We start from the raw sequence: 144,179 nt of genomic DNA, 5'->3' as shown, positions 1-144,179 counted from the left end.
GACCATTATGGACAATATTTATTAAATATGCATAAGAAAATGAAATTAACACACCTAATGAGAAAAAAAAGTAGGAAGGACTCAGTCTCAAATCTTTCATTTGGTAGTAGCCAGATTTTTGTCCATAATGACCCTTTCAGAACTATTTTTCTCAGATGAACATTTCACAGTGAACCATTGGGAGTGTAGGTGCACAAACAGGCGTGAAACTAGATTTCATTGCTTTTCCTTCTTATTGAAAAATTTGATAAATAATCTCTTCATGACTCTAATGTTTTCCAAAATATTTTTTGTGCCTGATGAGGATGTCTGCACAATGATCCATGTTCAAGAATGCAGTCACTATTATGAAAATGGGAAGTGTGCATTGTTTTCTTAGTCTGAAGACTGTGTTAAAGCAAAGCCTGATTTTATACTAGAAATCAGCTTCCAAAAGACTTCTAAATTTCCTTCCTCTTTCAGAGCCTTTATTAAGAATCATCCTATCTTCACTGTTGATAACTCAGACCTCAGTACAAGGGAGATTCATTCATGGCAGTTGGGTAGTAGATGCAGAAAAGTCGTGGTGTACAATTAATTTTCAGGGAAGACTTGAATAATTGAAAGTCTACCCACACCTCCATATATCCTCACAAATTTTTCCACCATAATTAGAATGACATTCAAAATAACAGCTACCATTTTCCTTGAAAACATAAACAAACAAACCTTTCCCAATTAGTTTCACAAGATGACGGAGCGAGCAGAGCTAAAGATTCCATTAGGAGCTTGCTATGCTAATCTAATTAGCCTGGGAAACACTCACATATTATGGAACAGGAATCAATAAAAATTCTGAAAAGCTAGATTTACACTTCAGTCACAAAAAGGATTATGCAGACATTTTGCCATTCTTTTGCTTATAATTTTCATGAGCAATAAGCAGAACAAACACAGTTCTTATCTGAAGGGTCGCATGTAAATATGCATGACATGGTCTGAATATTCTTTGACACGAAAAAATTAGCAGAATTAATTTATGAGCTTTAATGTAATCCATAAACAATTTGCACTCTCTTGTTTTTTCAGTGAGGAGAAAATGTATTCAGCCTCCTAAAATAATTTTGGAGTTTTAAACAATTAGAAATTCTTCAAAATCTAGATTCCACTCCTACCAGTTCTATAAGCCTATGTGGAACTTACTCATAAGAATGCTCTCAAGATTTGCCAGAGAAACAGGAGCTCATCTTTGTGGGTTTTGCATCATAGCTTTTAGTGAAAGAAGAAAATACTACTCTTAAATCAGCAACAGAAATTGCAGAGAGTGGCTTAGCTGTTTTCAAGGATAGAGACTCTGAAGCATGTTATAGAGCATGAGAAATTTCCTTGAACTTTTCCATCTAAAGTGAAACCTGCACTGAATTTACAGAACAGAATAAAGTAAATCTGTATGAAGTAATATGTAGTTATAAACATTCAAATGCTTTTAGACAACAGTGATATTGAAAAAATCAGCACTGAAGAAGCAGCATGGCAGCATGATCATTGAAAAAGTTTGGTCACAGTGAAATTATGTGTCAGTGTGCCCTTCATCGTCACTCCAGCCACTCCACACTGCTTGTCTGGACAGCAAATCTACCTCATTCTGAAGCTTCTGTCTCCCTCTTGCCTAATATTTTGCTATGAGTCAGGTAGCTTCCAGGCAGCTTAATTGTTTCTTCACACTATGTAAACCATTTAACTTCTCTGGCATCCTGCAGAAATTAAGCTCATTATGGACCCAGTGGCCCAAATGACATCACTTTCCCACAAGGTGCAGCAGGGAACTGTAAAAGTGGTAAAGCTCAAAGGAAAAAATATATCATCACCTGTGACACATGGCTGTAGAGGGACTGGAAGAAGAAAGTGATTTGTCAAATTATATTTGTAGTGGTCAAGTGAGGTTAAAAAGGGTCAAGGGTTACAAATACCGTTTCAGAATCTTGTCAGAAAAACTGGCAAGGGTTATTCTCTTTCATTATGATGCAACCCCCCCGCTCTCACCTCTTCTCCTCTGATTTCCCCTCTACACTCTGTCATCCTAAGACATCTGAAATCCTTATCCTTTGACCTAAATTGGAATGAAATTAGTTAAACAGTAGAATAAATGTAAAAGACTAAATGAGAAAGGGAGAGAAATGCAGATATTATTATTCAGTAGGATTTGTTGGTCAAATAAAGATTAAATTGAGTGAAAGTGATAGAATTTTGCCCAGCATTTGTTTGAAAGCTAGTCTTTTTGGGTTAGAAACTGATGTTGAATCTGAGTGTTCCAAAATGTGATTCAGAACACGATTTTCTCTAAATGTACTTGCCAGAGGTAAATGTAATAATTTATGGAGTGTGCAGAAAATGTTTTCTCCAGCTATTTGCTATTCAGAAAGGGTTTTCCTTTGCTCTTACTGTTAGGCTTTTATGCTGGCAGTCTTATTAAGGTCAAGGCCTATCAAAATATTACCTCTGGGGTCAAAAGGGTAGTGTAGTCCTTCCCAAGGCTATTACACATTTTGGTGATCAACTGCTAGAGGGCACTTAAGAGAGATCCAGAGCAGTACACCAGCCCCTGGAGAATGAAACAACATCTAGTTTTTGACAGCTTCCTGTAGTCATGAACTGGGAGATTTATGAGGTTAGATTTGATCTCTAGTCCTGTCTAAAGCCAGGTATGCTGTATGCTGCATTACTAAACAGGCTAGTAGGCAAAGCTAATATAGCTTCTTAAAGGTGAACTTGAAAGGCTACTTTTAAATCTCCAGCAAGCTAGCTAAATCCATTTTAATGCCAGCTGTGAGAATTAGGGAAATGCAATCTCACAGGTACATTTTATTAAAGCAAACAGCTAAAGCAACACTCTGTCTACTTTCTGGTAATGTTTCTTCAGCAGTAATAAAAACACAAGCCTGGAAAAAGTGAATTTTCATTAATGTTGTTTAAAATTTCTAATCTCCTATGTTGAAAGTAGAAGACCATATCTTCATGCTGTTCTTTAAGCCCTAGATCAGTATCATCTGACTCAGCACCTTAAGTATTCTAGGAACTTCTAAAACTTTCATAATATTTTATGTTGCATTCATTTAAAACAATGAAAAATTAAACTAGAAATCCAGTAACCTCCTCATAAAGAACAAGTTTTGAGAGACAAACTGTTAAATGGCACCTTACACTTCTGTATATTTTGTACTGTGAAAGAAAAAGTAATGAATAAAAAGCATTTGAGTACTTGAACAGCATCAAAATCAGCAGTTTTATCATATCTGTATTTTACAGATATGATAAAACTGCTGAAGTACCTATGACACACACAGTTTCATGTGCTTGACTGGAACACAACTTTAATTGGCTTGTTATTATTACCAGTGCCCCAGAATCTGGTACTCGAAATGCCAGGCCTCAGAGTCTGTCAATAAACCTTATGTCAGTCAAATAATAAGTGAAGTAAAACACTTCACAGGAAAAGGGGCTTCTTTATGGAAGACAGAATTATTCTCACATTTGCAAACAGAAGAGAAAGCAACTTCAGGAAGAAAAGTAAAAAGACTATTCCTGAAAAACCCCAGAAGAGAAATCCTGTAGGATTTATCCAAAAGGAGGATCTATGAAGCATGTGATCATACAGTAGAGAGGGTGAGGCACAAGTCATATTATTTTACAGCCCTTACTGGGTGTAAGGTTGCTATCAACCTTCATTCTTCCTGAGTAAAGCCTTACTTCATGTAGCAACCCCACTGAAACCAATAGTCAGGCTAATCTGACTCTCATCAGTGCTAAACAGATCTTTACATTTCACAAGGCTGTAATTCACCTTTCTCAGACAAAAGGTTCAGACTTTCCCTTAGTATTTACCTTTTCCCCCTCATTTCTTAATTGTGATGAAATTCTAGAAGGCTTTCTGACCATACTATTTTATTTCCTTGCCTTTAATTGATATTGTTTCACAGGAGATATTATCAATTATGAAGATGATAAATGACTGGGTGTCTTTCCAGAAGCTGCTTCAGCAAGCTGTCGGATGTGAGATTTATTCCTGGCCTTAAGGTCAGGATTAGTTTTACCATCAAAATGCAAAACAAAACAGGAGAGTGAGACTTAGTTTACTTAGAAATGGTGCAACTTGTCAGGTGTGGTAGTGTGTTGTTACTTGATAATTAGTTCAAGACAAGCTTGAAGCTGCTTCAAAGTACATTTTAAATCAGACCATACTAAAGAGTCTTTGGGGAGGCATCAGTAACAATTCAGTGGAAGAATAGGATGCTGTGAATGCTTGTTATTCAAGTATTTTCTTTCCTTATGCATGAATTATGTGGAAGCAGTAAGAACATATTTCTTCTTTTTCTCTCCCTTTGATGCAGATAAAAATACAAGTCAGCCAAAACACAGAGTGAACTAAGAAAGGTGAAGCAAAACTCTCAGCAGACTTTAATCCAATTTCTAGGTTACCAGAGATGATGACAATAAAAATAACTAATGAGAAAGTCCTGAGTATGTATATTTCTAAACTGGCATAATATGGAGCTTGAAACATGAACAAATGCAAGAAAAGGAAATCAAGTCTCTTGGATTTTTGATGCAAGTTTACAAAATGCATTGGATGCTGAGTTCCTAGTCCATAAATAAGACCACGTATGAAACAAAAAAGCATGACAGTTGCAAAAGTCTTGTTAACATTTAAAAAATCAAGAAAATATTGCATTCATGTCTTATAAAGGAACTCGGTTTTTTTTCATTAATTTAAATATTCAGTACCTCTAAATGCCAACTTTATATTATCATCAGTTTTCACTTCAGATCAAAGAACTCTAAAAGATATTTTTGAAGCTCTATTATTCATCAACATATGGGAATTCAAGGAATTAAGTATTTCACAGAGTTAACAGGGTGGTGAGTGTATATTGTTTACACATTTAATTTTTGTCATACTATCATCTTGAAGTATAGTAATTCTAAATTAATGGCAGGCTTATCAAATACTACAATCTGTTCAGGTTTTGTTTTTTTTTTTTTCTTGTGTCATTAATAAGATGGGTTTTATTTGGATTCTGGTTGCTCACAGACTAACAATTGACTGATAGATATTTTAATAGAGGGTTAGGTTCAGTGAAGGATTTATGCCTGTCTGCAATGATCATACAATCAGAAAACCATGGAATGGTCCAGAATGGAAAGGATATCTGGAAGTCATTTGATCCAACCTCTCTGCTAAAACAGATTCACACAGAGCTGGTTGCTGTGGACCATGTCCATCTGGATTTTAAATGCCTCCAAGGATGGATACTCCACAACTTTCCTAGGCAATCTGTGCCAGGCCTTGGTGACCCCTACATAATAGAAGCGTTTCCTGATGTTCAGAGGGAGCATCTTGTGCTTCAGTGTGCACCTCTTACCTCTGGTCCTGTCACTGAGCACATTGAAAAGAACCTGGCTCTGTCTTCTTTATATCTTTCCTTCAGATATTTATGTACATTGATGGGATCCCCCTGAGCTTTGTCATCTCCAGGATGAGCAGCCTCAGTTGTCTCAGTCTTTCCACTTAAGAGAGATGCTCCAGTCCCCTCATGCTCTTTGTGGCCTTTTGCCACACTGTCTCCAGTATGTCCAAGCCTCTTATGCACTGAGGAGCCCAAAACTGGAGAACACTCTGGGTGTGGCCCGATCAGTGCTAAGCAGAGGTGAAGAATCACCTTTGTCAACCTAGTGGCAACATCTCTTAAAACATCCCATGACACCCTCATTCTTCTTTACTGCAAAGGTATGGTACCAGCTCACATTCAGCTTGGTGTCCATCAAGTGGCCCAGGTCCTTTCTTGCAAAGCTGCTTTCCAGCTGGGTGATTCCCAGCATCTATACTGGTGCATGGAGTTGTTCCTTCCCACCTGCATAAATTTGCTTTTTCCCTTGAAAATTTCCCTGTCAGCTCATTTCTCTAACCTGATGAGGTCTCCCTTGAGGCCAGCACAACCCCCTGGTTTATCAACCACTCTTCCCAGTTCTGTAACAGAAGCAAACTTTCTGGCTCATCCACTTTTCCTTGCTGATCAGGTGGAGAGACACCCACCACTATGTCACTTGTACCTTTCTGCTGGTATGACACCTGTATCAGATGAAGGCCTGTGCTTCTTTTCTCTTCTGAACTGTACGGAGCCTAGTCATGGAGCATTTTCAGGATTTTTTAGTGGTCAAAATAAATACTTTCTTTTTTGTTCTCTGAAAATCATTGCTTTTGCTCTTTGGAGGTGTAACCACTAAGGAATGATAAAGGAACACATGCACATCATATACTTTTGCTTTTCTTAAGAGGTAACTGTACCATAACTATTGGGTACAAGACATGATGTGCTGGGGACCTGAGGGGTTTCCACTACAAGGCAGGTGATAAACAATATTTTCTATATGATTATGGCAAAAACCATTCTGATATTCATTGGGACTGCATTGAGAAGTGCTTTCCTTATGTCTGAATTTGTGCCAGAGTTAGATACACAAGGGTAAATTACATGCATTTATGCCAAGAATAACTCCTCTGTGATTTCAGTAAAGCCTTCATACAAACAATCATACTATCTATTTTTAAAAGTGCTTTAGATGTCTATACATTCATGTTTGGTTGTATAATATCTAACAGGTTCAGCAAGTGGTTGGTTATGATATTGTCACAAATTTTATATAAAAATAAAAGTACAAAATAAATCTTTGTACTTCTACTCCTTTATAAAACAGTGTGAATTTTTTATCTTTAGAAATAATCCCACTGGTTTTATACTGGAGGAGGGAGATTCTACAAAGGTACAAAGAAATGGGAAAGAACTTTATCAGATGTGGTATTACATTATCTGCTACTATTGACAACTTCTACCATTGACCTAATCTGTGATATGAGGGGAAAAGAGAAGTGGCACAAAACTCACTATATCAAGACTTAAGCTCATGAAAAGGGAAAATAGAATGAAAAAAAAGTTATTAACCACTGAAATAAATAAAGCAAAGACTCACAAAGATCATAAAAAATGTTTGACTGACTACTATGTGAAGTGGAGAAAAAAATCTAAATTAGGAACAAAACTAGGTCTGTGTCCTTCCTACACTGAGGATCTCAGAGCTGGACACAGCACTCCAGGTGGGGTCTAATGAGAGCAGAATAGAGAGGGAGAATCCCCTCCCTTGCCCTGATGGCCATGCTGCTTTTGACACAACTGCTTTTCTTGTCTGCAAGCTCACATTGCCTGCAGGGGGATTGCCCCTCCAGCAGCCCTCCCAAGTGCTTTTTGGCTGGGCTGCTTTTAATCTGTTCATCCCTCAGGCTGTGTTGCTGCTGGAGGTTGCCCGGACCCTTGCGCAGGACCTTGCACTTGTCTAAATCTTATGAGATTCCCATAGGTTCCCTTCCTGAGTTTGTCCCTCTGAAGAGCATTCCATCCCTCAGGTGTACCAACTGCACCATTCAGTGTGGTGTAGTTTGTAAAGTTGTTGGGAGGTGTCCTCAGTCCTTTTGTCCATGCCATTGATTAATTGAATGGTGCTGGTCCCAGTCCAGACTCCTGAGGGACATAATTTGTCACCAATATTCCTTGGGACACTGAGCCATTGACCACTACCTTCTGGATGCTGCTGTCCTACCAATTTCTTCTTCACTCATCAAATCTATTTCACTCCAATTTGGAAAGTCTGTTTTTATGGCAAAGGCCTTACAGACCTTGGGTAGATGAGACCTGTAGCCCTCTCCCTGTGCACCAACATAGTCATTCCATTGTAGAAATCCACTAGGTTGGTCAGCCAGGACTTGTCCATGGTGAAGCCAAGCTGGCTGTCTTGAATCTCCTCCCTGTCCCTCATGGGCCTTAGCACAGCTTCCATGATTTTCCAGTGACAGAGGTGAGGATGACAGGTTGGTGTTTCCCAGTGTCTTCCTTTCTACTCCAGACAACTAAAAACATTTTCACACATCAGAACATGTCCCAAACAACAAATTCAGATTAATGCTGAATAAAATTATAAGACTTGCATGACTTGTAACACAACAGAGAATGCAGCATTTTTGCATTTCCTGAAAGTAGGGCACAATATGTGAGTACTAGGAATTTTAGATCAGTGTATAAAAGTAGTACTTTATTGAGTAGAGAATACCCACTGAATTATTAGCTAGGAAGAAAATACTGGTCAGAAATCATCACTTTATTTTGTATTTTATTGACCTCTGTAATTTATTCAAAGGTGGAAATGAAGTGAAATGGAATGAAATATGTTGTACTTCTTCCTCTTTATAATTTATGAAATCCTACCTCTGGCTTCTGAGAACTCACATACAGTTTTAACACGAGCAAATCTTCCTCCCCCAGTATTCTCCCCATGCAAATAAAATTTGAATTTATCCTTTTCAAAAGAGAAAAAATACAGTCTTGACATGACATTTGCATTGCAATGAAAGAGTCAATGAATCTGTGATAATGAATAAGCATTGAATTAATGCAAAATGGTACACTTTCTCTTGTATTCTTAAATGTGAGCAAAGGAACTTATATGAACTTTCACATGATCTTTGAGATCTGATCTTTACAAAATTCTTGAGATGGAATGAATTGACATTCCCTGAACTCTTTGCAGATAAGGCATTTAAAAAAAAATTTGAATCTATGTGTGCCTGTAATACTATTGAGAGTTCTTGAGGTAAATTAAACGAAAACAATATCTGCCATCTCAATAAATTCATTGAATCGTCTAGAAAAACTATACTTATAATGGAAGAAAAAATTTATGAAAAAGATAGAATAGGATGCCTTTCTTTCTACATCTGATTTTGGCTGCAGGTGGATGCAAAGAAGCTTTTTGAGGTGAATTATCAGAAGAGAGAAATAATTTTTTTGACAGAAACAGGCGGTGATAAAATTATGATTCTACAGAATAGGCAATATGTCTGTCAGTATGCTAAAGAAATTTAGATATTAATGCACGTTTTCATTCCTAGCCATATGATGTGACTGATTCTGTAGCGGCTTATTCTATGTTGTGAATACACATCTGTTGGAGTCAGATGAACTTACTTGAGAGAGAACTGTAGAATAGGAAAAGCAAAGAGGAATTTTAGTCTGAGTCAACTATAAAAGAAGTAGAGATGTGTAACTGTCTGGTACGGTCATGGTATGAAAGGCACCACTCATATTGGGCCACAAAGGAAACAGAGACTTGCATTAGATACTTGCAGCTAATTTGCATATACTTTCTACTGCTATTTCCATAATGTAGTTTTTATAGAAATCTCTATACATGGTAAATGCCCTTAAGGTTGAGTTTGGGTGCAGAAACCAGTCTCTAACACTGACAGTGTTTAGTATTTGCAGCAAAACCTGAAATGACAAATATTTAATTGGGCCTTTTACTTTATTTCTAGGTCCTCAAAGGGAAAATATAATCTGTTGGAAAAAATAGTAGCTCTTTTTCTTGAAGAGATGTCTCTGCTGCTGCTACGTGTATATATATTGCATACCATTATTTTCTATTCTCTGGATAAATATATTAAAAATAATGCTTTTATGCCTTTTTATATTTAGTTATCTTTCCTCAAGACAGCTAAAGTTAACTGTATACTATATACAATAGTATATAGTCCTATAAATTACTTTGGTATTCTATGAATTGCTATTTTTATATTTTTTCTGCAAATTTGCTGTACAGCTCTAATGTTTCAGACCATAGATGTTTATTTTTAAAGAAGGTATAATGATTTTCTGTGCATATAATTTATGTCTGGATACTTTGAAAACACATACCAGCAATAAATCCTGCAGATGGTTTCAAACTGTATGTCTGAGAGTGCAGGAGATAATGAATAAAACATTTTTTCTAAGATCTGTGATTTATTGTTCTACCTAATAATTTCTCACCTAAATTATATATGTGATATATGTAAACATACATGCCATGCAAGAAATGCTGAATTCAAGCGACATTTGTAAAGAGAATCTTTCTTAAAACTACTTTGTCATTCGACTGGGAAAGGGAAAAGACAGATGAACTTATTCAGTATTTATGAATAAGTGAAATAAGACAGGAGGATCTTAGGGTTTCACAGTGTGTATCAACACCAAACAAGTTCTCCTTATTCCATATTGTAATTTTTATGTCTCTATGACAATATGGCAACCCTTATTTTAGAGGAGAGAGCTGAGAGAATGAAAGGAGGTAATAATGTTTCTTTTTCTGTGAAAGCTGCATTACTAACTTTCCCCTACATCTAAAGGGACACACTTCTAAATGTAGCAAAACTCAAGATCTCACAACTCCTTAAGTTCTCTGCTTCATCATGTATGTAAATAACACCATTATACCTCTTTGGGTATTATAGATCCAGATTTAGGAAAGGGAGGTGTCATACCCTACTGGCAAAGCATCACTTAATGGAATGAGAAGTTCTATGTCAATGTTTCTAAGCAGTTTAATTCTAAAGGCAAAAAATCACACACACACACACACACATACACACACACATACACACACACACACACACACACACACACAAATTACACACCTTATTAATTTATTAGAGGTGTATGCTCTTTTCTTGGAGAGAAAAAAAGTGCAAAATTCCATAAGCCAAGATTTGAATTTCACAATATGGTATCCAGATATTTCCTTTTAAAGAGATGAGTCTGTCACATGCATAATTTCAATTTATATCAACACAGTCATTAATGCAATATCAAACCCACCAAAACCTTACTAAAAATCTTTGTCTGCAATATTGGGTATAAATCAGCAATAAAGCCTAATTTTCATACACAGGCATGGTTTTGTATTAGCACCTGGGCTACAGTGGTTTTAAGGAGAGAAAATATTTATAGGCTTAGGGTATGAGTTGACCTCTAGATGATTTTAAAAGCTTAGGAGCCAAATTCTACTAAACTCCAGAAGTCATGCTCAAATACTTCCATGCAGTGAAGCAGATCTTTCAGCTGTCAGGTGTCTGCTGTCACGTCTTCATGCTGTAGGAACACACTGACATAGGAAGCACTGAACAGTGACAGATCTAAGTCACAAGGATTAAAAGGGGTTTAGGAATTCTGCAGGTGTCAATTTAGCTTCTCAACAGATATAAAAAAAATTAAATAAATAAACTGATTTTATATTACCAGAGTGGTTTCAAACACAAAATAAATCCAGTTCCTTTACTGGAATGATTTCAGGTCAGGAAATGCTTTTTTAAGTGACTTGGAGAGGTAAGGTATTTGTCATTTACCTTATAAGACTGGAATGGTAAAACTGAAGACCTTCTACCATCATGGTAATATCAAAAGTGGTTTTCTTAGGAACAAGCTTATCTCCCTGGTCACTTCATTTTCCAGAACATTCTGATTTGATAATGTGTCACTAGAGGGTGCTGCAAAGTTGTTTTCTAATATACAGATAACTAGTATTTATTTTAATGTTTGTAGAAAATACAGGTCCAAACTTTCTGGATAGAAAATCTCTATGAAGTACCAATAAACTATCACTGGCTGATAGGCTTGAATGTCATAATCTGCAAAAAATGTAGAAAAATTTTAAATTTTAAATGAGAGAGCCAAACCATAAGCTATTGAATAATAGTATCTTTTAGGTTTTCATTATATGCATTAGAAAGGGTCTTGATTAGGACACCTTTGCACAATTCTATAATAGTTCAAATTTATTTCAAGCTTGTCTTCTCACCATTAGCACTCTATTATGTTGAAGCAAGAAGATTAATTAAGAAGGTAAGAACTGAACTCTTGTAGAAAGACTGAAGTAAAATCTTGTTCTTTCATATAAGATGAGGATCAGGCCTTTTTAATTTTATTTTTATTTTTTTATTGTTGCTACAAAGACTTCAAAATGGAAACAAAAAACAATAGAAGAAATTGTGTGTGATATGGTGTTGGCTGAATTGTGTATAAATAATACAAATCACATCCTACACTTCTAAGCTATCACGTGTACTGCTTACCTCTTACTTTACCAAATCACTTAATTAAAATCAGGGACACCTAAAATATCTGGCAGACTTAAGACACTGAGGAATAACAGAGAAAACAGCTGCCAGTTAAAAGCCCCCTGTAAGATAATGAACATTGAAGAGTGATACAGGAGTATATGGGATTATTGTATTAGTATGGTTGTCATAATTTCAGCTAAATACAGTTCAGATGTGATAGCAGTACATGGAGGTGAAGGCTTAGAAAATAAGCCTATCTTATTCATGTACATCCTCTTTACTTTTTTTGGGTAACTTTGTTCTGCCATCTTTCCCTTACTTTTGATACTTTATTCAAATTAATTTCTAATGCATTTACAAACCACAAATTGCTGCCTGGTAGCAAACTGTGTTTACAGATACTGGTTTTGAGCTTAAAGGGACTTGTACAAGACACCATAAGGTATTTAGAGAACCATAAATCCCCAGGACCTGCTGCTGGCACAGCAGGGCAAGTCACTGCCTATGCTCACAGCCCAGGAGCTCTGACATGCCCCTCCCTGACACAGAGGTTTGGGAGCATTGTGTCTCAGCAAAGGGCTAATATGGTTGTAAAATGCACAGATTTAGCACATTGCTTGGAAAACATTTTCAGAAACTGGTTTTTTTTTTTTTTTTTGCCTGCACAGTGGTTTGCAGGGTGGTTTGGGTTCTCTCTGCTACATGGACATGTTTGTGTAGAAGTGTGCCCCAGATGGAGAGCAGCTCTGTACCAAGCTCTGGCCCAATGAGCTGGCTGCTGGCTCCCACTGAGAAGCTTCCCCTGCTGCTGTGGCTTGCAAGCTACCCTTCCTCTGGCACCTCAGATTGCCCACAGTATTCTGACCTTTCGCAGAGGTAATTCTCTTTACTTTCCCTGTCAAGCTCAGATGCTCTTTTCTATCAGGCAACAAAAGAATGCAATGTGAACCTTTGCACACTATTCCACATAACTGTTGGACTCTAGGAGCTCCTCACAATGCTTTCCAGTCCTCTAGGGCTTTGAAAACAGCATGAAAGGGCTAGAAATAGGGTGGAGGGGAATATTCTCAGCAAGGTCACAAAAATGATCTAGTTGTTATTGACATTTTTGCCTCTTACAGCCACCCATCTAAGAATAGAATGAAATCCTTGTCATTTATCTCCCTCAGTGGATCCTAACCCTGTCACAAAGTGAAAATTATTTCCTTTCCACAACAGATAGTGCAATGTCTGAGCAGTAGTTAGTAGTTACTGTGTCAGTGCAAAGCAGTAGGCAGCTATGATAAATAGCTTGTAGACACAGTCCATGGTAATTTCTTAGCTGGAACAATTGTGTCAATACACATTTGGGAAATTTGTAATTCATGGAAATGCTATTAGTAAATGATATGTCATTATGGAGAGACCTCTGTTTCATGGGTTGACACATGTACTGCCATGGTCTGCTTTAGCAGTGAACTGATGCACTCAAAAATAAATATTTTAAACAATTATTGTATTATACTTAATGATAAATATGCATGCCCAAAACAGCAGAAAGAAACATAACACTTTGGACTTTTAAAATTTGGATCTTACTACTAAATTAATAGAAAAAATAAAATGAGTCACTGATCCTAGTTACACATTAAACAACTGTAATGTTTGTGGATTTCCCTTTCAAAGCCTTTGAGCTACTGTGGTGATGAAAAAAACATCCACAGTGTTTTCAATTTTCACTGTAGTCTTCTATAACTTCATAATATCTAAACCAATTTAAACCTGTATTAATAAAAATGCTTTGAACTGAGACCTTGCATGTCAACTTGCAACACAGAAAGAATTTTTACTGTCAAGTTATGATCCTCTAAATTAGAAGTTTCTTTATAATTGAAATGCTGACACAGACTTCTAATTGTAGAGGTGTTGGCAGGTGCTGCTATGCTAGCATTCTATTAGCAACTTTTGCCTGTGAATCTTGTTCATTAAAGGTTATGCTTATATCATATGCATACAGATTATAGGCTGTGGAATGACAGCTGTGTAAAATCAGTCAAATTAAAACACATACTGTAGATGAAAACAGTCACATATTAAACAGATTAAATTAGTATCCTTCAAAGTTTCTTTCACTTAAAAAATATAGATGGAAAATATTTTTAGAGCTACCTGCTTAAAAGTAAAATTGTTTATGTGATGGTTTCTGATACAGCATTAATCATTAAGGGAAAATAAAAATGTGTCTTCTCCTTTAACTAAACATTAAATTAGCTCAACTATAGTAGTAGTCTGAATTGCAAGTGAATAGAGCATGGACCTAATTGCCGCAGTGTTCCAACCCTCCAAGCAGTGCAGATGTTATGCAAATAGTTTTGTGTTCATTTTCAGATTGTAAAATGTGATCCTTTTTGCAAATTCAGAATGGATACCAACATGCATGCATACAGAGTTACAAAAAAAAAAAAAAAAAAAAAAAAAAAAAAAATAAAACCCACTGAATTCCCCTATGTCTGGCTACTAGAAAAACCTTTCAAAGCACAGGCTTGTTTTAGTGTTAGTGACTGATCCACACCAAAACTGTTGATCAAAAGCTAGTAGACTTAGATAAAATTCAAATCTAAATCTTACTGAACTGCTGGTTTTGCTGAGGGTTTGTGTGTGTGCGTATTGGGAGTGTTTGGGCTGTGAAGTACCTGTGTGCTGTGTAGGTACAAACGTCTTCTTAAGCCTTTTCTATCCTGCAGAAAATCATGGTCCCAGAGTGGAAATTGCTGATACATTCTGCTGGTGAATGTTAGCTTATTTCCATCTCTGCCTCATGATAATTTACCATATAAGTGCCTTAGGGATGAGACCTGGGGTAGATGCTGAAATAATAGAAGTCATCCCAGTAATGGTGAGGCTTTTTTCAGATTCTTAATGTTTCCATGTGCCTTCAGTGGGGAATTTCTGTTATTCAGGGTTGCAATGCAGATGTTAGTAGACATAAATTATTTTAAATGCAAACAAAACCATAACCAAATTAAAAAGATTTTAATTTTTTTTCTTTTAAACTTCCTTCAGTTTTCCTTTGGCTTTTTTTTTCTTTTTTTTTTTTTTTTTCTATTTTAGGAAGCTAGTCAGTTTGATGTTAAAAACATATATTTGTTAAGCTGGTTCTGTGGTATTAATTTACCCTTTTTACATGGAAAACATACATTCATCAAGTCACCTCCCAACAGTATATTTAAAAGCATTGTTATTTTTAGTAGCTATTATTTTAAGTAGATATCACATTTCCATATATGTTTTATTTAAAAAGGAGGGGAAAAATTATGCAGGGATAAAAATACTATTTCATGGTAACCTTTCAGTGTTATTTATTGCAAGAAATTGTATTCTTTATTCATCTCATCTATTCCTATGCTATCTATGCCTTATCTATACCTCTCTTTACTGCTTGCTTACATAGTTTTGCTTTCCTCAGTTTGACCCCACATGCATGTGTGTGTAGTAGTTCATTCCTACCCTCATACAGCCACATATAATTATGAATTAGCATGTCTTCAGCTTATTTGCTTAGTTTCTAACCCAACTTGTCTGCAGCTATCACACTCCATAATTTTTATGTCAAGTCACTTTTTTCTCTTGTCTGGTACATCAGGGTATTTGACCATAGTGAAATTATTCCCCTAACTTTTTATTGGAAATTTTTTAGAAAAATCACAGATGTCTTTGTAGAAATTCTCAAAATAAAATGTATTGAATATCAGCTAAATCTTTTGTCAGTAACATTGGTTTTAAAAAGGCCCAAAATTTTAATAATAGAGTTCTTTTAGCTGCCAATTGCACCAGAATTCTTTGTCACTGTGACTATATTTTATACAGAACTACTTGTTTGGTAATTTTTTAGGTATAGTCAAAGCTTAGACATTTTTTTCTTTTGATAACAAGCACAAATTAGGAAAAAAAGAACAGAGAGAAGACAGCTGGATACATTTTCTATTCTTGTTCTATTTCTCTCACAATGTATTTAAGAGAAGTGATTAAGATCCTGCAGCATTCTTTCTTCTCTTGCTGTAGTAAAGAGGATCCTCAGACAGCAGACTGCAGATATACTTTCAAAATTTGTCTCCAAATGAATCAGTGGAGAGAACTGAAAAAAATATTGGACTTATTACTAGTTATTTTTATAGTTTAAGAATAAAGTGTGCTATGAGCAATTTTCTGATTAAGAAGAGTCTTGGAGGCTAACATAGTTACTGGAGGGATGTTTGCATTGTCAGGAAACAAAGAAGACAAGCCCATTTTTGAGGCTGAATTAGTATTTTAGTCTTTATCAAAAGAAATACAGGACAGAGGTGAGCCAGTTATAATGCCTTCATCAATTGCTCAAGTATCTGCTGCCAGCCTGCTATAAGTAACTGTAAATTGGATAAATAAATGAACACACAAAGCAGTTGCTTTCAAAAGCCTGCATGAACTGTAAATAAATAAGTTTTTTCAACCAAGGAATAATTGCATATTTTGTCTGCTCAGTGTCTCAGACTTTTTCCACTGCATTCAGACTTGCAGACCTGGGACTTTACCTGCAGAAGTGCATGGTTTTCCTCACTTGTAAGTGCAACAGGCTTTAAAATTTATTTTTTATATATTAAAAAAAAAAAAAAAAAAAAGAGGATAAGATATGAAAACAGAAACATCAGAACACTCACAAAAATCTCATTGTTCTGAGCATACAGAAATGCCAATTTGATTTCACCTCTGCCACCTGGAGAAAGCAGGTTTTGGAAGATTTTACATTAACTATCAATATGGTTATTATTACTTCTCCTTCCTTTACTACTGCTATTAAATTTTTTAAAATGGGATATCATACTGTATATAAATTTCTACAAAGCTAAAGCAAACAAAACTAAAAGGATAATTACTTATTTTGCAGACAGCACAAACCTTAGCCATGTGCTACTGAAACAGATCACATAATTTAAAGTCAAAAAAGGAAATTAACTGAAGTTAAAATGTCAGTGTTAATCCGTTAAAATACCACCATCATCTCCTGCTGTTTTGTGCCTCAAAAATATGTTAGAAAACCTTCAAATATTGAGTAAAATATCTATAGAGTGCACCTAGGGAATATTGCATTCATGGGTGATTAAAACTGTTGCCACCTAAAGAGTAACAGTAGTTTGGCATGAGCTAAATGACCTTACATGTGTATATTAAAGTAAATATGTGTGTAAGCATACCTGTATACATAAAAAGATATGAAAATATGCTTTTACTCACACAGATGAGTTTCCCTATTTTATAAACCCAATACCATATTTTTCTCTTATATATTTAGATCAGTCAAAGCTATTCTTCCATAACATTAAAGAAATAATGTTTTGCTGCATGATATAATGATGGTTCAGTTAGCAGGAAAATATTCTGCTGAAGGAAAAACTGTTTTCTGTAAGTAAAGCCCTTCAATTCAAATCAGGGATGGCTTTAGTTAAAACAATCTGTTTGTTGTCTTACACTGATTTAGAAGGTGTAGCTTAATCTTTTTCACAGAATTGTGGAATCTTAGAATGGTTTGGGTAGGAAGGGACCTTAAAAATCATCTAATTCAAGTTCCAATCCCCACCATGGGTAGGGATACCTTTCGCTACACCAGGTTGCTCAAAACCCCATCCAGCCTGACTTTGACCACTTCCAAGGATGGGGCCTCCATAGCTTCTCTGGGCAGCCTGTTGCAGTGCCACACTACATGTACAACACTGAATTTCTTCCTAATATCCAGGCTAAATCTGCCCTCTTTCAGCTTAAAGCCATACCCCCATGTCCTAACACTACATGTTCTTCTAAAACCCCTCTCAGCTTTCTTGCAGGCTCCTTTTAGGTATTGGAAGGACAAAGGATAAAAAGAAGGCTCTGTAGCAGTCTCTTTGCCAATCAGTAAGCCCAGCCTGCCTTCATGGAAGATGTCCTCCAGCCTTCTAATCAACTTTATGGTCCTTTCCTGGACTTGTCCCAACAGGTCCATGTCCTTCCTACACTGGGGACCCCAAAGCTGGATTCAGCATTCCAGGTGCAGCCTCATGAGGCCAGAGCAGAGGGGCAGAATGTCCTCCCTTCCCCTGCTGTCCTTGTTGCTTTGGATGCAGCTTTCTGGGCTGCAAGTGGACATTGCTGGGTCATGCTGAGCTTCTCTTCAACCAACACCCTCAAGTCCCTCTCCTTGGGGCTGCCATCAAGTCATTCTCCTTCCAGTCTCTATCTGTGCTTCAGATTGCCCTAACCCCTGTGTAGAACCTGGCACTCGGCCTCATTGAACCTCATGAGTTTCTCATGTACCACTTCAAATCTGCCAAAGTCTTTGGATGACATTCCTTACCTCCAGCATGTCAACTGCACCCCACAGTTTGGTGTCATTGGCAAACTTGCTGAGGGTGCACTCTATGGCACTGTTCATGTTGCTGACTAAGATGTTAAGCAGTGCTGGTCCCAATACTTAGAAACAATTGTTTGAATGACCTTTCCTGGTGATCAGATATTTTTTTTTAATATACTTTCTTTAGTTTTGGCAGAAAATTAAGTTCTCTGAGGACTGGTGGTGTGCTACAATCTGAATGAACTGACAAAATGCAATAATTTTTCCCTTCTGCTTAATTGTATTGTGGAAGCAATCACTCATGCAGCAAAAGCAATTACATTTTTTGTTTTTATTCTACTTTATTGCTATTTTTGTTAATATCAAAGTGCATACTGTGTTGGAAAAGATGCTCTCTCTCAAACATGCTGTCTCTCTCAGACCAAGGAAGCAAAACAGTAATGAAATAATTCTTGGTTTTGTGGTAGGGTACTGTGTAGAAGAAAGAGATGCATATACATAAATATCTCATGAAAATATTTTCTCATATTTAATAGATTTAAGGCATATTTAATAGATTTTGTCTAAAATAAAAATTAGAAAAATGTGTCTGCCCTCTGCAGAAAATTGCATCTGTTCAACAAACCCAAAAACACCTGAATGTCAGAAATACTCAGCTGAAACATTTTATTCACATCTGCTGATAATAATGCCCCATGGGCATTTAGAAGCCTCATGCCACTACTCTCGGTAGGATTGGTTCATTAGCAAAGATTTTTCCCCTTGATGCACTTTTGGCCAACATGCAACATGACTATTTTTTTAATGTACTGAGTTTTCATCTCCCAGGGGGAAAATATATCTATTTGCTAAAAGTTGAAACCATTATTGAAAAAAAAATACAGTGATTTTGTAACTCAAATATTTTACATGGGAGACAACCTACTTCTCAGGCAGCTTTATTGGTAACCTAGGCATCACAAAGATCCAGTGCTACAGAGTACAATACCAGCCAAATAACTAAACAGCAGGCTGAGATTCCTGTCTCAACTAATCCATGATATGGGTAGGTAGGGTGGAAAGCTACAGTTTTGGAAAACATTTTGCTTTCCCTTTCAAGAATAACAAAGAGGATTGGTTTTCCATTGATTTGTAACACAGAAAAAGGTGCTAGACCACTGGATTTAGTCCATCATAACTGGACTTGATCTAAGAGGTCTTTTATCAACCCAAACAATTCTATGATTTCCTAAATGCTTCATTTGAGTATATTAAAACAAAGCTGCCTTCCTCAGTCTAGTACTATTTGATTATGTACATCATTCAAAGAGTCAGAAATATTCCCCAGTTTTAATTGACATTCTGAAATCTCTAAGAGTCTGGGAAAGGTATTGATGAGATCAACACTACCACAGATTTCCTTGGATAACATTCAGTGGTTTCTGCCCCTGATCACACTGAATCCAAGACTGGTTACACTATAATTGATAAGTCTGATTTTCCCCTGATATAACCTAATGGAAAGTAGTGAGGATCCTTAGTGGATAATTTGGCTATTGAATTTCTCACACATTTTTATGGTGAATGCACTTGCTAGGTGTTAAGTTTATCAAAAACCCAGTACCCAACATGGAAAAGACCAGTCTTGACACATTATTGTCAAGTTCAAAGGATCCAGCCAATCCTGATCCTTCTTAATCATATATCTTCATAAGTATGTGAACTTTCATATGAGCAAGTTTTAATTTTTTAAAAAATTAAGCAGGAAGAATAAAATTTAATCATTTTGATGAGCCAAAGTTATCATCTCTAAATAGAGTTTACTAAAAGATTTTTTTTTTTTTTATGTCAGATTCCATTAAGTTCAAAGAAAATAAAATAACTATTCTCATTTTTAAATACCTTGAAGAACAAGCAGTTGTGAAATTGCACTTAGTAGTGTGCACAGGAGAAAAACTGTACATTAACCATGGAAATCTTATTGGTAATAACCCACTCATACACCATAACTCCTAATGTACAAGATACATTTGTTGATATCTCATTATACTGTTAATCAAATTATAAATGTAATATATTTTCTCATATTTTGTATATAGTATTTGAAAATATATGTAATATATTAATTTGTGGGCTTGGTTGCAAGAGCTATGAGTATATTTACCAAACAATTCATTTAACAGATTTTACAGATTTTCAGAATAAGATATTGAACTTTTTTTTTCATTATTTCTCCAGCCTTATTATGTAAAATATTGCACATCTTAACAAAATTGATTTTTTTTTTCCCTTTACTGGAATACTTTGGAGTTCAAATTAATATTAAGTATCTTTCTTTAAAGTTCTCTTTCTTGACTCTTGGACTTAATAGGCTGAAATTGAATTTAATGGAACAGAGAGAAGGTGAGTAGGCAGGGAGAGCACAATCACAGTGGGTTTGGGGTGTGGAGTGCTGCAGTTTGCAGCAGGACTTTCATTCTGGGGCCTGGGTTTCTCCTTCCATGTTCAGTGCAGACAACTGCAATACACTTTATTTTCCAGGTACAGAACCTCCCCACTCTACTTCATGTCTTTCTCTCCCATAGTCTCTCTCCTCCTTCTGAATGGAACTATTGAAGTGGATTTTTTTTCTCCCCCTTAACTGTGTTACCCCACAGGTGTTATTCGCATTGCTGCTGATGGGCTTGGCCCTGTGTAGAGGTGGATCCAGCTGGCATTGGCTCTGTCATAGGGGAAGCTTCTAGCAGAGCTCCCATGGAAGCCACCACTGTAGTAGCACCCCACGGCCACTAACAAAACCTTGCTGTGCAAACTCAGTACAGACACTTGTAACAAAAGCCACTTTAACTACCTGTTTCCTTTGAAAGCCAAGAAAAAGACCTTCTTGTAAGGCCACATTTTGTCCTTCCCCATGCTGCTGCCCTGCAGTTTTGATCAGAAGCCCAAGCAAGCCCAGAGCCCTACTGTGCTAGAGAACCTGGGGCTGCTGTGGGTTCTGCAAGTCCAGCCCATTCCAGGGTCTTCCCACTCCAGCGGTCTGGCCTGGGCTGGAGCGTGGTCATCCTCTGCAGCTGGCAGATGTCTGAGTCCCTGGGCAGGAGATATGCAAGAGAGATTTCAAAGCAGAAACTAGTGTCTGAGACAGATTAGGGAAGACTTTTAGTTTTGATACTAACCATTTGCTGGGAATACTCTGCTATATATTAAAAGTAAGGAAGCAAATTACTACAGCAATCAAGTACTCTTTCTGCTGTAATGGCAGGAGTGTGAGGCTGGAAATAAATCCATTCTGTATCCATGCAAAGATTACAGAAATCATGTGAAAATCTCAGGTACTTGAGGCAGTGCTAAGGAGTGATAACTGTATCCTTCATTGAAATGGCTTCCATTTAGCCCCATCATTTGGAAATGATGAAAAAGGAGAAATGAAAGGTAAAAGATGAATGTATCTACGCAGAATGGTGAGAGTACGCATGAAAGATGATCCTACACAGCACACCAAATATAGCTCTAAAGATCCAGGAGTTAATGAGAGTGTCAGTGGTGGTTAATGCAGTGCTCTGCATGGGATATGAATGAGGCCATACCTTCCCATGGTAAGGAAAGTGTAATTTCAAATTGTCTCTGATATCAACATGCAACGATTGTGAGCTACTACGGAACTCATAATGACAATTACTGCATTTTAATTACTGAATAAATTATGTTGCATATAATAGACAGTAAATTGCAAACATTTTGCAACTTCTTAAATGCTAAAAAACTGCTATCTACTAAGAAAAAAACATATCCTGTTTTCTCAAAACCATGAAAAAAATAATGAAAACCATTACTTTCCTGAAGTTGATAATTTTATTTGAAACATGAAACAAGATAATTGGAAAAACCAACACGATAGACACACTTCCCTCCTGCTTATCTTCCTTTTCTTCAACTCCTAGCTCAGATAGTTGCAACAGCAGGGAAATTGGGATTACATCATCTGTTCTGTGCAGAACACTAGAAGTATGAGTTGCACTGCTGAATAATCAGATTTTTTCTACTAGAATGGCCATTCTGTAGTTTGAGCTAATACACTATCCAGAAAATTTAATATCTTTGCAATCATTTTAATATAGAACAGAACAAAGCTGTGCTGAAAGATGCTTACATTTAAATAAATTAGAGCAAACTAGCAAAATGCAGAGGTTGAGATAGAGGGTGAATTGTGCACATGAGGCAACTTCATCGAAAAAGGGTTCAAAACATGTTTTATCTCCAAGTTCTTGAGAAATGAAAAGAAAATCAGCAATAAAGGGAGCAATAGGGGAAGCTAGCTTTTTCACACAGTAAGCAAACCTTTGTAAGAGCAGATCTACCGCATAATCTTTATTTACTGGAGTCTAAACTCTTGTAGGCAAATGTAAATATTCAGCACAAGAATGTGTGCACAATGCAGATCTTCTTTATTCTTCAGAGCAAGGCCTCTTCAGTATAAGTTATTGTCAATACAAGGTAGCTGTCTGTGTAGAGAAAAGAAAAAAACCCTTTGTCCACTGTAAACTTAATCTCTTGCTCCTAAATAAAGCTTATTCTAATTTGAAATAAGTCTTTCTTGAGTCTTGCCATCGAAATGTTTTCATTCAATAAATATGTATAAACAAGCTCCTTGTTAATGAATCCAGAAAGAGCTTTAATCAGGTCTCTAAATTATGGTTCTAAGAAAATCCTATTTCTTGTGTGTGTTGGGCACTTTTCTCATTTCCTACATTTGGTAAAATCTGTAAACAAAACAAAATTCAGGATTTCATTAAGTTACTGGGACATACAGAGATACAGTAAGTATCCCTACTGAATATACTCAGTTCTGGGTTATGCAATGCGTGGCAATATTTTAAAATTAAGGATTCTCTAATGTTCACTGTGTTTGCTCTGCATGTTGTCAGTGTGCTCTAGTGAGAGGGTTTTGGTATTGTAAAGTTTTAGTTAAGTTAGTGGTCATTTTGCAGTACGCAGTGTAAACTTGCGTAGGCAAGGCTTGAATGTAGAGAAGAAAAAGGAGGGTGAGGAGGTGGGGTGGTGTTCTTTAGAGTATTATTACTCAATCATCCAAAAAGGTTGGTATGTCATATTTTGTCATTTGATAATTATTTTGCAATGCTCCTAGCAGACATACTGCTTCCCTAGGTAGTGATTGTCTGAAGATTTCATTACAAACAGGAGCCTTCAGGGAAGAATGTTGCTTAATGAAATTAATCATTGTACGGGTTTACTCTTTAATAAGGTACTTTGCAAGAGATTATTTCTTGATGGAATATATTAGTGCAGATATGCTGTTTTGACAGCCAACACACTCCATGAGAAAGGGAGAGAGTAAGAGAAAAGAAGGAGGAAAGGGGGGAGGGAAGGTGGAAAACAGGGAGAAAATTAAAAATAGCTTTTCGCCATACCTTTCTCTGCCTCCCTTGACACGTACTGGGAATCATTTCACCTCAGCAGACCACCTGCTTGTTGATCACATGCTAGATAGAAGATGACTACACAACTGCAAAGAGGGAAGATGTATGCTTAGTACATTTTTGAGCTTATTGTGCCCTTCAGGTGCCAATGCAACTCAGATAATCAGTAGGGAGGCTGGACTTGAGACACAGAAATTGGATTTTATTTTCTGTTCACATTTTATGCCTGAGATTTTCTTTTTTTGCCAGAATCAGAGCGTCATCAGTTCACTTGTATTTTCAGAGTGCAGGATGTTAGCATGTTAACTTCTTTAATTTCTTTTTTTTTTTTTTATAGTGCACTATCTATAGAGCTTGAGGCTACATGCAATTGTGCAGCTTGGAAAACCTTTGTTTCATAAACAACAAAAATTAGTTAATGAATCCAAGATTTTGGATAATTATAACTGCTTACAACATCTTAAGACCTGCTTCTAGTCAAGCTTCAGATCATATATTTCTGATAGGTTTTCCTGAAATTTATTTTGCTTTACTTGAAAATATAGTTTGCTTCTTACACAGTCTTTTCCTAACTGTGTTTGAGCAGAAGGTAATGCTTGAAGATTAAAAGAAGGACTGCCTTCCAGGGACCACCAGTAATGATATTAAATTACTGGTGTGTCATGGATTAACATTTGAGACTTTTATAATTTGAGAATTTTATCCCCATCTTTCTTTGGATTAACTTTCTTGAAGACTTTGTATTGTCTCCAGAGTTAGCTCTACAGGAAAGAAAATCGGCACATTACCATGAAATCAGAATTGTCTCACAAGTCAAGTCTAAACAACACTGAAAACCATCCAAGGATGATGGGAGAGGATGCAGAAGCCAAAGTTTCAACTTTGTGTATGTCCAGTGCCAGGTTAGTTATCTTCAGGCCATATTGGTAGAGGAAGACATGGCTTCTGCCTCAGTGCTGGAGTAGGAGCTGTCTTTCATGACAGAGAGCCCCAATAGAAAGGGTATTTCTATACCCTTTCCTCCCTCTCTTTCTATCCATAGCACCTCTTAGGCATAGACATTTTAATTTTTTTTCAGTTCAACCTGTTTTCAGAATTCACATTAAATGACCTTCTGAGGTGAAAATATGCTATACTCCAGCAAGGGGTGTATTATGGATTTAAAATAAAAAATTAGAAATGTTAAAAACAGATAAGGCTTATGAAAGAGCATGGCATTTTACTTGCTTTTATTATTTTGAACATAGGTTTAATTCACAGAAATTAGCTAGAGATTGATAAGCTTTATTTTTTTTTTCCTCAGACAAAGAACACAATCTGCAAAAGAAAGGAGGAAAAAGCAATTATTTTTGGGAGCATAAACTATCAGATTTGCTAATTTGGACACTAGTTTCACTCTGAAGCTTAGCCGGCCTTTTATAATTTAACAAGTAGCCCTGATAATCTGCTGCATTGTGCACAATCATTTACCATTTCTAATTAAAATTGACAACCCCCCTGTAACTTCCCCTAGACAAATGTGGCAAGTTTAGAATAGCTTCAATTGGTTTAACTCTTTGGGACTGCATTTTTACTTAGGGTCCTTTTAGAAAAGAAGCAACAATATATGGAATACTATAACTAGCCTGTAAAAATGCCCAGAAAAAAGATTTCTTGTGATGATGTGTGGAGTACCTACAGAACCTTTACGATATGAAAAAACATAGTGAAAGCATCATTTTCCCTCTAGACATGTTAAAGATACTTTGTTCTTATTTGGAAGCAGAGTGTCTGAGAAAAAATATTGTCTCATATACAATGTGATCACTGCTGCTGCCTGGATGGCTGCTTGTCTGTGAAACTCCAAACTCCTACTGCAAAATACAGTGTGTGCTTGGGCTCTTATAAATGACCTACTTAATCTTGATAGAGGCAGCACTGGACCACCTCATACAAAGGTAACATTTCTTACCTTCCCTCCTGCAACGAGACAGTGTCCTTGTGGTTCAATAAAGGAGTGACTGGAGGGTGACGTACAACAATTTGTGCATTAGGAAGCCAGAATCCTTCAGGGCTTTTTTCTGTTCAACTCTCAATTATTACAGTCCTCTCTTCTGTACCTAACTGTCATTAAAGCTAGTTAATTCAACATATTAATAGGAAATATTTTCCTCTGTTTCTATGAAAATAATGCAGGCCTTAATGACTAATTTTTTTTTTTTAATGGAGTGGATGAAATAGTGGGGAAAACATTGCTGATTTATATATGTGCTATGTACAGTCATGTAAGAGCGTGTGCATTTTGCATATTTCAGGAGATGGATTTTTGCCTGCAGCAATGCAGTCCATTTCTGGAATGTCCAGAGTAAATTCCCGAGACCACACGTGGGGGAAGGGAGACAGAGATGCAGGAACAAAGTGATGCCAAAATGCAGATCTGATGCTTCCCATGTATTAGGGGACATCTGGAGATCGATGTTGTTGACATCTTTACAGAGTACTGAAGTAGCTGTTGTAGAGGCATTTCATTCTGGAAGGCAAGAACATTTTTTTCTTGATAGTGGGCCTCTTTTGCTGTATGAATATAAGACAGAGGATGCTGAAGGTCAAACCTTGACCAAGAGACCCAGCAAGTGTTGTAATAGACATACAATGAACATATTCAGTAATCATCTTGTTTATAACAAAAGGAGAACTGTATTCTTTCAATTTATGTCTTGCAGGTAGACAAATCAGGAGATTGGTTCAAGCACAGGATTTTGCATTTAAAGACAGTAAAAAAGAGGATTGGCCAGAATGCTTGTGGCTTTTGAAAAAAAATATTTTTCTATCTTTCACTTGTGCCTTTGCATGTGGCAATGAGGTCCAGGGAGAGAGTTGTTTCCTTGAGAACTTGATGACAGAGACATTGGTTCAGAGAGAAGATGGAGTTCTACATAAAAGTTCTGAGATTTAGAGCGAAGAAAATCACAAATATACAAGAAAAGAAAAAACAAGCTACTTTCAGTGTCTTTATTTTCTCTCTCAGTGTGTGTGTGTGTTTTTCTGTTACAGATGAGTGCAGAAATTTTGACGAAAAACCCCCAAATTTCTATTTATTAGTTAAATTTGAAACCATTTTTTTGTAAGTTCTTTGTGAAAAGAGGGAAGACATAAAAGTCCATAAAAAGTTATAGACTCTCAGATTTCCTAGTGCAATAAAATGAGTCTCTTTTCTTATACCTGTTATTTATTTAGACTGAGTAATGTACCTGACCTAGCCCATGCCTCCTTGTTTCTGTCTTTGTTGATGAGACACATGAACAACATTTATTTCCTTGTTTCCCTCTCCTTCTCTCTCTCTTCTCAAGTACTTGAATTCATGTACAGCATATTTTGGCTTCATGTATCTTCTTGCATGATGAAGCATCTGCCTGTGGTGCTGAAGCTACTGGCAGTGCCTGTGTTTGCCCCAGAGCACGTTGCAGATGGTAGTGTCATTGCAGATAATGATAGCCTAATATACTCAGGGTAGCAACAGGGGACAGATGCTGCTTTTGTTCAGTTTTCAGTGGCAGATCCACCCTGTAGACTGTGGTGGAGGGGAGAAAACGCCTCCAAAAAACAAGCAGAGCTGGCAATTTAGGTAAAGGCCACTGGGTGGGGCAAAAGTGCACATCATTAAAAACAGAACAAAAAAGCCCAACCAAAACACCCTAGGATGATTATTTGCCGGAAATGGTAGTGCAAACAAAACATGATTTTTTTTTTGCCAGTAGATTCTCAGATATGCGAAACATCAGTTTTCACTTGTGAAACAGTACACATTCTTCATTACTTTTATTGCTTCCATGATAATTTACATCAGATTACACAGAGGACCATTTCAAGGCATTTTGTATCTCAGGGTATGGATGTGAGTAAATTGCACCCTATAATCTTCCATCATCCCCAGTGCTTTTCCCAGGGAGGATTTACACTCACACATAAAATAAATATTTAAACCCCTACTGTAGAATGGCAAAGGCCTTTTCTTCAGGAGACTGCAAGCATCTAAAATACATGCTGTTTATCTTTTGCCTTTGTGTGGCATAGTCAGATGAAGAAAGCAGTATCAGATAATAATGTTAAGCAGGAATTTAAATTTATCACTATTATTCACGGAGTGTAGTATTTTAACCAATTGTTTTTTCCTATTTATCAGTTTAATAGCTTGAGATCATTTAAAAAAAATTACAAATTTTTAATTATTAACAGGATTTTAGCACAAACCAGCATTTTTTATTCTTGCAGTTAGTAACACTAATGAAGGAATGGAACTCAGGTTATCCATTTCATCAGTCATCCATGTTCAACCAGTGTACCAGAAACATGGGAGAGAAGCCAGTAGCCAAGTGAAAAAAAAAAAAAAAGAAAAAATCACAGTGTGTATGAGATTAACTTCTTGCACATCCTTTTACCAGTACTCAGATCTGCCATCTGTTTTCTGCCATAAAGTAATTGCTCTGCTGAAGGTCCTTGAAGAGGTTTCACCCCATAGCACTGCTATCCTTTTCATATTTTTCTGTGGGAAGGAAAACTGTTGGCTTGACTTCAGCAAGCCCCTAAAATGGAAGACGTAAGGAAGAATGGAGCAAGTATTACAGGCTTTTCTAAGATTTTTTTCCCAGACATGTTCCTGAAGAGTGATCAGAAAACAATAACAAAAGAATCCCCCTTGTCTTTGTAACACTACTGCCATTTTCTAAATTAGCCAAAAGAACTGTTCTGCATGTAGATGTTGAAGAACCAGCTTCAAGATAGAATATTGCCCTTCCTGTTTAGAGAAAACCATAATTTTTTCTCCCCTGTTCATCTTCCTGCATTTTCATGGCTGTATCCATCTATAACTCCAGAAGACCTCTCACATTTATGAACTCGGTTACTGTTATCACTTGTGTCAGGGTCAGTGGACAGGACAGTACCAATTTCTGCAGGGAGAAAAGAATTCATCTCTTTTTTAGCAAAAAGACTGAAGCAAGGCACTATACTAAAAAAGCCATTATACTTCCTCAGTCATTTAACACAGTGGCTGGCACCATTTTTCATTGACCTCACATCTTTCTACAAACATCCTGATTAAAGCTACTTCCTGTGAGTAGAGCAGCCATCTGCTGGGGTTCAAGTCCTTCTGCCCCTGGAGAGGACTGTTTCACCTGATTCTTCTTAGAGTAGCTGACTGCCTGGACTTATTCCTACTTGCAGTTCTTGGCCTACAAACAAACTGCTGATTTCAGCCCATTTCCTGTTCATCAGGCATACCAATCAGCAAAAACCATTAGAACAGATGTTACTATCTTTAAGTGGCTTTAAGAGAGAAGACACTGAAGAGCTAAACTACCTTGCAGAAATTTCCAGATGTGAAAGGGTCTAATGCACATCACTTTCTTGAGGTTACTAGCCTGTGTATAGATGAATTTTATTGTCCACTCTTGCCAGATTTGCATTTTTAAAAAATTTAAAAAATGACTTGAGGGAAAGCAAGCATAGTAACAGACAACAGTACTCAAACTCTTTAGCCTGTTTCAACAGGCTAAAGAGTTTGTCTGTTACTATGCTTGATGATATCAACAGGGCGAACAAAAAACCTCTGCTAATGTCTCAGAGTCTCAGAATACCATTTAATTGTCCTGTTGTGGTTGTGCTAAACATAGAAACGGAAAAATTAATCTCAACAATTTATGTAGTTTTCCAGAAAGGGCATTTACTGAAATGGGAAGACACTACCCCTGGCTTGCTAAGTAAGTGTATAATAAACATGGATATTGGATATCGAACTCATAACTTCTGTCCTGTAACAACAAGATCATCTTTCCACTCTGCCTTGCACTGCAAAGCTAAGATAGTGATGCTTTTTAATAATGCCATTACTGATAGTACTTATTACTTAAAAGATTACCCAGTGTTGTAGTACGACTGCCAGTCAAACTGTATCTGCTTATACCAGAACTGAGTCTGTTTCGTAAGGCATTAGAGAATCTGAAGCACTTCAAACATTCAGGCAACCCTGACCAAATACAAATGAGGAGACTGAAATACAAGTTTTGGGTTTTCCTCCAGGTAACTCCCCCTATCCTCCCCTACAGTACAAAGCAGAGTCTTTCAAATTATTTTATTTTGAGGGCCTACTATAAGCTTGAGTATCCTGTAACAAGGTCTTCCAAGGTGTCTTCTTCCAAGCATTGAAAGGTTATGGCTTGCTACTCTTCCAAAAATCAGTCATCATCCCACTCTAAAGAAGTTGTAACTTTTCAGCCTACACAGAGAGTACACTGCAGATTTCCATTTATATTTATACCTCCTGAATTTCTATCCTTGTCTTTGACCAAAAAGAAACTCTTGTTTTTCATAATTGTGTTGAGAATTAAATGTGGCAATACATTCAGTTTGGGTTCCATAGTCAATAAACAATTATCAATAGCAACTTGAAATATTCATTTAGGGCCTAAAGTAAATTTAATGAAAATTGCATAAGAGTTAATTAACATAAAACACCCGAATGCAAAATGAATTAAATAAACTAAAAAAAAGTTCATGTTTTAATCAGCAAAGCCTTGTTGCTTAACAGCTCCTCCAGGCTTAATGTTCAGCTTAGTTTCTGGATCACACTCTTTCAAATTGCTCCACAGAGACATAAATCTGACTGCAGCTACTGTATACTCTTGTGAGAGTGAGTACATGTGTATATTTCTGAGTGGGAATATGAAATATAGCATGCTGGTGCATTGCATGTGAATTAGTCCTTTCTGTATTAGGGAAAATACATTGCAGTATACTACTCTTAAAGAGCACTGCCAAATATTTTAAGCTTTCTTTTGTTTGGAGTGATACCAGAGAAATTCAAGAATAACATTGGACTCAATTAGATAGTATGAAAGCAGAATAATGGTATTGACTTCATTGGAATTTTCCAGAATAGATACCAACATGTTTAAAATCTTACATTAGCACAAACTTCCCTCCTTTGGAATGCCTTCCCTGCAGTATTTTTTCTTTCTTGAGGCAAAATACAAAAACATTTCACAATCTGTTAATCCACAGATCTAGGACACATGTGTTTCAAAATAATGTCCAAACTTACACTTAAAGCCATGCAACTAGATAAATTGTCTGGATTATGTCACATGTGTTAGCCTGCTCTGATCCACTCTGGCTCATCATGAAATCCTTTGAATATGAGTGAAAATGCAGCCTGAGATATCTTTTCCTCCTCTGGCTTTTTATTAAGGTTCAGCACAACTTGACCACATCATGCTCTAAACAATAAGGCTACTGTTGTTTGACAACATACAGCAACCAAACTGTATGTTGTCAAATAACAACGCACTAGCCAGAGATTTCTTGGATCCAAAGTGAGTGGGAACTCCCAGGAGATGCCCACTGGCCCTCCTGGGACCCTACTCTCGCTGCTGGGAAGATGAAGAGAGATATTTGTGTGGTATTAGCTGTAACACTGGGTCCAGGATGTATCCGACAAGTATTTTTTTGTATGCTCAAAGACATGTCTAAATTTTCCTGACAAACATAAAAAACCTGTAAGTTTTGTTAATAACTACATGGAATCGACTTACATGGTCCTAGCTTATGTGTATATTAATAATCTACTCCATTGTCCAGTGTATATTTCTGCTAAGGACTTCTAGCATATAAATTATCAAAGATTTTTTCCTAAATTTCTCCATCTCTAAATCATAACAATGTTATCCGTATCGCAAAAATTGTGAAATAAAAGTGTCAGGAAGTACTTTCTGAGCCCCAGGTAGAAAGTTTCACACAAGTCAAAAGCATCTTTTTTTATTTTCTGAAGTCTATAAACAACTCTGCCCCTCAAAGCAGGCTTGTGGCAAAATTGTCCACATGGTCCTACATAAGACAAGCAAGGTCTGTTGAGAAAGTTGCATTCTTCAAGTACAGCTAATTGAATTCTAGAAATTTTTATGTGGGAGGAATTACTGAAAGAAATCATGTTAATATTCATCATTAATATTAAACATGACTTGTTGAGGTTTTTAAAGCAGTACTGATTTTCAAGTGTCTTGTTAAATGACTAAAGATCACTATTAAAGAGAGTCCCCTCTGACAAGCCTGTGGCCACTTTATCTCAAAAAGAACACTTGTGGGGAAAAGGATAGTCATTCTTTCACTATTTAGATGACTTAGAGAGTCACCGCATGAAAGTTCTAGGGTTAATGGCAAATTCAATAGAAAATGTTTCTAAGGGTGAAACGTAACAACAGGTTTGATAGCTCAGAAATTACACTCCTTCAGGTACACTCTTGATTTCAAACAAACTTCTAAAATACAAAGTTTTGATGAAAAACATTTTCTACATTGAAATTCTTTCTCTGGAATAAAGGATTGCATCCATATCTCACTCCTAGACTCACACAGTTAAACTGATTTCATTTTGATGACGTGAAGAAAGTTGCTCAGTCTTCTTCAGATATTTTTTCCTAAAACTTTTCTTCAGTAAAACTTTTTAAAAAATGAGACCTAAATGGTAGCCTAACGGGTCTAAAGGCATCACAAACCAGAGGAAGATCATGAACTTCCGAAATAACATGGAGGAAGCTTCTGGCAGTTTCTCACAGATGCCGCCCTGTAGCCTCTCCCCCCTACGAAAACCTGACCATGCAAATCCAATATACACACCTTGTGCCCAGTGATGCAACGCCTCTTTGGATGGTCTAGTGAAAACTATGGTAAGTAATATTCTACACAAGCTAGTATTTCTTCAGGAGATTTTAGTGACACTTTTTTTGTTGTTTTTTTTTTTTTTTTTCTGGGGGGGCTTGTGTCCCTTTTTTTGCCACTTTTTGTTGCCATTTATATTTCACATAAACAAAGGTGGTCCTGGTTAATGTGCCCAAGAAATTGTGGCATGGGCTTTAAATCTATTTCAAAGTTGTTTAGATGCACTTTAAAAGGGCAAGAATATCCGCCTTGTACCTTGTGCTCTCTCTCCACTGAGTTCAGCTACAGGGCAAGCTGCTGCAAAGAAAGTGTTGCTGAGAATTTATCAGCAGAATACCCCCAAATCAACATGAAATAGAGGTCAAAACAAAAGTGAAGGGCAAATCAGTTATTGAGCAATCTCTAAAGAAAACCAAGGCCAGGTTAAACGCAGCTTATGTAGTTCTTTTCAAAGAGGAGATTCAATAAATTTATGGAGCTGAAATCCTGATTCTCAGGCTCAAGCAAATGAGAGCTGAGTGGAGAATATATTTTACTGGCATCAATCTTCAGTGCTGTGCCACAGACAACTGACCCCATGGATGACATGAAACACAGTTCTATTAGTCATTGGATCCTTCAGTTCCTGTGATTCCTTACCTGGGATCTCTGCCCAGAAGAACATTTTATGTTTTGAGAGGTTGTTCATCAGTTATACGAACAACTACCCAGAGTGAAGTAGAGGATCTCTCTAGCTAAGAAAAAGAGGCTAATATTAAAAACTATAAAAATAATTTTGAAACATTAATTATCTAAATTTAGATGCTCTACAATTAAAAATATATGATTTCAGAGGACTTGCATTACTTGCAGAATTATTTCAACATACAAACTGCATACCACTCATTCATTTGAGAAGCTATATGTGCTAGTTAGTGCATTTAGATATTGCTAATGTATTGCAATTTAACCCTTTTAAACTCATTTTAATAGGCCGTATGTTGATTCAGCATCTACATTAATTCTGAAGTGTAGGGTTATTGATTTAATTTGTAACATCCAAGCAGATCAGTTTGATGCATTTCTTCTTCTAAACTGAGTAAAATGACTTGAAAAGTGACTCTGCATTTTGGTATCTGATTACATCCCAGAACTACTGGTGATGAACCAAGCAACTAACTGAATTTTTCATTTTCTTACTCTCCTAATTTTCAATGTGTATTTACATTCCAAAATTTGATAGCAAAGTGTGCAATGTATTCCCTAGATGTATAGAATCTACGGTAAGAACTAAAAGTAGAATGAATGAAGTATTTTTATTGTAAGAAGTGAAGTATCATCTACATCTTCATGAATCTGTAAGTCTTACAATATTGGCATTCTTACTGTCAACAAGCTCATCTAAGTATGAACAGCTTTGCTAGGGACAGAGTTAGGTTCAGGTTTAACAAATCATTCCAGTGTTTCACATTGTTAAAATTAGTTTTAGAAATCATGATTGTAGCACACATTTGCAGCTGTAATACTGTCATGCCCATTCCAGCCAGCCCCAAGGCTGAGGGGTCTATGTAGTCACAGTTTACAATGATTATCATTTTATACCCAGGGAATTAAAAATTCTCTGTAGAAGGGAATTAAAAATTCTCTGTAGATATTAAAGGACCTTTTTGCTACATAATACATAGAGAATCCTCCTTCCTGCCTTCCTTCCTTCCTTCCGTCCGGCCGTCTTCCTTCCTTCAGTCCTTCCTTCGCTTCCGTCCTGCTTCCTTCCTTCCTTCCTTCCTTCCGTCCTTCCTCCTTCCTTCCTTCCTTCCGTCCTTCCTTCTTCCTTCCTCCTTCCTTCCTTCCTTCCTTCCTTCCTTCCTTCCTTCCTTCCTCCTTCCTTCCATACTTATAAACACAGATTTATTTTGGCTGTTTGTATACTGTATTCAAATATTCTTTTATTTCTTCACAATAGTACACATGTATTTTTACTCAAGGTTTCTTCATTCCACATTACAGTAAAATAGATGAGTGATTTAATTGTTTTTATACATTTCAATGTCTAATAGATGAATATAATTTTTGAAAGTATAGAGGACATTTGCTATACAGTTCAATTCCTTCATTCTTCTAAGAAAGTAGTAACCTCACCAGCATCAGTTTTTTTGCATCATTCTTCTTTTCATTTGAGAATAAATGCTCTTTTGAAATACATATTTTTTTAAAAGCATTTTAACAAGCAGTAGTGGAATGCCCTTTCCTATAATATCTTTAATTACAGATCATGCCTGGGACAATGTGGCTCTGTGTAACCATGAACTGTCTAAAGAATAAATTTAGTTTTTGTGCTCTTTGGGTCCTTTTCTGTATTTACTGCTGTATTTACTGAACATAAAACTAGAAAAATACTGTTCAGGTTTTTTCGAGGGGGATACTTTTATCAATTGGAAATAACAATTGAACTTAAAAAACTCTAAAAACATTTTCTCTTCCTCCACTTCATACTAATGTTTTCTTAATCTCTCTCTATATAAAGATTTCAGGATATCATTAATATTACTTGACCAAAGCTAAATTCAGAATTTGGTTTCAGGAAAAGAAACCCAAAACTCACTCTAAATGTATTTAATTGGATACGCAAGTTTTCATGTCTTATGCTTTATATGTTAAGACTTTTAACAGACTGCAGCATAATTGAAATGTGACTTACTCCTGTTCTTTTATAGATTTATTCTGTTAAGTTATAGTGCTCTTTTCACTTGATTTTCTACTTTTTTTTTCTTCAAAATATAAGGACTGCTGTTGGATCAAATAATTGAACTGCTAAGGGCCAAATATATTTGGATGGAAATCCATAGAAAATTTCTTCTGCAGTTATTCTGCTAGTGCACTGTGTCTGATGAGCAGGTCAGTCAACCTGTGTAACCCTCAGCTGTTCTACAGTGGTAAAATTCTAAAGTGACAAATTTTATCAGTTTTATTTTGTTACATCAGAGTACTGATAAATTTATTAACTAGCACTTCATATACCTTGTACTGTAGAGGTTTTTTGGAAGTTGCCCTTTACAGTGAAATTTCTCTATAAATTTGTCATTTGAAACAATATTGAAACACTTTTGTATACTGTAGATAAGAGCACAAAAAGGTTTCTAAGCTGATAGGTAGTTACATCACCTTTGTAATTGCCTCCTAATAGAAAAGTATCCAAATTATACTTTCAGTCTAATCAAACTGAGAATCGTGTTTTACTCTGAACTGAAAATAGCAAAAAGAAGTCCAAACCCTTAGTTTAAGTATTTTAAGAAGTATTTTCTCTCAGGGTGACTTATTCTCACATTATCCTACACTTTGTTTACTTTTTGTGGGGTTTTCTTTTACTTATGCTTTTTTTTTTTTTTTACTTGAACAACACCAAGTAAAGTATCATAAGGTATTTCATAAGGTATAGAGAGAAGTCAAAATATACTGTTTGTAAATTAGAATTAGTATAATAATGAAAACTTCTGGAAAAGAAAGTAGCTTGTTTTTTGTTTTTTTGTAATATTGTTTTTGGGTTTTTTTTGTGATATTCAACTCTGACATTTCCAAGCCTATGTAGCCTGGGGAAGTTGAGGAATATTACTTTATGAAACACTTCATCTTTGGGAGAAATCTGAATACTAAATCTTCACTCTATGGCTAATAAAATTCTTTTTGACTTCAGTGAGAGCTTTGAGTAAGTGGTGAAGGAACTATCCATATATATACACACATAGATACAAACCTATACATATGGAACCATAAGTATGGATGAGGCAAATTTCAAAATATGATAAACAAAAAGAAGAAGGATAATTTAAAAAAATAAAAAACATGACTGTCAGATTTTAGAACTGATAAGGGTACCATTTTATCTGCCAAGTAAGAACTACATTTAAATTCAACAGCAGTGAAATATAATGCTTTTATTTTAAGATGCTGGTGATTTAATCCCATCAAAAAGGAAGGTGAAGAATTTAAAAGGGTTTTATAGGAAATTATTAGCATTGTTTTTTCTTGTCTGTTCAAGTAAAATAGTTCAGGGTAATTTACAAATAAAAAATAATATCAATGTATACTCTTTTAAGGATTAATTAGTTCATGCTTACAAAGAGCTTTGAGAAAGCATGGCATTATATAATACCAGACTTTTTTTTACCATAATATCATGCAACTCCTGTAGCTGTTTCCCACTTTCACAATACATCTTTTAAAACTGTTCAGTAACAGATACAGCCTTCCATCCTGGGTAAAAATTATGTGAAAGAGCACATCATTGAATTGTTCTAGAAAGGTAAAGATGGGAACTCTATGTTCACACAATATACACTTAGAAGTGCTCCTGCCAAATTGTGCCTAGTTCTGTGACCACCTTATGCTATTTTTACACCAGAATTGTGATATTGAGTCAGATCCAAAGCCTGTCTTGAGCAGAATAGTTATCTTAGAAAGTGGCCAGTATAAGATGCTTTGAAGTCCTGGAGCCCTCTCCACAGGCACTTCATATCACACAGTCTGCCTCCACTTTTGGTATTTTTTTGGTTGCAACCAGAGATTCAAACCTGAATCATGAAGCACTTCAATATGTCTCTATGTACAAAAATATATTACTTTATGTATTGTATGAGAAAAAAGCTAAGTTCTCCAAGTAGATGCGGATGAAGAAAGGGTTTTGGCAGTTCTACAAGGAAACAATTGAGTGAACCACTGGGCTGCCCTAACTCTTGCAATTGTGCAAGGGTTTCTGAAATAAAAATGCTGTGTGCAAACAAACTCCAACCCTTAGATCCTTTTCATCTCCTGAAATGTTCATTACCTCTGCTACTCATGATCTCATTTTCAGTCAACTCTTCTACATCCATGTTCTGATTCTATTTCTCTGATGTTTTATTTCTCTATCAGCGGATTACAGTGCAGTGTAACTTTGTGTTTATGCTAATCCTCTCACTCATAAGTCATTTCTTTATTCTGGGTTTAAAACTAAGTCAAAATCAAAACTCTTCATAATCTTTTGTTTTGTGTTTCATTTGGATAATTTTTGATAGACCTTAAAGATACTGGCAAGAGATTAAAATGATACTGCACAAGCCAAAATGAGTGAAAAGATGCCTGAAGTTGGTACTAAATCCTTGATTATGTTCCTAATTTGTTAACATTTCAGTCATTATTCACTGTATCTCTTATCAGGTTCTGTTCAGTTTTAAAAAGAAGGAGGATAGCAGATCCCTGTTCATTAAAAAGCTTCTTACTCTGTAGAGAAGTTCCTTACCTTAGGCACCTAACTTCATTAGGTGGCTACCTGCAGTTTTTGGCCTCAAGGACGAAGCAGAGTGAGGCTTGTGAGCTAAACTGTGCTAATGAGTTCTTGCTAGGCTATCCTCTGCAGCCAGCGCGGCATTGCGAGGATCACCCATCCCCACCCTAATGGGCACCAGAGGTCCTGGTCAGCAAATAATCATTGCTGAAGGGAGCACCATGAAGGACTGGAAAGGGATAAAATGGGCATAATTTGCCTTGAAGTGTTCCTGTGGATTCATAGTGGGTAAAATCTCTGAACTGAAGTCTAGTTTTCTTGACTGCCCTGGAATTGCCAATATACCAAATGTAGGTGCTGCATGTAAACAAGAAATTAGTCAGGTCATCATCTTGTATGCCAACCACCACCATTGTAGTTCTCTGCAGACAAAGAAGTCACTTCAGAGCTGACCACTTGCCTTCAGTTTTCAACAGCTTTCTTCAGCTAGAAAAAGAAATGCAATGCCAATCTTGAGATTTGCTTTCTACTTCTGTCTTCCAGGTAAGTATTCAAGAACAAAACTAAAATTTACGGTATTCTTTGGATGTTAAAGATCACTCTATGTCAGTTGTAATGAAACAGGAAAAGAAGGTTTTAAATAGTGTTTTGATTTATTTTTTTCTTTAATTTATAAGGGTACTGGAGAACAATCAGTGCAGTTTTTTTGCAAATAAGGTTTGATCTGGCACTGCTGTGTAAAAACAATCACTCACTTCTGGGTTGTGAGCTGGAATACATTCCTCCTCTGTGTTCTGTCTTCTAATTAGTTTTTTAATCCATGACATGACTGTGCATCATCCCCTCTCATTGCTTAATATTCTCAAAAGAAGAAATCTTTCAAAAAGCTCTTGAAATTCTAAATCAGTTATAGAGCCTGCTTCTATTATGTATTTTGTTAACTATCCCAAGTAGTATTAACACTTTAAGGATATAAAAATCTCTGTAACAATAAGTTTTGTAGTTTTTTTCCTTTTCATGTTGTACTCGTCAGAGACTCTTATAGACCTTTGGTCAGTGCTACCAATTAGGAGGCATACACATACAGGAGCTCAGACTTAGATCTGTATGGTTCTTGCCAGTTCCTTTCAGTACTGAAGGTGCCTGGAGCACCACTAATATGATAAGGATGGTAACTTTATTAAAACGTGGCATAGGAATAACCATCCATGAATTCTCTCTAATGAGGAGGTCTTGGAAATTTATTTTTTCTAGTAGCTCATCTGCTTAAATTCTGAGGGCTTGAGTATTTCTGAGGGCTGAACCACACACACACACACACACACACACACACACACACACACACACACACACACACATGTGTATATATAACTCTTCTTTTGTATGTCACCAAAACAATGTGCACACCCAAATACTGAGGCCTGCACCCTCAAAATGAATGAACTGATATTATTGTTTAAAATAGGACGTGCTGTCCAGAAAGGGTAGGCACAAGATCTTGCACACTCACTATTATTTTATTTTCTTTTATGCACAAGAAGAAGCTGTGTAGAAGCCCAAATGAGAATTTGCTTCTATCAAACACGAATCTAGTCCATTTCTATACCCTGGTGCCTATCTTATAAAAGCCAGTATCACATCAGACTGACAACTGGCAAATGCCCATACCCTTTCTACTGCTCTCCTCAGCAGTGTTTGACACTGTCAGTCATACATTCCTGCTTACATGCTGTATAAATCTGGCAAGTGTAGGCAGAAGCATGCTGAAGTGACTCTGATCTTTCTTGTCAGATTAATCCCAGAAGGCTCCATTTCCATCTCCAGAACTTGGCACTGAAGACCTTGGTAAGGTTCAATTCCTTCCTCATTCTCGTTTGATATCTGTATGTCAGGAAACTCTGACTTGGCAGAGGCTTGGAAACAGACCAGAAGAGAAGACCAGAAGAGCATATACTCAACTAGAAGAATGAGATTAAATCCAGACAATAAAACAGCAGAATTGCCCAAATACCTTTTACATTAAGCTTCCCAAAGAAGGAAACTTAGGAAAGTTTCTGAAGGAAACTGAAAGTATAAGTTTAATTTATACTCCTGCCCTCTCATCCCTACTCTTTGTTCTGCACAGTTACATGTGGATTCATGCTGTGAAGTTGATCAGGGAAGCAATACATGTTAAGCAAAATTAATTGAAAAATTCTCTTTTTTTATAGCTTGATTTAACTTGAATAATTGAACTGATCTATTTTGTAGGATTACTCTCTGTTCAGCTGGGGTGACATCACATGTGTGAATGCCAGCGCCAGAGGTAGGAAGGGAGGAGAAGAGGAATGTCTCATCTGGCTTTGGTGTCAGTGGCACTGAAACACACAATTCCACCCCTTGCCTAGCTGAAAACCACACACTACAGTTGGGAATGAGTTTTCAGATGCAGCTGTTCAAAGCTCATACACTCATTATATGCAATGCCTTAGAGAAAAGAAAGTTTTAAGAAGTGGTAAAAAGATTTCATTATATATATGTTTAGTACTTAATGTTTTTAAGAAGAATAAAAGAAGTGAATTTTCTGTTGAAGATACAACTCCTCCTGATCTTCTTTCAAAACTTTTCTTTGAACAGGCAGCTCTCTTTTTTTCTATTTTTCTATGCGACAACAGTAGCAAGTAATAGGATGAAATTCTAATAAAGGAAGATTGAGATGTACCTCAGTTTTTGGTCCATAAATCAAGTAGTTAAAAGATATTTTAAATTTTGTTTTTGTTTTTGTGCAGTCCCGTATCACAGATTATAGTATACTATTTGGGACATTTTTCTAAATCTCAAATTTTTGAGTTAGAAGGCAGGGGTTTTGCATATATTTTCCCTTAAATTCTGTTTCTATATCTGCTAATTAAGTAAATAGTAAGATCTTTCTTCTTCAGCTAACTAAGCTACCTCTTGGATAACTCTACTTCAAAGGCCATGTGCTATACCCAGCCATTCCATCTAAATGCAGAGCCAGACTAAATGCTGTAATTCCTAATTTCCCCTGATCTTAAATCCACAGTTTTATGAATTAGCATTAGCAGTCATTTTTTTTGACCAGTCTGGTAAAATTACCTATCTGTAGAGATTTTGCTTTCCTTTCAGAGGCATCAAAGCATGCTTTCTTTTGAAGTGACAAGTGCTTGATGTCATGCCTTAATGCAGTACTGTATTGTTTTGCTTGGCCTCAGACTCAAAAAGCGGCTGGCCTGATCCTTCACACAGCAGAAAATTTTGTGATCTGATAGATGGGACTGAAGCAAGTAATGTAGGAGCTTGCCTGCACCAGGGAAAGGGAGAGGGTTTTGCCTTCACCTTTCCCTGCTAGTGCCTCCTCTGTGCAATTATCTTTTTTCGTAGAAGGGAAAGAATTTTAAAAGAGACAAATACCAAATCCTTTTTTTCTCTGTTTTTTTGGTTCTTTTTTTTTCCCTTTGGATAACAGTTTTTAGCCACTTCCAGTCACTGAAACAGGTTTATAAATATGGTATTAAATAGAGCTGTCAATTATTCTTCTCTTTAAACTGACTACAGAAATAGTTTAGAGAACTTGCATTTAATGTTTCAAACAATATTGTGAGGGGGATGATGGTGCAACTGATCTTGAATCCCACTTACGTCAAGCATCTCTTCCAAGGGTTAAACAGCAAGTCATTAAAATGGTAATAGTGGCCTGAACTGCCACTATTACCATTTTAAATGTTCCCCAATTAAATAATTAGGTGTAACTTAATAAATGTTTGAACACCACTTTGTTCCCTCTTCTTTCAGTCCAACTGTCTTGTAGTTTATGTCACTTTGGCCCACTTTTCAGCAAGAGCATGTCTTAATATTGACTGTATCAAATTAATCCTACGGTTTATTGTGGGCAGCCCCAGTTGGTCCTGTTCTAAGGCTTTCCCCCCCTTTCTGGTGACAAGCACTTGTACCGTGGCCCTGCTGGTGGCCTGAATCACCTCAATTTGTTCTAGCAATCAGAGGCAGCTGCTCCCAGTGAAAGGAGCGTGGACCACTGAACAGAGCATTAGGACTGACCTCAGGCTGAATGCGAGAGGCTCAGCCTTTTCGGCGAGGCCAGTCGAGCATGTGCAAACAGATTTGCTGGAGTACAAAATGGTCCAGTGATTTAATGCAAGTTTTCTTCTCTCTTTCTCTCTTTTTCCCTTTCAGAAATGAAACGGGATAGAGGATAGCCTGGGTACAATCTTAGCAACATCTGTTGCCTTTCACTAGGGTCTTGGCCAAGGCCAATAGCTATTCAAAGAGCTACTGACACTTTACTGAAAGAGAAGAAAGGCTTAAATAGAGAAGTGCTTCGACATGTTTCCCAACACATACAGTTGGGTCTTTTTGTGGGTCAGAATGCTTTTGGAGAAATTCTTCTCTGCTCCCTCCCCCACTCCCCCCTTTTCGGGTGAAAGTGTCAGAAAACAAATCTTCAGCAAATTACAGAGCTCAGTGGGCCTACAACACTGAAGAACAGTTAAATTTTCCTTTCTTTGCTTTTGTTGTCTAAACTAAAGGGTGTCTGATGACCAAAATCTTAACCACAGTTAATAAGAAGTGTGAAGGAATTTATGCTTAAGATTGCTTCACATCTGTTACTTTCTAATGTCCACATCAATTAATCTTTTAAAGTAACTAGTAATAGCAGTGGAGCAACTGCAGCATTTTAGCTCTATTGAGATGACTGATATTGTATGAAGAGATAATTTACAAAGTTATTTTTTATGTTTGTTTTCCTGTGTGCTCTCCCCCTGCCCCTCATAAACATTAATTTCATCCAGCACTCAGGAAGAGGCAGTTACCTTTTTCTCTCTCCCTTTTTTTCCTCACATAGCTTTTCACAGGCAATTTTGCTCTGTCCATCCATGACATGCCTTCATAAAACTGACAGATGAAGCAGCTGAGTAACTGGTGGGTATATAATCCTCCTGCAGGCATCTGCTGCTCAAAAGGCACCTATTCTTCTGTTTGCCTTGAGACAGAGGATGTATATTGCATCCCATACATGAAGTCATTCTTATCAGCCTTCCCCTATTTTGAGGATAATCAGAGTAAATTAAATAAAGGCTACTCAGAGGAAGTCTAGTAGAGTTATTCAATTATATATATTTGCAATGAAGCTTGATGTAAGTACATGTCTGTTGACACAAAAGATATTGCTAGAATCCTCAAGGAGAAACACTGTGGAGCTTCCAGTTTTACTGAATTTTGTTTTGATCAGGCCATGCCCATTAAATCCAAAGCAAGATGAATATTTGTGGATGAGCACAAGCTTCAAGACACGGTATGTCTTAGAGTAGCTGACTCATGGGTATTATACTCATGTGTGTAGTAAATTATTAGTATATATCTGTATGGTAGCACTTCACACTGAGATAAAGGTGCTTGTGCTCTGTGTCTCTTGACTGACCTAAAAAACCCCTTGTCCCAGAAAGTTCCCAACAGAAATATATATATGACAAATTTCAGTGACTCAGAGGAAAACAAAAGCAGTTCTTTTGGAAAAGCAAGGCTTGCAGGGCTGGGAACACCAAGGTCAGAGTTGCTGAATGACTAGGCACAGCATCCCAGTGACCAGCACTGATGTCTCCAAAGGGCAGATTGGAGGAAATATGATAAAAGAGTGAAGGGGGTTGAATGAATTACTAGTGGAGCTAGGGCATTACTAACCTGCTAAGTGTGGGAGGAAGCAAGATCCAGAGAACTTCTATTTTCTTTCATCTGCCCTTGGCAGTTTTTTTCCCTTACACATATAGACATGGGAAGAAGTAGAAGGAAATCAGGATTGATCAGGCTCTGGTTTTGTTCTTGCAGCACAACTATTGGTGTGATGCTTTGGGACTTGCATCTTCATCTCTGCCGTTTGGGACTTGTAAAGATTTCCACCACTTCCTGCAGGAGTGGTACAAAATGTTGTGCTTCATATTCTGAGCTAGTTTTCAAATCAACAATAATTTAGGTTTTTCATAAAATTTATTTTTGTCTCATTGACTAAACAATGTTTTCCCACTAATTGTAATGAATGCAGAATCTATCCCAAGGAAAGGTAGAAGTTAGATAGGATTAAGGAGTTTATAAGGTTTTTAACATTTTAAGTATAAAAGTAATGTCTAAGTTGTCATTCCTAAGGAATAAAAAATTTGATGGATACATTACCTGGGTGGAAAATTGACATATGAAATTATGTCTCCTTCAGCACTCACACCAAGTAATTTTGAGAGTGGGCAGTTCAGGATGATGAGGATAGGGACATTTTTTTCTCTAACGTGCTTAGAAGACATTTCCATCTGCTTCCTATACAACTGCTTACATGCTGGTGTAGAATTCTTTCTACATAAATATTCAGGTATAGGAAATTAGCATTTTGTTTAACATCCAGACCTGAAAAGTTGGATTGCTTGAAGAGGAAAAGGAGGGGTCATCAGCATGCTCTTCTTTTTAGTGTTTCTTGTGCTTTTAATACTCTACATTTTGAAAATGTGTTTTGGGGTTGTTAAGGACTTTTTGCCTTTCCTTTGTCTTCAGTGTTGGGAGGGTTTTTCTGAAAGAGTGCTTGTCCAATTTTTGCTGTGGTCAGGGGAAAAACCTACAAATAATAATAAAAAAGTTGCTTACTTAGCTGAAGTTTTCACACAGGGAAGGTTATGAGCATCTTGAATACCAGTTATGATGCAGAAGTATACATAATGCAGGCCATTTATTCAGAAAATACTTTTAAAATTGCAGCTATAATCACTGATTTTGTCTGTGCAAGTGTTCAAGCTTGTCTTGACAAATCACACTGGAACACTGAAACCTGGTTGGGTTTAGAGGTCAGTGGAGGAATTATTCATATTAATTTTGTGTAGTTGATGTAGAATATAGGGTCTGACCTGAAGACAGACATCCTTCTATGTATGAGAAGTTTCTGGTTTAGTTGTGTATATACTGGCATTTTTCACAAGTAACTTAGCTGCAGATTTTCTGATGGATGCTACACAGTAGCAATCTCCCTGAAGCATGCAAAACTCCCTGAAGTCAATTGGACTTCCTATGTATAGCTTTTCATAAAATCAGACAAATTGTAATTCTCTATCACAATTCCTCTGAAAAAATTACATCTGTTGTACCACAGTATGAATGCCTGTCAGAATTTATCTTAATATACAGCAGAAATGCATCTAACCTATTTTTTTTCAGCATGTATCAAAAAAAGAGAGGAGTGCTGATTCTAAGCAGTGATGCTTCTTCTCCACCAGCAGGATCTTTCTGTCATGACACATCAATCTGAGACTCATGTGCTTTTTTGAATACAATTTGAATGATTTTTGTCATCAAGAAGTGCTTGTAAAAGCAGCTACATGACATCTGATAGAGAATTACTGTTTAACTTAGCACCATTTCAATGTTAGTGCGGGTCCAAGGATACAAAAGTAGGTGGCATTTTGCATGCTCTTCTCCATCCAGACAATCCAGAAACTGGATTGTCTTCTGCTCCTGCCCTGACTGCATTTTTGATCATTTTTTTCCTTGGACAACATTCTTCAGTGAAACAAAATAAAACAGTTTTTTAATGATTCTGCCTCCCTTTTAATATTCTCATCTCATTTCCTATGTCTTATTCTTAGGCCCCCCTTTTCTTTTTTTATTTAATTCTAATATTTTAAAATAATTGTCATCCTTTTATTATTAGCACCTTTCTTTGTCTGCTGCTGATTTCTTTTTTATTCCTCTATTGGTAATCCATACTTCTTGCAGAGCACTCACTGCACCACACTGCCAGCTTTGTCACTCTCTGTTGCATCTTGGTGCTGGCCAGCTTGGTACATCCACTTATAATATGATGAATAGCATCTGGAGCCTGGCCACACAGCCTCCATTCTGGTCTCGGTGCTTTTTTAAGCCATCTATCCTTGCTTGTACAAATAGCCTGTTCCTGTGTGGCCGTAATGAATTTCTCCATTTTTCTTTTCAGTCTTCTGACAGCCTACCTGCCATTTGCCATTGTCCTGTGACATTTTCAAAATTCTTTCCATGATTTTGTTTTTCACTTGGTTTATTATTGTGCTGTTCTTACTGGTGTGGGACTAATAAATTGTCCTCAATAGTAGAATCTTTTAATTTTGCAGCTTCCTTATGATTAAACAAACTTATTTTCAGTTTAGAGTTTCTTGACTTTACAAGTTCCCTTCCTACAACTCCCTTTGTTGCTATTCTCTGTTCTTCTTGACAACATCAACTCCATTTTCAATTGCATTCACTTTTATTACCTTAGGCAACTTTGACTTATTACTAGTACAGTTACATTGCCTTAGATTAACTAGTTTTACTTTTGAAATATACCACTCTTGCAAATACATCAGTTACTCAGATTCGCCAGTATATGTGGACCAAATACGTCATCAAAAGATTGTGGCAACTCAAGGGAGGATAGAGAGGAGCCAAAGAGGGACAGATGGAGCCATGACAGTAATGTTTAATTGATAAGGTAACACTTCCTAAGCAGAATGGGTGGTTGTGGATACACAAAGTGACGTCATAAATTTCCCAATTGAATCACCACTACTAATTACTATAATTTAGTTCATATTATGATGTAATCTTGACTGACACATCTTTAGAGGATATTCTGCAAAATATATTCTAAACAGGTTGTCGAACTTGTTATTGTTAGATATGGCTCCTGTGATTCAGCATTGGTTGATAACACTCTTAGAATATAGACAACATTGTAATTGTCACAAAAAATGTCAAAATTGAAATAGGAAAAGAAATCGTAACTGTGAGGACACAGAAAGACAGAGACATCCCTCTGTTAAATATCTTGTCAAAGGCTGTGAATGTCTTCAATTTTAATAGGCTTTTTCTTTTTTGCCTTCTGCTATTTATAGAAATGATAAAAAAAGAAGACTGAAGAAAAAACATTGCTCACTTCTAGACTGGAATCAGAGCTAATGTAACCACAACATTGGACCGTGACTTTCCCTCTGATACAGAAGGTAAGATATTCACATCAGAATTACAGCCACTTGTAAGCATTATTTCTGGAGAGCTGAAGTTGTCAACTAAGAGTAACATACAAAGGCATTGGTACTTGTACAGGGAAACCATGTGTTAATGGTGTTAAGAAATGTTTTCCTCTAAAAGAGATGCTAAACAGCAAGCTCTCCTGCTTGCTTTATGAAAGACCAATATCCACATACATTTTTAAGAAAAAGAAAACTAAGTATTTTGCATCTCAGAGTACTACATTTTCATATTGAAGGAGCTCTACAAGCTATTGCTATGTGCATAAAGGAACTTGCTTCTTCCCACACAGTGAATTACCAGGACCCAGGCAGCAGTTACCTGACACTGCTCTTTTTCAGAATGTGTATAATGAGTGTACAGATAGAAATGTTAACATAGAGAGACAGTCAGAGGCTCAGGGGACTGAATACAACCATTAAACAAATTTGTATTGCTTTTCTGGTCAAAATCCTTCCTAAGCAGGGGCCACCAAAGCTCTCACTGTCTAAGAAGCATTTAGGAGCATGCTTCAAGACAAGCAGTTTCAGGTTTTGTGGTCCTAAATCTGCCTCTGGATCCACTCTACAAAACAGCAGCGTGACTTGTAACGTGAAGGGGCATCCTTGATAGTTCCAGAAGTAAAAAGATGGGAAAGGTGCCAGTACCAATGAGTTTTGATGCCTGCACTTTACCGCACTTACCTAAGAGACAGTCTAGCATGGTCCAAGGTTTGTTCGTACAAACTGTAGACTTTGCTCTGGAAGTGCTACACCTCTACGTCTCAGGATGGGTAAATGCATTATACAACATATTAGAAAGAAATACAACAGTGCTGTAGGTGTGGATTCCTGCCAAAATGATCCATTCAATGCTTTGGAATGGACTGAGTCATTGGCAAAAATCCACAATCAAGACAGTCAAGAACAAAATGTATTAAAAAATATACATTTGCTTATGTTACTAAAAACGGTAGATTGCCAAAAGTGACTAAGAATAATTACTTCTTTATATTTTATTCTGCCTGTGCAATGAAATTAAATTGGTCTGCTTAGTCACATATTTTGCTTGGAGTCATTGTTTTACTCCCATGAAAGTCAAAGGGTTTCATACATTTTATTTTGATATGAAAACATAAGCATTTAGAAAAATAATGAGACAAAAATATCTATCCTATTTTCAACAGAGTAAAAATAAGTTCAAATGTTTTCACTGACACACAGTTTAATGAAAGGTTTTGCTCAAGGGACTAGATTTTTGGAACATAAAGCACATCCTTGAGAGAGGTCTGTTTGGAAGAAAGTCATGAAATACTCCGTGAAGTTACACATGAAAGCTTTTTAATTGGGTGATAATTGACTATTCTATTTTTCCATTAGTAATATCTGGATCAGAATCAAAATTAATAAAAAAGAGTCCTTCCTTTATAATGATTTTAAGCGACTGTAAAACTACTTAGCCCCTATTTTGAACCTGAAGAGAAAATAAAAAGTTTGAGGATATTTGCTGAAGTTTATGGAGATCATGATCACTTGCAGATTCTTTTTTTATGTCATCCTATTTGCAAATGAAATTTTTTTTTCTGTTTTTAACTGTTCTGTTTTCATCATTGAAGTCATAGCTACTGAATTAAGTGGTAAAAAGATAAATTTAAAGGTTACATCTCTGAATGAAGTTGAAAGAAGATAAAGCAGAGGTATTTATGATATTTCATGATAAAAAAAAGATAATCTGCCCTTGAACCTTGTCCTCTAAGGATCAGTGCAGACAGTCTTATTTTGATTAACTTGTAAAAGATGAATTAGGGATTGGGGGAAGGAAAACAAAGGAAAGGCGAATCCTTAATTACAATCTTAAGCAACTGTGTGCAATCATGTTTCAGGATTTTCTTGCCTGAATACATCTTATTAAGTTGGAACCATGCACTCAGACACTCCACCACTTGGAGAATGTAGATTGCTTCTAGTTGCTCTCTTTAAACCACTACTTCAGTTCACAAATGCCATGTTGAATTGCCTACCTCTGATTAGAAGGGTGACATTGGAAATAACATCTGAAAATGAAGCTTAAAGACAAGAAACACCTAGCAGTTACATATTACATTTATTAAAAGAGTTATTCATGCTTCATTTGTGTATTCAAAGACTATAATTGCGAAATTAAAATTATTTTTAAAAAACCTTTGTGATGTAAACCAATTGTTTTGTTGCTGTTTTTTTCTTATTGAAGTGGCTTTATCCACATATTACTTTATTAGTGTTGACAGCACACTTCATAGTATAATGTATAGTAGGAATGAAAAGCAATTATATATTCACATTATTAGTTTGTTTATATCATGTTGAAAATGCTTTTCTGGTAAATATAAATCAAAAGTCATTGGCCAAGGTGCATCTCTTGCAGTTGCCCTTGGTATAGTCCATTGTTCTAAAAACAGTATGTGTTAAAAATATTTTTGTCCGTGAAAAGTGTTAGTTCAGCAGCTCTGCCAACATTTGGAACCTCTGCGCTTTTTTTTTTTTTTTTTTTTTTTTTTTTTTTTTTTTTTTTTTTTTTTCAGGAGACGTGCTGACTCCTGGCTGATCACGTTTCAGTTGTAGATCTGTTTCGTTCTGCAGACCCAAAAAGGCTTCAGCAGTGCTGGAAGGAGGCAGAAAGTTTGTGCTGCCGCTTTCCCAGCCGGACCACGTCCAAACAAAGCAGGTACTCATTTCCCAGAGCAGCTGCCCCGAGCAGCTCCGGGGTTGCGGGGCTCTGCGTGGGCGCTGCCGGGCACCAGCCCCAGCGTGACACTGAGCCTTCTCCTGCTGCCGGGGCGCACACTCCGCTCTCTCCACCCTCTGATCTGGGAAAGCGCCCGGTTCAGTTATTCAACGTATATTTTACTTTTTTCAGTCCTCTTCTCCCTGCTCACCACCACCCCGCGGTATAAACAGGAGCCAGGGAGGCGTGACAGCAGCTCTAGGGAGACAGAGGGCAGCAGGGCTGCGAGGTTTTAAGTCCCCCGAGCAGGTCGGTGGTGGCTCCGTGCTCTGCTCGGGGAGCAGGAGCGGGGACACCGGCCCTGCCCCGCTGCTGCTCCACGCGGGGCAGGAGAACGGGCCAGGGCGGGGAGCGTGGGTTTCACAAGTGGCAGGCTGGGCAGGCTGAAAGGGCAAAGCTTTAAAGCAGGGACTCCGCAAGTTCGGTCTAGTTTTGCGACTTTGTCTTCACTCCTCCAAAGCTCAGTCGAAGCTTGTAGGACAAATTGCGTGATGGGTTGTGGGGGGGGAGAAGTAAAAAAAAAAAGAAAAAATAAAATTAAAAAAAAAATCTTGAAGTCTCTCCCTCAACTCCCTGTTTCAAATGCAAATAGGGAGAGAGATTGGTTCCCGCCCCACCCCCTAGCCCGGCTCCTGATTTTTATCCAAAGGACTCCATCTGTATATCCTGTCAAGGAGGAGGAGGAGAAGAGGCAGGAGGGGGGGGGATAGTGGGGCCGGGCAGGCTGCTCTTGCTCCCTGGATCCCGCTTCAATAGCCACCGCTGGGTCTTCGGGAGGTACAAAGAGTCCCTGTGCCGCCTCCGCGCGCCCTCGGACGGAGCTGGCAGCCGGCTCCAGCCACCGAGCCGTGATATCCCCTGCCCAGAGCAGCATCCCCACCTCCTCTGCTTTCTCCCTCCCTCCCCACTCCTTCCCTCCCTCCTCTTCCTCCTCCTCCCGCAGCCACGATCCGCACCCAGTCTGAGCTGGGCTTGGCACCGGCACCCGCTTCTCCCATCGTGTGCCCAGCGGCTGCCAGTGCAGTGCCGCGCCGTGCCGTGGAGGAGGAGGAGGAGCGGAGCAGCGGCAGCGCTCCCATTCCCATCTCCGCGGGTGCGGGCGAGTGCGCGGGCGGGCGCGCAGCCCCCATGCCCGGTAGGCGCCCCGCCGCCCGCAGCCCGCCCCCCCCGCTTGGGAGCATCCCGCCAGCACTTGGCCGCGGAGGCACCGTCAGCCCTTGGAATTAAAATACTCACCACGCTGGGCAGCCGAGGGAAAGGGGGAGCAGGTAAGTGCTGGCTACACCTGTGCTTTTCCTTGCCTTCCTTCCCCTTTCCGTTCCCCTCCGGTGTAGGCAGAGGGCGGCCGGAGCAGTTGCGGGAAAGGGCTGTGCGCTGCTCCTCCGCACCCGCTCGCCACGGAGCGGCTCCTGCCCGGAGCGGAGCCGCGGCTCTGCGGAGCCGCCGGGAGCGGAGCGGCCGCGGCCGTAAGTTTGGCTTTCCCCGGGCTGGGGGCGGCCGGGACCGACCGCGGGAGCGCCCAACGCCAGGTGTGGTGGGGAAACCGTGGAAAGTGAGAGCCCTGGGACTATAGGTGCGTGTGCACCTTCTGAGAAATAAGAGAACAATAGCATCACTCTTGACTCTTTGGAGAAGTCTCACAGACAAACGGGGAAGTCGGGTGGGGGAAGGGAGGACTACAGACTTCTGCAAAATATCGGCAGTCCAAAGTCCTGACTGTCTCAGTCCTTTCTGCCAAGCCAAAGCGGCTGTCTTGCTTGGGCTCGAAGTCTGGCAGGGATGCTACAGTGCAAAACATTATAAAGACAAGGAAATTTCCTGAGTTATTTCCCAGAGCTTTTGTCCTTCTATGTCAAAGATGTTCTAGAGTTTGCAAATGTTGAAATTATGGGAGCCGTTTCTTTGATTAGTATTCAGCTGGTAAGGCTAGCTCTGCAGTGCTTGGCTGATGGTGACCCTTCCCCCTCCGCCCTGTCCCCCAATCCATCCACATATCCACACACGGGCATGTCCTGCTTTCCTACAATAGGCTGTGTACACCAGCAGCAAGAGGTTTGTCATCTGGGTCCTCAGACTTCTAGTTACTAATGGAGGCAAAAAATATTCCTTTTTGAGATATGGTTTAGCCTTTATACTGCTTTCAAAAGGTGAAGTAGTTCAGGTGAGCCAAAATTCTACAAACGATGCCGTCCCTGGGATGTGAGAAAGGACGGGAGATGGATAATTTTGATGTGCTCTTATTCTGGGAACTGAAATGCTGATACTTTAATCTTCTCCCCTTGCAAGGATAAAATCTTATGTTTTGATAGATAACTTGCTCAAGCCAAACCAGAGACTTGAAAGGGCAGGGTATACTTCATAGTCTCCCTAACAAGACATACTGACTTGCAATTTTTCAGCTAAAACAGGTGATTGTGCAGCTTTGCAGAAAATAAATTGTTTTTCCAGGACAAATAAATAAATACATAAAAAAGCCAAACTCTTGAGCATGCCAGTTTCGGAAACAGTCTCTCCTTGGTGTTGATGCATGACTTTACTTTTCTATCCTTAATTTATCTACTAATTGTTTCTGTGTTGAATTATTTGAGTGTGCAGGGAATTGTTACTGATGAAAGCTAGCTACTTTGTTCTGAGAAAGGTGGGTCTACATAACCCCAGGTGCAGAGTTGTGCAGATGGGCAGTAGCATGAAAGTTGCATAACTACATTAAGTTTGCTTACCATGGAGCTCCTGAAGGTACAACAGGTCAACAGATAAAGATCAGCTATAAAGTGATGCTGGTTTTTTTCTCAGCAATATTATAACAGTTTTTACAATGCGGAAGTGAAGTGAGGATATTTGGAAATGATACGATTGTGCCTCATTAGAGCTAGTTCAGTGCAACCGGTGTGTTACCACCTTTGGAGGAAAAAAAGAACACAAAACCCACTTAACAAACCCAAAAGAACTATCCAGAGACCAAATGTGCTATTATTTTTAAGTCCTTTTGCACAATTTTATAGCTTTTTAGTCTGCAGCTACCTGGGGATCTAATCTAGACATCTAGACACACGTTTTTTTCAGGGTCATGAAGAAAAGCTAAGTAAAATTTAAAAACAATTGCAGTAAAATCCACAGTAAGGGAGGGCCTAGCTCTGACAGCTTTTAATATTAAGTATGTGCAATATCTAGGATTTGAGTACTCGATAAAGGTTTAAAACTACCAGGAATATTAAGAATATATCAAAGGTAATAATCTGAGCTAGCACTACATGTTAGAAATGTGTGTCAGTTAATGTGAGTGAAAATACAAACATCAGTAATATAGCCTATTTTCTTGCAAAAAGCCATTAAAGATCCCAGTTTTAATCAAGGAACATTTCAGCCTTATAATGGGAGACTTTACTGTAATCAAAGGCTGATGTAGGTCATTAGAATAGTGTTAAAAGTCAGATGACAGCCTCACAACTCTCCTAAGTCCACTTTCATTGATTTAATAAGAAGACACTATTGATTATTTGCTATAGATTTGGTAGCCAAATATTCTTATGTTTTCATGTAAAAGTGTAATTGTAAAGCATTTGTACAGCAGCAGATTAACTGTGAATTTTCTGATGAGAAGAATGGGTACAATACCCACATAGATTTCCTCCTATCCTTTTCACATATGACTGTGTGTGTGTGCATGTTCCCACATTTCTCTATGTTTCTTCAGCAGAGACTTGACTGAAGAAAATCATTACAAATGCAAGACCTTATATTGTTCTACTCCAGCTTAAATTCCTACTTTGCTATAAACCTGGCTAAACCTTTTCTCAAAGGGATTCAACTAACAAACTGACTCACATGTGTGATGATAATAGAAAATATTTTAAACTTCAAGTGGTTTACAGATGAATACACTGCTTGGGAGTCAGTCCTAGTGATGTCTAGTGAGTTTTTGTGAGTGTTTTCAGTCGATTGACTTCAGTATCTGATGTGTTCAGCGGTTCTTCAATGAAGGCCTTTCTTGGGCCATTCCTTTTCCTTTAGTTTATCGCACACATTTTTTTTTCATGTACGCTTTCATGCTACTACTGGGTATTGTTTTCTTGTGGCAATAAAAATCATTAAATTCTGTCTGAGGAAGGGTGCATAAAATAGATGGTTACTTCAGTTCTTCCTGTCAAACCAGGCTTAACTCTAAGCAGTAATGCAGGAGTGCCTCCTCTGGGAATTCAGCAGTTCTGCAAGAAAGTTATCCCTAGGCATTATGTGACGTTCTTCAGCTGAAATGAGGCTGCAAAAATTGAGCTTGTGGAAATTTAAATATTTGCCTTGATTGGTCCCAGATCCACAAATACTGCTGGTGTTTCTTTTCAATAACTGATCAAATTAGCATAATCCTTCCCAGCAGCTTAGATCTTTCAAATGCGCCATGGCAAGGTGAAAAACCAATAAAACCCTTTCACATGGAGAAAATTATATTGGAAAAAAAATCTTTCTTCTCCTAATTTTGCATGGGGAAGAAAACAAACTTACCAAGAACCCAAAGAATTTAGCACTCTAGACACGTGCAATCTTATGATCAACTGCAGAGCAGTGTAAAAGACCAAAAGCTGTTTCCTGGTTTTCTTTATGAATTTTTTTAAGCCATATACTTTATTGCAGTGTACCTTGTGGTTTTTTGTCGTCTCATCAGGTCCTTTCACCTGAGTCAGAGGGTATTGGAGCCAGTTTAGTGTAACAGTGCCATATGTTTGGAGCAGTGATAGTTTTTTGCTTGATAACCAGATGCAGACTGCAGGATGTGCACTACATTTACAGATCTCCCATGTGAATATTTAGGCCAGTTAGCGGCAGGAGGTTGTGGTCTGTAGTTGTAATGTCATCTGGCACAGGGAGTTAATAGGTTTCATCGTACTGCCTTGGCTTGCAGACCTTCATTTCATCACAGGGTCCCCACCTCTCTTGCTCCAAGGCACCCTCCTTTTCTTTTTTTCTTTCTCTGAAAAAAGTGATAACCCGGCATTGCAATTGACACCGTAATTAGACGTGTTATCTTCTCAAAACCTTTTTGTCTCAAGGATCACATTCCTGTTCATGTGCCTGTGGAGGAGTCTCCTGTAATATTTAGGATGTGTGACATGGAGGAGCTGCAGGCTTGTAACAAAGGGGAATTTTCTCTGCCACTAAATGTAACACCTTGTCCAATGGGCATTGTAAAACTGAATGTCAAAGCATAAATATTTCAGTGAGGGCAGTCCAGCTGTCAGGGGGCTCACCTGCTGGTTCTACTTTGTTTAAGGGATCATGGTTCAAGATCCAGTGGCAACAGTCACCCTTGGAATTACTTCAACACCCTGGCTCTGATTTTACTGAATGACTAAAGCAGAGAAAAAACAAAAAACCCCAAGGGATAACTATGCATAGTTGACCAAGATAATGCAAGATTTATTAGCAGGTGGTGGCTGCTCAGTCAGTGAGGTCCATATTTGCGCGGTAAATTTTTCAATGGTATCAAAAATGGAAGAAGAAAGGAGAATAATGGGGCAGGAGGGAGGATGAGGGAAGAGAAGGCAATAAAAGAGGAGTAGTAAACTCCTCAGTTACAACTCCAGTGTGTGTCTGACAGTGAGATTTCAAACTGGAGTAATGCAATCCAGACTGGTGGAATTTAGAAATGGAAAAGAGTTTGGATTTCTACTTCTTCCTGAAGCATTTTACACATTAGAAACACTTCAGGACAAAATATGCTGAAGGACAAAATCCTCAGTTGAGTGGAAGAGGTTGACAGGAAAATGATATGGTTCATAGAATAAGCTGGCACTGTGACACTGGTAGCAATGTGTGAGCAGAAGTCTGCAGGAATTTGCATTTTGGCTGCAAAGGTTAGGTGGTGCAAAGATGATCTCAAGAGCATTCAGCAAATTGCCCTACAGTGGTGGGGAAATCTCAGATGTGGGGAAGGAGGGCTTCCACGATGATATCTCTGAGACTGAAAACTTGTCCTTATCTACTGGTGCTTATTGTGACACGCAAACAACGAATGCTAGACTTGATGAGTTGTTTTAGAAATTATGAAGTGAAGCAAAATATTCAGAGAGACTTTTAGTGGGTGTAAATTACCCTTAATTGATTGCAGTGAGGGGGACTATTCCTTTAAGTTGAGGATCTTATTCATGATCTGAATGTTTTCAACAAATCAAGATTGCCCCTTGGAGACAGTGCATAATAGTGTCTTTTTGACATTAGCAGATTGTTTTGGCAAAGTAGAGTAGTAACATTTTTCAGTTTAGCAGTGTATACCAGTACACTGTGGCTTAAATATAGTTTAATTTTTCTACAGCAGATGGGAGAAAATGTAAGGTTTGTGATGTATATTGAATTAAAAGGTTATTTTTTTTTTCAAATGTATATTCTTCAGTCTAAAGTTTTATATATCAGGCAGCTATTTAAGAACATAAACTAGTGTTTGAATATCTTGTGGATATTTTTTTGTTTATTTAATTTTTTTTTTGTTTTGTGTTTTTATTTGATTCTTACAGCAGTTCACTTGGACAGCATGTTACTGCTTAGGTGAGACACGCTACCTGCCCTGTCCAGATCACAAACCATACTCTCCAAATTACACACCAGTTCTATTACTTTGTATTTTTCATATTTGTTATTGTCAGGACTACACGTAAAACAAATAGGGAAAAGAAGCTTAGATGTGAAAGCTAGAGCTTAATGCTTTAAATACACTAGTAGACAATTTTATTTTTAAAGGCCTAAGTTACTTCTTAGGTTGGCAAAGTGTGAATGAGGAGATATGATTTGGTTTACTCCTATTTAGGGTGGGGAGTAGCATTTAGGAGATCAGAAACAAGATGTAAAGGTACACCTTTATTCTAGGGTAGTTGATGATATCAAAAGTGTAAAAATTACTCAGTTTTGTATATTCTGAATCTTGTTTGTGCAGAAAGAGATGGCATTTCATAAAAGAGCATCTTTAAACAAAAAGTAGAAAGTGGTTGCAGGTCAGTTTTGCCATCACACTCAACTCAATAAACACAAATGACAGTGAAGACACTGGAATCAGAGCACTGAATACCCTCTGTCACTGTCAGTGTTAGTTTTATCCTCTGCTGCAAGTGCAACCCTGAACACTCAAGCTGTGACTTAATGAATAAAAAACCACCAACAGTACCTCTCAGTTTTCAATTTTGTGAGTGCTGTGACATTGCTTATGTGGTCTTGTGGACTTGATACTTATGGACATCATAAAATAGATCATGTTGAAGTGCTAGTTATGCTTGGACAAAACTAAACAAATCTGAATAAAATGTCTATCTGTCTATCTATCTATCTATCTATCTATCTATCTATCTATCTATCTATCTATCTATCTATTTATCATCTGTCTATCATCCATCCATCCATCCATCCATCCATCCATCCATCCATCCATCCATCCATCCATCCATCCATCCATCCATCTCAGTAAGAAAGGTAAAGAAATGCAATTTAATAAAGAATTCTTCCCAAAATGGAAATTATTTTTAAATACAAGAGACTTCTGCTTTTGGAGGTATCACATATAAAAGGCAGTGTGCTGGAAGAACTATAAATAAAAACCTAAAAAAAAAAGGGCTTTAAGAGGAATAGGAAGACTTTTCCTGAAGAAGAGAAAAAAGGGAGGGAAGAGTGTTTCAGAGCAGAAAGTGCTGCCACAAAGCTGAATAAAGATAATTGGAATTTTGGAGTCTGTGTGGTGAAAGTATTTGAGAATGAGTAAACCACAACAACTTTTTTTTCCCAGGAGGTGTGAGTATTCTGCTTTTCATCAGATTGTGCTGTCTAGCATATGGACTGTTTTTCAGTTGGTATTTTGGGTGCGTTTTTCAGTTCTGTGCTGTGGTGTGTGGCTGGGGACCATGGCACTCCATATGGTGGCTTTCATACTTTCCTGCAGGTGTAAAAGAAAGGATATAAGAGAACACTGTTTGAGATAAAGGTTAGAGCAATTCTAGGTTTGAAATGTCTGTTCTGAGCAAGAACAAGACATTTCAAACTGCTTAGTGAAAAGACTCTAACATATTGTAAATGTTTTACTGACATTTCTTAAGAAAATCCATTTTGTATTTTTATCTCTGTTAAATAACAATCTGCTGCCTCTTTGAAATAAACTGACAGTTTATCAATATCAGATGTCTTTAACATGATGTAACTTAGACACAGAGAGGGTAAATCAAGGATGCCTAAACAGCCTCTACTACAAACAACGCTTACCGTAGCTGAAGAGAGCAGTAGGAAGTGAACATATCATAGGGAAAGCACAGCTACTTCCTTAGCACTCACTGGCATCCCTCTCAGTAATTACTGTCATATGGTCATGATTTACCCAAAGGGCCAGATCAAAACTGAGTTATGACTAGTTGGGATTAATCATTTCAAAGTAGGCTCTTCTAACGAGGATGACACCTGCTTGTTAATCCTGCTGTGACAAGAATTCTGGTCCATGTTGAAGTGATGTCTTTTATAACTGTAGCATCATGTTTTCAAAATTAGGGTCTTTAGGTAAGGCTTGCCTATTCTTTTCATTTTGCCTGTAGGGAGACACTGGATTTTCCTATTTGGAAGCTTTCAAATTGCTGCTGCTTAGCAAACATGCTCAGTGGGTTTGTGGTTTATCCCACCAGCCTCTAAGCAAAGCCTTTCTGGTGCAGGGCACTACCACAGAAGGGATTACAATAAAAAGGCTTTAAATACAGTCTGTAATCAGAAGAGCTTTTTATTTGTTTCATGTTTCTGCCCTCTAGGTACCTTTGGCAGCACAATGCATAGGCGTTCTGCAGCTGAAAGAGCCTGACATACTGAAAACAGATAGTGGATATCTCATTTCACTCAGTTTTAGTAGTAATGGGTAGGACTATGATAATCAGTTCAGAGTGTTTAATGTGTATGTGATTTAATGTCTAGCCTTTTTAGATTAATTAAAAGTATAAAGGATGAAATCTTCTTTCTTCTGTGGCTTCCTAAGTAGCAGCAGTGCACTCCAAATTAATGCCGTTATCTATTTTAATTTCATCCTTATTTCCACTTCATGTTTGGCACTTCTTAAATGCTTCTTGTCTCCCTTATTGCTCACTTGGACAGGGAGGATGTCTATTTAGGAGACATCTTTGCTTATCTGGTGATTCTGCTAAAAAGGGAAGCTATGTTTGGTTCTGACTGACAGAATTTATACTTTTAAGAACATTATGCTAAGTATACATTTTTACATGGGCAGAGAAGGCTCACAGTCATAAAAGGCAGAAAAGAGTCTTGCTTAAGTATCGAAGTTTGTCTTTCTAAAAAAAAAAAAAATATTATTAAGTCCTATGAGCTATAAAATTATTAAAATTTTAAACAAAAACTGATTTACATTTGTTAATTCTAGAAATCATTTGTAATTACATCTAGGTTTCATTGAAAATAGAAAATGACATTATCTTCTGATCTTTCTGGGCATATTTCTGTATAAATATATAAAGTAGTCTAACATGTTTCTTACAATGCCTGACATTTGCTTTAGGAATGTAGTGAAATTGAGTGGGGAGACTCAGGGCTTTTTACCAGGTCAGATTCAGATCAGAACAAATCACAGCATCTGGTGTACTGTGACTAAGAATCAATCAAATTGTTCTGACGCAACCTATTCTCCTTCATTTTATTTTTGAGTTATATGGGAGAGAGTTAATCTAGGATATATCCCTGCCATTATTACAACTTGCTGCCTCTAGCTGGTTTGCAATTATATCATAGTAATGGCAAGTAAAGCAGACCGTAGCAGACAGAAGGGAAAATATCAAACGAAATTACTGTAAATAACTACACTTACTCTGATTATTTTAAAGAGCAACAATTTTAGCATTTATACTGTAAAAAAAACTGGTATATTAAGAGAACATTTAGGAGAAAACTTTATAGCTATAAATACATTTGTATCAGCAGTAGTAATGCCATCCAAGAAGTTCACTATAAACTCGGAGAGATTTATGTAAACTCTTTGGTGTTGATGAGGAGAAAAGTAATGAATAAACAGTTTCAATGCATGATGTGAAAGCTGCAAAGAATTTGCATTCTCTAAAAATAATTAAAATTCTGACAACAGTTCTTGTCTATTTCCTGTATAGGTACCCATTACACCATTTTATTGGTGAAGGCTATTCAGCAGTGGTGACATCTTCCAATAGACCACTCTGCAGATTTTCATCTCTGGACTCCCAGCTGACACCCTGCCGGAGGCTAGAGCTACTGAGACAACTGGAATTGTGCCTGCTTTGGTCAAGGTTTTTTATTTCATCGAGGAGAAAAAAAAAAAAAAAAGATGAAGTTGGGCAAAGTGGAGTTTTGCCATTTTCTTCAGATACTAGCTCTTTTCCTGTGTCTTTCTGGGATGAATCAAGCAGAGATTACAAGGTCCAGGTCAAAGCCCTATTTTCAATCAGGGAGGACGAGAACCAAACGCAGCTGGGTGTGGAATCAATTCTTTGTGCTGGAAGAATACATGGGTACAGACCCACTCTATGTAGGAAAGGTAGGGAATTTAAATAAACTTTGGAGGGTGCAGATGCTTGCTTTTTTGATGTGTTTATATGATGCAATCTAAAAATTGTAATTCTGTCAGCCCAGAACAGCAACACATTGCATTCTCATAAGAATTCAAGGTTCCTGTTGCAATTTTCTTTAAGAGCTGTACATATTAGCACTGCTTGTTTAACAGAGTGCAGTAATGGAAGTGTTTCACCACCACCAATAGGAAGAAGATATTTATTATTTATACTAGGTTTGAAAACAGAGGAACAAAAGGATGAGAGCTCTTTTGTAAGAGTTAACAGCTAGTCCCAGAAAAGAAGTTCTGTATTATGTCGTTTGCTCCCTAAAACTCAGCACTACTGTAAGCAAGAGAGAAAGCATCAGGCATCTGTGGGTGTGATGAGTGAAAAGGAGGGCATGTCTGCATTACTGCTTTTCTTTGACATTGCCTGGCTGGCAGATTGGCACCTTGGGGGCCTCGCTGTCCTCTGTGCACAGCACAGCCTTGTGGCTTTACCTAGCCTGTGATGGGCACGGGTCCAGTAGAGAGCCAGCCCTTTTACATCAAGGCATCCCAAATGGTTCTTTCTGAGCGCCCGTCGCCGCACATGGAGCACACTGAGCACAGCTGTGAATCCGGGACTTAGCTCATTTACTGCCTTGTGCTCGTGGGTAATACGCTGCCTTCAGCAATTATGCAGGGGGAAAAAAAAGCCCACAAAACAAAACCCCCTCTTGTGTTTCTCTGTAACATTTATGTGTAATCATCTTATTGAAAGGAAAACCCATTTTCTCGGTAATATCAGAATCAATAAATAGAGTTTCTCATTAAAATACAGCAAATGCATAGAAAACAAGGGAGTGACAGCTTTTGGCACAACAGCACACTTACAGAAAAAGAGATGAAGTAATCTGAAATCCACTGCTTCAAATATACCAGTGCAATGAATTTCAGCTTACTTAATTCATCCTACTGAGACAAAACCTTGATGTTTGTGTTAATGCAGTTAAGCACTTAGAATTTAATCATGCCAACGGAATAATCAAGTTAAATAGGGAACTGCTTTCATGATTGCAGCTATCGTTTTGTTTAGGTGTTTTTCTGAATTGGGACTGGTACTTTGCATAATTGAACCCTTAAGAAAGGTGTGCTAGAATCAGAAATGTTGTCTTGTGGTGACATTACAGTGGTCTTGAAAGTTTTGGTAAAGTTTTACATTATGTAGCAGTACCCATTCTGATGCCACTCAGCTGCTGGTTGCCTGTGTGGGTTTGTCTTTTAGGCAAATTTGTCCCCAGGTTGGAATTTCTCTTGTGGCTCTGGAAATGGCCTATTTGGCATTCCTTCCTACTGATAAAAAAAGAAGTGTGGCTTGCAAATTTGAAATTCTCTCCTGGAAAAGAAGCATCTTGAAATACTTGAGTGAAGACTAGTTTTGATCTGTAGTAATTCTCATATTCAGTCGATTGCTATATTATGGCAAAAATGCTGTGGTAGTGCTGTAGTACATGATATTTGCATGCATGTGGTTATTTTTAGTTTCACAGTCTGCTTTTTCCCGTCCTTTGCAAGAGTCCTAGCATTCACAAGCAGATATCTTCCAAAACACAACCTTTTTTTTTTCCCCCTGAAACATTCTGTGCCCAGCCTGCTTTTGTATCAGCTGTATGAATTGTTGGCTGAGGAATTTGTACCAGCAATCCATTTTGTAGGAAGAGCAGATAAGAATTTTCACTTACAAAAAGAAACCCATCTTCCTGGAAACACAGTCCTTGCTGAGCATCTTGTAAGATAAGATGTGCCCAGTTCCTAACCTTCTCACTGTAGAGGGTTTTCACTGTGTGGCTCCTGAGGTGCAGTCATGACCGAAGCCGCATTCCCACACAAGGGAGCAAAAAGGTGAAGAAGTGAATTTCTTTCTGTGTCTTAACATATTATGTGTAGCGCCACTACAAGTGCAGCTGAAGTGAGCAGCAGTCACCTTCGTCCCCCTCTTCTCCTCTTAAAAACATTGTTGCTCTTGTTTCAAATCCTTTGCAGGCAGGCAGGTAGGAGCAGAGAAAACCAAGATTTGGATAGGAAGGATGGATTTTTTTCCTTTTTTTTTTTTTTTTTTTTTTCCCCTTGGTGAGGAAGCTGCAGCAAGCAAAAAGCTCTCATAACTCACTTTTCTCATCAAATGAAGTGGAAGCAGCAACCAGACTCTGCAGAGTGCTCTGCTTCTGGGGAGGCCAGTCCTGTGCTGCCTTGTGTTCAGGATGCTTTGCAGGGTGCCAATCTAATGGCACATCCAGGAAGGAGGGACCTTCCTCCAGCTTTTAAGGGCTGTGAGATAAAAAGGCTTCAGAAACACTCAAGCAAATGGAGCTGTAATGCGGAATACTGTCTCCCTGCCACTATTCAATTTTACAAAGCCCTAGGCAATTCTAGTTGGAAGGCAGCGTTTGGGGGATGTTAGGGTTACATGGCAAATCATTCAAGAGTTGTGAAATACCAATGTTAGCTCCATGTTCAGCACTAGCTCTGTTCTCCTGGGTGTCTGCATGCTGACACTTTAATTGCAAGATCATGCAGAGTAAAACCCTTTTCCTCGTAAATAATGTAGTAGGATTCCTATTCACCTCTGTAAAACAAGTCCTTCCCTTAATTTTTCAGTGTTTTCATGTTTGTTTAACGAGGCTTCACATCTATACCTGAGGTATACTGCAGCCTTCCATCTTGATATCCTTTTTTCATTTTCCTAAATGCATATGTATTTTTTTTATTAAGGCAGCAGGGCCTGTTTCTCATGTGACTCTGGAGAAACCTCTGGAGGAGTTCCATTAATTTCACTCTAATAAGAGTCAGAGGTGACAGAAGTTTGGTGCCATTTTATTCTCTTATTTTAAAAATTAGGTCCTTCCTCTCTATGATATGAATTTTAATCATCTTGGATGTAATTTTGAGCACTTCTTGGGAGGTGCTTAGCATGTAATCAGATTGTGGACTGAACCATGTACAATTCTTTTCTGTCGGTCAGCACAGCATATGTTATGTTCACTTGAAGGGCTGAAGCATTTAACTGTTTAACGCATTAAAACTGTTTGGATAGGCACTGTTCTCTTCCAGACATGCCATGTAGGAGGTGAGGCAGTTAACTGTGATGCTTATTGAGCTAGAAGCATAGCTGGCTTCTGTTTGCTGGAAAATGTTTACTATTGCTTGGTAATATGTTTTTGTAAAATGCCTTACTCTGTATTTTCCTTGTAAATTATGGTAATGGAATCTATTTGGAAAACAAAATAGTATAGAGAAGTTTAACATGATTTGAAACATAAGCACCTAAAATTAGGAAAATTTTTGTTGAATATGCTATATGTTGAATATTTGAAAAGTTGCATATGATCTTGTAATTGAAGTTTCCATGGGTACACATTGGCAAAAAGGGGTACAGTAAAAGTAGAACTTGAACATTTTGTTGGTACTTTTTTGGTTTTGTTACATAACTATCAGACATCCAGAGTTTGGGGTATTTTGGTCTGATAGGTTTGGGTTTTTTTATTATTATTTGTTTTAATCTGTCTTCTGCTGCAAGAGTGTCAGTCTCATCAAAAGCATTATAATGACACAAAATCTCTGCCAGTAATAATTTCATTTTCCTTATTAAAAAGTTAAAAAAACACCAAACGAACCAAAGAAGACACAAACAAACCTGAAGAAAGGAAACAAGTCTTGGAACTCCATGTGAGATGCTGATTGATAGCTGGCTTCACTGTTTTCTTTAGGATCCAAACCAACTCTCCTTTTCCAATTACTCTAAATTTAAGTATAGTTACAGGGCAGTTTCAAGCTTTTTGCTGAGTTAAACTCTTCCCTTGAGATCTCACTAACATATGAAGGACCCAAAATAAAAACCAGAGGCTCTTGACCAAGCACAAACCCAAAAAGATAGTATGTAACTTTGAGAAGCTTATTGGTAATTCTCAAAAATAATGCTTTGAACTCATAAGATGCCCTGAGCGTTGTTTTTTATTTATAATGTAAGAGAAAGTAAAGCAAAAGTGCTAACCAGTATTTTCTAGATTGTAAAATAAAGAAAAATGGTTAAATGAGTGAACTAAGAGCCTCTAGTTTCCTAAATCTCACAGTCACTGCCTTCCAACACAATTTTACCTGCCTTTTCTGACAGTCTTAAGGTAAATAAACCTGTTGGATTCAATTTTCAAACATGCACAAAAGTGCATAGAAGCAAATATTTGCATTATTATTTCTTGGAGTAGTACAGAATGAGGTGCATGTGAAAAAAGAAATGCAGTTAAGCTTTTCCTAAAAAATTACATCATTTAAGAGAATTTGCAGGTTCTACAAGTTTTAAGAGAACTTACAGGAAGGATGGGTTTTTAAAGCACCCATATAACAAGTCTGTCTATGTTATTATTAGCATAGAGAGTGGGTAGTTTTTTCCCAGTCTCCTCATTTTGGAGGGAAGGAGGCTGGATAGGGGAGGATACTGGGGTTTTGGATTAATGCTTTGTTTTTCAAAGGTGTTGGTGAATATTTCAATAAGGTGACAGAATGACTCACATACTATATTTATCTGTGGTGTGACCTTGTCTCAGGCCATACAGATGCAGTCAGCACTAGTGCTCTTTTCATAGAATCATAGCCTGACAATTTCAGATGTGGCTGACGAATTTTGACTGAGTTGGGTAATAAGTGTCTTTGCTAAAATACTTAAAGGCAGTGAGTACTGTGGAAGTGCTGGCCCCTCAGTCAAACTCAGACTGACCTGTGGGAATATTACAGGCATTTTGGGAAATGGAGAGGACATGGGGTGATATAACAAAGGCTAAATATAGGTAAAAAGGACTGGGCTGCCTCACTTGCACATAGTGAAGAAGGAGGTTAGTCAGGTGCAATTCCCTGGAGGGATCTGACCCTCCTGCTGCTTCTAGAGGTATCCACAGGGACTAGGGCTCTCTACTCAGCTTCAGTCTGTGTTTTTTACCCTCCAAGCATCTTGTGAAAGGTAAATATTCATGTCTGCTCTGCAAATAAGCTCCTGGTTGAGAGTGCCCACAGCTCTGCAGGTTTTTGTTCATTTTCCACCCCAAGAAGTTTAGGAAACAAAATAATTCAAACACACCAAACTCAGACCAACTATTTTTCATCTGTCTTTGTGGCCTCTGTGTGGAAAACAGACAGTATAATAACTCAGAAAGAAACTTCCCCTTTGTTATATTTTTCCTCACTTTCTATTTGTGTTATCTTTACTTTTATCATAATCTTTGAAGCACTGTTGTTTTATGTACTCCCAGAAGGCCATTTATGGAAGGGAAAAAGAAAGTCTGCTCTATTTCTGATATTTATCCATCTCAGGAACTCTTTGCTTTTCTCTGCTATGAAAACTGATAACAGTTGACCTTTTAAGTAAAATGGGACATGCCATTCTTGTCAAGAATTTTTCTACCAAAAGTGCTACAAATGGAATGAATGAATGAACAGCCAAAATAATTAAGTCCTGCTTACCTTCTTTATGTATTGAATAGGTCTTGGGGAAGTGATGTTTCAGTTGTACTGCACATGTATGATACGACTTTACTATCTCAACTTGTTCTGTCCAGTCCCAGTGTCACGCACTTTTCTTCACTGGAGAGTCACTGTAGGCTTTGTGTGCTATTTCCATGCTATAATTCATGTGGATTATCCTGAATAACTGAGAGATGACTGACAACCCAAATCTTCCCTTCTTAGCATGCAGGGCTAAAGTGTCTCTGGGGAGAATGGTGAGATTAAGGCACACAGGAAGAATTATCCAAAAGAATAACCTAAAATCTGCTGCCTTTTCCTGGTTGATTTCATCAGCCTGACCAGCTACAGTGTAATTTCTTCTCTCCCTCTTTACTGGAAGTCCTCTTCTCTCATAGCTGAATGGATACTAGAGAAGCTTTAATGCCAGGGACTTAAAGTGGTGACAATTTCACAAGCCCAATCACTAAAAGACAATTTGTATGTAATTTCATTATTAAAAGGGATAATAGAGTTGAGAGACTTATGGTTGGATACTGAACCAGAACATGTAGCTTTTTGATCTCTTTCTATAATATAGAACATTGATCCTTAACATGTGCCATTACAGGAGACGAAGGTTAGTGAAGGTGATGACAACATCAGTAAATTAGGCAGCCCTCATGGCAATTTTTTGTTCAATGGCACAGCCCTGCTATTTATGTAATCCTGTAATACCATTTCTGTATTTCAACAGAATGAGAGGCTCTACCTGCAGTGCTGTGCTCTGGATGTGTTTTGGGCATTGTTTAAAACTAAATTTTATGAGTCTGACAAAAAAGCAACAATTTATAATTTTGCAATTATATGTAGGTTACAGGCTCCTGTATGCTTGGTTATCAGAAAATGCCTTATTTTCAGGAAAGAATGAGATTTGAAGCTCTGATGTCAGTCAGGCTGATGCTGCTTCAGCTGACATTCCTTCTCCTTTTTGTCTTCAGAGATTGTACTTGGTCCCTTAGTTCTTGTTGTTGGCTGTCATCCAGCATCCAGTTTTATGTCTGTCCTCTTGTCTCACAGTTCTGTGTTAATGGCATTAGAAATACAGCACTGTAAGACTATGGCTACCAGGAACTGTGAGTATTTGCATTGTTCTAAGACTAGGGAAGTCCATTCATGAATTATTTTCCTATCTAAAATGCAAGCAAACACACCCCCTGCTCTGAGGCAGTGGTCTTCTAAGGCGAGGACTAATAGCAGACTAAAAAGCAATGGCAGAATTCAGAGAACTACAGTGTTAATCAAAATCTGAAAATAGTTTGAGAACAGTGGGTCACTAGTGCTGTTTTCTATGAAGACAGAATATTTCATTTTTGAAAATGAGACTCATGCAACTTTTTAAAACATTATGAACATATAATTGAGAGCTCTTTCCTGCCTTTACTTCCCAGTGCTTATAAATGACAAGTTTTTTGAAACTTTTAAGTGCAGACCTGTTTAATATCTATGTTTGTACAAGGGTACATCTTCTTTCAGACCAGTAAAGATAAAGGATGTTTTCCAGTTGCTTTCAAAATATCAGACTGCATATGCTTTATAGTTTTAAATCTTGTAGCCTGCTGTCACACTACCTTTTCATGTTGCCTTTTTTCACTTATACATCTTCTGTTAGCCATAAGTGTCTGTCTGCAGACTCATTGGGCATTCATTTCATGCATTAAGTATTTTCCATGTGTCACCATCTAAAAGTGCTGCCAGGACTGTTGCTGCCTTGTCATAACTCTGCTGCTGAATTTTTTCTTTGCTTCAAATTTGTTTTTAAATATTATACTGCATTTCTTAATTCCCTGGCCCCTCTTTTTTTCCACCCCAATAATCACTTAATAAAACAGCACCTGTGTACATATGTCAATGTTTTAGTGCTAACTTTGACCACTTAAAGGGACAACCTGGGACAAAATATTTAAGGATTCTGAAAAAATATCAGGGAATGGTTCCTTTACATGAAATAAGCTGGCTTTTACAGAAATACACTGATGATAAGTGCTGGAAATCTCTTCATTATTTTCTTATTATTTCAGCACTATGAATTTCCTTGGAAGAGGTAGCTGAGCAAAGTGCTAACTTTGGAGCTGCTGAGAGAAGAAAGATGTTATTACACTAAGTTGCTCAGTTCTTTTAGAATAACTATTAGCTATCTTATGCTACCAGCATCTTCTCTGTCACTTTTGCACTGGAAGAGATACTTACTGTCATGTAAATTAGAGACAAGTAGCTCTTAGAAAAGGCAGTGGAGTGTGTGCTCTAGAAGAAATCTAATTCTGTCCCAACTGTTCAAACCATGGTCATGGTATGAGTACCAGCCTATACCAAGAGCAGAAGTTTGAGGATGTCATAATGCTTAATCTTTCATGACTTCAAGGTTATAAGAAGGAGAATTAGCCAGTTAAAAATAGGCATGGGAGTTGTTCACTTGATGTAAATAAAAGTTGTGAACACCTAGCTGCAATTCATTTGAGCTCAATGTATAAATGGGAACCCTCTTAACCTTTCCAGGCAAGTGCAAACTTAGCCAATGAAGAAGCTCATTGGCAACAGATACTGATCGCCAAAATCAGTAAGCAGGTTCATAAAGTTGAAGAATATATTTAATATTATTTCTTGCAGATGTTCTTGAAAAAAAATACTACCATTAACATTTCTGTCAGTGTAAAAATATCTGGTGATGTTACAGCCCTGTGCTGTTGCAAAAGTAATATTGTTATTTATGTAGGTGTAAGGAACATACTATGGTAGTAGCACTCTACAAGTCATAAACATAGCAAAGAATGAGCCTTATTTTTTCTTCCAGATAAATAGGAATGCCAAGAGAGATATAGCTCTTCTGCATACAGAAGTTCATGCGCCATTACTCATGTACCAGGAAATACAAAATATGCCTTACTGACTTCGTCTCAAGCTTTTTAAGAGTCCTCCTCTGGGAGAAGAAGCTAATTCTAAACATTCAAAAAGAAGGCAAAAAGTTTTTTAATATGTTTTGATTATTAAATTATCCTGTTCATAGAGTAACTGAAAATTTAGTCTAGAATCTTCAGATCAGCTTTATGCAGCCTTGGAGACCATTTGAGAGTATTAATGTTGCAATACAAATATCTGATCATTTCCAAAATGAATTTTAACTGATATTTTTTTCTGTAGGTTAGTGAAAGAGGAATACTGGGGATTGATTTGCAACATAGATGAACATATTCCACTGTTTGAGAGTGAAGAATTAGTGGCTTCCATTTATATACTACTCTAATGTTCCTAAAACACCAAAGAGATGCATTGTGACATGTGTGGGTCAAAAGGCAAATGCTAAGAACAGCTAAGGACACTCTTACATAATATTCTACCTATAACAAAGAAAATTCTTAAGCTCTCTTTGAGTAGAAAGAAAGAAATATAATGTCATTTTCTAGGTGATGTAAGATTTTTCTGCATGAATTCTACAAAACATTGCCAGAGTCATACTGTTTAATTTAGTTTTCCTGTTTCTGTAAATCATGAGAAATTACCTTAAGGATTAACAAGACATACAATTCTGTTGCTGTGGTGTATGTGTGAGAAGAATTGAACCCAAAAATTTATTTTTCATTTGAAATGCTTCCAAAATATGGAAAATCTGGTAGTTGGATTGTACATGTGTAAGGATGATAAGCTGCTTAAACACTTCATACTGAGGTACCAAATTGTTACCCTGCTGACTAGGCAATCCAGCAATTCATTTTCCTTACAAGGTAGGCAGGTGCTGTATTACATGAATTTTAGCTTGTTATCCTGTAACAATGAAAAGTTTCCATACACAGCTGGGAAAAGCAGATGGTCATTTCTTAAGTTTCCATAATCATGGTATAAAGGTAATGCCATAAATTAGCAAAATACTTAACTTGTCTTTCTAACACAATCTATACACATTATATGGGCAGAGCAGGCATTGGGAAAAGTGTTTGGCATGTTTTCATGTTTCTTTTTTAACTGTCAGGGCTGTAATTCTACATAGTCTACATATTAAAAACTGTTTAAATAATTCCACTTGCTCCTGGATTTTTATAATCTTCATGTGTATGTAGACTGTTATCCTTCTCACCATCTTTCACCCTTTAGCACTTAGCTGTTGCTTAGCCAAGCAATACTTTTAAAAGGCTTTCCTTTCGAGTCAACACTGTAGTCTTGTGTTCATCCATACTGCTCTTTCATTCATCCCCTCCTTTTTCTGAATATCTTCTTGACAGTGAAAAGCTGTGAACAAAAGCACACTATTGTTGCTTCATCTAAACAGGAAATAAGCCAAGTGAAACTGTTACTTCCTTTCTTATTGTAAGATTAAAATTGCACTATTCATGTTTGTCTCTTTCCTTGCAAATTCATGCCCACTACCATGCTGAGAATCCTAAAGCCTTATTGCTTTTCTGGTATTTTTTTAAATCTTTATGCTGAATCAAGCATACTTCTGAGTGAGTATCAGTCCCAAAGCAGTGAAAATAATAGTTGTTTGAAATGTTTCTATTTGTTTGACTGACAAACCAAGTGAAGTCATGTCAAACAAGGTTTTATGGAGCAAACATGCAGGAATTAGAATGATAGCACTGATGAAGCATATACACAAATGGGTATATATGTCTAGGAGGCAATGGAGGGACCTCACATTGAGGAATAGTTCCTGCTTATACTGACACATTTATTTAATTCAGATTTATTTTAAGATTCAAGGAAAATGTAAAAATTCTAGCCTATATTGGTTTTAGTTCAAGAAAATAGAGATTGAAAATAGAGATTAAAGAGAAGAAAAAGTATGCCAAAGAGTAAGTGTGAGAGGGGAAGGGACAGGATAAAGCATTTTACTTGTTTTTGTCACTCTGGAGACTGATGTAAAACTGGAATAAATGGGAAAATAAATTTAGATTAAGATATAACAATCTAATCACAGAATGGCTTCGTTTAGGAGAGAACACAGTGGGTTGTCTGGTCCAACCTCCCTGGTCTAGCAGGGTCATCCCAGAGCATATGGCATAGGATTGTGTCCAGACAGCTCTTGAATATTTTTAGTGACAGAGACTCCACAACTTCTATGGGTAGCTCGTTCCAGTATGTGGTCACCTGCACCATAAAAATATTCTTCCTTGTGTTGAGGAAGAATCCGTGCATCAGTCCGTGCATCTGTGCATCCTTCCTCTGTGCATCAGTCTCTGCCTGTTGTGTCTTGTTCTATTGCTTGGAGAAGAGTCTGGCTCAGTCTTCTTGACACTTCTCTTCAGAATCTTATAGACATTGGTGAGGACCTCTTTCAGTTGTCTCTTTTTGAGGCTGAACAGGCCCAGCTCCCTCAGCCTGTCCTTGTAAGAAAGAAGCTCCTATCCCCTAGGCATCCTTGTTGCCTTCTCTTTGACCTGTTCCAGGAGCTCCATGGAGCTCCAGGAGCTTTCTGTTTTACAGAGGAGTCCAGAACTGCAGCTCTCCAGATGTCCAGCACTCCAGATGTGCCTCACGTGGGCTAAATAGAGGGGCAGGATCACTTTCCTTGACCTGCTGGCAGTGCTATTCCTAACGCACTCCAGGATCCCACTGGCTATCTTGGCCACATGAACACACTGGCCTCTGGACATTTTGTTGTCTACCAGGACCCCCGTGTCCTTCTCCAAAGGGCTGCCTTCCAGCAGGTCACCCTCTGTCTGTCCTGGTCCATGGGGTTATTCTTTCCCAGGCAGGACCCTGCACTTGGCTTTGTTGAATTGCAGACAGTTCCTCTGTTAATCTCTCCCATCTGTTGAGGTCCCTCAGAAGGGCTGCCCAACTTTCTGGGATATCAGCCAGTCTTCCTGGCATTGTGTCATCAGGGAACTTACTGAGGAGACGTCTAACCCTCCATCCAAGCCATTGATCAATAAGTTAAATACTGGGTGTAGTTTTGAACCTTGGGAGACACCACTAGTGACAGGCCTCCAACTGCATCCTGTGCCACTGACTGCAACCCTCTGGTTTAGCCAGGTCTCAGTCATCCTCACTGTGCACTCATTCAACCCACACTTCCTGAATTTGCCTATGAAGATATTGAGCGAGACAGCGCTGAAAACCTTGCTGAAGTCAAAGCTGAAAATATCCACTGCCCCCATCTCTCCAAGCAGTTTCACTGAAGAAGGCAATCAGGGTAGTCCAGTGTGGCTTGCTGTTAGTGAATCCATGCTGGCTACTCCTGATCACCTTGTTGTCATCCATATGGATAGAGATGGTCTTTTGAATGAGGACAGGGACTGAGGTAAGGATCACCTTAAGTGTAGGTCTTGATTCCCTATGTTCTTTGCTAAAGAAGCTGTATGCATCTGTATGGATCACACATTGCTTTAGGTCACCTCAATCCACCCCATGGGCTCTAGAAAGCAGACCTGACTTGGTTATGCTAGCACAGATGGAAAAGGAGGGCAGATAGCCAGAGATCCAGTAACATACAGGTTTTAGAAATATACAGGGGAGTAGGTCTGTTAACTAGCAGATGTATTTGAAAGAGGAAAAAAAGATAGAATAAAGTTCATTTTTAATCAAAGGAGGAAAATGTCATGCGCAGCAAGGTAATCTGTGATACAAGACATCAAAAGCAAATATCATCAAGACAAAACCTAGTAGAACAAATTTTTATGCTTCTTTAATGACACTAAGGAAGCAATGAATAGAAAATGAAAGATGTAAATATTTCTTATAAAACATTACTGGAGAGGGCTAGAGAATTTAGAATTTGTTCAAAAAAAGCCTAAAGCATGAACAGCAGAGTGCCAACCAGCACAGGACAAGACAGAATAGCATTCTATACATAGAGGTTCCAAGAATTACTGGGTCAAGATAAAGCATGGATAAGTAAAAAACAATATGAAGATCTGGAGGAGTCCAAGCAAGTCTGAGCTCTCAGCAGACGGATGGATGGATGCAAATATGGTCAGCTGTCAGGGAAGTAACTGGACCATGTTCAGACTGTTTCCAAATCAAGAGCCAAAAATCAAAATGATGAGTTCTCTGGTCTACCATTTAAGAAGGCAGCTCACACCTTACAAAGCAAATTTTTCTTGTGTGCTAAAGGGATGAAATAATGACGTCCATGGTTTTCAGAACTTTAGTCGACACCTTTCCTTCTAGACTGGTATTTTGAGATTGATCATTTCATGTAACTGTATTTTCTCCCATCTGTTTGCAGGCTGCATGAGAATTTTTTCATGCAGACTAATTTCAATGTCCTGTAAAAATTAGATGCTGTTCCATACTAAGTCACAGTATCACATTGAACAATTTCCATTCATCTCTTATTTTAGTAAACAGAGATGGGTAAACAATGACGGTCCATTCTGCTAGTCTGATGACAAAGTCATCTTTCTGGATTTTTGGTTTTTTGGCAATTTTACCGCTAGTAGCACAAAGTGAAGTCAATGACTGCTTGATGTGTGGGATGATACAGACTGAGGGCCCAGGTGCTTTGTCAGGCTTCCAAAATACCTGCCAAGCAGAAAATGAGACTGTGAGGAAGATGGAAAGATTAAGACATCCACCTTGGTGACAGATCCTTCTGATTTAAAGATATAGGGGTCTGTATCTATATACCATATTAAAAGGGAAGATATTTACCTTTGCTTCTAAAATTATGTCATCATATGTGTTTTAGATAGTGGCCGGTCTTCCAGTCCTGATTCTCTGATGCATGCTTTGTATTATACTTAAAATTCAAATATCATTTTGGAACACAGTTTGAGGCTTTAGCAGGACGAGGTAACAATTTTTTTGTCTCAGATTATATTTTTTGGAACATTACTTTGTAAAATAATTAGGAGGAAAGAAGGGAGACATACTGCAGATTAACCTTCAAGGTTAGAAGAGTTAAATTTGTTAGAGTGAACAAAATGATCTTCAATATCACAAATTTTCCTGGAATCAAACATTTCTGTACCTGTAAATAACCTTTACTGATAAGAGAACTTCAGCAGAAATTGTATGCATGACATTGTAGAGAGTCATGGAGTGAAACCAGATGCTTTTTCTTCTATAGTAACTTGAATCTGGTAAAAGTATGGATACAACTGACAATGAGCAGTCCATTCAGTGTATGCTCAAAATCAAAGTGCATCTTTGGTTTGCAGCAGAATTAGAGCAATAAAATAAGGTAGATTTTCTATTATTACTATTTTCTATTATTATTACTATTTAATAATGTTTGGCAGAGGATATCATCACTTTACAAATTATGTCTTGTAAGGCAAGGTAAGAGTTTTTATATATTTCTGAAGTTGTATGTCTCGGTAATCAATAAGCCCTCCCTGACGTTTTCCTCTAAGTTTGGACTCAACAAAAGCATTTAATACTGTTAAATCTTTTATCTCAATATTTAAATACCTTCAGGGTGGAGTGTCAGAAGAAGCCGCAGGTTGTCATATGGCAAAGGCCGCTCAGGGCCCTGAGTCTTCACATTGGCTTAGAAACTCATACAAACAATATGATGGTTTAATATGTGTCTGATGGTTTACAGACTAGCAGAAAATTTGCTCTTAAAAGAGACTGCATAAAATTATACTGTGTTACTCAGTAGATGAATTCTATGTGTGAGTCACACCTGCCTGTTCCAGTGATAATTTTTTTCCCACTTATTATTGCCATTAGTCCTGCTGAGCTAACACAACTGAGAGACAGCAAACTGAGTGTCATCCACAGACTTATTTGTTATGTTCCACTGACTTACACCTGCAAAATACTATTTTAAGCTATGGGGCCTTACATTTTTAAAATTAGAACAGAATCTGAAGATAGGCTTTACTTGCTTTTGTAACCAGGGGAAAGATTCAACCGAGATTGCAATATGAACAGCTTGCATAAGACCTGTCCACTGAGTCTGAAATGCAAGACAAAGAAAGGAATTGCTGGTTTTATGCTATTACTTTTTATCATGCTGCATACTAATAAAAGGTCTGTTTACTGCCTTAATGCATTTTTTTAATGATTGAATTTGCTTGGTTGGCTATTTCCTTTTTTTTAACAGTTGATTTGCTGCTGAGCTACTATCCCTCCACTTGTACCACTATTTTTGTGTATATATGGACACAAAAACATGCTTTTATAAGTGAACAAGCATGCTTTACCTTTCACAAATTTATTACAGAATTTAATAGAGTATTCTAGTTCCTTTGCTCTCTTATATAGGCACCAGTTTTACTTTCCAGTCTTTCACAAGTTTTTAAAGTAGCTGCAGAGCAAACTGAAGGGTATTCCTTATCTTGAACTGCCATGAGCACTGACCACCACTGATTGATGACTTCTGTAAACAACGTGTTTTAGAGTTCCTCAGTATTCTTCACTGAAAACCAATTTTTAAAATCTCTGAGCAATCTCTTTGCCTTCTCATGAATTTTACTGGGCAAATACGAATAGAGATTAATAGAGAGAAAAAAATGGAAGAAGTGATGAAAAAGATGCATGTAGGAAAAAAATATGCCAGCCACAAACTCCCAGAAGAGCAGGGGTGCTATTGGACAATGAATTCAACAGAGTGGAATATGTGGTAAAAATGTGGCTGAAGAATCACAGCATAAACTAGAGACAGGTGGAGAAGATAAATTCTGTCAGGGAATCACTAGTGAGATTAGAAAGTAGAACTTCCTGTCCACTTCAGAAAGTTTGATTTTAGTGATTTGAATTTTGCAGAGACTTCATTAATTTGACTGATCTGCTTGTGACTTTTCTTTGCAGAAGCTCTTATTTGTGCTTTTTTCGCAAGGTAGCTTTGAGCTATTTGTGAACAACATCACTATTTACCGAAATGCCATTGTATTTATATGACAGCTTGTGCAGTTTTGAAGGGAAACTGTACAGCAAAATAACATAAATAAGATTTTCATGTGCAAAAGCAGTTATTATTTTTAAAATATTTACTGAAAATAACATTTTCCTTTTAACAAATATATAAGTTTGGCATTATCTATTAGTGCACATGGCTCAGAGGACAAGGAATAGGGATATAATTATTTCTTTTTCCCTTAAAAGTACAGGATCCTCAATTAATAGAAATTGTTGCTATTGTAGCTTTCTTTCAGTGCACGGAGCTGTGCTGATTTACACCAAGCTTTATAGAACTTCCCTAAGGGGACTTCTTTAAATGAAATGATCATTTTAATGGACCACACAGAAGGTACGAGACAAGAGTTGAAATGCCTTGAGTATAAAGTTCTGAACATTACAATTGGTGACAGAAGGCCTATCAATGAGACAGTAATCCTATAAAAATACAGAAAGATCAGACTGTTTGTTGAATTAGCCTTGCTTTAATATGGATGCATGCAAGGGAGCTGGAAACTTTGCATCTGTTTTGTACACAAAGTGATTAGATTGTGATCACTTAGACCAAGAGGATAGAAATGATACACAGTTCTGCCAGGATGAGACATGCAAATTGGATCAATTAAGCTTTGAGAGTGCTCAGACAATCTGGTAGAGAAGTTTACACGCTGTGTCAATTGAAACTTAGCAAAGATCAGTCCTGGATGCTGGGGGCAAGTATTACAGTGATTTAAACTCTAATCTCCAAGAGTAACTAATTGTTTTCAGATTTAGTTAAAAAATAGATCAGATATTATAATGAAACAAACAGATACTATAATAAAAGATCCCTTATGGAGATATTTGATGGTACACCAGAAGTATGACAGAGAAAATAGTAGCAGTCATTTGAGTTGCAATATTTGAGGTAGAGGCAAGTAAATTCAGATGACTGATCTTGTTTGCAGCTAACAGAATGCACAATTCTAGAAACTCATGTACCTTCACGTTCACCACAATGTTTCAGAAGCAGGGAGTATTCTCTTAAGTAGTTCACTGTGTGCACTATTCATTGAACCAATGCTGCCTCAGAAGGGGGTCAACAAGAAAATGATCATTAGGTAAGAGTGCTATAATTTCATCAGAGACCACATAAGAATTTGAATTATGTAACCTTTTAAATGTCCTTTATAGTGTCAAAAGGATGTGTTGTTGTTGATAATCAGAGGGGTCTCTATTGAAATTGGAAATTCTCAATATATATGAAAAACTGGAAGCCTCGGAAATCAGTTCTGAAAGAAGACACTAAAATTTTCAGTAGAATCAAGCTAGTTTACAGAATTAGAAACAGGTCTGCACAATTTGAATTTTAAGGTAGATCCAGCAAGTATGCATGAGCAGTGTAAAATAACAGCTTCCATTTCACTATTTTCTAAATATTTGTTTATCAGAGGCACATACATTGGCTGTATCACCCGCATTAAACGGCAATGAGTAAGAAATACAGTAAGAATATGGTATGATGAAAAATCTCAGCATCATCATTGTATATGGTAAATCTTATATCTTTGTTTGTTTACTTTAAATATAAGTGAAGTTCAGTCCTACCTCATAAATATCTTCTCACATCATTTGAAATAGCAAAATATGATTTAAGGAAACAAGGTATAATGACTGCAGAGGAATTTGATGAGATTTTCTTTGTTAAATGATTGTTGTAAACACCAGCATAGAAAAAGGCCCTAGGAGAGCACTGTCTTTTACATAGAACTGTTATAATCCTTCTAAACTGGGAGGATTTACAATTAACCTAGTATTGTTCATGTTAAGGCAGTTTTTAATGGATTTGAATAAGGCATTATCCTCCCCCTCCAATATTTTCTGAAAAACAAGCAGAAAACCTGGGCATTAAAAGCATTTATTTCCCAGCCCTTAACCCTGTAGAGTTTAAATGCCTATCAAGATATGAATTACTATCTTGAGATCAGCCTGGTTATATCTGAAAATACTTGAAGGCCTGCAAGTATGAATGGTTAAAAAATAAATAAAAAAGCTAGGAAGAAATCAAACTTCTTAAAGTATCTATTCACAAAGGATCACTTTAAATGATCTGAACAGTTTCAAGCAGACTTTCAAGTGTCCATATTTACTGTGCATACTCTGCTTCAGCTCGTTCTGAATACTGAGCAGCTACGGTGTGAATTTATGTAAGGAAATCTCTTAATCTTTCAATGCTGCTCCTTATAATTAGACATATGTGACACACAAGTTCATTAAAGCAGCCTTCCTCTTAGAGCAGGGGTAAGGGGCTGTTTCAGAAAGATACTTAGACATATGCTTAGTATCAGTTTTCATGACTGTTAAGCAAGTCCTGACATGATCCACATGGGTAAGGATGATTTCCTGACATAGAAAATTCTAAACCAGGTTTAATTTGATGTAGCACCAGGTTAAATTTCCCTAAGTTTTGAAGTGAATTTTGAACCATGGGTTGTGAATTCATAAGCCAATATATATATGGGTGGATGGATGGACTTGAGAAATATTTTTGGGTAAAAATCAATATGATAAACAGCCTTCAGTTGATAAAAAAATAGATAATAGTAGGGGAAAGAAAATAAAAATTGCCCTATAGTCCACTGAAAAAAAGAGCATGTTATTTGTCATTCAGTGTTTTACCTTTACTGCAGAGTTAGAAATGGGTTGCAGTAGTTAATGGAAAGCATTACCAGAAATAATAGGGTTTTTATCAAGCCAGACTCTAAAAGAGATTCTAAATGAAATGTAAACACACTAGCAACAGTAACCTGTGTTTTATGATAACAAATTAACCAAGGGATTCTTTTGCTCTTTTTCACCTGAGCTCATTTTAGGACACAAGATAAGTGTCTACTCTCCACTTTATTTGGCCATGCACTGGTTTTTCATCTTATATTGTCATACTAGCAAGGAAACTATGCTTTACTGTAGATATTCATTAATTCTTTTAATATGAAATAATTCACTTATTTTAAAATGCTACAGTAAAATTTTGTGTTTAAAGTCTCTTTTACTGACTTTTTTCCTTGACCTACTCTCAGCTCTGGGCAGTTGTGACTTTCCCCACAACATGCCTTCTGAGGTACTAATTATATCCAATCTGGGCACTGTGTCAAAATCCTAATTTTGCACTTTAGGTCTAGGAGTAGTCCCATTGACTCTTGTGAGAGGGAGGACCTATGGGATTAGATTTGTGAAAATGCTTTGGGAAATACCTGAGTGGTGTGAAATATTTTATAACATATAACCAATTAGTTCATATGGAGAATTGTCAATTTAATGTTCACTATATATCTTTCATGAAAGTCAGCATCAAGTATTGCATTTTTTTCAAACACACAGAATTTTCTAAGGAAAGACAATATTAATTTAGTTTTTAAGAAAAAAACACAATAACAAGCGCTTTTATTCTGACATTTGTACTATCTTTTTTTTTAATTAAAATTCATATTTAGACAGATATGTAAAGTCTGCTTTGTTCTGACAGTTTTTTAAAATATTAATTAATAGGTCCACAGTTGTTTTCAGGAAATTAAAGATTGGTGAGTACGTGGACCCAGTAAACTACATTTTTTCTGTATTGCAAGTCTTTAATCATTAAAATGATCAGATCATGCTCTCTTATGTAGTCCAGTACTTTATAAACTTCTCCAGACACTTGACCCCAGGTACTTACACTGTTTTACAGTTAGGTATTTTAACATTGTCTTCCAGTCTGTCAGGGTGTCAGCACTTCCCACTAACGCAAGGTAAGATTATGAGTCGATCTTTAGTAGCATTAAACTTTCAAAAGCAAATTAAATGTGAGGAATTGATACAACATAAAACCAAAATGAAAGCAAATGAAAAAAGCTCTAAACCCTCTGGGTATCTATTTCTTGATACTAATGTTCTTTGGAAGCAGGTTCCTATGAGAAAAATCATTATCAATGAAGCAATGCTGCAAGCTATTTTGGATAGTTGAAGCAGAAAGAGGATAATCACTCTAAACTATAGATCAGTAGTTTGACAAAGAAGAGACAATATGGGAGGTATAATTTCCAATCTAAAATAAATACAGTAAATAAGTACATATCTTATCTCAGAAAATACTTTAATACCAAATGAATTTTCGTTTGTAAATTTGGCATTATTGATATGGTAGTCAAACAAGAAATGTCTATGATTATCTTTCCTGCTCAGTGCTGTTACAGATAATTCTATAGATTACAGAGTTAGAGATGGAAAAGTAGATAGTCTAATGTGCTCCCATTTTCCATGGTTGAAATCCTAGTCCCAAATTATAATGGCTGAGTAGAAAAAGCATTATGGGAGAAACAACTTTCCAATTACCATATTTGTATTCTAATGTCTTATTTCTGTTTTCAAGGACAGATAAAAAAGTAAAAGCATTAATTTTTCATTATTGAAAGTACATAAATTCTGTTACTGCCTTTCTTGTTTCATTTACCCTCTTTCCCTTCTTTCTGTGATATAAGGAATAGTGCATACATGCATTGTCTGCTCAGAATAACTAACTAACAAAAAGAAACAAACTGTACTGAAATAATTAATAGAAGTTATGTACTGTGGTGTAAGAAGAGAAAATATTCATATAACTATAAACATATATATTTGTGCACCTATGTATGTGTTTCATAAAAGAAAAACACACGCTCAAGAAACAGTACTTCATTGTATGCATGTTAATACTGTGCAAACAGAAATTATTTCATGTATAGCGAGGAAGTAATTTGAGAACAAGAGCGAGAAAAGTTTCTTGAATGTTCTGTTTCTGCAAGCTGCTACACATACATAAACTTTTCAAGCCCATGAACATCTGCTAGCCCAGAGATATTCTTCCATGAAGTATGCTGGGAACTTTGGTATTTGTTTGCCATGGCACATTTTTAAAGCCTGAACACATTTGTAGAAGCAATATTTGGGGAATGGAGGAAGGAAGCATCCTTGAAACAAGTTTATTATACTGCTGAAATAGAGTGTAGTGACTTTAAGAGAATTTTGTCTTACAGCTTCAGTGATTCTTGGCAACAAAATAAATCAAAGCACTGGACCATCAAATCCGTCACTTTAGTATACAACAGCAAGTTGCTTGGTGCACTATGAATAGATATAAATCATGTGGAATTGCTGTTGGCATGTATGGAAGTGAACTTAGGCCCTTTCCTGGAGAAGAAGACCCAAAATAAAGCTAGCAAGAGTAAACATTCAGGAATTTGTAAATAGAGTTTCACTGCAGTGGTATTTTCACATGATTTTATTGTATTAGGCACTTGGAGAAATTAGGTTTGAGTTGTTGGGTTCTTTAATCAAAAATTAAATCTATTTGAGTAAAAAAACAGCTGGTTTTGTGTAAAAAGTAAGACAGAGTGTTGTCATCGTATTGCAAAAGTTCCATAACTTCTTGTTTATTTCTCATGGGCAGCTCCTCACAGCACTGACCTCTTCCTCACAGCACAGCCAACAAATTCCATCTCTCTCCTCAACCAGCTAACCCACTCTTTCATAGCACTCTTGTTCTTATTGGACACAGCTGTGGCCTGTTAAAGTCAGGCCTGTTCCTAATCTTTGGTGATTAGTACAGCTGCCACTCCTCAGGTGTGAGACTACCTTCTGCACTGTATTTTCTTACATTCTGTCCCCCCACACCAGATGGCAAATCCATTCTGTGTTGGTTTGTCAATGATGCTGGTTTTATTACTGAGATGTTTAGAATGAGTACTCGTAGGAATAAATACTGATAGACTGAGAGTAGTGTGGGGAAGAAAAGAAACACCACCACCACCACCACCACCAAAAAAAAAAAAAGAGAAAACAACTGAACCAAAAACCCCACACAATGCTGAATATTTAACAGCTCTGTAAGGATTCCAACGTGTATGTTGTCTGCAAACAGTGTGATCTGTTTCCCCTCTAGGAAGCCAATTTCTGAAAAGTTTGAAGCCTGTTCACGAGGGGAAAGCAGGTCTCCTTCTTTGCAGTTCTTGTTAGGAATGTGTTATGTTGTCTATAGGCTCTTGGTGGTGCTGCAATACAGTATTGCTGTCCCCCCACCCCCCATAAATATTATGCAATTAGTACATGATGATGCACAGTATGCAGATGGTTTTTACCTCCCAAAGCTGCCAAACTGTCTTTTTAAGAGAGTGAATGACAAACAGTCATTTTGGGGAGCGACATGTCATGATGATGGCCCATTAAAACTCCTCAAGAATACTCAGCCAGCTACATATGCCCACTCAGCTCCATCCACAGCAGCAGCTGCTTCTGAGTTCCTCCTGTAGCTGCAGTAAACTTAATGGGCTGGCTGCACAATTCCCTGTCGCCACAGGGCATTTTGTGTTCTTATTAAAAGTGGGGAGTGGAAAAGGCACAGATTGGTGACTACAGCAGCTGCAGAGACTGGAAAAGGACAGAAAAGGGAAGGGTACATGTGTGTGTATACACATGTGTACATGAACATATACACACTTAAATGCATGTAATAGATATACAATCTCTGCCTATATGAAGAGCTACATTATGAGAGTATACACGAGGAGAGAGAACTCTACAGATATAGTTGAGTATTATTAAGAGAAAAAAATATCATAGAAATGTGACATGGATGCTCTTATCACAGCAAGTTTTCAGTATTTCCTATTAATTATTCAACTCACTAGCCTTTAGATGACAATATCAGTTATTCCTAGAGGAACTATTCTTCTGAACTTTGTCTTCAACCTAGAAGCCTTGAGGGCTTACTTAGATGCTAAGTGGAATATTATGAAGTGAAAGTTTTAGAATTTTAGTACCTCTAATTTGAATTTTGTTTGAACAGTAGCCATCAAGGAAATGAAGTTTCACTGTCCCTTTCCTCTTTAACCCCCATTTTCAAAAGGTTGGCAAAATTAAATATTCACTTCACTTCAAGTGGCTGAGGTGATAAGATTATTATCCTCCTGAAGCACTGATCCACCACTTAAAAGTATAAGGGCTGTATAAGGGCTTTAACTAAACTCTTCCACCAGTATCTCTGAAATTTTATTTTGGAAACAATATCGAGGAAGGAGGGAATAGTAAAACCTAACTGTTTATTCCAAGTTTGATAATGGAAGAGAATAAGTAAATTAATACAAATTCTTACAATTTTAGTTTCTTAGGCACAAAAGCATGCATTCTGTAACAGAAAAGGAGTTCAAAAACTGCATTACAGCGGAAGTAAGGATTGTTTGAGGTTTTTCTAAAGAAAAATACCTAGTTCATTCAAAGTCAGCTGACAGTTATGCTTCTCTCCCTGCCCATTAATCATGTTTATTTTGTTTTCTCCTCTGGTTTCAGGACTTGAAAACCAATGGCAATTTAAATTTCAACTTCTTTTCTTTTTTTACCTCCTTTTTTTTTCCCATACACTTGGAGTAGTGGTATTACACATCCTCAGTAAAATGACACTTGACCAGATTCAGGTAATCGTCTTTTTAAACTGCTGTCACATTAAGCAGTGTATGAAAAGAAGACACTGATAAAGTTATACAACATTACTCTGAAATACTACTCTTGCACTTCAGATGTATCCATGTTCTCATTCACTTTGGCTTTCGGTTTGAGAATTTTTTTTTTACCTTTTTTAATTTATGTATTCATTTAACTTTTATTTTTCCTTTCTTTCCTGTTAAACATTTCTATTTATTTTGCCTAATCCTCTGCTTTCTTAATAATGACTGAATACCTTGATTGCAAATGAAGCTTTATTCTCACTGGTTTTATATGCTTAAAAATTCAAATTACATCAAATTTTTTACATTTTGACTGCAGAGGACTATTCAGGACAATCTATGGGATGGAAATTGATTCTCCCAAAGGGATGTGCCTTGGTTTTACTTTGAATCTGAAATGTGTTCATTTGATAGGTAATTTCTGATGACCTCATTGCATTTGTGGTGATCCTGGGCAGATATATATCTGCCTTGTGGTCATTCATAGGACTCTAGTATTACCTGTGTCAAAACAGAATATGATTCAGAGGCAGTCTGAGTTCAGGCAGCCTGTAGGGTCAGTGCTGAATGTGAAGAGATCTCTGAAATGTCCTGAGCCTCAATTATCTCAGAAGTTCTTAGGTCTTTGGTCAGCTCTGAACACTCCAGACACTGTTTGGATATTTTAAATCAAGTCAGAAGAGATGTCTTGTTTGGACTGACCAGATTTTTAGCAACCCTGTCACCAACTTCTTGTGTTAGATAAATATAACGTGGTTATATTGTGGTCTGCAGCATGAGACCTTGTTGTATTCCCTTGTGACTGTCTCTGCACTTGCCTGACAAAGAGCAAGTCTGAAGGCACAAAGCAGTGCATGAAATTGCCTGTACGTCAACACGGCAAATTGTGCCCCAGTGACACCGTTGTCTGTGCGGGTTCCCTACTATGCTGACAACATTGCTGAGACAAGGAAACTCTGGCAGCATTACAAGCATATTCCTTCTGTTCAAACTCTATTTAAATGTGTTGGAGTTTTGGGTATAGCCGTTTATATTGACTTGATCTCTTGTCCTCAGTATTATCTGTTGTGCTGAAAGCACAGAATGTAGACCAGCATATCTCTTTCTGAGCCCAGGCCTATACTATAGTTTTACATAAATTAATAAAACCAAAAGCAAACAAAAGCCCTCCAGGAACTCCTTTATCACTTTCTCAACATTTCTTGGAGAATAGACTTTTATAAGAAAATCATTACCGACTGAATAATACTTTCACTGGTGCCTGGGTATAAAGTCAATTAAATGAATCATAAGCCTTTGCTGACATCAATAAAATGTTGAGGAATCTTTTTCTTTCCCTCATGACTTCTGTAATCAGACTGAAAGATAAATTTAAAAAGATGTCTTAGGCTGTTGATACTGAAATATGGTTTCAGTTTAGAAGAATGATAGTTTCATGGGTCCCTCTGAAAACAATGATCTTATTAGTAAATAATGTGGTTGTGAAACCCTTAGACATTGCAGAAACGTGGTTTGTGTGCACATTAGATTTTACTGAAATGTTAGCTACATCATCGAGGTTGAATTTTAAATATTAGTTACTATTTGTATTGAAATTGTTCCAAAGCACCAGCACTGAACCTTTAGTTACCCTGATAGTTGATAAATAGATTGTTACATTAAAAGAAAAGAAAAAGAGATAAAACCCCTATAAATATCTAGTACTTTATGAGTCATCACAAAACACATACTAATGATGATAATCTAAGGGGAAGGGGGATTGGAAAACTTTGTATGAGTAACCATAGTAAATATTGACTCCAAGAAAATCTGAGAACAGCAGATTTAAGAACCTGGATGTTGTGATGACCAAAATGATTAGAAATGGAAAAAGTGTGCTTTTGTTTCAAATCACCAGCTTTCTTAAACCTTCTAGAAATTACATGCTCAATCTTTATATAACCTTTTTATGTTTTCTGAGAAAGGACGAGGAGAAGGTGGCATGGAAAAAAGTTTGTTCTTCCCGCAGTCTGTTCTCAGTTGTTTTGTGATAGTAAATTGTGTTTATAAAATGGACAAGAAGATTGCTTCTGGCTTGGAGTTATTTTTTTTTCCTTTTTCATGGTTGTTTTTGATTCTTAGTGCTTCCTTGTGGTTTGCGAGGAGGCAGGAATAAACCTTCAGTTCTGCCAGTTGCATATCACCAATAAAGATGGATGCTGCACAGGGCATGAGGAGGAGGAGGCAGTTTTCATTCTTCTCCTCCTTTTCTAGTTAATTTCATAGAGACAAAGGAAGAGGTGCAGACAAGGCAAATCCTCCTCAAGAAAACTTTTCAGTTCTGCAAAGGAGAGTGCATTTCCTATGGTCTCAGAGAGCAATGAAGCTAGATTGTATTGAAGCATCTAACGTTTCCCCTGCCCATCTCTTTCCCTCCATTGCTTCTGTCATTCTGCTAGTGTCAAAAAACCATCAGCTCCTCCCGTTCTCCCTTCGATTTTCTTCTTCACCAATAATCTATAAACTCTGTAATGAATCATTAACCATGCTGGCACACAGAGAAGCAAAACCAAACATAGATCTTTAAGAAAGATAAATCAGAGAAGAGAGGCATATGAGCATATGAACATTGCACCTTCTTTAAAGGAGCCTGAACTGAAAATCAGAAAAAGAGCAAACCTCCCCTTCAGACATACAAGAGATGAGTAGTGACCAGATAAGCTGCTTTTTGTACTTTAAATGCTTTTAATAATGCAGTGCAGTATCTCTCCTTCCTGAGAAAAAAAATAGTCTCCTTCTCTACTGGAAATACTGTTTACTATTTTAATGGCAAGTGATACAAAAGACTATCATCTTTAGTTGTACAGATTTTAACACAGGCAATATCTAGAAACTGTCGAGTATTGGGAATTTTGAAAAAAAAAAAATTATTTACCTTTCCCTAGAATCGTCACCAGACTGAAGGCCCTCATAGACATAAATGCATTAGAAGAGACCCTAGACTAAGCTATATTGCTGTAGGGCCAAAAAAATGAGAGAAAAAATTTGGTTTATTAAAAGACTTAACGTAATAACACCTTTGCTCTTTAGTGAAGCTGACTGCTTCCTTCTCTCACACATATCCAGCAAGTATCTTCTACAACTGAGAGCCTAAAGAGATTAAGTGCTTTTTTAGCTTGAGTTCCGAGTCAACAATATATTATCTTCTAAAGAGCAAGAAAAAGTGAACTTTTTATGTACATTTTCCCTCTGCCTCAACAAGGCTTATGTGGCTTTTATTATTAGATCTGTTTGCTCTCTGCTAACTTTTCTAGCACATCAAAAGTTATCCTCCTGATAAAAAATACATCATCTCTGTCTAGAGGTTTGTTGCTTCCCTTTCCTGTTCTCATGTACTCTTGTAAATGCAGGGATCACCCAAATCCAGAACTCTTAGAATCTTCATGTTAAATATATGCAGTATGCAACAAAAAAGCTATAGGACCAGCATATAAGATCATGAATCCTATACTGAAAATAAGCCAAGTTGAAAGACAAGGCAAACTAGAGAGTCACCATCATGGATATTGTGTGGAGGGGGCAATGGATGAAATGGATTGGAAGCATACAACTCTCTCCATTATTCCTCTTTCTGAAAACTGGGAGTTTTATTTACAATAACTATGGCAAACTGATTCTGAAAAAGGAATTTTCTGGAATGACCATGAATGGAAACCAGATGAGATTTACCCAGTGAATCCTTGAATCCTCCATGCCTCTTGAAACACAAATTTGAAAGTGACTTTGTCTTGAGCCTGTCTACTTCTAAAGTCATAGTCCCCACGTGCAGCTGCAGATTGAGCTGCAGGTCTGTCTCCTGCAAGAATGGCCCTGTAGAAAGTGGGAGGAGTGAAAGACAAGCTAGCAGATGGCACAGCCAGAGAGGCTTTCTGGAACCTTCCTGCAAAGTACTACTGTCCTGAGGACTAATATAATCCTATATAATTGTTGCCAAATTAATAACAAGAACAAATAAAAATCCCAGGTCTTATTACCTAATGTATTTCTTCTGTTAAAAAAGGGGCAAAGAATACCCAAAAACAATAACAAAAGCAAACAAGAAAGCCTGACAATAACTGAAAATGCACAAAGTGTTTTCTAAAGCCAACCTTATATGGAAAATTGTGCTTCTCACTTCCTACAATGTTAAATTAAATAGCTGGAACCACAGGTAGTTTGCAGACAAATTTGGTGGTAGCAGAGCTGTGAATATGATACAGGACATTCAAATTTAAAAATTTTGTTCATAGCTGCAAAGCATTGATGTTTCTACATTAATGATTTTGAAGTTCACTGTATGGAAAAATTATATTGTGTGAAACTGGAGTATTGGTGGCATGAAAACTGCATCAAAATTCTCAATATTTTCAGCAAGGTACTTTTTGTTTCTGTGTTTCTCTCTTGTACTGTACTTTAAAGTTTTCTCAGATCTCCTCTAAAAAGCATATAAAAGTGTTGAAAAAAATCTCTTTGGAGTGCTTTACACAGAATTGATTTTTCCACAGTGCCAAAGACAAACCAAAACCTTGAGCTACATCACCTTCCTGGGGTTAAGTAGGTAGAGAATGGTACATTACTAATTTGAGCATGGGCCAGCACAGTTTTTAAATGCTTAGTAGAACAAAGTTTTAATAAAAGATGCAAAGAAGTTTGCAGTTCCAGAGCCTTAACCTTGGAGTAACAAAGGTCCTCACTAATCACTTTACTAATCCATGTGGTAGCAGATTTCTTACCAAGGCATTGTTCCAAAAAGTGGCTTCTGCTCAGCATTTCACTCCAGGTCACCAGGCACTGTAGTGCAATCCATGAGGAGATTTATGGACCTCAAAGTGGAACTCCTTAAAGAACAATGTGTTGTTAATCAGTAAGCCACTGAGTGAGCAAATGGGAAATGCTGAAGCTACAGAATTTTTCCTTTCCCTGGGATGTGAAAGCCTTGCTCAGTGCATCTTCAAGGATTTACTGGCCTCTCCCCTGAAGGTCTCTTTCTTATTTTTTTCAGAGGAGTGCTGGTTAGTTATTTGGGATAGGGCTGGATGTAGATCCAAGGTAAAAAGTAGGCTGTGCATCCCTGCAGTTTGAGAGCACTGTGGTGTGCTGATGGGCTCAGCTCCATCCCCACGGGACAGCGCTGTGCTGTTCTCAGCAACTGGAAACTGAGATATGAAAACTTTCCTTTCTCTGCTTGAAGAGATTTACTTGTACATCTCTAACATTCAGAAAACTGCTCTGCCTGATGAAATGCTTGGGATGCTATTTCCCCTGCTTTTCTCTCATCCTAAAGTACGCCAGAAAAGGTGGAACAGCCTTTACAGGGAGAATGTGAGAGTCTCAGCAGCCACAGAAAGAGCAGCTAGAATATGGGGTATGGAGAAAACAGAATCACTTAGGAAAGACAAAAGCATGGAATCTTTGTATGCCATAACCTCAGTTTTTGTGCAGTGAGATGTTCTGCATGTCAGTCTAGACTGTAGGATTCTGGCTGTGGAGGGAAACACACACAGTTCCTCTGTAGCACACAGGAGACCTATGCACCCTGAATAGGTATTAGAGAAAGAAAAGAGGAAGGAAAAAAGGGTCAAATAAAATCAGAGACAAGTTTGACAGATTCTTATTTGCACAGGCCACTGCTCCTCTGTAGGAAAGATGGATACTTCTTCCAGTCAAGTTTAAAAAAGCATTGAAAGGCCCAGCTGTCATAGATGTGTGAGTTGAACAGAGGTATGGTTTGTTCAATAAACCCCAGCCATTGGGACTGAGGAATACCCAGTGCTGTGGATCTCGAAAGAGCCTGAGTGTGAGATACATTTTACCTTGGACTGCTCACAGTGTCAGCACTGTTTATTCCTGAATGTGGAGAGAAGTTGGGCTTTAAATGTTTGGGGAACTGCACCAAAGAAATCGTAGGCTTGTTTAGGTATCTCTGAATTTAGGTAACAGCAGAATAAGGAAAAATCATCTTTCAAAATAATGTGGCTAATCTGATTTAGATACTCTAGTTCTGTTTCTCTAATCCAGTCCAAAGCTCTGGATTCCATTTCTGTCTTAAAAGAGAGGAGTGCACTGTAATTGCATAAGTATGAGATATCCAAACAGTGAAAGTGAAATAATGTGTAAGAAATAGGCAGCTTTTTATCCAGCTGAAAAATTCTAAACTGAGCATGAATACTTCCCTGCTGAAATAGGAAAATATTTTGCAGCTGTGCTAAGTCATGCCCAAGATAACAATTGTCTGCATGTATTTGGGAAGTGAATACTGTCACAGTGATACTCCTAACAGAGAGAGAGAAAAAAAGTTAGTGATGGAAATTGTGATGATGATGGTGATGAGAGTTAATGTACCTCCAAACTCAAGATAACATGGAATTAGGGCAGGTACAAAGAAGATATGAGATAGAAAAACCCAAGCATATTTAACACTGTCTTCGGCTATTTACAAATTAATCCACTTTTAACAAGCAAGAAAATACTTTACATTTTACTGGTATTCTTTTCACTTGTACAGTATTAACTGTATCATATGTGCATGTTACAATAACATGACATCCATATCAATTACACTAATTATTGTTTGAGAAGTTTGAGAAGTATGTAAGAGGTGTTTGAGTCTGTGTTTTCTAACAGGAAGATGAAACTCGGTCAACATAAAAGAGCTAGAAAACCTGTGGAATCCTGCTCTGTAATTTAAAATATGTTGAGTGATGAGGAAAAAAAATTTCTTTCTGTAAACCTATCTTATCTTTCTAATGGAAGATACATTTAGACCTGCTGAAGTGTATTTCTTGTGCACCTACTACAAGCAGTCCCAAGGAAACTGCACCTGGCTTTCAAACCTGTGTTCTTCCAAAAGTGCCAGGACACCTTGGTCTTTCTCAGTCTGCATTTTTCTGTAATTAGATAATGAAAAGGAAGATATGGAAATGAGGAATTGGTGTTAAAGGCTCATCAGATAGTAGTGAGCAATTTATCAACCAGTACATTTTACCTTATTTTATAGAATCATAGAATATGCTTAGCTGGAAGGGACCCATAAGATAATCAAGTCCAACCCATGGCCTTGCACAGGAAACCACAAGAATCACACCAAGTGCCTGAGAGCACTGTCCAAATGCTTCTTGAACTCTGTCAGTCTTGGTGTTGTGACCACTTCCCTGGGGAGCCTGCTCCAGTGCACAACCACCCTCTTATTGAAAACCTTTACTGCTATCCGACCTAAACCTCCCCTGGCTTAGCTTCATGCCATTCTCTTGAATTCTGTCACTGGTCACGAGAGTGAAGGGATCAGTACCTGCTGCTTTCCCTCAGGAGGAGTAATTGATATATTTTACTGCTCTCTGCAGCAAACACTGAGGAAATAGTAAACACACACAAGAGCAAACACACACTGACATGAAGTTTATATTGCCATTTGTTTCAAGTCTCACCCGTCAGGAGGATTATAAACTGAATGGAGCAATGTGGTTAAATTCAGATAGAAATAAAGTCATGGTTATGATCATATGTGTGCATGTGTTCGCCTGTGTAAAAATCTGGCGTGAGAAGAGTGAGGAAAGAATGAAGTGCTAAAAGGAGCAAATTTACAGATTCTACTGGTCACACACATGCTGTGTGTGATATACATTCAGCTTATATTTCCAGGAACAATAAAATGTTCTGCTCAACACAGGAATTATTTTTTTAACATATCTCCATGCCACTGACTCTCTTGTAAGTTAATCTCATCTCTCATCAATTTTTCACCAGCTTCACTCTGATGTTGATAAAGGAGATGGTTCCATCAAATACATCTTGTCAGGCGAAGGGGCAAGTTCCATTTTCATTATTGATGAGAACACGGGGGATATTCATGCTACAAAGAGGCTGGACCGAGAGGAGCAGGCCTACTACACGCTCCGAGCACAAGCACTAGATAGGCTGACTAATAAACCCGTGGAGCCAGAGTCTGAGTTCGTCATTAAGATTCAGGACATCAATGACAATGAGCCAAAATTTCTGGATGGTCCCTACACTGCTGGAGTTCCCGAGATGTCTCCTGTGGGTAAGTGCAAAATACACTGTTGGTGTTGTGGGAAATTTGTTCCTATTGCCTTTTTAAAAGTTTCATTATTTTTTACTGTTTTGCACTCGGCTACTTAATTATCTATGAGGCACCTGCAACAGTTAGATATTTCAAGACTAAACTGGAAATAACATGCTAGATTAAGTATTTACCCTTTCGAAAATGAAACTCAAATAGCTATGGATTCAGATAACCATTCTATGGTGCATTTCTTGTTCCAGGGCCCAGAGGCTTTGTTTTATAATTCCCATTAACAGTAATGTTTCACACCTATGTTACGGTACTCAGAAGTTATAATTTATAATTTCATTCAGAGAAGGTCTGTTCATAACAAACTCTTTAAGTTCCTGATAGTGAACAGCATAATCTTTTTTGTAATAGTAATTTTAGTAAGGATATTTTTTCCTTATACTGAAATTCCACTTTCTGGGGAATATAGGCAAGGAGCAGGAACTGGGGTACAACTTGAGATAATTCAAAGTCCTACTGAAATCAGAGAAGAATGGGTCTTAGAGGCTTCAGACCCTTTGTTGGAAACTAAGAAATGTTGATTATTCCTGAATTTGAATTAGGGAAAAATTTCAAAATCAAATCCACTATCTCTTCATTATAAAGTGACCAAATGCTCATCCACTGTCAGGTACCATTTTTCCTTTGAAAGCTGACTCTTTCAGACTAGATCAAGGCTTGGCCCAGAGATGTTTTGGTAAATGTTACTTTAAGATGAAATTATAAATGCAAGCACAAAAAAGCCCAACAAACCAAACAAACAAAAACAAGAAGAAAAAGCCAAAACAAATAAAACAAAAAATAAAAACTTACTTTACTCTAAATCTGTATACGGGAAGGCCCACTTCAACCTGAGAGAGTTCTGTGCTGATTGAAATAAAGATTTTCTTTGCTGAACTGATTTTAAACCATATTAAAATGTGGTACTCTTACAGAGAGTCTGGACATAAAATATGCTACAGTTTCCTCAGTATGATCTCCTGGGTTTTTGAATGTTAAACAATTAATTTACATTGGAGCTAGTGAGGAGAAGAATCTTCCCTACCTATGTGCCCTGCAGCAATTGGTAGTGAACATTGCTAATGTATTTGAAACTCAGTTTAGGAGTCAATAGAAGATAAGTAAAACATTGCTAATGAGTTTTCCATATAGTTATTTTACTAAGCAGTGAGCATAGACACTATTTCTCATTGATACTTGGCATTTGCTCATTGTCACTCGAGCACTATGTGGATGGGTGAAGAGGCAATACTAGCCTTGGAAGAAAAACAGACATCACAGCTTTTGCAGAGTAACAGGGAGGAGATGAAGTTGTGATATGTTGCTAGGAACTTTTTTCTTCTGAACTTGGAAAAAATCTGGACAACAGATAATCTAAGACTGTAAAACTTAAATAATACACTTCAAAAATAAGTTGTGTTAAAATACATGTGTTTTTCTCTTAATTAAGATGCTCTTTTACTTTAGAATAAGATTATTTAAGTAAGTTCTAGCATGCAGCAACTATTATTTTTTTTTTCACTTTTGTCTTATGACCTGAAAATAAATTCTCTCCATATTTCACTTTTGCATTTATCACCTCTGTCGTTTCTTGCACTGTCATATTGATATACATACAACTACTACAGATTTACGAGGTTTACTTACACATACAAATCCATGCCTCTACTCCTACCTATGCTCCATTTGTTCCAAAAATATATTTCAAATCAATCTATGGGGAGTGCACTGTGTGCAGTGGAGAATATAAGGACTATTTTTCAAAATGAGCTGCTTTGCATATTTTGTTGAATCTTTACATCATAAAGGAGTAAAAGATATTTTCTCCCACGTGGACTGTGCAACACCAAATATATTTCCAATTCAGGTAAGTATTATGCAAATTTATTAACTGAGACTAGTGCACTCTCTGAAATTTTTGTCAACTAAGGGTCGTTTCAGATTCATGAACTTCCTGAAACTGCACATTTTAAACATCTTCACGGTTAGTAGCACACACCTAGCAAATACTGCATTGTTACAGAGTTAAGGATTAACATGAAATTCCTTTGTCACACTTTGTCGCACTTTGTCGCATTTTGTCTTACATAGTTACAGCATATCATACTTTATTCATATAACATAATTTTTAATTACTCACCTAGAGCATCCATGAAATATTAAGGAGATACAAAGTATCTTTCTCCTATTTTGTTTAAAATTGTATCCATGACAAGGATTTTTAATTGGATATTAAAGGAAACGAAAGAGATCACAGGATTATAAACCCAAATTAACTACAAAGCTAGAAAAACTGTAACCTTTAACCTATAGATGGGTTATGCAAGTATAATGGTTCTGTATTTTATTTGACAAATATTTTTGGACATTATCTAAGGCTAATTGAACTCAATCTCTTCTTTTATTTGAAATGACTTCAGGTCAGGTTTAAATTATATTTGGGTCAGGGCCAATTATATTGATTATCCTGAACAGAGTAAATATCTTGATGGTTTATAAATCTATTCATGGCAAAATCCCCAAAGATATGGCTTATCTGAAAACCATAGGGATTTGTTCTTGTCATATTTTTTTAAAGTGTGTCTGGTACTTAAAAAACTGAGCAGCATTATATTTCAAACAAAAGGATACTGGTTTGTTTGAGTAATAACTGAGGGAAGAAGGGATGAGAATTCCAATGCCTAACATAATCTGGGTTTCTTTAATCTTCTCTGCTCTCCAGCCATATCAACAGCTTTGCTTGTTACCCAGCACAACAAGTATCTCTCTTGCCATTTATTACCCCTGACTGAGATGGATAGAAATACCTGAATTATATAACAACATAAAGAAAGCAAAAGCACTGTATCAGGCTTATATCTTTGATATAGTGTGTAGTGGGCCTTGAGAGCCTGCCTGAAATGTCTCTCTCCAAGCACAAGGCACCTCTGCTTCCCTTTGTCCAAACTTGCTGCTTAGCTGGGACCATTCTTGAGTTTTTTCCCCAAGTGAAGGCAGCCTAACGAGGCTGTGGGAGGCGAGAGAGAAGCTGAAGAGGGTTCTGACTCTCCCCTTTTACACTCCTGGAGGGGGAAGGCTGTGGAAGCATTGCTGCATCAGCTGTGGGTGAGACCTGGTGGTGGAAGCATAGAAATACCAGAAGGTACTGAGCAGAATCAGTCTGGATTGTTGTACATAAGGATCATGCAGGAATTCTGGATCACTTGATAGTGAAGGTGTTTAAGCTTTTAGTAGCAGCTGAAACCACGTAAAGACATGATGCTGATATGGAATGGTTTTTTATAGTACACATTGTTAATTGATATAAATTAATACTTTGAATAACTGACTGCCTTAAAGCTCTATTTTCAATTTGTTAATGTGGCTACAATTCAATTTATAAGAGTTTGTGCAGTTTAAAAATTATGCATTTGTTAAATTATTCTAGTTGCGCAGTTTAAAAATTATCCATTTGTTAAATTATTCTAGTTTTAGAAAACAGTTTATTTTGAATGATCTCACCATTATTAAAACAGATGTCACATAATCATTTCTCATTAAATATTATTTTCAAAAAATTATTTGAAATATTCAAATATTATTTGCGTAAAATATCCTTCAAGTTACTAGCAAGCTTTCTAAAAAGCTCTGTAGATGTTTCTAAAACAATACACTTAGAGATTCAAAATTGATCCCTTTGAAGGATCTCCAACTCAGTTTTCAGCAACCAGTTTAGCTTTTTCTCTTCCTATCACAGAAAAGGTTTATCTCTGCAGTGTGTCAGGAGCATTGTTGAGCCTTGACTTGGCTAAATTTAAGTACAAAAAGCATTCTAAATACAAGGTCCTCTCTGCAAATATCCTCCCATCCTTTTACCTTAATATAAGAGCTAATAGGTCAAATTCTGAGATTATTGTTATTTTGTAATCTTCATCAATATCCAGTAAATATTATCTTAGAAAATATCTTAAAAATTCTGGAAAATAAAACCAGGAATCCGTACCAGTCACACAAAATTAAGTCTGTAACTAACTACTATCAAGAAAAGAATTACATGGAACACTTTGATAAGCAGCACAGATTTTTTTCTCAGTACTGGCTACAAGTGCTTGAAAAGTTTATGTTGCTACATGTAGAATTCCTTTTAATGAACTAATATCCAAGTTTTGTTAAAAAGACCTAACTGTAGAGAAAAATAATTTTGGAGGAATCCATACTTAAAAGAGAAAGCTATTTTTTAAATAAATAACACATGCTTATTTTTTTCAACCTGTACAAAATACACAAAGTAATATTTTGTAAGCAATAGCTGTAACTAATGTTTTAAGTTATAGTTGCAAAGCCACAGTTTATATTAAGACAGTAATGAAAGTTTGGGGTAGAGTCAGTGTCCTGTCTGCACTTGGAATCCAGGACTCTTAACAGTGGTGATTAAACAAGATTTATTGGAACACTCATTTTGTTGAATGGAATAAAGATGTGGTACCATTCGTTAGCTGTCCCTGTCACCTGTAAGTCCTAACCTTGGGTGCAGGTATGGCGGCTGATTGTCTCTGCTGGAGGGTAAGGCAAAGCATTCACAGGCACAAGGAAGACAATTTCAGTGCAGCAACACAAACTCTTCTGAGGAGATGTACTTGGAACTACAATGAAACCACCCATTTTTCCTCACACTTTTAGATTTATTTACTATCCATAAGTATCCCCACAACTTTATGATTTGGGTTTTTTTTTTAAAGGGAAGGAAGTATTTTAGTTTAACATCAATCAATCCATTGCAGAGAGATTAGAACAGCAGTACATGGCAGTTATCCTACTCTGAAGGTATTCCTGTTCTTCAAGAGCAATCTGCTTCTTCTGGAAAAAAATCTCTGGAAATCCTCAAATACAGATCTTTCTGTGCATTTTGTTTCCTTGGAACAGATTTCCTACACATAGGAATTTTCACATAATTAGAATACCTTCTGTTATCTTGCATATTCTTGAAAAAAAATGTGGTGCAGAAATCTCTCAGCATGGGGCTTTAAAAGATCTTTTTTTTGTGTGTGTGTGCAATTAACAAAAAAATAATGACAATATCATGGGTTTTAGATCTTTCCCCCACTGATGTTTAGAAGAAGTTGATTAGCACAGAGGGACTGGAAAGTATCATTGCTTTTTGGTTACTGATTACATTTAAATGAAATTATCACAAAAAGATTTGATATTAGAATTTCTACATAAAACCCACCTCTTTCTAAAGGATTCATGTGTTTTAGGAGAGACACAATCAAATTTGGATAATGACTTTATTCATCTCCTGGAATGTAGAGGGTTTGTTTGCTACATCAATAGATTTTTACAGCAAACAAGCGCTTCTAAACTTGCAGCATTTTGAAAGTGTCTGTGCTGAGATTGCAGAGCTTGTAATTTCTTTGATCTTGTATTGGTCTGGGGCCCTTGAAAGCAGCAAGAGCAGGGGGAAAGACATAACTGTGTGAGAGGTTTATAAGCACTTTTGCCAATATTTGCAGACATTGTAAGCTTCATTGGCAGGGCTTAGTGACTTTGTAAATGTGGTAAGCCTGGCTTGCACAAAGAACACAGGATGTCAAACAGTCATTATGATACCCTTGTTCTCAAAAGCTGGATAGACTTTGGCAAGTTTAAAATAGGTCCCTGTATGAAATTACATCATAGAGTAGTCTGTAAAATCAGTTTGACATCCTGAATCAAAGCTCTTAGTTACTGGTGAACAGAAAATGGATCTATTTATGTCCCAAAACTGATTAATGACTTGATGAATTAACTAGCAATCTTTTTTTTAAACTTTCCATTTACTTAATAGTTGCATGCAAAATTTCAGGTTGGGAAGAACCTTTTCCCTGTCCAAAAATATTAGACCAGTCACAAGACAGAAAAATTGCATTTAAATAGAATTGCAACCATACTAATTTGTCATGGATACTTCAGGAATGGAGATCAGGAATGTGGGCTAATTAAGCCATAACCTCAATAAATTTGTTTTACAAATGCTAATTTCTGGTTAGAATTCTTTCAAGCAGGACCCATCCTTTGCAATCTGTTCCATTTTATGGAGGGCTGCACTTAATCCTTTTTCCAAACTTTCAACCTAGTCCTAGGCTCCATTTATGATGTTCTACTTAACTGAGAATGGAAAAGATGAGGAAAATGGATGGGTGGTATACTGTATATGATAAAAAGAATTTCAGAGCTTTATCCCATTTCTTGAAAATTCCAAGTAAGACTGACCAGAATACTATTTATGTTAAGTTCATCCTGGATACTTGCTATTGCAGTTTATTCTTAAAAAGTGATTTCAAGGCTTGCTGGTCTCATTTTCACATGTCAAAAAGATGTCCTTTCAGAAAATGAACATTGTGTTTAGCAAATATTTTTCTCTAATTGTGTGTCTAAATAAAGTCTATGAAGCAATCTGGTCTTCTCTTCAAGAACTTTACTGGGCATCTGCCAAATTGATACAATAGTAATTTGCAATCTCACCTCCAAATGGGTCTCTGGGCTGTTCAATGGAAGGTCTGAATGTTACAGACAATCTGCCAGTGAGAAAAAATAATCTTTTCTGTCTATCACAGGATGATGACCATGGCCAAGGCCCTGGCTCCAAGTGTTATTTTATTCTGCTCTCAGCATACACCATGAAAGCTGTTGTCTAGAACAAAACAAATGGGAATTGACATGGAGAACATAATGAATAGGAGCTGGATGCAGAATGAGGCCCTCACAAAACATAACCTTCTTGCTAGCCCGTTACAAATTTTTCTTTCTTATTCCTGTTAAAATAGAGACATTTTTTGCTCAAGAAACCTTTCCACAATAGATTACCACAAATGATATTGCAGATACATTGAAAGAAATTAATAATTTAGATTATTGAGGGAACTTATTACTTTTTAAAGGCATTTAGATACCACTTTCACCAGGTTTTCTCTGAGCTAAGAAAGAAACTCTTTATGAAGCAGTAAATAATTTTATAGGCTAACAATAATTTTATGTACATTTATCAAAATTTTTAAAACATAAGTATGTACGCTTGAATTTCTAATGAGTTGCTACAATTTCAGCAAGCAGACTTCTCTTAAAAGGAAAACTACTGCTACTGCATTTCATACTCGAAAAGACTTCAGGCTTCACCATCATTACTGAAATTTTGCTGACATATCCTCCACCAGGCAAAGGCAGAGATGGAGAGGAGGAGCTAATGAGTGAGATGTTTTTTTACTGCTGTGAGTCAATGCTTGTGACTATTTGGGAAGATGGAATTCTATAGTAGCTGGTACTATCAGTTTACAAATAGAACCTGATACAGTAAACAGAGTCAGCATGGAAATGATGAACAGTTGTGAAAAGCCACCTCACACTGTTCCAGATATGTTCTGGCACAGCATATAGAGTAAGTGTAGTTCTGATTTTTCTATCTTTCATGTGCAACAGTCCCTCAAACATTTTACAGGTACTTCTGTGGTTCAAGTGACAGCTACTGATGCAGATGATCCTACTTATGGCAACAGTGCTCGAGTGGTTTACAGCATATTGCAAGGACAGCCTTACTTCTCTGTGGAGCCCAAAACAGGTAAATTTACATAAACCCTTTGCAGTAATGCTGAGAAAAAGAGAAAAATGTGCATAAAAACTTGCTAGAAACTTTTTAATATGACCTCTTTGTTAATTGAATATATTCGAGTTTTGTTGATATTTTAATCTCTTATTATTTAGAATAGGTTTATGAAAGCCACATGTCTGAGCTATGTAATAAAGAGACTTTGCTGGAATAGAATAGAATTTATTATCTTTTCAATCTACCAGCTACTTGGTCTGCTGCCATTGTCATCTATTTTATCAGTGAAAGTTTCAAAATTCATTGAACATTTTATCATATTTCAAAAATATCGAAATGTCACATAGCCAGGTTGTATAAGAATATATTTAAGGCTCAATTACTCTCCATTCCACTTTTCAAAGTGAAGTTTAGTTGTGGAAAATGAATCCCTTCTTTATTAATTTGAAGAAGAAAACACTATGCTTCTTATGTTTCTCAGATATAATATTGTGCTGCCACTTTCAAATCATATTGCTGGTGAAATTTTGTTTTTATAATTTTCTTTAAATTTTATTGTTATTTTAAAGCCACAACCAAATGCAAGATTTAATCTTCTGTTAGTTTAATAAATATTACCCATTCTGCTATATTTTTCATAATGAAGGAAAGTAGTTTTTTGCTCTGCTCATTTCAATTTAGTGCTTGAGCCTTCACTTACACTTTCCAGGACAAGAGTTATAATCTTCATTTTGGATATAACCAAGCTGAGACAAAAGAGAAAAAATATCACCCTTTTAATTATAAACAATCTGTGATGCGAATCAGACCTGAGTCCCAATATTGTGACCAAAAAGTCACAGTCTGTTTAACAGCATCTAAATTTGCAGAAATAACTACTATAATTATATCCGTATTGCAACAGATCCATGCTCAGCAGGGATATATAGCACTGTCCTTTTCCCTCCAATGAGTATGGTTCATAGTGGTTTTCTCTCTGTTTCTCTTTTTCCCTCTCCATGTGAGCTTATGTACCATGTATGTTGTGATGATGGCTACAGGCAGCCAGTGAAAAATAACATGGTAGTTTCTGCTAAATAAAAATCTTGAAGAATTCAGACTGAAATGTTTGCATACATTTTAATCACTTTGATATGATACTCAGATTTCCTGTGTGCATGACAGTTTGCTTCCAAATGATTAGGTAACTTTGCCTAGTAATTTAACTATGACACAAAAACCAGCATGCCAGGAAAAACAAGGTAGAAACAATAACATTATTAAATTGTATATTAATTATATTTTTACACATCTTGTAAAATGGGTGAAATAGTGCCAGGCAGTCTGTGGGTAAAATAAATGTTTCAACGCAAAGGTGATTAATGGCAAGTCCAACATTCATAAGGGAAAAAAAGAAATAAAACTCTAAGCTAACATTCAACAAATAGCAGATGAAGAGGTACGTGTCCCAATGTGCCTCTTCTTTATTTAGTTTGTTTATGTTTCTTTTACTGCTGACACTAAGTGCTGGAGGAGCAAACGGCTGCCTCTCTGGAAATCAGGGTTAGCAGCTGTATTATGTTCTGGGCATGAAATATTCATAAAATCATCATGTTTTGAGAAGGCGTATTTATTTTTTTGATGTATATCAGCAGAGCTGAAAGAATGAAACACAGAATTTTCTTCTAGTTTTCATTTCATGTCAGTTAATTACAAATTATTAATTATGCAGATCAAATGGACATAACAAAAACTACTTCAGATATTTAAGTATTTAATTGCTAAATAAAAACATATCTTAATTATGCTAATGTTTTAGAAGTAGATATTGGTAAACCCAATATATGGCAAAATAAGGTAATTTCATATATCTGCAAAGTGTGGCATGTTATCAGTATTCGTAAGAGTTAATGCCTTGAATGGGTATCCAAAAGATAGTGAAATGAATCTTGACCTTAGAATTTAAAAAATGAATGCAGAATATTCTGTTCTTCCTAGCTCTAAAAGAGTGGGTAATCAAATACAGAAGATTACATTTTCCAGGGAAGGAAGTGTTGCCAAAGACATTTTGATGACTGGTTCAGGGAGAAGATACTTGAATAACACAATCATGCACTGCATTACCCAGTAAATAAAAATTAGTGGGTTTGGTGACTATTTAAAATAAGCTTATGTCAGTGCAACTCCTGGTCAAACCCTGTTATATTGGCGTTGGAATTAATTCATTCCACTCTTGCTGCAATCACTGATCTGCTGTTACCTTTCAAAGGCAAACTCAGCTTTTAGAGCAGCGTATTTTTGCTTGTGTGATCCTTGACACCTTGTCTTTCTGCAGGTGTTATCAAGACTGCCCTTCCGAATATGGACAGAGAAGCCAAGGACCAGTACCTGTTAGTTATCCAAGCAAAGGACATGGTTGGGCAGAATGGGGGGTTGTCAGGGACTACATCTGTGACTGTCACCCTGACTGATGTTAATGACAACCCGCCCCGCTTTCCACGCAGTAAGTTACTTTGTCAATAGGTGACTTGTAATATTATTCCTAAACTGCTGTTTTCTTTACACACTGTGCTATTTCTAAACAAAAAGTGCTTGCTTTCTATATTAAGTTCTTAAACACCGACTGAAAGACTACGTTATTAATATTATTATGATTCTGATTATTATTTTTATTATTGCTCCTGCTGTTGTTGTTGTTGTTGTTGAGTAAGCATTGTTTTTCTTTGCCTCATGCATACCAGATCAGTTGAAATGGCATACACCAGCAGGGACTTTTATTAATGTATTTTACTTCCTCTCTGTGAATAAATAAACAAAAAAATATATCCTAGTAGATGTTTATGTCTTTCCAGTTAGACCTCAGAATTCTTTTATTTGACCCTTAATCCTTTGTATTCCTTCGGCACTGTCACGTGCTTACAGTGTTTCCTAAAGAGTTAAATACCAAAAAGCTGGGAAGTCATCTTCCCTCCATTTGGTTTCTTTGACCAAGGTGGCTCTCATCCTAACCTAAAGAAAGGAGCTCACATTTGTATGCTCAAACCAGAAGAGCTCAGTTTATTCATAGTGCTCTGTTTGGGGTGCTTTTTTATTAGTAAAAAGAAAATAAAAACAAAAACGTGGTAACATAGAAAGTAATGTGAAGGATATATTCATGTCAGCTCCAGCCTCACCTCCAACAATGGAAAAAATAGGTCTGTACATAATAGATTTCCTGTTCTTTCAAGCCAGCAACTGCTTGAAATAATAATAGAATAACTGAAGTTGTTTTTGAAGGTGAGGGTGTTATTGGCTACAGAATGCACTCTGATGCCCTTTTGACAGCATATATATCATTTTATGCTTGAATTAAAAAGCTGGAATTCCCAAAATGGTACATTTTCCGTTACAGAAATAATTATATAATAATTTCTAATGATATTCAGATTGTGAACTGCCTAATCAAGATATAAACTATAAAATATTACATTTTTATATTGATATTATTTTATTTACTTGCTTTTCTTTCCTCAAACTAAAACTGCATTATCAGGGACTCACATCATGATTTGCATTTAAGTCTTGAGTTTTATTTTTGCATCTTTGCTTTGTGCTTCTCTTGTCATATGAAGAAGTTATGCTTGTTGTACTTAGAGTCTTTGACAAAGAAAACCTGGCAAAAAGGGCAATTCGGTTTCAAAACTGAAGAATATTTTCTTGTAGCCTGAGTAAATGTTCAGGCACAGGATTTAAAGGAATGTAGATTTAAGAAAGCTAGGATTTTTTTGTTTTTTTGCTTTCAGTCCCAGAAGACTCTGAATTCATTAAATTTTTAAATTTTGCAGGATCATATCAATATAATGTCCCAGAGTCTTTGCCAGTGGCTTCTGTGGTGGCCAGAATAAAAGCTGCAGATGCAGATATTGGACCTAATGCTGAAATGGAGTACAAGATTGTGGATGGTGATGGTTTGGGAGTATTCAAAGTTTCTGTTGACAAAGACACCCAGGAGGGAATCATAACTATTCAGAAGGTGAGTCTGATTTTACCCACTGATTCTGTTTGGAACTCTTCAAGATAGGGGCAGGTAATGAGAGTATGAGCTTTTGTTCCTAAGAGCCTTGTCTGCTGTAAATATTGCCATTGGTACATTTAATCTTGACTTGACTGTGTGATTTTGAGGCTTTTAATGACTTATGCTGAAAAATATTCTGCATTTTCTTTGATAAGGCCTGTATTTTTGTGAGGTGTACATTTTAAAGCCTTGCATTTGAATGGGAATCTAAACTTTAGTCTCATTTGACTTTGTATTAAATAGTAGAAAGTGTGTAAGTATATCTTGCAGCAAAAATGGAAGCTCCAAATAAAAATTGGATTCTGAAATTAACTTTAAAAGTAATTATCTGGATGTCTTTGGCTGAGGAGGTACTATTCAGAAAGCACCCATTATTAATTAAAAGTTATATAACAGTAAAAGTATTAGGTTTACAAGATCATGTATTATTTAAAATATTATTTTAAAAACCCTGAAAAAATTAAATAAGTATTTTTTTCTTCATAGATTTCTACATGTGTGGTTAGAAAGCATTATGAAATTGAAAGATCATGTTGATATAAAGTTATTAAAACTAAGCTTTCTCACTTTACTACAACACATTTTAGACTACCCTTTTAAAAACAAAATAATGTGCTCAAATATTTTTCAAGAAAGTTTAAAGTTTTTGAACAATAAAAGAAATACAACACCTTGGAAGAATCTCTCATAAAATTTCCTACTCTAATGTGTGAGTGCTTGGCAAGGTCCCTGTGACCTTTGTTATGCAAAGGTTGATATTTCATGGCTTGGGCTTCCCACCCAGAGCTCAGCCTGCAGCTCCCATTGCAGCTGCTTAACCAGCTACCTGCAGCGAATGGATTCCTCAGAAATTTAAAATCCTTAAAATGTGGGAATGACTTGGCATTTCAGAATACATCTACCCATGTTTCCAAACAAGGATCTATGTTTGTACTTAGTATTATTCCAGAACAGATTTTTTTTTCCCTGCATAGTCTTTAATCTTTGTAAACTTCACCTATCGGCTGGGGTACTTTTTTGTCTTTTGTGTTGGGGTTTTTTTCCCTTCTCTGGTGTAACAATTTCTTCTTCTATCAATATAAATCTTCAGTTATATTTCTCTTTGAAAGAAGTTAAGAGTGCAAGTTGTTGCAAAGCAATGGGCTTACTCTCTGATGGCCTAAACACCTGTTATGAAGTGGTGATCATCCATAGATGTCACAGCAAATGAAGTGTGTTCACCCTTGAAAGATCATAATATGTGTAATGTGAATCTTTTTTCAAGGAAAAAACATCCATCTTAGGCTTCCTACAAAATGTACTTCTGCTTAGCACATTTGAAATACAAGTGATGAAAAGTTAGTAGTCTTTCTGTTCAACAGCCAAATTCAGTGTGCCTCCTTCAGTTTGCTCATTTAAAGTTTTTGGGCAAGGATTTGGGAGAAATGTGCCTATCCTAGAGGGAAAACATTTACCAGTGCCACAGTGAGCAACACTGAATCTGTCAGGGTATTCAGAGATCTAATATGAGAATTGGTGAGTTCATTTCTAAATTTTTTTTTTTATTACAGCTTTGTAGTCATAGTATCTGTTCTTGGAGTAGCCTGGTTTCAGTGCTATACAATGGACCAAATAATTGACATTTTTTATTTCTATAATAATTTTAGCTAGGGAGCTGAACTGGATTTTTCACTACTGAATATTTGTCCAGAGAAGTGCTCTATGGAATAGCTGTTCAACTACATCAAAAGGGTACAAATTTTTGACTCTATCAAATGGTCTAATCTGCTATTAACTTTTATAACTACATTCTGCTATATTTTGACACAAGAATTCAGACTTCTTTCTCTGCAGTGTTAGACCTTTTCTCTAATTTTCCTACTATTTTTGACTTCAGATCCTCTGTGTGGTAGATAGTCCTTGGCTAGTGCAAGGTGCCCACCTAGCCAGTCTATCACCCCCCCACCCCCTTCAGCAGGATAGTGTGAGAAAATAAGGTGAAGAGAACCTTGTGGTTTACAATGAGAGCAGTTTCTGAAAGCAAAACTGAAGGTCACATGCATGCCAAGCAAAGCAAAAAACCAGAAGATCTTATTCCTTATGGAAATGCCCAGCTGCTTCCTAGGAAGCAGGGCTTCAGTTCAAATAGAAGTTGCTTCAGAAGGAAAAGGTTGTAAATAAGAAATGCCCACTTTCCCACTCCAACCCCCACCTTTCTCTTAGGTTTTATGGCAGACATCCTGTGGCATGGAATATCTCTTTGGTCCATTTGGGTCTACTGTTCTGGCTGTGCTTCCTCCCAAGATCTTGCCCATCTGTGTGGGAAATGTTGGAGAGACAGCACTGATGCTGTGCCAGCACTGCTTGGCAGTAGCCAAAAACTGGCGTGTTGACAACGCCTTTCCAGTTACCAATGCAAAGCACAGCGCTGTTCTGCTGTGGGGAAAATTGACTGCCCTCACATACCCAAAGGTGATTTTCCCCACTGAGGACCACCTCCCAAACCTCAGGATATCCTTAGCTTTTCATTTTGACTCCAGGGAACCTTGTGCTTTTCCCAGCACTCAAAGACCTTCCCTGCCAGCCTTGTAGAGAACGTTGTCTAGGATAGAAGTGAGGTACTGAAGCACAGGACATATTAGGCAAGTGCTCTGTCTTCTGGAGAATAAATTGAATTAAAGACTATTATTAATAACTGCAGATGCAGGTTAAGTAGGTTTCAGTCACTGAGCCTTATCTGCCAGATCACTATGGAGTCAGATTATCTCTGCATGATAATGTGCACGTTAGTAAGAAATCAGGGAAGAAATTAAGTTTGTAGCCTAAAATCTGCCTAAAAATTTTACTGTCCAGCACATGATGTTCTGTACTCTGAGTGCAATTACCTTTCTCCTTTTCATGCCCTAAAATCAGCTGAGGTATTGAGAAACAGCCTCAAAATGCATGCCTATCCTTTTCAACTTCTGATGACTGATATGCTCAGATGTCACGTTAGTGTACACGTCAGGCAGTAAAATGCCAAGGCAAAGACTTATGAAAAGGCACGCTCTGGTTCTAAATGCAAATGGGTGCTTTAGTTTTGTGTGCTTCTGCTGCAATTGTACATAAAGCTCAGCAGGCTGGGCACGAAAATCACCAGCAGTAACTGAGCAGCTGAAGGCACTTCTCCATTCATTTTTGTGCTGGGTGTTGTTGGAGAAAGTTTGGCACCTGGTTATCCGAGTTCCACACACGAGCTGAGGATTTTGCATTCTGTTTTTAGAAGGATAACCACTTCAAGGCAACTTTGAAAGTTGACTTCCTCACTCAAAACTAACACTTCTTTTAACACATAGCATTAAATTTAAAAAAAGATAGTTTTTGTAAGAAAGAAAAGAAAATGGCAGGAAGAGAAGTGAGATTTAAGAATTCACCATGTAAAGAGGGATTTTTGTGTTCTTTTTTGTTTTTATTCCACAGCATTCATTTTATGGGATATTAAAGGAAAATGCCCAGGGATGAGCAAAAATTGCAGGAAAATGATCTTGTTTGAAACAGAGAGACACCAAGTACCATAATATTAGAATGAGAAAAGTGTCATGTGGTTTGGTGTATCTCAAGATTACTGGTGAACAGATTTGGGAGTGTTTAATTTTTTGTTTTGGATTGTTTTCCATGCCTGTTTGAACACATTTCTTCTCTGTACCCTGCAACAAAGAGATTTCATAACATCATGAGTCAGTGGAAAAAAAAATTGTTTTTACTATTAATAGTGATTTCCTTTGAAATATATGGAGTGTCTTCCTTCCCTTATAACTCATCTGCCTTGCTATAAACCCAGATATCTCTCTTGCTTGCACAGTTTGTTCAGGCTGGATTTTTCTCATAGCACTTTGAGAACAGTGCTGTTTTCTGAGTAGTAGAGGTGGTTCTGCTCATAGTTCTTGCAGCCATGTCAGGACTAGGGATGACATGTTCCTGGACACACTAGTACTGTTGCTACCTGGTGCCTAATGTCTGTGTAGATTAACCACTAGACTAAACCTCAGCTCAAAATAACATTTTGGCAATAGTCTGGCACTCCTGTAACTTCTCCCTTGACCACATGGAAGCAGACAAGGGAAGAATGCTTTCTCTGTGTCTCTATCCCCTTGGTCTTTGTCCTTTCCAAGAGTAAAGAGTAGGATTGTATTGCATCTTATGGAGTACAACTAAGAAGCATGTGTGCTTCTATCACTGTGGAGTGTTTGCAGCCCTATGGGCTTTCAGATACTCTTCACACCTTATTTTATTTCATCCCAGTTAGGATACTTGAATCAAAATTAAATGAATGAGATAAGTAGTTCACATATTTCAGGAAGTTGCTTAAGTTCCTTTGAAGCAAAAAACCCACCACACCCCACCAAAAAAACCTGGACCCAAAATAAACTAATCAAACAAAAAAAAAAAAAAAAAAGCTTCACACACAACATTTTAAAAATATTTGGGACAAGGACTAATTTTGTTCATTAATTTATGGCTTACATAGTGACAGCTGCTATGTTTGGGTAGAATTTTTTTTTTTGTAAGATTAGAGAAGCTATTATTTCATCTAATGACAGAAGCTAGTAAAACAGTGTTGAACCACTTACTTGGTAATTGGCACTAAAAATAATAACCTACTCTCTTCTGTAATACATTAACAAATTTCATATGCAAAACATGTATCCAGCATGTATCTACAATGGTATGTAAAAGTGTGTAAATCAATTTACGGCTATTTTCAGCCATTTCATTACCTGAAAGAGGAAATGAAAAATTCTAGAAGACAAATTTTGACTTTCTTTTTCTTTGTCTTTCCTGTTTCTTCAGAAGTTGTTATAAATAACAAGTGAATGAGACCCATAAGTAAAATTCTCCGCTTAAATGAAGGGTGGGAAAGTGGTAGGAAAGCTAATAAGGATCTTTTCCTGTAACCTACTATATTCATACAATTTGTTGCCTAGCAGTTTCAAGTCCCTGTGGAAATCTTCCTACTTCTTTATTTACTCACTTTCTCTTTTGTTAATAATACTAACAAATTAATGAAAAGTTCTCACTTTCTTATTTTTATAAGAAAAATAAAATCTTTCTTATTTTTATCCTGCTTAGCGCAGTTCACGCTGCAATTCTGATGTTGCAAATAATGTGAGTTTGTCTAATCCCTGCACTGTAGCACAGTCTCTGTGGCAATTAAAAAAATAAAGCAGAATAGAAGAGAATAGAAACATAAGCTAGCATCATTAAGGTTGGAAGAGACCTCCAAATTAATGAAGCTCAATCTTTGATCAAACACCACCATGTCAGTTAAACTATAGTGGCACATCCAGTTATTTCTTGAGCACTTCCAGGGATGATGGTCCCCTGGTCAGTCTGTTTCTAGGCTTAAGTACCCTTTCAGTGAAAAGCAGTCTTTGTGATGTCCAGCCTTAGCCTTTACCTGTCACATCTTGTGGCTGTGCTGTCTTGTACCATCCCTAGTTACCTGGGAGGAGAGGCTGACCCCCACCACACCACAATCTCTTTTTAGGTAGTTGTAGAAAATAATGTTCTCTCTGAGCCTCCTTTTCTCCAGGCTAAACAACCCCAGTTCCTTCACTCCTTACACAACTCATCGTCCAGACAATTCCCCATCTCCATTGCCCTTCTCCCTGCACTCCAGCACCTCCTGAGTGGGGGCCCATAACTGGACACAGGACTCAAGGTGTGTTGTCACCCGTGCCAAGTACAGGGGCCAGCTGCTGTCCTTGTCCCTCCAGACACACTGGTTTTGATCCCATCATTGCCCTTCTGAGGCACATGGGCCCACACTGGCTCATGATCAGCATTCCCAGGTTCTTTTCTGATGGGCAGGTTTCCAGCCACTCTGCCCCCAGCCTGTAGCACTGCAGGGGTTGTTGTCACTCAGGTGCAGAACCCTGCACTTTCATTGTTGAACTGACCTCAGCCCATTGATCCAGACTGTCCAGATGCCTCTGCAGAGCCTTCCTGGCCTCCAGCAGATCCAGGCTCCCACCCAGCTTAGTGTTGTCTGTAACTTACTGAGGTGCACTCGATCGCCCTATCCAAATTATTTATAGATATTAAACAGGACTGGACTGAACATTGAGCCCTGGGGACCACCACTGGTGGTTGGATGGCAACTGAATGTAATTCCAGTCACTACCAACTCTCTGAGCCTGGCCAATTTTTAACTCAGTGAAGAGTGCATGGGTTGAAGCCATGAGCTGCCAATTCCAACGTAAAACTAAACTAGATGTGTAAGTTGCCTTTAAGCTGGATTTAGGAATACATCCATCTCATGTGATCTTTTCAGAAAAAAAAAAAAAAGTTGTAGAGTTTATGAAAAGGAATCAGGCATTTATATTTCTTAGAAGTATCTCAAAATTTTGTCTTCGTTCACACTGTGACTCAGTTCTCCATCTGTAGAGTAGGATCAATTCCTTCCTGTGGTTTCATTTGTAATTTACATACTGCTATCAATGCTCCGTTAGTAAGGACTCTGATCATTTGCATAACTCAATTTCACAGTGTTGAGGGTGTTTGGAGAAAAAGTGTGTTTTTTCTGCATATATTGGAGTTTTAAAAAATGTGTCAGATTTTCCTCTGCAGTACAAATCTTAGAATTGAAGAAACATTTATGGAAGCAAATGATGATTCAGTCACTTAATATGACAGATTCTGAAGTGTCCATGCAAAGCTATGTACAATTTTGAAATGGATTCATGTTGATTTTTGACAGAATCAAATTGTAATTCACATGAATGAAGTCTTGGCTTTGCTTTCTAAGTTTGTACATACACAAAACCTTATTTCTTTTGATTTCCAAACCACTATTCCTAGAAATAGTGTACTAAAAAAAGCATCATTTAGGTACAGATGATCTCACTTTATCCACAAAGTTGCAGGCTAAAATTAGACTTCAGTAATATTATTAGCGTAGTAGCAAAATTTCTGAAGATAAAAACGTGATGCTCTGTATCCACCTACACATTTATCAAATATTTGGTACCTAAAGTAGTAATGGTAATTTAATAATAAAAAAGGCTGCAAGGTATATTTTTATTTTATGTATCATATGTGACTTTTTGAAACGTTATGAGACATGTTTCAAGCATTTGGAAATCTATGGAGAGATTTTAGTGGATTAAAGGGAGGGGGAAAAAAAGGACCAAAGACCCCTAAATACTCTGTGGAGTGAGTGTTGCAATGTCTTACTGCAGAAAGTGGCAAGCATTAAGATTTCCCATGGCAGAGTTCTTGCTCCCTTTGCCTTCATTTCAACCCTCAATACACAGCCCCAACACAATATCACTAACTGGTATGCATGTTAAAGGGAAAAATATTGTTGTAACATACTTTCTCATAGAAACTGACTGCTAAGAGATTATTTTAAAACCAGAGTTCGTTCTAAAAGCAATATTGGCAATTATAAAATGGGGGTGGGGGAAGGAGAGGGTTTATGCATAAGCTTTTGAGTGAAAAGCTATCTTTCCATTACTGTTAACATTTATTTTTTTTCTTAGCTAGAAATTTTTCTTTCAATTCAATATCAGAGTTTACAATGTAAGAACTTGAAGCTTCCCTGGTTCCTTTGAGAGATTGTGTGCATTTGTTTGATGTACTGCAGTTTTCAATATAAAACCTCAACTGGGCTTAAAAATGGGATTTTCACCTCTGAAAAGTACATTATTACAAAGTTACCATGCAATAAAAATGAACATTATAAAAATGGGCTTTCTGTGAGTTATAACTTTATATCCAGCCTCTCTAAAATAGAAGACTTGTTTTGCAATTTCCTTCAGAGGGGATAAAATTCTTACCCCTTAAAAGGAAAAGAACAAAAAAAAAATAGACAGTCCTCACAAAAGGAAAGATATGGATCCTGCACTGGATAGAATCAGATAATGCTAATGCACAGATATTAATAAAGCTGCTAAGCTCTACTCACTGTACTGAAGGACTGAAGTATATGTTGTCCATTTAACCTTCACCACTGATGTAGTAATTTGGAGTCTGTTAACCTGGTGTTCTATCACTGGAATTTTGTGCTTTTGTTATAGCAGGAAATAATGAAGGCATGATCCAAAAGCCGTTTGAACAATGCTCTCAGTATAACAGACACCAATGATAATTAGATACGAAGAAACAAAAAAAAGAAAATCTTTTCAGGTCACTTTCTCTGTCTCTCATGAGTGTGTGTAGCATGCAATTTCTTCATTACATTATCTAAGAAATGTTGAAATATTTATTCCAGGTCAAGAGCTCTTGCACATTAATCATATCGTAGATATTTTGTTTGTTTTTCCCAGATTATATTCTGCCTTAAACTCTTATTGATACCTCAGTATTCCCCACAGGATCTGAAGTTGTGTATCTCAGAGCAGCAGATTGAGGATGATGACTGTTGCTTTTGTAGACATTGCCACACCCCACAGAAGACAGGCTCTGCTAGAAAGAACTGAAAATAACATTATTGCCACTGCAATAAAATCACTTGATGCTGTAAAATCCATTTGTCCATCCATAATTACTCTCTTCTAAACACTGTCTCTACTTTATATGTACCTAGATTAAATTTTTAAAATTTATTTATTTATTTATTTTTAATAAGGATCCTTATCTATTTTGAATGCCACCAGCAGCATTGGGTACCAGAATGTATCTGAGGGAATCCTACGAAAGGATTCATGTTGCTAAGAGCAGATTTGTACTTCTTTCAGTTACTGAGATTCCCTTACTAGCGACTGGTGAAAAGCAGGCACCACCAGCTGATAGCTTTCCTGGAAGAATTTTGCTGCAATCACACTAAGGAACTTATGGTGTTTTTTCTCAGATGTACACAGCCATATTATAGAAGGCTGAACATGCACTTAGTGAGTAAGACTGTTTAGAATATGTATCCACACCATTGATAGTTTTTCATCCTTTTCTATGAGGAAATACTTTACCCATGAATGTATTTTTGGTGACTAGTCTAACAGTCCTTCATGATAAATTTTCACATGAAAAAAACACTTCTTTATGATTTCCCGTAATAAAGATCTAAAATAGTCTTCTTTAATCAATATAGAGACATGGGAGTGTCTTAAAATTAATTTAAATAGCATTTCTTTTTTCTTGTGCTAGCCTGTTAAAATGAAATTAAAATTTATATAATTTTTCCAATTACATATATGGTATAATTTTTGCCTATTAATTCAGAAAGTTCATAATTCTTTTTACTTTGAAGGACTGTGCTGTTGGAATTAGTGTATCAGAACAAGCTATTTTTTCTGCAGTCTCATGATAAATTTCCAAGTGTTTGATTAGGTATCACCGTAATCTCAACCACCCAATTTCAACAGATACATGAGGATAAACTAACTTTCCTTTCTCCACTACATAATTTTGTACATTCTGACTGAAAATATACTGTTTGCAAAAGGGTAGTGTTTTTGTTTTTTGAGGGGAAATTTTGGTTTTAATACTTTTTGTGGTTTTGGGGTTTTTTTTTAGTTCAACAAATGTTAGCCTTTTGCCTTTCACATTTTTTGGCTTATCATTTCTTTATTTACTATGCTGTTCTTTCAGGTCATAATTTTTTAATTAATAGTTTGCTTTTATTAGATAATGAAATGCCTTAAGATGTCTTAAGAATTTGCCCACTCTTTAACATTGCTGCTCATCTGGTCATATCGCTTGCCTAGTTGTTATCACCACAGAATGAAGTTTCTGAGGCATTTTCATCATTCCAACATCACACTGAATTTGCATTATGGCTATGAGGTTGTTTCATAACACATGTACTGTCCTTTAAATACAAAACCAAAATGAAAATAAAAAAAACTAATAAATATGCTTTAATAATGAATATTGATCAGTTGTATCCAGTACAGGGAACAGTATCCCGAAAAACTTTCTGTTTCAGCCAATCTGTTTTCCAAGAGCTGTGGATACTGCAGCTTTGATTCAATGCAAGAAGTAAGTGCTTGCATAATATGAGGATCACAAGCATTCCCATTTGGAGAAGCCTTTTGCTGCCACACAGAGTTTGTGAAAGTTCAGTGCCTTTGTGAGTGTGTTGTGCTGCAGTTCATTTTTCATGTTTGAATATAGACTGTTTGCAGCTGTATTATCGCATCAACATAATCGCTGACTTTAAGATGCTCATTTGGGATTTATCCGACTGTAACTGGATGAAGAACTCAGGCCCTTGTAGGTCAACAGATGTGTGTTTCACCTCTGCTGCTCCTCTGAGTGAATATTGGAATGTTTTGCAGATGCTGGAGGATTAATTTGCAAGCACATCTCAGATCCCTGTGATGTATTCAGTAGCAGAACCGCAGAAAAACATTTTTAATTTGTTTTATACACTTGGAATTATAGTTTGAAGATATAGTTGAGTAACCAGACTGTAACCTTAGAACTGCTTCAGTATTTTGCTGCTGGTTTTTAATGATTAAACTTGGAATTGCAAAGGAATAGTTAGTGGGATGTTTGGTGCAAACTGACAAACTAAGATTATAGATACAGGCTAAAAGGTTCTAATATTAACTTGATGCTTTCTTTCAGTAATGGCCTCTGTGCTAAAATTATTCTTTCCTCAAATAAAATTTTCTTCTTTCTAAAGAATCTAAATGTCCTCAAATCATAGGTGTCTCATTCGTTGTGGGGGGTACTTTTTGATTCTAATGCAGTATTTATTTGAAAAGAAACTGTATTTCCATTGAAGAAAATTAAAGCAGAAGGAGGCATAAAAAATTACATGTATTTTGCTTAGTAAGCAAAACAAACCAAAACAATCTCCAAACTTTATCTTAGCACAAAATCTTGTGGTATAAACAGTGTAATTTAAGTCATTGTCACATTTTCTACACAAATTTGTAAGAGCTTGGAGAAAAGATTGTTTGTTCAATCCAAATACTATGCAAAAACCAATAAATTCAAAAGAAATTTAAAACAGAAAAGAATCCCAACAACAATTTTCTGAATGAGACATTTTCACCTTTAAGTAACCTGTATAAATTATATTGAATTCTTATATCTGGCTAGTATGTCACATGGTATTTGCCCTGAGCTTAGATAAAATATTAATAAGACAAAAATAAGTATTAATTTCCAATGGTGAAATAATCAGTGAGAATCTTGTCCTCACAGAAGTTACAGAAAGTTATGCAGTTATCTTATAAATTTGTTTCACTCACAAGGTAGAACTATCTTTCTTGCTTAAGTCATCACAGAATATTCACTAGTGATACACTGCAAATAGTGTTTTGAGAAAGCTAAAAAATTAACCATGAACTATGGTCTGTCATCAAAAGTAATGGTTGTGTACAAACAGTATACTGAAGTAAGTATAAAATGAAGGTATACTGAAGTAAGTATAAATGAAGGTACACTGAAGTAAATATAAAATGAAGGTATTTTGATTTTATACTTGCTAAAAGTTTTGCGCAAAACAGTTTTGCGTCGACATCAATGAATAATAAAATTTCCAAAAAATTTTGCCTGTATATAGGAGCTGGATTTTGAAGCTAAGACAAGCTATACCTTGAGGATAGAAGCAGCCAATATGCATGTTGACCCTCGTTTCCTGAGTCTGGGGCCCTTCAGTGATATGACCACAGTGAAGATAATTGTGGAGGACGTCGATGAGCCGCCCGTGTTTACCTCACGTCTGTACTCCATGGTGGTGTCCGAAGCAGCAAAGGTTGGCACTATCATTGGAACTGTAGCAGCCCATGATCCTGATGCATCAAATAGTCCTGTCAGGTAATTGCAAGAGTTCATCATAATGTATTTGACCTTTGCGTTGAGGTTGTTCATCTTGTGGTGGGAGGGGCTTTGGTTACACTGGAAGTCATTAATAAGCTTTATTCCCTTGCAGAGGGAGATTCAGATGATCTATGAGTTTGCATGGTTTAACCTTTATAACCTGAACTACAGAATCTATGGGGAAAAAAAAAAAGTTTCAATATCTGTGAAACAAAGAGAAGACATTGTTTTAGAATCCCAAAGGGAAGAAATCACTTAAAAATATTGCTCATATTTATTACTCTCTAAGCTTAGGAAGAGTCTGTTATTGTCTATAACAAGTTATGTTCTATTGAATCAACCAGTATCAAAAATTATATCTATACTATACATGTATGCTTGAATAATGATTCATAGTCTGTGTGCACTAGGAATCAGAACATAATAGGACATAAATTCCCACATGGAAGCATTCATAAAAATTCTTTGCTTGAGAAAGTGGACAGGATGAAGATGCATCCTGTTCTAGTCAGAATGGTTAAAGGCTTTTGGTTTTGAAATTTTGCTGCAGCCAAATATCTTCCATTTGAATGGGAAGAGGTGTGATCACTGGAAATTCATAAACTGTCAAGGCCCTCTTCCTTTGTCGTCAGTGTCTGAAAAACCTTCAAACCTTCCACAATATAATGTTCAAAATCATTAAGAAACCATAGAAGAACTCAAATTCTCAATCTTATGTTTGCCTGTATCTAAGGTCAGAGCTCAAGGGCAACGACTCACCCCCTTAGCTACACCAGTAATGAGCTACTTGTTATTTTACTTATGCAGAGTAGTAATATTAATTCTCAAAGGAACGTGTAGAGGATCTAGAGAGTAATGGTTATAACCTAGAAACTCAGTGAATTTAAACACCTGCAGGGGGAGGAACTCATACACAATCAAAAGTTAGTGCTCAGTTTCATTTGTTTTTATTGCTCACTTAGGGCATACACAGGAAATATCTTTCTGGGTGTTTGTTTTGGTAATGTTAAGTCTTTCCTTTCATGCATTGAAAATGAACTTGGGATTCAAGTGTAATTTCTAAAGCAGAGATCTTTTGCAAAAGTACAGCATATGTTTCACTCCTAGAGGTGATGCAAGTGTTCTTTCGTTATATACTTGCAACATATTCAAAATAGCTGATTCCTATCATGTATAAACAAGTCCTAGATGAATGTTTGGCATGGATTTACTTGTGAAATTTGTCTTTGCTGTGGCAGTATTTTCTGGCACTAATGTTAGCATCTGGTGTATAATATTTGGTTACCAGAATAATTTAGAATAAGCTTAAACACAGTTCCATTAATGCAGGCCATGCTCAGAATGGTTTTGACTTATTGTAAACATAAAGATGAGTTTATTGGTCTTGATCTGGTTAATTTTTAATATTTCAGCATAAAAAATTATTATATCACCTGCTAACATCTTGAAGATTCTTTCTACTTCAATGTCTCTTGGAATTTGAGGGAGAGGAAAAAAGAAAAGTAGTGAGAATTTATATGTGTGCTTGTGAACCTGTTATGTACATGGTCAAAGGCACTGAAAGATGGTATAATTTAAAGCTGTTCTACATATGCTCTGATACATCAGAGACAGATTCACCTAAAATTGGAATGTGCTAAAGAGGATTAATACATAAAACTTTTCATGATCTGTTTAAGGAGTTTAAACTTTTAATCTATAAATAAGTATTCCAACCTCCAAACATTGGATTATATTGATACTGATTAAAATCTAGATTTTTTACAACTCAGAAAATGTTGAAATTTCAAGATCAGACACATAACCTTGACAATACCAAGAACTAGGGAAAATAATTACTGTTTTGAAAATAAGGGGTTATCTTGTAAGGACCAGAGAACTATTGATATTTGAACTAGCTTAAATAAAGGATTTAAAACCCCTGCAGCTCAAAGATTTTCAAGGGCTATGGCTGTGAGGAATTAAAGGATTAAATATATTTAAAATATTTTTTTAGAATTTGAGTATGAATACAATGCTTATAAATAAGGGAAACTGCTTGGTTCTTATGCACAGAAATTATTTTTCTCCTTGTTTGATAAGCAGATTATCCAATTTATATAACTTGTTTGCTTTTCTGCCCTCCTTCTCCGTCTCCCTCCTTTACTGCTTTTTTCCTTTTTGTCTTTCTCTCCTCTCCATCTCTTCCTTCTCCTTTGACTCTCCAAGTTGCTTAATGATAGTCTTAATAACTGGGAAATCTAAGGATTTCTAAGGGAAATCTGGCAGGAGATTGAATCTCAGCTGTGAGGCCTGCCAAGATTGACTACCTAGCAGAGGTGACAGGTAGAGTCTCATGGGGAAACTTGCCAGCCTCAAAGCAGCTGTAGAACACCGCTGACCAAATAAACAACAGCGATGGCAAGAAATAAAGTGAAAAATGGCCTACAGTTAAGACAAAATGAAAGAAGAAAAGAGAAAGTGAAAGAGGGAAAGCAGTAATCCACAAAAACTGCTATTACTGTTGTTACAACTTGTTATTCTCTCTCTCACTGTGACATAATACAGGTAAACAATTCTAATTATGACAGTTAGGAGGCAAAGATAAAAACAGTAACACAGTAAAGAAGATGTATACTATGACACAGAACAAAAAAAGCAGTTTCATAAGATCATTGTGTGTAGGAAGTCACATTTTTTCATTTGTCTTGCAAAATTCTTTCTTTCCATGTTGTTCAAAGAATTTGTTTTATATTATATCAATAACCTAATATATCATCAGTGTGTCAGTAATTGCAATGATCACACTTGATCTGGTTCAGACATTTTAATTCATCCTGAGTGTAGGGAAGTGCCCTGGAGTACATACTCGACCTAAATGAGAGTGCAAGAATCTGACTCAATTATAAATCTAATGTCAAAAATACTCCAGTTGTAAATCTGATTCTGCCTAATGAGCTGTCCCTTACTCTCAAAAGGGATATAAGAAAATCACCCACAGGTGTTTTGACCTTTTCTCATATTCTATTTTCAGTTTGCTGAGGAGCTCCTAAGGAGCTCCCCTTCCTAAAACAAATTGGGAGGTAAAGATGTGTTAAGCCAAAGAGTTCAGGCCATGAGCCTGTGTTTGTTTAATGACAGTAAAGCACTGTGAGCTGACAGTGATGACATGCAATCCCTTGACCCTAGGCTGCATCATCTTTCCTTTTTCCCCCTTCCCCTGCAGCTCTGGGTGACTCACCAGCTCAAGAGCTGGTGATAGAAAGCTCTGCACTCAGACTGCCAGCCCCATGGGATCAGTGCCCGGCTGGTACAGCCTTGTAGTAAATTCCAATTCACCTTCTCCTTTGCTGGCTCTCAGGAGGATGGTATTTGATTAATTCCTGAGCTTGTTTTACAGCATAGAGGAAGAAAGAAAAGACAGAGGAATACCTATAACCTTGCTTAAGACGACACTGTGGGAGTGTAGCCCACCTCTGTCAGTACAAGTCACTGTGTAATTCTCTCACGTTTGCAAGTGCCTTTGCCTCTCGCAATGCCCCAGGAAAACTGGACTGAGCAATGCTCAAACTAAAGAAACAGTGGAAGTGCTTTCCCTGTAATAAGAAATCAGTGAAATATTTTTACAAGCTGTAAATGAGCAAAAATGAAAAGTTTCTTTCATCCTTTACCTAGGTATTCGATAGATCGAAACACAGATCTGGAGAGGTATTTCAATATTGATGCTAACAGTGGAGTCATTACAACTGCCAAATCCTTGGACAGGGAAACCAATGCTGTTCATAACATCACGGTTTTGGCCATGGAAAGTCGTAAGTATCCATAGGAAGATTTTTATTGACAGTTTGTGTGTAAAGCTTCAGGCTTGGTTTTGATGAGCTTCACTTAGAGAAATCCTGGCAGCTGCAAACTGTGGCAGATAAAAATAACATATTGCTTAATGCAGAAGAAATCTATATGATAAAAATACAACAGTTTAGGTGTTTCCTCTTTTATTTGCTTCACACCTTGTGTATTCCTTTATCTTCTGAAAGACAAATACAAAGGAAGATGAAATATGTTAAGTCAGCAGTCTCACACTAAATGTCATTACAGGAAAGGTGATATGGAAGACAGGGGAGAGTGGTTACCCCATCTCAGTGAGGGCACTCAGAGTTGATTGCTGTTGGTCAACCTCAGCATTCTTAGAAGCCATAAAAAGGGGATGTGAATGCTAATGTGGTTTCATTTTCCTGACTCTAAGATTCCACTGTAGAAGTTATTTTGTATTTGGTATCTTTTTCTAGTGTAAGATAAAAAGTGTTAAAGAATGTAATGGTTCAAATCGATACAAGAATTCTCCTAATGCAGGTTCAAACATAAACTTATTCTGCTTTGAATACATTTTGTAAAGTGCTTTTTATATTTGAAGAATTTATATCTTCAAATTTCATCTTTATTACTACTCTGTTGGGCTGCAATAATAAAAAGTAATCAGTTCTCTGGCTTGCTATTGTAAAAATCATCACTTCTTGATTTCAGTGAGCTTAATATAACATTGAACTTGAAAGTTAAGATTTATCATTTAGTGTCTCTATGAATCTATCTTCTATTATCAAGAGTAGTGTTTTGGTCTAAAAACACAAAATAGAAAACAAAATTTTTCTGGGTGGTTGCAAAACTGATGAGCTAGACAAGGGGCATATCTGAAACAAATGAGAGTCCAGGAGCACAAGTAAAAACTTGTACTGCTTTAATCAATAGCTATGTCTGCTTGGTTTTCAATAAGCTTAGTTCACCAGAGAAAAAAATTGGTGTTGAAAAGGCTTGCTTCTCTGGCATTTCACATGTGATATAAAAACAGCCAAAAAACCCACACCTGGTGATTAATATTTGGATGCTTAAAATATTTGTTTAAATGTGGCTGCAATACACTCTAAAAAAATAAATACATGTTTGAAGTTTTGTAATTTTTTTTTATTTTGTCCTGCTGTAACATTAATATCATAATTTTTGGTAAAAAAGGATTATAGCAACTCTTTTCCCTGCTATGAAAGAGAAGCAAAATAAGTAGTGCACTCATTGATGTCCCTATGCTTACTCCAAAATATAAATATTGTTTAGGGTTAAAGTATGACATTGGACAATGAACATACTCATAGTTTAGCTAGAGATGTGTATCAGTTTAGGATGTGATTCATATTAAAGGTGTTCAACATTTTAATGACAGTATTGAAATACTTACTTGTGTGTGCACTTTAAATACTTTGGGATTTGCTTCAGAATGCAGCCTTCTCTTCTTTTCTCTTACACATAGCTGATAAAATTCTGGTTTTGACTGCTCAATAGACTGATCTATCTAAAGTTCAGAAAAAAAAAAGTTTAATCTTTAATAATCATGCTATTCTCATTATGAATAGTGATGTTCTGGCTAGCTTGGTGATGATTTTACATCATCTTGCTTTTATCCTTCCATGTGATTTGGTTCAATGCTGTGATTAGTGAGTAAGATTTCCAGTTTATCCTGAGAGTAAAATCTTAGATTAATTGAAGCAGCTGGAGTACCTAAATGTTGGTCCAAAAGATCAAGACAAGAACTTCCTTTGTATTTGAGGGAGGGCTTATAATTGATTTGAGGGAGGGTTTATAATATGATAATACTCAAAAGCATATCCAAAAGAAGAATGCAAATAGAAAAGATAATGAACTTCATGATAACTTGCAAGGATCTCCTTCTAATTGTTTTATTGGACTTTTTCCTGTAGAGAATCCAGCACAAATTGGGAGAGGCTATGTAGCCATCACAATCCTTGACATCAATGACAATGCCCCTGAGTTTGCCATGGAGTATGAGACAACTGTCTGTGAAAATGCTCAGCCTGGCCAGGTATTTCTCGATAGGTTTTATGTTTATTTTTACCAGATAATCAGCCATTGCTTATGAAAGCCTTCCAGCTTTAAGAAAAATCCTCTTATAACAGTAAGAATGAGGCTCTGATGAACAGTACAAGCAAACAGTAGGAAAGATCTGGGTATAAAAAATATTCGTTGAAAGTTGTGTTAAAATCTCTGGCTTTCTCACTTGTATAACTGATATATTTTACTTAACTCATCTAATTTTGAATAACTCTGAGAACTCATACTTTCTCAGAATTTTTGTGGGAAGTGGGAAGCAGCAATACAAAGGTCATTATGAGACTAAATGTCCACCATTCTGAAAATGAGTACACACTTTTAATCCCCCTAGAAAGTATGGACATTTGCACAATGGGGAAGTTTCCTATTTTTATTCCCATGTTTTCAACTACACAAATATCTTCCAAGTAGTCCTAGATTTAACTAAATCTACTGCTTGTTGTTTGTCCTTGGTGTCCCTCATATTTGGCCTTTTCCTCTCTACTTTGGAAGACCTCACAAAATACATGTACTTTCTCAGTCTCTCTTCCCACTTCCAGAAAACTTGTAGATGTTGCACTTGCAAAAATCCCGCAAATTTCCAGGAAGACTTTGTGCTTTTGTGCCTTCTCCCAATGTATTGTCCTTCCTGTGGTACATGTTTATTGCAGATTTCAAAATTACCTCATAATTTAAATTCTGACAACACCCACTATGATAGCTTGTGTTCATCAGAAACACAGACTATGCATGCTTTTATTGTTGTACCTTTCTGTTTTCCCTGTGCTCTGGTCAGAACTGGACCAGAGAATTGGAGTTTAAAATTTTTGTGGATTTTAAGCAGTGGTAATTTCATTAGAGGTTGATTTTGACAGAATTTTAGAAAATGAAGCAAAAAAGTATTAGTAACGAAATTTTAGAAAACAATAATAATATAATCTGCCTTTCTGTTTTCCATTATATTTTAAAAAAAAAGTACATGAATTTGAATGCTCAAAACCATCACAGTTTCCTTGTGAAAGTTTTACAACATTGGTTGCAGCCACCGATAACTACACTAAGAGCCATCCAGAAGGCACACTTCTTCCACTGCTGTGTAGTTTATTACTCCAAGCTCTGGCAAATGACAGGAGCTAACTTTCTCCTAGAGCCTGCAGAGCATTGCTTTGGCCAATAAATTTGGTACATGTAAAGAGCTGAGTCACACATTAAGAGTCTTTGCATGCTTAGGAGATTAGAAAACCAAAATTCAAAATTATTAGAACTTGAAGGAGGGTTGATATTTTGGTAGGAAACAGAGGGGTTATGCAATGTACACGTATGTATGCTTCAATGAAACCCTGATGTGTCTCAAAACAGGTGATCCAAAAAATTAGTGCAATTGATAAGGATGACCCACCAAATGGCCATCAGTTCTACTTCAGTTTAACAGCAGAGGCAGCAAATAACCACAATTTTACATTGCAGGACAACAAAGGTAAGAAAATTTTGATTTGGTAAATATTCATCAATAGCTCCTTCCATTTTCAATGCAGCATGCTTATTATGACCTACATAAACTTCTGTTCTGGCAAGGATATAGACTACAATCAGTCTGCCAAATAATTTTATCTGTAGACTATTTGTCAAAGAAATTAAGCTATTGCTTGAATTATTTAAAGCCTTGAGCCAAGCAGAGCAGCATCAAATCTTTAAGTCTTTACTTTGTTTTTTTCCATCACTCACTCTTCACAGTTTTGCATGTATTTATAGGTTTTTATCTAAATGATATTTTACCTTGGGGCAGCGTCTGAAAAATGTCCAGGAATTCATGTCTTATTAATATAACTCAGGGCATAAAAAATGAGTGCACGATAGATGGAGATGTTTTGTGATTTCTGGGGTTTTTGTTAGGTTTTTAGAAAAACAAGTCTTTTCAGTAACTAAGTATATCCCCTTTTGAAAAATGCTTTTGATAATGAAAGCTGCCTATAATATTTGCACAGACATCTCATGACTCTTTCCTCAAAGACTCCCACTGACATCCCATTTCTGTTAGTTAAAATATCTGAGAACACACTCTAATTACTGCACTCATTAGCTGCACTGCACAGTACAGCAGCTGGGCACGTGTCAGGCAGTTTAGCTATTAGCTGTAGCAAACAGAACTAAATAGACAGGGTATTGCTCTTGCACTGCTCTTTTATGGATCAGTACTTAGCCAGAGCTACAAAGTCATCCTATTAGTAAAACAAGAAAAACAAACATATGGACATTGAAGGACACAGTTTGTACAGGCAGACTTTGAATAATATTCAGTAAGCATAATGTGTGACCTAATAAAGTTCTTTCATGCAGGTCTTTATTGCCTTACTTTACATGTAGTTAATGAAATGCTTAATTTTCTTCATATGAACAGCTTGCAGTTTAAACTGAAGACTCTAATAGTAATACAATCAAAATAATAAAAGTGCATTAGAATAGGACTGTTCAGAAACCTGACATCATGAACACTGTAAAGTAGTTAATGAAAAGAGACCCTCTTCCAGAGAACTTATAACTTAATAAAAGTAGCACTGGACTTTTGTAATGCCTGGAAAATCAGTGGAGGTACAAGACACAGCAGCAGCTGCCTCATTCAACATTAGCTACTTTTATGCATCTCTCATGTGATATTATATAAAGAGGTGTTTGCATATTTTGCCAGATAGATCATAATAGGTGATGCAATAAGATAACTTTTTATGTCTGTCTATGGATAGATAGCTAAGTTGATAGATAGATAAACCAACTAAATGAACATTTCTATACATGCTGGGAGATGTAACCCCCTACCTCTCAGGAGCTCTCAATCTGTGTTGTACACAGTGAATTTTTCACATATCTTCTTGAACACGCAGGCCTTTTAATCACACAATTCAGACCACTGTCAGTCTATACATTTTATACTGATTATAACAGCCATCTTGAATCTCAGAAGAGTTTGAGAACAACTGGATTTCTTTGTTGCATGCACAATTACCTTGTTTGTGCATGCATGGGATTTTTTTTTTAATTCAAAATATATTTCATTGATCTTCAGAATCTAATCTCCTATTAATATGGTCATTGCTTCCATTAATATGATATATATAGCCATAAATAGTTGAAATAGATGCTTGAAAATTAGCTGGAAACATGTATTAGATACTTAATCCGATCACTGAAGGGTATTTTTTTTCCTTTTTACAATTATCTCATCCTGAGCTATCTATCCAGGTTGTTAAAATGTGAGCTTAGCTAAAAACAAATGGACTCTGCTCTTTTGAAATATTCTTTTGTTGAAAATAAAAATCTTCTTGCTTAGTTGTGTGTGATTTCTCAGTTGATCTTTCCTCTGCAGGTTCAAAAGTATTTGACTAGGAAAGGTAAACTTGTTGAAATAAAATCAATGTTTTTATAAAGGCTGTAGTATTTATGAGCTTGTGTTTCAGAAAAGTCACATATTTTTTAATTTGTCTTCTTATTCCTTTATCTAGATAATACTGCGACAGTATTAACCAAAAGAAATGGGTTTCGAAGACAGGAGCAGTCTGTTTTCTACCTGCCAATATTCATAGTGGACAGTGGATCACCTTCACTTAGTAGCACTAATACTCTCACCATCAGGGTCTGTGATTGTGATGCAGATGGTATTGCTCAGACATGCAATGCAGAAGCATACATCTTGCCTGCAGGACTAAGCACTGGAGCCCTGATAGCAATATTGGCTTGTGTCTTGACACTGCTAGGTATGTCTTCTTTCTGTTACCCTTATTTTCCATTCAATGCATCATGGCAAAAGATACATGCACATAAGCCTCAACATTTCCCTCTGCCCTGATTTCTGTGAACAGGAACAGTTAGTATTCAAGAAAGAACAGCATTTTGTATCAATAGCACAAAACCACCTTTAGACTGGGATTATCAATTTCGAGACTTTGTTTCTATATCAAGCTGTCTCCAGACAGATATAAGGAAATACAGTAAAATAAAAAAAAGTTTGACATGCATCAAATGCAATATTTAAGAGATAGGCAATGCAGTTTATGGAAGCATTTGGTTTAACATACTCACCATATAACCAGTATCAGTGTGTCCCTTTTTCACAGGCATAACTGGTTTTAAACATTTACTGATTTGCATACAACAAAAGATATTCAGAAAATACAACAGATGCAATTTACTCATGAGAATCATAATTAATTGACATCATTTGCAGAGTGATCTTTTGTTACTTCTGCAAATGGTAGCACAGCTGGATTTATGTTGAGCAGTGAAACTTCAACTAGATTAAAGGCAGTGGAAAAGAACAGAATGGTGTCAACATCCTAGTTTGCCTAGCATTTCTCATGTAATACCTAGAAATTAAACAGTAAATGGGAGAATAAAAGGTCAAATCAAGAAATGAAGATGCAGGATAAAGTGAGCAAAAGTGAAGTTTTGGGTTTTGTCTGAAAATTCTTAGGTTAACAGGGTACCCAGTTCAGCACCAAAGAATTTTCATCAGTGTTGCTACCAATTAAGAGATTTTTCTATTCCCTGTCTGTTCACACCAGTCTAAGGAAAGGGAGAAGACAATAGTCTTCTTATGCTGGTATAATCCTAGGGGTGTTTTATCTGCCACTGTTATCAAAGTAATTTGCATAGGTCAAATCAAGAGACTTGTGTCCAACCTTCTGTCTACGGCAGTATTTCCACCATGTACAGATATGTCTTCTTTCACACTCTGATTCATGTCACTGGAAACCATTAGAAGGCAATGTTCCTTCTGCTAAAATATTTCTAAAGGTCTCCAAAACGAAAAACCTGTTGCATACTTTTTTTACAGAGTAATAAAAATCACTACCTCTGTAACCAACTTACTCAGTAGCTATATATACATATATAGGAGGTGGCATTTCTAAAGTTTTCCATCTACGTGACATAAAAAAATCTAACACCATAAGACTTTATTCTCACTCAACACATGGTTGGGCCTAGGTTTAAGAAATGGAAGGGAATTATTGCCAGAAGTTTTCATGAACATTTTTAAATACCATTTTTCTTGTAGCATTTCTAGCCAATTTATGTACACAAATGAACTTTATTTGGACATGAAGCTAAATGCTAGAGTTCAAAAAGATATAAAAATATTCTCTTATATCAACTGGCATTAGTATCAGCAAAAAAACACCGGCTTTAAACTTTAATTCCAATATGCTTAGGAATAAAAGTCCTGTAACCATAGCAATTCATTTGAACCCAAAAGAAAATCTCACCATTTTTGTTATACATGAAAAGCTAGTTTCTGAAGATTACATAGGAAACTGCTGTAGGTACCATGCAGCTTGGTCTGGCCATAAGCTTTTCTTAAATGGAAGCAGTAGGTTTTCAAGAAGAGCACTGAGTGTAGACAAAGCATGTTGGCACAAAATAACTTGCTCATTCTACTCGGTACACCAGGGGTCAAATACAACCAATAAACCAACAAAAGAGCTTTTATTCCAGTTTTTTCTGAAGCATTCTGAACAGGGGCTTGGTAAAAAAATCTTGCATATTACCACCACAACACTGATTTTATTTGTCAAAGACTTTGGTTTTCCAAAGTCATCTGTCTGAAGGCACCAACATTGTTTATCCAAAAAAGACATTTGTATGTGCCACCATCACTTCCAGTCTGAACTGTTCCTTTTGAGTACACTTCAAAGCTGCAGGAACAGGTTAGGCTCTGTTTGTATGATAACCCTGGCTTTGAGTGCTGCATTTGGGTACCGTATCCCATTTCAGTCTCAGCCTCATGCCAGTGTCCACAAGGAAGAGGTACCCAAGCATCCCTGCTGCCCAATGAAACCCAGCTGCTTGTCTGGTCCCAGAGACTTTCTTCTTCCCTCAGTTGCTCCTAGAATATGTTTTTTGGGACCAGCTGCATGGTGGTATTGCTAGGAATTTACTTCTGCCCTTTTGTCCTTTGCATTCATTCCTGAGAAAAATGCTGAAGATCTACTAGCATAAAAAACCAGGCTTCAGCTGTTGGCAAATGGTTCCAGGACCCGAACAAAGGATGCACATTTTTGTGTAAGACTTCATCAGTGAAAAGAGGATACAGTCTACTGGATCAATTCCAAGATTAAGATGCAGTACAAATCCAGTCACATTAATCAATGTCATCTTAATGTGGGTGCCAGTTGTAATGCAGAGAAAACATGAAATTTGCATAGATGGAATTAATACATGCATTCTGGCACCAGAGTCCTCAATTCTCAACCAGGTCTTGCTTTCTTAAAGATAGTATGACATACTTTTTGATCTTGCCTCATACATCCCTATGGCGGATACATAACCATTTGTCTTTACCAAGATCTGGATTGTCTCAATGGGATTTCTTAGTGTTACTAAGAAATTTTTGTTTAAGCAAGCAATCAGTTTTAGATAAGCCCAAAGTTTTTACTGACTCTAAGAAGGAAGAACTTATTAAATTACACTCTTTTTATGATAATTGCAAATAACACTGTATAGACAATTTTTTTAAAACTAAAATAAATTTTAAAAGCTAAAAACATGTAAAAACAAAATCTCTACCTTCATACTGACTGATGGAGTTTAAATTTTAAATTTTATTTCAAAAGAAAATTCCAGTACTTTTTTAACTACTCAAAACATCTTTCCAATTATGTAGTAAGGCTGTTTTACAGAAAGAAAAAAAAAAATCTAAAAAAATCATTAAAAAGCGTAGAAAAAGGTAGTTTGATTAGTTTTGGATTGCATATAATTTTGAGGAAAGCAAGTAGAATTTTTTTTTAACTTTTCTGAAGATTAAATGGTAATTTAATTCAAGGCAATTTATTTTTCAGTTAGCATCTTCCAGAAACAGTAATTGCCTTTGTAACGATTGTTTAGCATAAAATGTTTACATAAAATCACATAAACAGAATAATCACCTGTAGATAACCTAATCACATTTGAGAGGTGAAGTATTTTGTTTGTACGGAAAGCTATGTTGTCACAATGCCTTTTTGTAATTATTGTCTTTCACACTTCTGAATGTAATCTATTATTGTCACCTATTTTCACAGGAAGACTGAAGAAAGCTTCCAATTGGAGTGGCACTAGAGTTTACAAGGATAATACATTCACAGAACTTGAAAATTTAGCTTTGAATCATTTTTTTTCAGTTGAAAGACATCAAATTTGTTATCATTATCAAAATATCCAAATTAAATCAGAACATATAACTGTGATTTGTAAACAAGAAGAAGCAGTTCTAGTCATAAGAATCCTATTCTCTTAATAGGTGCTACGTGCTCAGAATGTGACTATGTAATGTTTGTCGGGTTTGGCCTTGCAGTTTTAAAAGCAATAAATGTGTAACTGGGGGAAACCAATTAACTAGGGGTACCCAAAGCAACACTCCCTGAAAGTGGTTGAATATGAAATGCAGCAGCTATTTTCTGAAAGTAAGGGAGCTGATTAGGGTCACTCAGTGTGGGCATTTAAAGGTTACAGTCACTTTGCAAATATCAGTCCAAACTGATTAAACAACAGGTATAGGTGAAGTTTGTTAAGTGGGAATTAAATTCAAGTTTCCTGAGTCTTGCCCTCTGTAATCCCCAAACCTTATCTGACTGTACTGGCAACTGCAAGGTATAACTAAATAGGTTATTAGGGTGCTGCTTAGATGGCTGGGGATCTCCAATCATCGGCTTTATGAATCATGACACACCTAAGGCATAAACCAGTGTGCAGATCTGCTCACAGCTGATGTGGCTTATTGCTATAGTAAATTCCTGGCTTAGGGGTGCAGTGTATACAAATCATGGTAATGCTTGTGATTTAGCTCTATGCCTTTCTGTATGGCTCTGCATGTAGTCTTCTCCCTCAGGGCCTCTCATGACTTTTATGGCTTCCTTACAATTATGTTGCAGTTGCCTTGAGTACAAAAGGAGAAATTAATACTAAACCAGAGAAATACGTTCGGGTGAACTAAGCCTGACTTATTACCAGATCATACCAAAATGGAAATTTCATGGTAATTCCAGAAAGCACACTGAAATGTGTCAAAGCAAAAATCCACTCTTGCATTCAAGGGTGTTTGTTTGAAGACGAATTTGGGTGTACTGAAACTGCAAACATTAAATGCATACTAGACACATGGATAAAACTGTGCATTACCACAGCTAATATAAAGAGAAACAATTTTTTTTTTGCTTGGCTACTGTACCTATTAAAGGAAATCAATATTTCTAAAAATTTAGGTAAATCAGAAGAATTAAAATATTAGTTTAAATCAGTCTTTGTTAATAGTGGTTATTAAGACTTTATAATTAGCAGCTTAAAATGTCGATTGATTTGTTTATTTGTTACATCATATATGAAATTGGTATTGTCATTTCATCTCCTTAGAATGAGTTGGATATATCTGTATGGAGCCAATCTAATGCCCTCATTTGTGCCTAAAGGTTTTCCACCGTATTATTCCTTTTCTAACAATCATTAAATTAGGTTTTTAGAAGTTCAAACAGTCCCTAATTACTGACTTTATGTCTTCTTTTTTCATAAATGCAGGAAATAAAAGCCCACCATTACTTAATGAGAAATGAAAAAACTTGGAAACTATTTGCATTTGATTTAAATAGCGGTGAAAATTGTTTAGGGCTTGTATTAATTTCTGCTGCTCCTGCAATGCAGCTAAAGCTTTGTTCATTTAGAGGTTAAACTTTATTGTTCATGGCTGCTGGAAAGGCTAGAAATTAATAATCTTATAAAGTTATCTAAATGCTAAAATATTTAACCTTTAGAAAGACTCCATATTTTTCTTGGCTTCGAGCAAGTGTGAGAGATAGAAGGAACACTGTATAAAACATTCACTGTATCTTGATTTTTATTGTACCTTTAGGCAGACCTTCCTACTAAGTTTCTTATTTTACACTTATTAGCATGTCTTTAACTTTCAACATGAAGTATGTTAAGAGGGACAGTAGAGTAAAAATGCATTTATTGAGTGAAATAAATTATTAGCTGCTTACTTATATGACAATAAAATGTGGCAGTAAATTTTAAAAACAGTAATTAAGCAGTTATGTCAATAGAAATCTTGTTTGAAATATCTATTTGTACTGTCAGCAATGTAATTTCACTTTAAAATATCTTTTACAATAAGGGAAAACATTAAGAGTGGAGTGCAGTTGTATCTGATGACACTTTTATGTTCTCTGCTGTATAATTTACAGCTTATTATACTAATATTGGAATGTTTTGAAATTTCACAAATGTCACTTAAAAGGTCAATATTTCATATTATTAAACTGCTTATGTAAATATTGTTAAAAGCAAAATGCCCCAAACTAGAGGCTTCTGAATTCAATACATAAAGGATGAATCAGGTAGATGCCAGGGGCAAAAACCGTGAAAGGGTGATGCTGGTTACGTAGTAATAGAGTCATGAGACATCTATTACTAGATGGATTATTGGATATGTGCTTGGTAGCTACTGAGAAAAGAGGAAAGAATTGTTGCCTAATATATTTGTCAAAAATTTTAGGGGAAAAAAAAAAGTTCTTGTAGCTTTATTTTTAGACATGTGTGCTTCCAAAGGGAAAGAAAATTAGTGCAGAAAGGCATCTCTGGCTTTAGCCAATTCCAAATAATACCACAACATCTGTAGACATATACAGCTTTCTTGTATGTACAATTTACTGGTTTATCCTAGCCAAATGGTCCTAATATTAAGTAATTCCTCACAATTACTTGATTGATACTGATTTTAAGATCACTCCATGAAAAGGCTTTCAAGAATGGTATTCTCAAATCATGCAATTTGTGGAGACCATTTTTGAGACTACCTAGGGAACCTCAAGCTTAATTTTATCTCTATCACCTTTTAGCTTTTGTTTTTCCATGTTTCTACAGCATTTAATTAGCATTGTAAGTAAAGATTGAAAATGTTATCAATGCATATAATCACATAATCTTAACATTAAAAATAATCATAAAATCAGAAGAGATTAATTAAATGTGGAATGACACTTTTCAATGTACTGTTATTTTTTCAATCATAGTGATGCCTGTGATTTCCTAGGAGTGTCATTAACTCAGCAAATGTTATCCAGATGCTACAGTATAGAATTAATTATTTTCTAGGAAGATGATTCACGCTCCATCATGTCCCACAGATGGATGCAATATTCACAGTATTGCTTCCGTATTTTTTGTGTTTCCAGTGATGTTTCTCTACCAAAACTGTATTAGAACAAGAAGAGACTTGAGCTACTTTCTTTCAGTGCTATTGGCTGCCACTGGAGTTTAGTATTACCCTTTAAGCTGAAAGAAACTTTAGGGTTAAAATTAAATAATCAATTACATTTCTAGTACTGGTGCATCCAGTAAACTGTAGTCATAGCAGTTGTCATTAGATGTAAAGCGTAAATCTCAAGTGCAGTACTTTGCACTTTTCAGGAAAGCAAGATCTTCTGTAGAGGAGGTTTTATTCCATTAACTAAGACAGTCTTATTTTATACATTACTTAAAAATTTGATGTTCTCCAATACAGAATTTTTAAACTTTATTTTTATTTGGCAGATATTGATCATACACTTTAATGCTGTCACTTTCCAAACGATGGTTTTTAAATTCTATTCTGTCAATTTATAAATGTGCTTTTATCACTTGGGCATTTAAGAGTTCAAGAAAAGCTTTTTGATTTTTTTTTTTAATTATTATAATTTCCTGGCTGTGAGATTTTTCATAGTCAGACTTAACCAGTACTGAAATTTATGTTTAGCAGACAATATAGCATATTAGAATTAGAGATGAAGACGCTAATCCTGAATGATTTGGGAAATAGATTTTTAGGGTCTAAAAAGCTTATGGCTTGAAAGTTATTTCATAATCTGCTAGGTTTCACATCTAACTGCACAAATTTCTTGCATCTAACTGTATAAATTCCTTGGGTCTTTGTCATATAAATTAATGGGTACTTCCATAACATAGGGAAAAATATGAGAAAACCTCAGCACTGCTAAAACTTTAGCTTTTCTGTGTTCCAGTTCTTGTCTTGCTGATTGTCACCATGAGGCGACGGAAAAAAGAACCTCTCATTTTTGATGAAGAGAGAGATATCAGAGAAAACATTGTCAGGTACGATGATGAGGGTGGTGGAGAAGAAGACACAGAGGCTTTTGACATGGCTGCCTTGAGGAACCTCAACATCATGCGAGACACCAAGACCAGAAGGGACGTGACGCCTGAGATTCAGTTCTTGAGCAGACCGACTTTTAAAAGTATCCCAGATAATGTTATTTTTAGGGAATTTATCTGGGAAAGACTAAAGGAAGCTGACGTGGACCCCTGCGCGCCGCCCTACGACTCCCTGCAGACGTATGCATTTGAGGGGAACGGCTCGGTGGCGGAGTCGCTCAGTTCTTTAGATTCCATCAGCTCAAACTCTGACCAGAACTACGATTACCTCAGTGACTGGGGCCCTCGTTTTAAAAGGCTTGCAGATATGTATGGGACTGGACCAGAATGCTTATACTCCTAGCCTTGGAACCTTTCTCTGAAAATGCACTGAAGAATACTAAAACAGAAAACTCAACCTGACAGACTGAAGAAAGTTGTAAATATTTTCCCATTTTTAAAATTTTAGGTTGTTGGCTTTTTTTTTTCTTGTTTTTGCCTTGGTGGAACATATCTTCATTAGACTTGTCCTAGGGACTGCACTGACCACACAGAATATGAGCATTGGTGGCATTTTTGATAAAATGAAATGCTCAGCCACGTTCAAATAGATAGCAACCCTCAAATGCCTGCAGAGGCAACTCACTTTCAAGAATATGTTATACAGTCACCTCAGCGAGCTGGTGATACTCTGTAGATGCCTTCACAGTATTACTATATTGAGAATACAGTCTCTGTTTTAAGAAGAAATAAATTTTCAAATATATAACTCAATACAATATTACAGTACATTGTATTTACACAGGCAAGTGTTTTTTAGCAAATTTTCCTTACTCTGTGCATACAGCATACTAGAACAAAAGGAGAAGACTGATGAAAACAAGGAAAGCCCAGGAAATTTTTTTTTGTGTTTCTCCCTACTTGTTCTCAGAGCTATTTAATTAGAATCTCTGTAATTTTCTGGGTAGTTTTTGAGAAATTATTGTTTGTACTAAGAAATTCCACAGTGTGTCATCAACTTACAAAGTGGCTTAAAATTCACATAAAATGATACATATGGAGTGTTATGGATGGAAAGTTTTGTGATGCCCATGTAGGTATAGAAGAGGTGTTGCTATCTATTTGCTATTTTTTATTCTCTCTTCTGATTTGTACAGGAGAATTTATCCTTTTTTATTATTGTTTGACATAAAATATTATATTTATTTTGAAACTCCAATCTCCACTAAATTCAGGTCCATTTTACTGCCTCATGGTTTTAGACTTGTCAGAACATGCTGATTTTTCTCCAGTCTCAGATAAATGTAGGAAATGAAGCATGGAAGTGGAAAAAATTACAGTAAACAAGGCCACCCACCATTCAACCCACAGAAAGGAGAGCAGCTCCAAGGATGTGCAGTTGTTCTTCTGAGCCATTACAAAGTCTGAGACATTTAAAGAAGATATTTGTACATTGAATTTTTTGAAAGAAGACTGCAGAGGTAGCTGGGAGTGTCTTTAATGCAAGATTTAATTTTCAAGGTTAAAAGCGCTATATGCTTCAAAGACTGTAAGCACCTCGCTCTTCTCCTTCCCTTCTCTTTTGCTGTTGATGAATCACAGCAAAAGATTTTTCTATTTCTTTCTTATGTTAAGCAATGTAATACTATTAACTTCAGAGGTCATCTTTAGATCCTGCTGCACATAAGTATTATTTCCCCAAGGTGTTAACTCACTACACATAATTTCTATGCTGGTTCAGGAGTGCCAAAACAGAAGGACAACTATTGTTGGTTAATATACTGTATGATTTTGAAGTAGGATTTCTTAGAATAAGACAACTTTTTTATGATTCTGACAATATTTATACTTCATCTTTCATGATTTATTACTAGATAATAAGACATATATTCAAGTAAAATAGTGGGTTTAGGTATTATTTCAGATTTTTTTTTTGTTTGTTTTAGATAAAATGTAGACGAGTTCCTAAATTAGAGTCTGTTCCTGCAAATTTTTTGCTTGTACCTAACTTGAAATTACTTGACCTTCCTGCAATTACTGAGAGCTACACCAAATTGTTTACAGAACTGAGTTTGTGAACAGAAGGTGCTCCACAGAGGATGATGCTCACTCTAAAAGTACTTCTTTCTGAGAGAAGGATCCTTGAACTAAAATCCTAATGTATGAGTGATGTGAGGCTGGGGGATGGGAAATTATCATTAAGACTCTGTAATTTTTGCAACACAGCATTATCAATTAATTATGTGAAAGTGGCCTTCAGCTCCACCAGAAAAGAAAAATAATTTTAATCATCTACAACGTACTTAATTTGAGTTACATGTTAATAGACAATCATTGTTTCATTATTCAGTAGATTTGCTTCTAGTTGTACGAAATATATATATATAGGCATATATATATATATGACAGATTTTGTAATGGAACTGAAAGATATCGTCCATGACTTTTAGTCATACATGTAAGATTTTCAATAAAAATATTAAAAAATAGGAAAAAAAAAAGAACCATGTGTATACAGTTTAATGAGAGCAAGATATGCTGCAGAATATAAGCAGGTATTAAATCAGAGAGGTTCTGAAAGAACAGTTTTCATTAATCTCCTTGTTCTTTGTGGGAAGATAATTCATGCATCTGGATTAAGATGTCAAAAATGCTGATTTTAGCGCATAACATTCACAGGAGATTTAAATGTGGTTTAGAGTAAACAGCCCAATTTCCTTGGTTTTCTAGCTTCTGTATCTGTAAAAAACAGAAAAAACCCCTCCACTATTAGGAAACTATATTAGGGTGGAGTTTCTTTGATGTACTTTCTACAGGAAAAAAAATCATATGGTTTATTCTGATACCATAAAAGCTCTTGCACACGTATGTTTTCGGTTGCACAGTTCTAATTTAATTAAGTTTGCTGTTACATTCTACATGCTTATCTGCTGACTGTATTTTTGCAGTAAGAAAGGAAGGTGGAAATCCTCTATGTTTGGTGGCAGATATTACTATAGCATACATATAAGGGTGTGTGTAATATGCATACTATATAATACTCACCAAAAATTACCACAACTATAGGTGTTTACAGTTTGTAATCTGATTCAAATTCTTTTGTTGAGTCTTATTTATGTTGGATAGCTGGATGGCATAAAGTATATTCTATTGACTAAATACTATAAAATGTAAAAAAATATTTTCTCTGTCCTGGAAAGGTAATGGAATTATTTGGGCAAACTAATTAGAGCAGGCCTTTAAAAATACTTCCAATCATATTTCTTTATTTAACTTTCTGAAGAGCTTCAGTATCTAACTAGAGGCCACAACTCCTAGATAAAAAATAGGTCAAACATGGCAATCACTCCCATCTTACAGTGGAATAGCAAGTCTTTCCTTCCAACATATGCCAATGGAATGGGTTTATTTTAGATTGAAATTTCCAAGAATCTTGAAAAGTGCAGAGTTTTTAGAGTTCTACTAAAATAGCTCTACACAATATTAGGCTGTTTGAAGAAGACTTAAGATGAAGATTTCTTTCTCTGTTTTGACCATTGTGAAATCTACTGAATTCAACAGAGCCAAACAATGGACATTCTGATTAATATTCCCCACTCAAAAGAATAAACTTAGGGTACTTATTCCAGGTTATATTCCCACTAAGACATAGCACAGGCCTTCCTAAGCCTCCTAGTTCTGATGGCTGCTTGATATAATCACTGCGGGACTCATGAACTTTGATGTTAGCAACTGAAATTTCTCCTACTCTCGAAGAATTTACGGAGAAAAAAAAAAAAACACCAAAAACCAAATTCCTTTTTATTCTTTTATTTATTGTTTTGAAAGGGAGAGGGAGGATTCCTCACAATTTCCCTTTTCAGTTAAGGTCTTTTCTAATTTTTTTTCTTGTTTACACTTCAGGTGTTAGCAATAATTAATTAAAAAATCCTATAATTTTTTTCTTCTAGAAGTTTTGGACGAAAGCATGGTATGAAATATAAAATTGCAGCATCTTATTTTTATGGACAAAAACTCTTGTATGATATAAAGAAAAGTCATAGTTTGTCATTCTGAAAAGGAAATAAATGTAAATAAAGCATATAATTATATTGGCTTTTAAGATCCTTAAGGAGTTGAAAAGTGAACACAATTACCTATATCAAATCTAGTATTAAATTCTTGGTTGCAGTCCTTCGTGTGACTGATTTTAATTTTTTAAATATAGATTTTTTTTTCTACTTTAGATTCTATATAGAGTAATACTGCTTTGAGGCATCATTGTCTTCACTTCATTAGTGATAGAAGGGGTCAAGTGTGTTTTTACTGGTCTGTGACTCTAAAATGGAATTGCTAGAGATAGAAATGTCACTTTATTTACTTGACAGAAACAGAAAGTCTACAAGAGCTCTAAAAACTGCTTTTTTATCTATGCCATCCTTAAGTCTGACAGATCTACATCTAAATTTTTTCAGATGCATCCTATGATATATTTTCAACCCAGAATGATTCCTTAGACACCAAAAATTATCCTTCAATTCATTGTTAATGCAGCTAAAAATGCATTTTATTGTTCACTGATTTTTAAAAATAGATTTCTTTCTTAATTTTTATTCTTTGGACAGGGGAACCTGAGTACACAATATAATCTATTTTCTACATGAAGGGACTGAAAAAAAATCTTCATAACATAGGCTCTACTTTGTTACTATAATTTACTTTTTTTCAGAAGAGAAGGAAAAAATCTTTCCCTATGGTACATAAAATCTGCGAAACCTTAGACCATACAATTGCCTACAAAAATATACTAGTTGAAAAAACTTGATTCCCTCATCATTATATGATATGAGATTGTAATGGAATCTTTATGTGAAGCCTTATATATCTGATCAAACACAATGAAAGAAGAAACCAGCATAAGAATTTTCTGGAAATCAGCAGAAATTTTTTTTTGAAGCCACAGTGGTGTGTTGCAAACACTCCTCATATGTGAACACATATTTTCTAAAATTATGTGTATGTTTAAACATTCCACTCCCAAACCATTTATTTTAAAATACTTTTTCTTAATCTGAGAGCATCTGGAAAAATGTAATCCTACTCTCAAAAACTTTGTTTATCTCCATCAATGACTGAGGTAGAAAAATATAATTTAGATTCAGGCAAAAGTTTTAATAATGCGCCCACAATGAAAGTGGTGTCATATTTTGACCCAAAATAGTTTAAAAGCTTTTAGAAGTGCAAGGACTGTGATTTCTGGGCATTTTTTTAAAAGATGGTATCAGATTGAAATTCCAATTCCTAGAAATAATGTGGGGTTAAATGGAGCTTAATATTTGGATAGTTAGTTAAGATCATAAACCTGTTGTGATGGATGCTGAACCACTACTAGGGGGGAAATCAATGGTTTTAATTTCTTATTCTATTCAGCAGTATCTCGATCAAAGTCAGAATTTCAGTGTCCACCAAAGCAAAATCATGTCGAATCTAAGTTGAACATAGTAGGTAATTAGATGTTGTCTCTTCCTCACAAAGGCTAGAAGCTATTTATCTTGTAATTCTATTCACATATTCTTTTCTGATTATGTCTTGACTGACTAGGTCATTCTACCTGAGACCTGTGAAGTTGTTGTGGTTTGGGGTTTTTAGGAGTATGAGGTTTGTTTGTTTGTTTATGATTTGTTAATGTTAAAATTGGTATTCTTGCTGAAATAGTTATGTTTGAATGAGCTGACTTTTTTCATTGACTATTTTGGGTTTGTTTTTATTTGGCCAGAACCATACTGGCCATGTATATCCTGACTATTCCTCTGTTTTGACTTCAAACCCACCTTTTTCTGTACTGTTAACAGCAAAAAGAAAGTCCTGAGGTGTTCTCTCTCTTTGATATCAAGAAGCTATGAAGAAAAAGATAAACAGAGGATCAACAGACTGCAGTGAAACTAATCTGAAGCAAATCATTTTCTTGAAACACAAACTCACAAATTCCATAGTTAAGCTGCCATTAACACCATTCAAATAATGACATGGATCTCATCTTAAAACCTTAAAATATTCTGGCACTACTATCAGCAATTTTTACACATTTAATTAAATCATACTTTAGAATTGTCAAGGTTTGTTACCTGTAACTCAGTTTCATCATTGTTATTTATATCATGATCTTGATGCACAGAACAAGAAGGAAAAATTGCAAAGTAAAACAGCCCAAGTACAAAATATCCCTCTTTGCACTGGCATTTAATGCAGTGTTTTAATTACTGCTGTGCCTTGGTATTCCTCATACACTGACAGCTTTTCCTCTCTTTGAGACTAACTACTAATAAATTACAATAGTGTGATTTCAAGCCAGATATTCAGGCCACATTAGACCATTTGAGTTTGACAAGAATATTCAGTCTGAATTTTAATGTTCTTCTATTTCGTTAATGATGAGAACATCCTTTGTTATTGTCATCAGGCTGTTGAAATTTTATGGAGAAAGAAGTGTTTACTGATTCACCTACAAAAGGTTAGGCAAAATCTGGATCATGTTGAAGTACTTGGCAAATCTCCCTATGGCTTTCAAAAGGTGTCAAGATTTGTCCATTGTTAGGGGAGGCAGATAAATGATCACGTTCATCATCAGGATAGAAGATTGTTGCTTTGAGTTGGATACTTTTTCTACACAAACTCTTCTACTAACCTTCCCATTTTGGAAGATGATATAATCTCAGAATGGTAATATAAGTAGTTTAATAGGATGTTTTTAATGGCATAAGCTACTTACTATCAGCATAATACACATAAACTTGCTGCAGTGAATAGTACCTTGCTCATAAAGATAATTTCTGTGAACATGCCAATTACACAGTGTTAGGAAAGGTTTACATTTGATGAGGTACCAATAGTAAAATATTGCCTGGAGAACAAAACCAAACCAAAGCAAAACACAAACAACAGTTTCTCATTAAAATAAAAAACACACAGAATTTTCAGGCTATCAAAATTAGTTTATCATATTTTTCTCAGACTCTGGGACAATCTGTAGCCTTTCTGACTTCAGTGACTGTAGGTACAATCCAAATTAACCATAATCTTGTTTGGACATATTTTGTTTTGCGGATATTTCAGATTTTGTAAGTCATAGAAAAAGGCTGTAGCAAAAAAAAAAGTGACAGAGAGGTTAAAAGTATCAAGCTTTTTCTGGTGCTCTTAATGTTTCATGGATGATCTAATGATGTGAAAAATAATGTTTTACCAGTTGTTACAGGAATAAAATTTCCTTTCAGGTATTAATATTTCCATCCTGTGGAACACTGTTTTCCAACAGTCTGCAGTGCTTGGCCTGGCCTGGCCTCATCTACCTATTCAAACATAAAAAAAGAGTTATTAAGAGTTATTAAACACATAAGTAACCAGCTTAATAAAAAATTTTCAATTGGGCAAGACATTAAGTTTTTCTGTTCTAGGTGTGAGGAACACATGTATAAAGCAATCATAGGACATACAACCTGTTGATGCAGTTATTGAATCTGTCTGGATATTCGTTTATGTTTTTTGCCATCCCATTTCTAGTAGTTTATGACTTATCTTTCAGTGGAAGTTAGTATGTGATAACAAAATAAAACATTATGAAAAAATTATATTTAGTAGCAGCTGATCATGAAAAATATGTTCATATATTATGTATGACTTTTTTTTTTTTCTACTGTAGCTTAGCGCAGGTCAATATACTTTATTGGGACTCAGAAATTAATTTTGACCAACTTGCGTCATGCATAAAGCACCCCCATGAAGGGATTTTAATTCAAATAGCTACTATAAAATGTGGAGTGTTTTAAATATTCAGAAGGCACTGTTCCTTGGAAATAAACAGAAGTAAGGAACAATCCATACTCCTTGTCTTTCTGGGAAGAGGTAGATATATGCAGAGAAGTCAGAAAGGGTAAGCTCTTCAAATTTAACACCTGTAGTGAATATAGATGAAAATCCAATTGACTACAACTGAAAGCAAGATAGAAACCCAGGAGTCATCTGTCAATGGCAATCATTCTAATCAGTCTAATTTAGCCAGTTAGGATCATCTGTATTAAGGGTCGTCTTACTTTAGTTTGGGCTTTGAGTACTGCAAAAACCAGAACTTCAGAAACTGGAAAGATTTATGTTGCCTTCTGGTCAATTTTTCATTCATGAACAGGTAAAGCAAATACAGTCCATAGTTGTGGTTGGCTGGCAGTCTGGATGTCTGGCATCACCTACAATACAGATAAGACTGATGGCATGGGGAGGCCATGCTGAAGGAAAGGGAAGATTTCCTCAAACCTCTTGTTCTTGATTTATGTGTCCTCAGGAGAGCCAAGATCCTTGTGCCCAGCAGTTTGTCAGTATCCCATTACGGGGGCTCTCCACTGAGCACTCCACTGGAAGGGAGGGCAGTTCAATGAACTTGTTAAGGACACACACCAAGAGCAGAAGAGAGACCCCCCAACAGGTCCCTGCAGTCCAGAGTGCTACCCACCGCCAGTGACTGCCAACACCCTTGAAGGACTCACATGAACAATTTACAGAACAATATTAATAGTATAATAGAAAATTCTATAGAAAAGCAATATATGGATAAGCTCTAGTCCCTAAAAAAGTTAGTTAGAGATAATTATTCAGTGTGCACGGAGTATGATTCTTACCCAGTAGACATCCCCATGGGGGAGAAGACATGTTCAGCTTCTCAGCTGATCCTGGCAGTTATGGGGTCATTCCTAACATCTACAAGTTATTAACTTACATTTTAATTTTACAATATTTCTTGGTGTCTAGGTGAAGCTTTAGTGGCTCTAGGCATGCATCATGCTCAGAGAGAGGTGTTCATATCCCAAAGACAAGTCGCTTTGGGGTGGAGATGAGGATCAGTATTACATCTGAGGTAACCTTGGGATGGAGATTGGCATCAGTATTATATATGACAAGAGTGATTTCACCCTGGTTTCTGGCTCAACAGCAAGACATCTCTTTTTATCTCCCTTGGTAGGCAGCTAATATGTGGCTTATCAGCTAAAAAATATCACTGAGTTTCCTTTTCCGCATGGATTTCAGCTGAGCTTGGTCACTGTCCACTCTGCTCCACTGTCAGTTTCATCCCTCCTTTCTCATATATTGTGTGTGGAAAGTCGGGCATGTCGACCACATTCCATCCAAGGAATGACAAATGCATTCCCACCCTATTCTTTCCGTATTCTTATAACTTCCCAGTTTTCTTTTTGCCTCAGTCCTTTCCCTGCAGTGAATGACAATGTCTTACTGCTTCACTCTTCATCCTTCCACTGCTCTTCTCTTTCTCTGGCTGGTACTTCCTAGAGGAGAGTTGTAACTTAGTGAATTCCCTGTGTATGGTGGTTCATACCATACTGATCCCAAATGTTGATTAAGCCATAAAAACAGAACAACAATACTGATGTTACTCTTACTACTAATAACAGTGACGCTGTCAAAAAGAGACACTGTTAGTCTTGGAATCAGAATATCAGACTATTATCAGATATTAGTTATCTGCCCAGCTTTGTCAGTGATCTGATCTGTGGCACTGATTGATCCATCTATCCATCTTTGTCACCTGTTGATAAAAAGACCTGGAGAAGGAACAGAGCACTTTCAATATTTTGTAGAATGGATATAATTTGGCAATATTCATGAAACTGTTTGTTTGTTTCTTGTTAGTTTATTTCATTCCTGGCAAAAGTCTGGAGTAAATTGTTTCCTAGCCTGTTTCAGCATTTCAATGCTGTATATAGGATGGCAAGGAAGCCTCAGGAAAAAAAAAAGAGGTCCTGAAAGTCATTTGGCGTCAAGATGCCATACAAATACAATGTGATAGTCATACTAGTGAGATGAAATGCTGTAAGAAAAAAAAACAAACAAACAAGCCACCACACAAAATGGCTTCCAATACTTTAATTTCATACATTTTATGATTCATAGAGTTTCAAAGAAAGAGGCATTAAATTAATTTGCTTAGTCATTCTTTCATTGAAGAAAGCATTCTCTCAGATCCACAATGAAACAGTGGCATACAAATATTTTGGAGGACTAGTATACTTTGTAGTGAAGTAAAAGGAAGCTACACAGCCTTCTGTTGAGTATTCAAGGAAGTAAAGGCAAATACTTGATTGATGTTTTAATATGAAGGAAGACATATTTGCAAGGAACCAGAAAGGCTTTGAGAATGTATTTTCTCCTCAGCTAACTTATTTCAACAGCTGAAGCTTGTTAATACCCAATCCTAAAGTAAAACATCTATCTTTAAAGCCTTATGGTTTAGCAAATATGAGACTAAAAAATAAATACTTAATTGAAATGGAAGATTCATCTGAGGAGGGATAATTAATTAATCTTTCTTGCCATTTAATCATAAGAAAACCCAATGGCTTTGTAAATTTGAAAATCAGTCCTCTCTTTGGAAATCAGAAATTAAACAAATTAAAGGCTCCCTCACTAGCAAGTTTTATTGGCAAAGCAATATGTGAGAAAAACTAATGGCCTTGAACAGACTACCTCACCAAATGATATCTCTAAGATTAACCTGCCATGTGCCTAAGGAATCATCAAGTTTGAAAAGCAAAATCACTCTCTCAGAAAACCAAAGTAGAGGCAGTTCAGGTAAGCTCTTATCAACTTCAGTAGAAAAACAGTTTTTGGTCTATCACTTTATTTCTGTAATTTTTTGGTGAATGGAAATGATGTAAACCAACTGATACAGATAAAATTAACATATTATTAGATTTAAAGGTGACCATGCTGTCCAAAAATAATGTGTGAAATAATTCATCAAGATTCAGGCCAATAAATCTGGACTGCTTATGTTTTTTCTGAGTGAATTAAAAAGGATGCCAATATTCTGACAGCAAAATTATTTTCTGAACTAAATGGGATCTCAGAGAACATGTGTTCTACTGTTTGCTTTCAACATGCTTAAGAGGAAAAAAAAAAAAACTAAAACAATACCCAGAGAAGCATAAGACATGAGTTCAAAGTTCTCAAAGAGGATTTTTTGAAACTACTGTAGTTGTTTTATTTGCCTTCTTGTAGCTCAGATTTTGTCCAATATAGTGGCAATTATTTGGTGCTGATTTGCTACTGGAGCAGCAGTGAGCTGACCTAGAGAAGAATATGGCTTTCAGTGTAGTCAGCCTCAGAATTTCAGAGGTATTTAGTCACATGACCAGTAACAGTGGGGCAGCTAAAGACTTTTTAAGGGCCATGACCAGAACTGAACCCTTATCTTCCAAATTCCCCAGAGACCAGACATCTGAGGACAGCATCCTTTAGACAGCAGAATGAGACAAAAATCCCTACCTTAGGAAATCTAGTTATAGGAGAAAAAAGGGTCATATATAAGCTTCATCCTGGGAAGTTTTCTTATTGTGTTGAAAGTGATCTTACCAGTCTTTTATCTACAAATAACCAAAGCACTGTATTAACCTTTATCAGCACAATTCACACTAAAACTCTGTAAGCTAAATTCTTATAAAAGTCTCCTTAATTATTCTTGGCAATCTTCAGTACTTAAAAAGGAAGTATTTTAAATTTTCTAATTATCTATACCTTCTTTCTCTACGTATTGGGTTTGCTTGGACAGGTTTTAGTAGCAGGAGACCTACAGGGGTTGCTTTTGTGGGAAGTTGAAAGAAGCTTCCCCTAAGTCCATCAAAGCCAATGCCAGCTGGCTCCAAGATGGATGTGCCACTGGCTAAGGTCAAGCCAATCAGAAATGGTGATGTCTCCTCTGCAATAACGTATTTAGAGGGAAAAAATTTATTGTGCAGATATAGTTGTGGCCAGAGAGGAGTGGGGTGAAAATATTTGAGAGGAAGAACTGTGTAAACACCAAAGATCACTGGAGAAGGAGGGAGAGGAGTTGCTCCAGGTGTTGAAGCTGAGATTCCTCTGCAGACTATGGTGAAGACCATAGTAAACCAGATGTCTCCCTGCAGTCCATGGAATAAGAGATTTCCTGGTAGGACTTGCGACCTGTGAGGAATACATGCTGGAGCAGTGTGCCTGTAGGACTACACCATGTGGAAAGGGACGTAGTCCTAATCAGTTCATGACAAACTGTAGCCTGTGAAGAAGATTTTCACTGAAGAAGCCTATGGAGAAGGATTCCTCTCCTCAAGCAGTGTCAGACACAATGTGTGATGAACTGACCATAACCTCCATTACCTGTTTCCTTGCACCGCTGGGTCAGAGGAAGTAGAGCTGGAAAGGAGGGACGGGTGGGGAAAGCTGTTTTTAGGATTTGTTTTACTTGTCATTATTCTGCTCTGATTTTTTAGGCAACAAATTCCATTAATATCCCCAAGCTGATTCTGCTTTGCCCATGACTGTAACCAGTGAGTGAATCCCTGTCCTTTACTCATGAACCTTCTCCTATGTTGTCTCTGTCCAGTTTTGGAGGTGAGTGGTAGAGCAGCTTTGGTGGGCATCCGGCATCCAGCCAGCATTAAACCAATCCACTCCATGTGCTAGATGAAAAACCATACATCAATTAAGCCTTTTTTTTTTTTTTTTGAGTCTTCTATAATATCTAATTTTTTGTCAACATGAACAGAAGTAAGAATCAGCGTATCTTGTGTTTAGAAGATTAGCAAACTACCTGGGCTTAGGATAAAACTGTAATAGATTCTGAAACACCCTGTTATTTTTATTTTTAAATGCTTTTTCTCTAAGTGAGATCCTACTGACTTTTTCATTACAAGACAGACAGCAAATGTTAAGGGTTTTATACATATTGTCCAAGGACATAGAGAAGTGCTATTTCCACCTAACAGGCAGAAGACTGAGTGTGTACAAGATGACATGATGTTAGGTTAAAAGGATGCAACTTTAACCAGCTTAGAAACAGCACATCTTGTTTACAACCAAGTGTATTCATCAGAGAGCTGTTAAGTATGAATTATTAACCTTAGAGCACTTCAGAAAATGTAATTGAACATGGAAGAATAAATATATAAATTAGAGTCTCCAAGAAAATAAGTGTAACCTTCTTCTATT

General features: G+C 36.6%; 1 protein-coding gene across 1 annotated transcript; it reads left to right on the top strand.

Moving 5' to 3' along the window:
- The first annotated feature begins 50,543 nt into the window (after positions 1 to 50,543).
- On the top strand, positions 50,544 to 131,716 carry CDH7 (cadherin 7). Its single transcript, XM_050971114.1, has 12 exons — positions 50,544 to 50,683; positions 59,534 to 59,937; positions 90,522 to 90,816; positions 98,300 to 98,419; positions 100,719 to 100,886; positions 102,208 to 102,395; positions 113,914 to 114,167; positions 117,825 to 117,961; positions 119,894 to 120,015; positions 121,383 to 121,500; positions 123,521 to 123,772; positions 131,045 to 131,716. The coding sequence occupies exons 2-12, from the start codon at positions 59,728 to 59,730 to the stop codon at positions 131,536 to 131,538; spliced, it is 2,358 nt and encodes a 785-aa protein (XP_050827071.1). The 5' UTR covers positions 50,544 to 50,683; positions 59,534 to 59,727; the 3' UTR covers positions 131,539 to 131,716.
- Positions 131,717 to 144,179: the final 12,463 nt, after the last annotated feature.

The sequence above is a fragment of the Serinus canaria genome, chromosome 2 (genome assembly GCF_022539315.1).
Source record: "Serinus canaria isolate serCan28SL12 chromosome 2, serCan2020, whole genome shotgun sequence".
NCBI lineage: Eukaryota > Metazoa > Chordata > Aves > Passeriformes > Fringillidae > Serinus > Serinus canaria.
This window is presented reverse-complemented; position numbering and strand designations above follow the sequence as displayed.

Coding starts and splice junctions, on each gene's coding strand:
- CDH7 (XM_050971114.1), top strand. CDS start 59,728: ATGAAGTTGGGCAAAGTGGAGTTTTGCCATTTTCTTCAGATACTAGCT. Junction 90,817..98,299: donor TCCCGAGATGTCTCCTGTGG/GTAAGTGCAAAA, acceptor AACATTTTACAG/GTACTTCTGTGGTTCAAGTG. Junction 100,887..102,207: donor CCCGCCCCGCTTTCCACGCA/GTAAGTTACTTT, acceptor TAAATTTTGCAG/GATCATATCAATATAATGTC.